This window comes from Lontra canadensis, unplaced genomic scaffold, assembly GCF_010015895.1.
Source record: "Lontra canadensis isolate GAN:19392208 unplaced genomic scaffold, GSC_riverotter_1.0 scaffold35, whole genome shotgun sequence".
In the NCBI taxonomy this organism is placed as follows: Eukaryota; Metazoa; Chordata; class Mammalia; order Carnivora; family Mustelidae; genus Lontra; species Lontra canadensis.
The window spans coordinates 2,950,248-3,085,581 of record NW_022631029.1 but is presented as its reverse complement, the minus strand read 5'-3'; the positions used below and the strand labels follow the sequence as shown (position 1 = coordinate 3,085,581).

At 55.4% G+C, this 135,334-nt stretch overlaps 8 protein-coding genes, 1 long non-coding RNA gene and 1 pseudogene across 29 annotated transcripts in view; 4 read left to right on the top strand and 6 right to left on the bottom strand.

Moving 5' to 3' along the window:
* Window positions 1-3,521, top strand: part of RAB3A (RAB3A, member RAS oncogene family) — a 5,167-nt gene extending 1,646 nt beyond the window's left edge. The window contains exons 3-5 of the mRNA XM_032867675.1: window positions 1,016-1,134; window positions 1,645-1,769; window positions 2,668-3,521. Coding sequence (XP_032723566.1) covers window positions 1,016-1,134; window positions 1,645-1,769; window positions 2,668-2,858 — 435 coding nt within the window. The 3' untranslated portion in view covers window positions 2,859-3,521. The remainder of the gene's footprint in view (window positions 1-1,015; window positions 1,135-1,644; window positions 1,770-2,667) is intronic.
* On the bottom strand, window positions 3,515-6,718 carry MPV17L2 (MPV17 mitochondrial inner membrane protein like 2). Its single transcript, XM_032867676.1, has 4 exons — window positions 6,438-6,718; window positions 5,632-5,802; window positions 4,617-4,693; window positions 3,515-4,507 (listed from the first exon to the last, which is right to left on the bottom strand). Exons 1-4 carry the CDS (start codon window positions 6,622-6,624, stop codon window positions 4,322-4,324), a joined length of 621 nt encoding a protein of 206 aa, XP_032723567.1. The 5' UTR covers window positions 6,625-6,718; the 3' UTR covers window positions 3,515-4,321.
* Window positions 6,719-17,163: 10,445 nt separating this feature from the next.
* Window positions 17,164-20,645, bottom strand: IFI30 (IFI30 lysosomal thiol reductase). The gene is made up of 7 exons (XM_032867673.1): window positions 20,404-20,645; window positions 19,234-19,416; window positions 19,072-19,146; window positions 18,742-18,834; window positions 17,774-17,926; window positions 17,546-17,599; window positions 17,164-17,454 (listed from the first exon to the last, which is right to left on the bottom strand). Exons 1-7 carry the CDS (start codon window positions 20,530-20,532, stop codon window positions 17,392-17,394), a joined length of 750 nt encoding a protein of 249 aa, XP_032723564.1. The 5' UTR covers window positions 20,533-20,645; the 3' UTR covers window positions 17,164-17,391.
* A 23-nt stretch (window positions 20,646-20,668) lies between these two features.
* LOC116873720 lies at window positions 20,669-31,082 on the top strand. 3 transcript variants are annotated; one of them, XR_004383883.1, is made up of 3 exons: window positions 20,669-20,726; window positions 30,008-30,118; window positions 30,568-31,082. It is a non-coding gene; the product is annotated as an uncharacterized LOC116873720 (long non-coding RNA). The 3 variants fall into 3 exon arrangements; XR_004383884.1 differs by lacking the exon at window positions 20,669-20,726 and adding an exon at window positions 22,028-22,066; XR_004383882.1 differs by lacking the exon at window positions 20,669-20,726 and adding an exon at window positions 29,363-29,455.
* Window positions 24,018-35,695, bottom strand: PIK3R2 (phosphoinositide-3-kinase regulatory subunit 2). Its single transcript, XM_032867672.1, has 16 exons — window positions 35,564-35,695; window positions 32,976-33,719; window positions 30,163-30,255; window positions 29,736-29,786; window positions 29,521-29,652; window positions 29,221-29,431; window positions 28,647-28,732; window positions 28,392-28,500; window positions 28,205-28,303; window positions 27,869-28,049; window positions 27,663-27,788; window positions 26,546-26,688; window positions 25,941-26,117; window positions 25,043-25,114; window positions 24,701-24,871; window positions 24,018-24,413 (listed from the first exon to the last, which is right to left on the bottom strand). The coding sequence occupies exons 2-16, from the start codon at window positions 33,295-33,297 to the stop codon at window positions 24,206-24,208; spliced, it is 2,181 nt and encodes a 726-aa protein (XP_032723563.1). The 5' UTR covers window positions 33,298-33,719; window positions 35,564-35,695; the 3' UTR covers window positions 24,018-24,205.
* A 1,050-nt stretch (window positions 35,696-36,745) lies between these two features.
* MAST3 (microtubule associated serine/threonine kinase 3) lies at window positions 36,746-74,500 on the bottom strand. Of its 18 annotated transcripts, none has more exons than XM_032867658.1 (29): window positions 74,420-74,484; window positions 67,424-67,455; window positions 64,831-64,920; window positions 56,615-56,703; window positions 56,463-56,535; window positions 56,261-56,281; window positions 55,650-55,728; window positions 55,043-55,203; window positions 54,783-54,858; window positions 54,284-54,493; window positions 54,085-54,186; window positions 53,699-53,831; window positions 52,040-52,101; window positions 51,586-51,671; window positions 50,549-50,757; window positions 49,754-49,892; window positions 47,006-47,138; window positions 46,651-46,816; window positions 45,976-46,077; window positions 45,191-45,313; window positions 44,255-44,364; window positions 43,265-43,443; window positions 42,517-42,761; window positions 41,817-42,023; window positions 41,316-41,542; window positions 40,718-40,840; window positions 39,998-40,134; window positions 39,691-39,878; window positions 36,746-38,854 (listed from the first exon to the last, which is right to left on the bottom strand). In XM_032867658.1, the coding sequence occupies exons 1-29, from the start codon at window positions 74,456-74,458 to the stop codon at window positions 38,322-38,324; spliced, it is 4,074 nt and encodes a 1,357-aa protein (XP_032723549.1). In that variant the 5' UTR covers window positions 74,459-74,484; the 3' UTR covers window positions 36,746-38,321. The 18 variants fall into 18 exon arrangements, with proteins under 18 accessions (XP_032723549.1, XP_032723550.1, XP_032723543.1 ...); XM_032867659.1 differs by having other exon boundaries at window positions 56,463-56,532; XM_032867652.1 differs by having other exon boundaries at window positions 55,614-55,728; window positions 74,420-74,479.
* A 6,211-nt stretch (window positions 74,501-80,711) lies between these two features.
* Window positions 80,712-99,195, top strand: IL12RB1 (interleukin 12 receptor subunit beta 1). Of its 2 annotated transcripts, XM_032867650.1 has the most exons (16): window positions 80,712-80,857; window positions 82,067-82,129; window positions 82,888-83,002; window positions 83,694-83,863; window positions 84,966-85,108; window positions 87,662-87,695; window positions 88,112-88,246; window positions 89,399-89,481; window positions 90,560-90,803; window positions 92,630-92,797; window positions 93,516-93,653; window positions 94,045-94,200; window positions 95,821-95,955; window positions 96,880-96,985; window positions 97,297-97,378; window positions 98,143-99,195. In XM_032867650.1, exons 1-16 carry the CDS (start codon window positions 80,728-80,730, stop codon window positions 98,494-98,496), a joined length of 2,256 nt encoding a protein of 751 aa, XP_032723541.1. In that variant the 5' UTR covers window positions 80,712-80,727; the 3' UTR covers window positions 98,497-99,195. The 2 variants fall into 2 exon arrangements, with proteins under 2 accessions (XP_032723541.1, XP_032723542.1); XM_032867651.1 differs by lacking the exon at window positions 98,143-99,195 and having other exon boundaries at window positions 95,821-95,978.
* Window positions 99,196-113,963: 14,768 nt separating this feature from the next.
* On the top strand, window positions 113,964-119,467 carry LOC116874065 (annotated as a pseudogene).
* A 2,658-nt stretch (window positions 119,468-122,125) lies between these two features.
* On the bottom strand, window positions 122,126-126,696 carry ARRDC2 (arrestin domain containing 2). Its single transcript, XM_032867649.1, has 8 exons — window positions 125,646-126,696; window positions 125,486-125,552; window positions 125,098-125,245; window positions 124,482-124,584; window positions 124,136-124,392; window positions 123,851-124,013; window positions 123,414-123,571; window positions 122,126-123,171 (listed from the first exon to the last, which is right to left on the bottom strand). Exons 1-8 carry the CDS (start codon window positions 125,917-125,919, stop codon window positions 123,118-123,120), a joined length of 1,224 nt encoding a protein of 407 aa, XP_032723540.1. The 5' UTR covers window positions 125,920-126,696; the 3' UTR covers window positions 122,126-123,117.
* A 3,692-nt stretch (window positions 126,697-130,388) lies between these two features.
* KCNN1 (potassium calcium-activated channel subfamily N member 1) overlaps window positions 130,389-135,334 on the bottom strand; it is a 23,101-nt gene continuing 18,155 nt past the window's right edge. Inside the window, 3 exon segments of the mRNA XM_032867648.1 lie at window positions 130,389-131,002; window positions 133,480-133,549; window positions 133,998-134,006. Of these exon segments, the coding sequence (XP_032723539.1) occupies window positions 130,748-131,002; window positions 133,480-133,549; window positions 133,998-134,006 (334 nt within the window). The 3' untranslated portion in view covers window positions 130,389-130,747.

The window sequence follows — 135,334 nt, the reverse complement described above, 5'->3', positions numbered from 1 at the left end:
CTGGGCATTTATCGGGTGCCTACTGTGTATCAGGGGCTAGAAGCCCAGAAGACAATGCTCTGTTCTCCCATGGGTGCATCACTGCTCTCCAGGAGCGAGGAAGGAGCCAAGGCTGGGTCCTCTCCTCTGCCTGCTGTCATGGAGAGCATCACTTAGCTCGGTACCTCAGTTTCCCCCTTTATGTTCTTTCTTGTGAGTCTTCATGAGGTTTTATTAGGATCTTGGCCCCAACCTCATCCTCTGGGACAGGAGCAATCACCTTCCGTAGGGTCTACTGGCCACCTCCCTTAACCCCATGGAGGCCTGGAGGAACCTGTTAAATCCCAAGCTGGAACTGTCCCTTCTGTGCTGTGTTCCCATGGCTCCAACTTCACCCGTCCCCTGGCCTGGAGACCTTGCCTGGTCTGTCTCCTTCTACCTCCACCTCCTCACTGTTTCTCAGATGCACCCGGCACAAACCCACTTCAGTGCCTTGGCCCCTGCTGTGCCCTTGGCCTGGATTGTCTTTCCCCAAATCTCCACATGGTTCCCTCCTCACTCCCTTCAGCTTCTAAAACCATACCCTCGCCCACTGCCCGGCTTTCTCTGTCCAATTTTATTTTTCTCCTCTGTCTACATCACCCTCCAACACGGGATACATTTTCTTCCTTTTTACGTGTTTATTGTCTGTTTCCTATACTGGGCAGTTGGTTCCACAAGGCAGTGACTCTTGTCCATTTTGTTAACAGCTGTGTCCCCAGTGCCCAGCACGGGGTGTGGCACACACAGGTCAACGCGCAGGTATGTTGAATGAATGATGGAATGATTCTGTAGGTACCTGCCTCCAGAGGGTGGTTGAGCCCCAGGTTCTCCGTGTAGGTGACCAGCCGGCTTTCCTGACCCACTGTGCCTTTGGGCTGGCCCCTGCTCCTCTCCAGTTCTCACCAGGGCTGGACTGGACAATTTCAGAGTTGGTTTCCACTCTGAGGACTTCACGTGTGGGGCCTCTGTGACCCCCGTCTTTTCTTCCTCCTAGGACACAGCAGGGCAAGAACGGTACAGGACCATCACCACTGCCTACTACCGGGGAGCCATGGGTTTTATCCTCATGTATGACATTACCAATGAAGAGTCCTTCAACGCCGTGCAGGACTGGTGAGCACAGCCTTACGCCCTCCCAGACGGTCTTCGGAGCTGGATTCTGACCTGCTCTGTAATAACAAAAACGTGGTGGCACTGGCTCCAACTAAGGGGAATAAAGGAGCTCGTTGTAAATTTATAGGTTAAGAAAAAAAAATCAGGGAAGGGACAGAAAATAGAAGGTCAGTTTGTATTGGATGAAAGGACAGAAACGTTTACCTTTCTGCCCAAAGTAATGATACATTTTAGGGAAATTTCTGAATTAGCAGAGGGAGAAGGTCTTGTGTCAGGGGGGTGGGGCTCTGGGACGGGCAGGCAAGCCTGCATGAAATGGGATTTTTGAACATCAGGGAGCCGTGGGACCGTGTTCCTGGTAGGACAGAGGCCAGGAGGAAGGACCAAGCCTGCCAAGTTCAAGCAATAATCGGGAGGTGGGGGGCTAGAGGGCGGTGAGGGAGGGGGAGACGGAGGTCAGTGGAGCTTGAATCCTCCCAGGCCTAACCCACTCATCGCTGCTTCCCCCAGGTCAACCCAGATCAAGACGTACTCATGGGACAATGCCCAGGTGCTGCTAGTGGGAAACAAGTGTGACATGGAGGATGAACGGGTGGTGTCATCCGAGTGTGGCCGACAGTTGGCTGACCACCTCGGTGAGTGCCTAGCAGGGCTGCACACCAACAGGCTGCGAAAGGGACGCTGAGGCCCTATAAGGGCAGGGGACGCCCCTAAGACCTCCCAGCAAAGTCAGGACAGGGCCTGGATTTGAATCCAGACAATTCACACTTTCTGCAAATGGCCTGGAACCAGGAGCTGGATCTTGAAGGATGCATAGGAGTTCACTGTGCAGTTAAGTTACAGACTCCCTCTGACACCCTCACTGCCAGCCTCGTGTTGGTTTGCTAGGCCCAAGAGGCCTCATTTTGCGGGGTAGAGGGAGAGATCCGGGCTGGGGGAATGCACTGATGGGGGCGGCGAGCTGCTCTGCCTGGTGTAGGTAAGACCTGGAGGAAGGTGCTGGATCTGGAGTTCAGGCAAAGGGTGGTCTCTCAGGCAGAGGAAACCGTAGGTAAAGGCCAGAGGTGGGGAAGATCCTGGGTGTTCTGGCAAGTCATTTTCTATGGCTGGAACACAAGGGACCTTGGGGGAAACCCGTCTGATCACGCAGGGCCTGAACAATACGGCAAAGATCTGGGACTCCTGTGAGGGCGACTGGGAGCCACAGGGTGTGTAAGCAAGGGAGGGACCAGGTGGGAGTGTCAGACGCTGCCAGGGGCCAGTGCACACATTACGGCTGGTGGCAGGAGCAGGGAAATAGGTCTTGCCTGGGGGGTGGGGGGGTGGGCTGGAGACCAGAAGGGGACAGTTTTAGAGCAAAGGAAAGAATATGAGAGACAGGGCTGAGCGGCCTCCCTGCAGGACTTGTTGGCACTTCTAACAAGTGGTCAGCAGCACCAGGAATCTCTAGATGTTCCCTGCCCTCTGAGAAGCGTCTCTGGGATGGGGTGGGGGTGGGGCCGGGGTCCTCACCCCTCCCCTCCCCACCCACAGGCTTTGAGTTCTTTGAGGCAAGCGCCAAGGACAACATTAATGTCAAGCAGACCTTTGAGCGCCTGGTGGATGTCATCTGTGAGAAGATGTCCGAGTCTCTGGACACGGCTGACCCTGCAGTCACGGGCGCCAAGCAGGGCCCACAGCTCACGGACCAGCAGGCGCCCCCACACCAGGACTGCGCCTGCTGAGAGCTGCTCTTGCCCCCTCCCGGCCCCACTCCTGCCCACCCCCTGGGCCCGATCCAGCCCCGCACCGGCCCAGGGCGTGAGACCCCCACCCCCAACTTAGCCCCTCACCCTTATTTATTATTGTAGTTATTTATTTATTTATTGGAGAGGTCCCCCAGGGGCTCAGGCTCCCTGCGCACCCCCTCCCTGTCCCGCCCTGTACATACAGTCCTGTCCCCACTCTGCCGTGGCGTGTCGTGGCCCTGTGAACTCACCGCTCCCCCTCCTCTCAAGACCCCACCTTTTTTAAAAATTCACCCCTATCAACAGTTACCAGTTTTGCAGAGGGGGCCTGATGACCCCCCCCAGGGCAGGCTGATTGGGTGAGGGGAGGTAGTCAGGTCAGCAAGCCTGTCGGCTGTGACTTGGTGGGCCAAGGCCACTGTGGGGGGATCTCAGCATGGACCACGGGGTGGACCAGAGCCAGGTAATGGCCTGCCTGGCTCCTCACCCCCTACGTTTTACCCTTATTTGGAGGTGAGGGCTGCTGTGGGTATTCGCCACCCTGGGACTCCCCCCCCCAACACCAGACCTGTTCTGACGTCATGAGTGTCAAACGTGCCCCCCAGATCCCCAGGAGATGTCATGACAACACTACACACACCCAATAAAGCGAATGGATGACACTGTGTCCCTATGAGTGCCAGCCTGCCACGGTGGCCTTGGTCACCCACAGGAATTGCAATGATGAGAGAATTTAATAGAATTTCTACAGTCTGTGACCTGAGTATGAGACGGAGGCCACCGGGCCTTGCCTTAGGCTCCGGTTTCTGGGGGCTAACTCCAGGCTGTGTCCCCACCTTGTGCCCAGCGCCCAGCTCATAACCGTTTTGAGGCGCTGGGGCTTGGGACTGGCTGGCTTGGGCCAGGTGCTGCAGATGCGAACACCTCTGTCACTGGTTCACGGAGGGCCCGTGGGGAGAGGGGCTCCTGGATGACCATCTTCACGGCTGTCTTCCAGATGGGGAAACAGGTCTTATGCTGGGCTTGGAAGGGGCAGCCCAGCCAGATGCCCAGGGGTTGGGGAAGGGCCAGGACCAGGCCTGTTGTGCTCAGAGTCAGTCTCGCCCTGTCTGGCGCCCAGCTGGGAGGGCTGGGGCAGCTCAGTCCGCACTGTGCCCAGGGCCACGCAGCCAGGAGTGGATGGCCCTGGGTCCGTCCGTGCAAGAGGCGTCTGGTCACACACCCCGTCCACCCCTGTGGACTCCTCTTCACCCAAGCGAGTCCTCACCCACCTGTCTTCTCGCTGGGCTCAGTCTTGTGGGACGGACGCAGCAGGCACCTGGCCAAGGTCATCAAACAGCAGAGAGGCTGGGTGTTCGCCCTGCTGGGGATCAGCTCCCCGCCCACCTGCTGTGCTTGGCAGATTATCACAGGCCCAGGAAGACCTCACCCTAGAGCACAGCTGAACTGCCACTTGGAGTTTACACATGTGGCCCCTGAGGAGCCCCCTGGGTGTCCGGTCCGCCCACCGAGCTCACCCGGTACTTCAGGTAGGAGAGGTACGTGTCCCAGCCCAGCGTCAGGCCGTTGATGTAGGTGACTCGGAACTGCGAGGGCACGAAGAGGAAGTTCACCAGCTGGGCTGCTGGCCATACGCACCAGTCCGCCTGCAGGGAGGGGTGGGAGTGTGGTGAGGGGCGGGGCCTTGGCGCGGGGGCGGGGAGGTGGGGGGTGCGAAGGGTGAGGCAAGGGAATGAAGGGGTGGGCAGGGCCCACCTTGTAGAATTCCCAGAACTTGTCCCGCAGCTCCTGGCAGCTCTCATCCAGGGTTTGGCCCTCCAGGCAGCCCAGGCCTGGGAAGGAGACCAAGAAATTAAGGGTGTCAGAGGCTGGGAAGTACCGGTGATGGAGCAGATGGGGCAGGAACCCTGAGGGACAGTGGTGTCCCAGGCAGACAGACCAAGAAGTTTAAAAGCCTTGAGGTGGGAAGGGCCACACACAGCAGAATGGCTGGTGTGGAGGAACACGGCAGAACAAGTCGGTTCCAGTGAGGGAGAGGTCAGAAATAAACACACACTCCCTTAGGGGCACCTGGATGGTTTAGTAGTTTAAGCGACTGGCCCTTGGTTTTTGGCTCAGGTCATGATCTCAGGGTCCTGGGACTGAGCCCAAGTTGGGCTCCACACTGGGCAGGGAGCCTGCTTAAGATTCTCTCTCTCCCTCTTCCTTTTGCCCCTCCCACTTCCCTTACTCTAAAAACAAACAAACAAACAAACAGACACACAGGCACCCCAAGGTAGATGCACCTTTCCTGAGGCTGAGGCTGTTTTATTTCCTTTCTTTCACAAAGGAGGAAACTAAGCTTAGGGGGGTGGGGCTGACACTCTTCTCAGAGCCAAGGGCTGGATGATTGTACCCTATCAACCCTAGCCTTAGCAACTCTTCTTTCAGCCTCAGGGCCTTTGCATGGGCCATTCTTCATGCCTGCTGGCTCCTTCTTCAAGTCTCAGCTGAGTGGCCTCTCCTCTGGGCAGTCCTCCCAACCACTGCCCAGGGCAGCCCCACCCAACACCGCTTCATCCCTCCTACACAAAGCACCACTGTCCGACTCTGCCATTCATACCTGCCCCCAGTGGGTCTGTCCTGGCACTACTGTGACCCAGCACCCAGTCCAGAGCCACACACAGAAGAGGCCCATCAGAAACACCAACTCAGCACCCCTCTTAACACAAAGCTGGCTCTGCCCCTCCTGACATGGGGGGGCAGAGCCCAAGCTCACAAGGCTCCTTACCCAAGAAGTACCAGACGCCTAGCATGGGAGAGGCCACCAGCTGGTCGATGAGGACCTTCCTGAGGACGTTTGGGAGGCCAGGGAGGCCAGACGCTGGGAGCAGGTAGTCCAGCCAGAGGTACCAGTAGTGCAGGAAGGGACCCATACTGCAGCCCACTGCAAACATGCTCGCTGAGAGCAGTTCAAGAGTCAGGCCAGGCCAGCAAGTCCCCAGTCCATGCCGTCCCTAGGTACCCTCCCTCCCTGATAAACCTGAAGCCCTCCCAGAGCCCACCTGTAAGTTCTTCCATTACAAGCCCCACTGCCAGGCACCGTTCTAGTGGCTCCTCTCCCGTTTTCTCTCCTCATCCCCTTCACCACCCTGTGAGCGGGTTCTACCACTGCTCTGCTTTCCGGAGGAGGAAACAGGCACAACAGGTTGGGAAGTGTGGGGCCAAGGCACAATCCCAGGCTGGCTGGGCCCAGACGCTGAGCCCTTGACTATCCTTGGTGTAGTTTCCAGTGCTCAATGTTTGGTCTCAGTGTTGGAGTAAGGGAAGCGGACGAGGGGGTGGACGGAAACCGGGGCCGGGAGGGGACAGGGACCAGGAAGTAGAAGGAGATGGAGACCTGAGGTGGGGAGCGGACTGAGACCCCGGGGTGAGGAGGAGGGATGGAGACCCGAGCGTGGGCTGTGAGGGTCTAGGATGCACACTATGGTCAAGGGTCCCGCCGGGAATTGAGGCCGCAGGTCAGGGGTCTCCGATTCTGAGATTGGGCTCAAAGGTCCCCCGGGGTCAAGGGCCAGTGGCTCCAGACTTGCTCACCTGAGCGCCGGGGGTTGAACTTCTGGCCAGGCCGGGCGCGGACCTCCCAGGATTGGCGCACACCGTCCCCGACAGCCATAAGAACACCACAGCCCAGCGTGTTGGTGACGAGCAGCGCACGGCCTTGGAACAGGGGCTGCCCCACGGCCCGCAGGGCGCGCAGCCAGCGCCAGCCGCCGGAAGCCATAGCCCACCGAACCGCAGGACCCCGTACCGGGGATGCCCTCCTGGCGCTGGCCAATCGCACGCGGTCTTCGCGGTCTACACGCCAGCTCCAGCCCTCGCGAGCCGACCGCTGACCGCTCGGCGCTCCACTTTGCCGGGCTCGAGACGTAGTAGCCAATAAAAGGCCGGCATCCCATCCCCGGGCCAATCGCTGAACGAGGCCAAACGCGGCCTTCCCCGCTTGCGGGCCAATCGCAAATAAGCGTCGCACCACAACGCACGGATCAATGGCCGCCTCCCCACCTCGTTTCCCCACCCCTTTCTGCGCCGGCCTATGGGCAAGCGCCGCCGGACTCTAACCAACCAGCCTGATACAGTACTGACCAATCGCAGGCTAGCCTTAAGCCAGCGACCGCCTGTTGTCCCGCCTCCCCTGTGGAGGTGGCCAATCTTGCTCCCTCCAGACTAGTTGCCCTCCAGATTCTCCGATTCTTCCGGAGTTCTAGAGAAGGGATCCGAGCTGGGCCTTTGGCGGCTCGACCCGGGCGGAAGTCTCATCTCGCAAAGATTCACGGAAGTCGGGGCGGGTTACGATTTGGCTGCGTCCGCGGCCGCGGAAGATCGGGCCCAGCCGTAGACCTTTAGCTGGGTATCTGACCTCAGTTCCAAAATAGTAATAGTTAAAACGCTAGGCGGTGATCTGGGCACGTTGCGTGCATTAATTTACCCCACAGGCACCTCTGCAAACAGCTATATCCCTACTTTACCTCCTGTGTTCTTGTAGCGGAAAATAGGAGTTTCCATGGAAACCTATGCGTTATTTACAGGGAACGAGGGTGTTGCAAACTTCGGCCAGAGGTCCAAATCCCGTTGCTGTTCTTGTGAGGTTCAAGAGGTAAAAATGTTTCTTATATTTTTTAAATGTGTGAAGTAGTATAAAATTTCTGGACATGAGAGAATCCGTTTTGAATCCCCAGTTTCCTTTACAACGAATGAGCTCATGGACTGGCCAGAAGCAGCAATAATTTTACAAGCAGTTGCTCGTAAAATTTCAACAGAGCAATTGCATAGGGATCATATGGAGAAGTAAAGTTAATAATATTATGGACCGTTTCATTTGATGGCACCAATAAAATTATAATAACCAGAAGTGACTCAGCTGATCAGTGATGTGGGAAACAAAGGCAAAAGAAAATTTAATTTCCTTACTACCTACAGCCCACTGACAAGTCCTTGAAACAGGCAAAGTGACATTCCTCTAGGGACTCAGCTGCCTTGATGATAATACTTTGCTAAGGGCAAAAGGCAATCTTAACCTGACCCCCAGGATCCTGTAAGTCTACTTTAACATAAAAATTCCTTCGGAAACTTCCTTTATCTCTACCCCCCCCCAAGATACATCTTGGCAATCATCCCCCAAGCATATGACCCACCGATATGCATCGGAAGGTTCTCATGACTCAGGTTTTACTAGAGGGTAGTAAATGACCTTTTCCCAACAAGAGCTAGCCCCTTGGAGGTCCTGGAAACCTTGCTTCCAGAATTGCTTAGAGAATTATGCTCTCCCTAACCCCCTCCCAACCTGAAAGTATGTAACTGGCCACTCCTTATGACCACAGTGCAGCTCCTTCTGCCCCGGGGTCCTGTCCCCTTCCTGTAATAAAACCACCTTTTTGCACCAAAGATGTCTCATGAATTTTTTCTTGGCCATCAGCTTCAAACCCTAACATCTTTCCAACTTCAGTCAGCACCAAATTAGTAGAGTTTCTTTCTTCTTTATCTAAATCAGGTAATTACCCCTTCCCTCTTTCTCATAAAAACCCTTTCCCTCCACGAAGGAGACACTTTTCTGGTTACTCTGGAATCTGGGCTCCCAAATTGTAATTCTGAGCCCCCAAAAGAAACATTTGTTCCTTTTCAGTTTTGCCTCCTTTTCTTAGTTGACAAAAGGTTGGGGGAAAATAGAATAATATTCTATGACATGAAAATTTTATGAAAGTCAAATTTTTGAATCCATAAATAAAGCTATAATTGGAACAGAGCCTTGCCCATTTGTTTCTGTATTGTCTCCTCTCTCACTACAATGAGTGATTGCAACAAAGACCGCATGGTCTGTAACTAAACTATTTACTATATGCCGGCTCAGTTGGCAGAATGGGTGGCGCTTGATCTCAGGGTTGTGAGTTCGAGCCTCATGGTGGGTGTGGAGATTACTTAAGAATAAAATCCTAAGGGGGGTCACTAGGTGGCTCAGTGGGTTAAACCTATGCCTTCAGCTTAGGTCATGATCTTAGGGTCCTGGGATTGAGCCCCAAGTGGGTCTCTCTGCTGAGCAGGGAGCTCCCCTTCTATCTCCGCCTGCCTCTCTGCCTACTTGTGATCTCTCTCTCTCTCCATCAAATAAATAAATAAAATCTTAAAAAAAAAAAAAAGGAGTACATCAGGAAGAAGGGACTTTGGTATCTGGACCTGTGGTATTTAGTGTCTCTTTTGAAGGTGGTCAAGATAGGCCACCCCAAAATACGCCGCTCTGGCAGATTGATTCCTTTGAAAGACGGCAACATGCACAAAGGACATACTGAGCTGCTTTTCCCTTCCTAAGAGCAGGAGATAAAATTCCCCAAGTGGAAGGTGCCCCCCTGTACAGGAGAAAGAAACACCATTATTACCAGAGGGAAAGCTGAGGCTGAAGGGATCTGTCCAAACAGACCTTGGGTTTTTTTTTTTTTTTTAAGATTTTATTTATTTGACAGAGAGAGAGAGAGATCATAAGAAGGCAGGCAGAGAGAGAAGGGGAAACAGGCTCGCCACTGACCAGAGAGCCGGATGTGGGGCTCTATCCCAGGACCCTAAGAATCACAACCTGAGCTGAAGATAGAGGTTTAACCCACTGCGCCACCCAGGCGCCCCAAACAGACCTTGTTAAAATAATTGATCTTCCTGTAGTCTCTGCATATCCTTCGGTTGTTTTTCCATCATTGTCTCCCGCTGTTGAACCTAGTAGGTAAATTACCGAGGCCCAATTACTTCTTGGATCTTCTTTTTTTCTTGTAAAGTTTCCCCCCGTTTGGTAATGAGGATGGGATTGCATTGGCTGGGGCTCTGTTGACTCTGGGATCTGCAGCTGACAGGTCCTGGGGCCTGATGAAGCCCGAAGGTAAGGTAAGAATTTTTGCCTCGTTTGCTTTCTGGATCTCTGTCTGTTGGGAGAGGATGGTAATTTCTTTGTCCATCCCCTCTGGGTTTAGATGGGCAAGAGACAAGCATTTGTAAGGATTAGTTCTTTGGAAACTTTGTGACTCTTGTAAATTTGGTTTTGGGTACCCACTTGTTGGTCCCCGCCTCCAGGGACAGCTGTTGCTTTCTGTATGAGTCTCCTTTTTTTTTTTTTTTAATTTTTTTTTAAGATTTTATTTGTTTATTTGACAGACAGAGATCACAAGTAGGCAGAGAGGCAGGCAGAGGTGTGGGGGGGAAGCAGGCTCCCTGCTGAGCAGAGAACCCTATGTGGGGCTCTCCCAGGACCCTGAGATCGTGACCTGAGCCAAAGGCAGAGTCTTTAACCCACTGAGCCACCCAGGCGCCCCTGTATGAGTCTCCTTTTGTGTGTTGAAAGCTTGGCTTGGCTTTCTGTATGCTGCAGGGGACCAGACATCAGGTTAGGAGCCCTGAGAATATGTCGATGAGCAGACAGAAATGTGAGTTGTACTCCACTGTGGCTAGGGTCATTGTCAGCTCTCCAGAGAATTGTCTGTCTGTCTGTCTGTCTTTTGGCTGTCTTTGGGAGTGGCGCTGGATCTTGGGAAGAATGCATCTTTTGTACGCTCTTGGAGGCATCTGTTGTGTCCCTGGTTACATCATAAAAGGCTTTGGTTTGGGTTTGGGTTCTGAATCACTTGGAATAGGTATACTTCTGGTTTAAAAAAAAAAGGAGGGGCACCTGGGTGGCTCAGTGGGTTAAAGCCTCTGCCTTCCGCTCGGGTCGTGATCCTGGGGTGCTGGGATCGAGCCCCGCGTTGGGCTCTCTGCTCAGCAGGCAGCCTGCTTACCTTCCTCTCTCTCTCTGCCTGCCTCTCTGCCTACTTGTGATCTCTGTCAAATAAATAAATAAAACCTTAAAAAAAAAAAAAAAGAAAAAGGAGTTCAGTAGTGCCAGAAAATTTAGTTTGTTTGAGCTGAAACCTGATATTTGAAAGGACTTTTTAAATTCTTTTTTTAAAAAGATTTTATTTATTTATTTGAGAGAGAGAGAGAGAGAACTTGAGCAGGGGGAGGAGTAGAGGGAGAGGGAGAAGCGGATACCTGCTGAGCAGGAAGCCTGACGTGAGGCTTGATTCCAGAACCCTGGGATCAAGACCTAAGCTAAATGCAGACGCATACCCAACTGAGCTACCTGGGTACCCCAGGACATTTTTTATTTTTACAGGAACTCTGTAATTGGAGGCTAATGTTCCCAGGCTGACAGGAACTATTTCCAAAGTCTTCTCTCCAAAGCTAAAAGAAACTACCTAGTCAGAGGGCTATTTGGGAACAAACTAGCATGTGAAATCTCTTGTAACTTGTTCCATCTGCCAGAAACATAGTTATTAGTAACTTGGTCCATCTGCCAGAAACATAGTTTCAATTCAACTACTTTTTAAAAATTTTTTAAATTAAAAAAAATTTTTTTAAATTTATTTAAAAAAATTTTTTAAGGATTTTATTTTATTTTTTTTTAAGTAATCTTTTCACCCAGCGTGGGACTCCAACTTACAACCCAGAGACCAAGAGTCGCATGCTTTACCAACTGAGCCAGCCAGGTACCCCTAATTTAATTTTTTTTAAATGTAAGCTCAATGCCCAACATGGGGCCTGAACTCATGGCCCAGAGATCAAGAGTCCCTCGTGACTGAGCTACCCAAGGCCTCCTCAGCTATTTTTTTTTTTTAAAGATTAAAAAATAATTTAAAAAAATTTTTTCTAAGTAATCCCTACACCCAACAGGGGGCGTGAACTCATGACCCCGAGTTGGACTCACGGTCTTCCGACTGAGCCAGCCAGACGCCCCTCAACTCTATTTTTTTAAACATGTGAGTTTTGTATTCTTGAACCTGTCTCATGGCCTAAAATTTAAAAATAAGGGCTATAAGATCTGTGATTGTATGTGTCTCTCATGTTTATGTAATATTTTTCTACCTCCAGAAGCTATTGCTAAAAAGTCATTGTCAAGAGCTCTAAATATTTAATTGACTTATTAAAAAAGTGCTTACATAAGATTAGTCAAACACATTATCTCTCTGTTTAAGATTATAAAACTATAAATTCAACCCTAAAAACAAAACCTATGTTAAAAGTGAATTGTTTGGGTGCCTGGGTGGCTCAGTTGGTTAAGCCTCTGCCTCTGGGTAAAGTCATGATCCCAGGGTCCTGGGATGGAGCCCTGCATCAGGCTCTCTGCTCAGCGGGGAGCCTGCTTCCTCCTCTCTCTCTGCCTGCCTCTCTGCCTACTTGTGATCTCTCTCTGTCAAATAAATAAATCAAATCTTTAAAAAAAAAATAGGGGTGGGGGGCACCTGGGTGGCTCAGTGGGTTAAAGCCTCTGCCTTTGGCTCAGGTCATGATCCCAGGGTCCTGGGATTGAGCCCCAAATTGGGCTTTCTGCTCCACAGGGAGCCTGCTTCCCCCCTCCCCTCTCTCTGCCTGCCTCTCAGCCTACTTGTGATCTCTGTCAAATAAATAAATAAATCTTAAAAAAAAAGTCGGCTCAAAAATAATTTGCCAAATCCTTTGGAAAACTTGGAACCTTGAAGTTTGGCTAAGTTAGATGATGGATAATTGTTGAATATCTAGATACTTTCCAAATAAGATAAAATGCTGAAATGTACTTACTAAACATGAGTTGAAGTTTGTCTCCTTTGGCTTCTTGATTTTTACAGATGGACTAAAAGATACTTGGTTAGTTTGTGAATGTGTCCTTTGGCACATTGAAATACTGTTTTTTCTTTTTTGAAAAAAAAATTTTAAGATCTTATTTATTTATTTGAGAGAAAGGGAGAGAGTATGAGCCAGAGGGGGTTGGGGGGGGTGCTGGGAAGGCAGAGGGAGAGGGAGAAGCAGGCTCCCCGCTGACCAGGGAGACGCAGGGCTCGATCCCAGGACCCCGGGATCATGACCTGAGCCGAAGGCAGATGCTTAACTGACTGAGCCACCCTGGGGCCCCTTACACATTGAAATATTGCACTGTAAGAAAGCATATGCCTTCAGGAATGACAAAACTGTGGACTCAAAGATTTGCTGACCTAGGGCGGAATGTTGGCATGTCTGCAGTTTACAACTGCTGGCTTCCTGGTTTTACTGGAAATAAGTGTTATATATTCGAATCAATATAAGAAAATGAAACTATTATTACTAATCAGGGTACAGGAAAAAACTCATAAAATATGCAAGGAAAATAGGGTGTGTTTTGGTAGGAAATGAAGGAAATATGAAGGCTGGAAGGAGAGTAATTTTGTCTTAACTTAAGGGTATTTAAAGACTGGTTCAAAATAAGAATGAGGAAAACAAAGGACCAAAATCTAAGCCGGTAGAGAAAGTTGGAGAGGGAGGAAGAGAGAGAGAAAATTGTATCTTGTGCGGGCAAGGTCGTGCAAATCACATGGATTTATTATAAGGGTTTTAACAATGAGCTTCAATATCAGTGTAACTGTGCAGACTAGAATTTGATCTGCTTTCTCTGTTAAAAGAATGACCTTATCTTGGATTATGGTCAAAGGCTTTTCTTTACCTGTTGAGTGATTCACACGGAAAACAAAGATCCTCTATGTTTTACCAAAATGCTGTTGCTTGGAGGTCTTTGATTACTTAGGAAAACTGAGTCTCCTCAATATTAAAAGAGCTAAGCCTTCCCCTCACCCCCAACTGTAGAACTTACTGTTTTTGTCTTTAAAACCTTTTGTTTTCACTTTGGTTAAATAAGTAACAGATTAGGGGCACCTGGGTGGCTCAGTCGATTAAGAATCTGACTTCTGCTCAGGTTATTGTCTTGATCCCAGGGTCCTGGGATCGAGCCCCACCTCCTGCTCCCTGCTCAGCTGGGAATCTGCTCCCCTCTCCCTCTGCCCCTCCCCCTGCTCAAGCTCTCTCTCTCTTAAATAAATAAATAAAATAAAAACAATAAGTAATCCAGTATTGTTTTGTAATTGGGGCTCGAACTCACAATCCTGAGACTGAGAGTCACAGGTTTCACTGGCTGGGTCAGCCAGGCTCCTGCCCTCCTATCTATCTATCTATCTATCTATCTATTTATTGACAGACAGAGATCACAAGTAGGCAGACAGGCGGGCGGGGGGGGGGGGGGGGGGAAGCAGGCCCCCTGCTGAGCAGAGAGCCCGATGCGGGGCTCGATCCCAGGACCCTGGGATCATGACCTGAGCCGAAGGCAGAGGCTTAACCCACTGAACCACCCAGGCGCCCCCTGCCCTCCTATTTAATCAAATGTTCAAACCATTGACATTTTTAACCAAGTTCCCCAAATAAAATTCTAAATTTTACCTTGTCTTCACCATGTATTGCCTTCTCCCATGGTTGAAATATTATTTTATTTTGTTTAATTAATTACTTATTTATGTAAGTAGGTTCCACACCCAACATGGGACTTGACTCACAACCCTGACATCAAGAGTGGCATGCTCTACCAACTGAGCCAGCCAGGCGCCCCAATGGCTGAAAATTTTTAGAATTGAAGCCATAAACTCTCTCTGCTCATATACTGGTCTGTAATTCAGAAAGGTCTTCTCACTGTGTGAGTCATCTTTTTCTACATCAGGAGGTGTGAGAGGCAGGAGTCTAGGATGGCCCCAAGGTTTCTACCGCAGATGTGCACCTGTGTCCCTGCCTCCAGCGTGGGTAGATCTTGTCGGTATGATAGAATGTGAATGTGATAATAGGTGATATTCCAGGAAGGATTTTGCAGGCATAAGTATCCTAATCAGTTCATCTAAAGGGAGTTTGGTTAATGCCCTCACTGTCTGTGATACATTTCTGTTAGATTCCTAGAAGAGCCTTGGCTGATTTGAGGCAAGAATAGTTCCGTATTTGGGGCACCTGGGTGGCTCAGTCATTAAGCCTCAGTCTTCAGCTCAGGTCATGATCCTAGAGTCCTGGGATTGAGCCCTGCATCAGGTTCCCTGCTCAGCTAGGAGCCTGTTTCTCACTCTCCCACTCCCTGCTGCTTGTGTTCCCTCTCTTGCTGTCTCTCTCTCTCTGTGTGTCAAATAAATAAAATCTTAAGAAAGAAAAGAAGAATAGTAGCATGTTAGTCATAATTCCAGTTATTCCTTAAAATGTTCCTTTAGCCAGGATCCCGCTAAGTTAGTTTCCTCTGGTCAGTGACACTTTCTCCGTTTTCTCTTGTTGTTCATGACCTTGGCACTTTGGAGGAGTGCTGGTGAGGTATCTTGTAGAATGTCCCTCAGTTGGGTTGGGATGATGTTTTCTCATGATTGGGCTGCTGTTCTGGGTTTTTGGGGAGAGTCCTACAGAGATGGAGTGTCTCTTTTTTTTTTTTTTTTAAGATTTTATTTATTTATTTGAGAGAGAGAGCGTGCACATGAGCAGGAAGAACAGCCAGAAGAGGGAGAGGGAGAAGCAGGCTCCCTGATGCAGGGCTTGATCCCAGGACCCTGAGATCATGACCTGAGCCCAAGGGAGAGGTTTAACCCACTGAGCCACCAGGCGCCCCTGGAGGGTGGTATTTAAAATAGCAACTCAGGGGACACCTGGCTCGCTCTGTTGGTGGAACTACTCTTGATCTCCAGGCTGTGAATCGAGCCCCACATTGGGTGTGGAGATTACTGAGAAATAAAAGCAAAGGGGCGTGTGGGTGGCTCAGTCAGCTAAAAGTGGTCTGCTTTTGGCTCAGGTCATGATCCCAGGGTCCTGGGATCCAGTCCCATGTTGGGCTCCTTGCTCAGCGGGGAGCCTGTGTCTCCCTCTGCCCCTTCCCCCACTCATGCGTGTTCATGCTCTGTCTCTCTCTCGCTCAAATAAAATCTAAAATAAAAAAATTAAAAAGAAATTTTTTAAAGATTTTATTTATTTGACAGAGAGAAACAGCAAGAGAGGGAACACAGCAGGAAGGAGCAGAAGAGGGTGAAGCAGGCTCCACCATGAGCAGGGAGCCCAGTGCGGGGCTCGCTCCCATGACGCTGGGATCATGACCTGAGCCAAAGGCAGATGCTTAATGACTGAGCCATCCAAGTGCCCCCAAAATAAAAAATCTGAAAAAAAAAATCAAAGTGTTGGCTTTGGCCACTTTGGGGAGTTTACCCAGTTTTAAACTCATTTAAACTTAAATTCATGATGTACACATATTATTAAATTTGTCTTTCTCTTGTTAATCTTTATTACAGGAGTCTCGCTGCAGAGCCCAGGATGGGGGGCAGTGATGTTTCCTAACCCTGTACAGTAATCAGTCACCCACTGGGCTCACGCGCACTTGCAGTGTAGTTAATCTGAGTTGAGAGATGCTATAAAATACACAGCAGTTAAGACTTAGTATGAGAAAAAGACTTAGGAAGGAAAAAAGAATGAGGAGGCTCTCATTAACTTTTTTCGTATTGCCTACGGGTTGAAATGATAATGTATCAGATTTGTATCAGGTTAAAGAAAATCTATTCCTTTTTTGGGGGAGGGGCAAAGAGAGAGGGAGAAAGAACTTCAAGCAGATTCCCTGCTGACCCGGGAGCCCGAAGCGGGACTCGATCTCATGACTTGCAGGTCACAACCTGAGCCAAAATCAAGTTGGGCACTTAACCGGCTGTGCTACCCCAATAAAACCTATTATTAAAATTTGGAAAAAAAAAATCTGGGAATGAAGAAAGTGCTACCCCCACCCTTGCCCCCACTGCTTTGTGAAAAAGTGGATCAATTTTGTTTCTCTTTGCACCATCAGTTCAAGATTTCTCATTTATAAATCTATCTGTTCTTTGAAACATTTGACCAGTTTTCCTCATTAGTCATGGGTTAAATAAAATCTTTGGCATGTAATCTTTCTAGATCAGTTTAAGAATGATTTTTTTTTTTTTTAAGTAGTATCCCATAACATGCCCTTGTTCTCAGATGTCTCAGCCCCACATTCTAGCTTCAGATTTTGCTGCTGGCTTGTCTTTTGCGCACTCTGTTCCTCTTTCCTGGAACACTGTGACGCATCCCCCACCACCAGTGAACACATTCTTTGAAACTCCCAGCCAAGATCCCCGGCTCCATCTTCTGGCTCAACTCCTATCACCCAGTGTGGGGTCCGCAAAAAGGAGTAGTTAGGGTTGTTTGTTGAATTACTGAGTATGTCTTCTGCCTCATGAGCTCCTAGTCACCCTTCAAAACCCCAACCCCTGTGCTCCTATTCCCTAAGCAGAGCCTTCACTCCCTCTCTGGGCTCCTCCAGGCCTGGTGCCTCCCTCTGGCCCATATCTGCTCCCCGTGGGATGAGGAGTGTCTGTCGGGCTCTGCCTCCCCGAGAAAGGGGCCTTCTCAGGAGGGTCCCAGCAGCGTGTCATGGTCCAGAGGGAATTTAACTTATCAAATGAATCACAAAATCCAGAAGTGTTTATTAAACTCGTTTCAATGTAGCACCATTCTCAGTGGGGCAAGATGTTTGATCCTGGGGCAGGAGTCTGAGTCTGGGCTTTCATGGAATGTGTAGAAGTTATCTGGATGGTAGGCAGGGGCTGCTGAGAGTCAGGGACCAGACAGGCAGGGACAGATGCGCTCCTGTTCTTCCTCCAGCAGGTCCCTCCCGGGGCACCAGCTGTCACTTGAAGCAGACTTCCCTCTGGGAGCTGGCCACAGGTTGGCAGATGTCTGGCTTCTCACCCTGGAGGAGAGGGCCATGAGCTGGGCGTCCTGAAAGCAGCCGCTGCCCACCCCTGCCCCCAGTGGATCCCCCCGCTCCCCTTCCGGCTTGCCTGGTACAGGTGGCACACGAGGCTTAGGAGCTGACTTGGATTTTTCAGGGGTTTCTGCAGAAAGCAAGACAGGAAGTCACACAGTCTCCTTTGCCTTCCACCCTTGGCCAACCCATGCCCGGCCCAGAAGGGTGGCAAATGGCCCCATGGCTGGCCTCCTGCCAGGGGGCACACCCGTCATGCTGGTGCTGGCCCGGTGGCCAGAGCGAGGGCTGTAAGAACTCTTACCCCATTGACGACGACCCAGGGCACATACTCGTGGGGCGGCTGCAGGGCATCGGTAAGCTGGGCATTGACATGCAAAAGCTGCATGCCCCGGTCCCCCATTGCGCACTCCATGATGGTGTCCGGGGACACCTCTGGGGCATAGATCTGCAGGCACTGAGGGCAGACAAGGGTGCCTGGTGAGCGGGAGCATTGCCTCAGCTTCCTAGGCGTTGTCTCCCTAGTATTCCCTCCTCCAGCCCCCCCCGCCCCCCCCACCCTCCCCCGCTGCTGGGGCCAAGCTTGTACCTCCTGGGCAATAGGAGACAGTTGGGTCCACAGCACACACAGCACAGGCTTAACACTTACTTGAGTGAACGCCCCCAAGGCAGGGGCTCAGGCTGCTCTTGCTTTTAGAAGACCAGACTCAGAAGACCGCAGCCCCTGACCCCTTACAGGGGTCTCATTTTCCTCAGAGCTTCCATCTGTGCTATTCCCTCCACCAGGAACACCCTTCCACTTCCTTCCCCCAGAATCTTTCCAGTGTTCCCTCCTCCTCTGCCCACCTCTGGCCCCGCTATGACTCTGCAGGGCTGCTGGGGGTGTCCCAGGGTGAGCCTTTTGGGTGGTCCAGATGTTTGACGAATGAATAAGCTATTGGTGTCAATGAGTCACTCCACTGGGAGTTGTTTTTCATAACCCTCCAGAGAAGCAGGCGGGCCTGTCCTGCCATCCCCATACCCCAGGTGAGGATCATCATCTACGTCCCTGCATGTTTCTGTTCATCCTCCAGGAAGCCCTCCTTGATCTACTCATGCTTCCCAAAGATCTTTGTTCCCTTGCTTCAGAGATCGGAGGCTTCCAGAGGGAAGGCCATTTTCCTGGGGCTACAAAGAGAGTGGCGGTCAGGCCAGAACCTGGATCTGGGTCTGTCTGGGGACAGGGAAGATCAGGGTCTCCCAACCCAGGGCCAAGTGAGGGGCGCTGCTCACCGGTTTCAGATTCTTCTCCATGTCATCCATTTCCTCCATGCAGACAATGGTCAGGAAGGCTGTGTCCTTCTCCAGCTGGTCCCACAGGCAGGCCTGTGGGGTAGCGGGTGCACAGTCAAGGGCAGAAAGTGGGCCCAGGGCAGCCCTAGACTGCTCTGGGAGTGATCACGGGTATTCCCTAACGAAGCGGCGAATGAAGTGGTGATTGAAGACACAGAGGATAGGGCTGCTTCCAGTCCCTTCTGAGCCTGGCTTTAGCCTTTCTCAACAATGGGCAGGCCCCCCAGCCTCCGTGCCCCCCACCGCTCAGGTTCCTGGGGGGCCACTCACCTCCACCTTGTTGAGCTTGCATTCCTGCTCCCCATGCTGGCAGGTGAACTCCCACCGGCCGCTGACATTCTGTTCCTGTAAGGCAGCTAGGTGAGTGCTGGCCAGCCCATCAGGTGCCCCCCTCCCTGGCCTAGTGCCTCAGTTTCCCCAGTGCCAACATACCTGGGCATTTCCATAGGGCACCAGTGTGACATTGAGGATCTCCAGCACCATCAGCCAGGTCGGGAAAAGTTCTCGGACCAGGAAGGCCCGGCAGCCGGGGCACAGCGCCTCGTAGTAGAGGCTTACGTTGACAGGAGGTGCTTGTGACTTCCTGAGGGGCACCGGCAGGCACAGGCCCCCAGCCTATGCAGGAGGAAGGGGTGTGAAGGGAGTTTAGCCCTGCTTGGTTCTCTGGCAGCTACAAACAGTAGGTAGTCTATCTTGCACTCTTTCCAGACAAGGCCAGGTGGAATCCTGACTCTAAGATTTTATCGCATCCCTCAATCTTCCTTGATCTCAGTTTTTCTGCAAAACGGATGTGACAAAGACTTGGAAGCAGTAGGCACTTAATTTATGAACAGCTCTTGCTTTCTTTAAGTTGAGGTGAAACCCCTCGCCCCCCAGGTAAATGTATGCAGTAAGGACTCAACACATGCACATTTCTGGTCACTGCTCTCCATCCTGCCTTCCCAAGGTGCATACCACTGGAAACCAATGCATGCTCATTTGTTGCCACTTCATCCCCAGAGCCTTGGCCCTGACCTGAGCAAGGCCCTACACTTGCGCTGAGCCCTTATTTATTCTTCCTCTCAAGGGGCCCAGGTGAACCCCTCCCGAGCCCTGCTGCTGAGGCGGCGCGTAATATGTGCTGACTTCCGGTTGCAGCTGCCGGGCAGCAGGCAGCCAGTGTCTATGCAGCCGTGAGCAAGTGGCTCAGCCTTCGGGGCATCTGTTTGCATCCCCCCCCACCCCCCGCACCAGAAACACGTGAGCTCTTCCCTGGCCGAAAGGCACCCAGTAAGCAGCACCTAGAGGGGCTGTGCCACGGCTCGACTTCTCTGGGCTTCCCCTGGACTCCGAAAGGAGACTCCATTCCCGCCCCAGACGTACACAGCAGAAGCTCAATGCACCCCCGCGTGGGGCGGGCGGGGATGGGGTAGAGGACAGCTGAGAGTGTCAGACGCGAGATGGGGAAGTGAAACGACTCGGCGCGAGGCCACAGTGCTGGGGGGTTTTCAGTCCCGAGCGGAGCAGCGTCCCCCTCTCCGAACCGGTCTTTCGCGGCAAAACCCGGGGAGAGGGGAGGAAGCGCCCGTCCCGCTGGCCTTCCCACCGCGTTGCCGTCCCTACCTTGCAGGCGGCCGCCCCCTCGGGGAGTGTCCCCAGCGGAGACGCCCGCGCCGCCGCGGGGATCTCCGGCGGCAGTAGCAGCAGCAAGAACAGGGGCGGCAGGACCGGCAGGAGTGGCGACGAGGCCATCACAGCGGGGCCAGGGTGCGGAGGCGAGAGCAGCGCCCCGGGAAGGAGCCGCCTTTAACCCGGCGGTGGCCCAGCCCCCGGGCCGGACCCGCCTCCCGGTGCCCACGCCCCTGGGGGCTGGGGCGGGCTATCTCGGTGTCTACTGGCAGGTCTGGGTCCTCTTCCAACCTGGCCCCCATCCGCACTCCCGCCAGGTGCGGGGCCCGCAGTCACCCGGCCGTGGGGCCGCCCTCCTCCCCCTACCCCGCCCGCCCCCTCCAGGCCGTCAGGGCCGCCAGGTCATGTGAGCCTGGGGCAAGAGCAGAGATTAGGTGGCGGCTTCAGAGACAGGGAGACACAGGCAGGCAGACTGAGACGGGTCTCCACGCGCGCACGCCCCGCGGATCGATCTGGGAGCGGCCGGGGTGATCCAAGTCCTCGGTTCCTAGCCTGGGAACCTCGCCTCCCTACCCCGCCCCCTTACGGCGCTGATCCCCTGCTCGATAGTGGGCAGGAACTGCGGCGACCCGGCCCTCACCCACTCCCTCCCCCTTAACCCAACGGAGCTGCCCCGGGCGCCCGGTCCTCCTCTCAGGGTCCTCCGCCTCGACGCTCCAGTCCCACCGAGCGTGATCGCGTGGGGCTGACTCAGGCGTCGTCATTGCTAGACCAGAAAGCAGAAGCCAGCGCGGGGAGGGCGCCTCACTTCTTGGTCCTCCCAGCCCTGTCTGGGGTGGGGGTGGGGGGTAAAAGGAAAGCCGGGCTGCTGCTTTCCAGCATCCAGAGCTCGAGGTGATCGTTGGCGTGGGGTGGGGTGGGGGGCATGCAGGCCCGCAGGGAACTCCCACGGGAGAGGTAAGCCCAGGTTGGGACGAAGCCTATACTGTGCATGTCGGGTAGACTGGGGGAGGGGCTTGGTGATGTGGGACTCAGACCTCCTGGAGTCACCAGGTTTGCCTCGGGATTGCACCAGGCACCTCAAGCGCTGGACCCTCAGCTTCCCCTTCTGTCCGTGGGCACAAGAGTGAAGCTTGGGGAGTGCAGCTACAGGGATGGCTGGGAGGCAGAAGTAGAGTTGCCCCAGGCTGGGGTGGGGGTGGGGGAAGCCAGTGGAGAGGTGTTGACAGCTGAGGGGAAGGCAGGCAGAGAAGGGCCTAGGCGTGGAGGCTGGGGTGGTGAGGGAATAATCCAGATGTTCAGAATTTGCAGGGCCTCAAATGCCAGGCATTACCCGGCACCTGATCCCACGGGAGGAAACACCCACGCCTGGCCCAGATTACAGGCAAGTCCCCAGCTCCTGTCTTCATCCGGTTTGGGGGAAGCCCCAGCCTGCTGTCTAGAGGAGCAGCCCCAGACTGGGGTTTCTAAGTCCCCAGGGCTGGAGGGTCCTGCCCTCCTTTGCAAACCCCAGGTTCTCTGTGATGCGTCTAAGACTAAGCAGCCCAACGGCAGTTAGCCCATGCTTGCCCCGTTGCTGGGCGAGACAGAAGCCGTCATCAGCGGCTAGTTTTCCCAGGGCTCACTAAGCATGGCCCTGATAGATGGCTTCACAAAGGTAACCTCACTCATTGGATTGTCCGATCCTCAATCCTTGAGCGACTTCCCCTTGGGGGGTGGGGGAAGCAGATATTGACCCTATTTGGTAAGAGGAGTTTGAGGATCAGAGGTGGGGGGTGACTTTCCCCAAGGTGACATGCCCAGGCTGGTGGTGGAGGACAGACACCTGTAGAGGCCATATGAGGCCATGTGGGCTGTTGTTATCTTCTGTCTCCAAGCTCCACCGACTGGGGTCATGGGATCTAGAAAGTGGTCTTTACCCTGTGCCGCCCTTGCAGTGGGTGAAGACCGCAGGGGAGATAGCATCCGGGCTGAGGGTCCTCATGGGGTAGCTCCTGACTTGGGCACACAGCAGGGACAGCACTTGGGAAGGCCTGCAGTCTCTGAGGCCAGGGGCGAGGGGGCCAGGTCCTGTCCTTCTGAGATCCCAGCAGAGGAGTAAAGATTAGAGGGCAGCTTTGTTCGTTCACCTCTGGCTGCTGTGGGCATGCTGGGCCCTGATAGGTGTCATATGGGGAGAGGAGGGGGCAGGTTTAGTCTTCTAAGAACGGAAGGGTCAAGACACAGGGACTCTAGGGAGGGGAGGGTAACGAATGTTCCAGGTCAAAGATGCCATGAGGCCCCAAGTCAATGTCCCCCTGGGACCTGGTGGCCTGCACATCAGGGACAGGTATGGGGAGGAGGTCAGAAGAGAGTCGGCAGGGAGGGGTGGCACTGAGGGCATTAAGGACATGGGGGGGCCTCTCTGGGTGCCGGGGGAGGGGTCGTGCTCTTGCCTCCACCCGACCCATGATGCAGCTGCATGTCAGAGGGGAGGGGACTTTCCAAAGGGCCTGGCTGGTGATATCTGAGTGCTGGGACTCCAGCCTGGGGGGCTGGGGCCAGGGTGGGGGGCAGCCCGGGTACTGGTGAAAGGCTGGTGTCTGATGTCTGGGGTGCCTTGAGCAGGCCGTACTGTAGAGCAGAGCTCAGGGTTTGAACCTCTTTGCTGTGTGACCTTGGTTGGGCAAGTCTCTCACCTTCTCTGGTCACAAGCAGCTAAACTGGGTGGTGCTCGGGGAGGGTCGTCAGCCTTCCTTGGCTCCCTGGAATTATAAACCCAGGGGCTAGATGTGTGTGTGACCCTGGGAACGCCGGGGTCCCCAGCACACCGTGGCCATAGAGAAGCCCCCCCACCACCACCAACAGAAGCATCCACATGTTCTGTGTTTTATATCCGTATCAGTATCAACGTACCATACAAAACCGGCCTGCCAGCCTAGCTGGGCAGGCGGGGGGGGGGGGGTCCACGGGCAGTGTAGAAAACCAGGGCTCTCGTCCCAAAAGAGGAGAGAAAAAAGGGCTTTACAGTCAAGAAGAAATAAAATCAGAACCCAGGTGATCGAGGAGAAGCCTTGACTCTGCACGGGGTAGAAGTGCCATGGGCAGCGGTGTGGCCAGGCCACTTCTACTTCTGGGAGGCCTGCTGCCGGGTGGGGCTGGCTCGTCCGTTTATTTTTAATTCTCTTCTTTTTTTGGGGGTACTTCTTGGCAGTGGCCCCTATGTGGGGACGACCAAGTGGTGGTTTCACTTCAGGGTTTGGAGGGGAAGTTGGGGTCTGTGGGGCGGGTCCCGCCCGGCCCAGAATGTCCCGGCCAAGGTGGTTCTTGGACTTGGCCAAGTAAAGTTCCTTCCTGCCGTGACTCCAGGTCTATGGCTTAAAAATTGGGGCACCCAGGCTGGGGCCGCACAGCCCAGGGGCCTCTGTAAACATGGCAGGTGCAGCCAGGTGGGTCTTTGGGGACCCTGGGGAGGGGGGGCCTCTGGTGGGCAGGGCACAGGGTTCAGGATGGCCAGAGGGCAGTGCTTACAGGAGAGGGGCATATGGGGCAGGGGAGGCAGGAGTCCCAACCCAGAGACATGGAGGGACAGAGAGAAGGACAGTTGGATGGGGAGGGAAAGAGACAGGGAGAGACTGAGAGAGAGGCTCAGAAAGAGAGAAATGGAGAGACAGAGACAGGAAGAGACTCACAAAAGAGAGAGGCAGACAGAAAACCCGAAAGACGGAGCCCTCGGTCGGGGGGGGCGGGGGTGGTTTACCTCCCCAGCCTCCAGGCCCTGGGGTGTATCCGCTCTGCGCTGTCCTGCGCCCAGCGCTCAGCGGGCAGGGGGCGGGGGCCCAGGGCCGGGGGCGCGCACCGGGTGGGCAAGCGTGACCGTGAGTGCGTCGTTGTGCTGCACGAGCGAGGCGTGCTGGTAGTGCAGCACCAGCTCCTTCAGCGACCCGTACAGGTTGTAGGGCTCCGCGAAGCCGAAGCCTGTGGCCGTGCGGTAGATGACGCAGTGCTTGGTGTCGCCGTCCACCCTGCAGGCACGCGCAGAGGGGCAGGCGGTCAGGGGGTGGGGGGCGCTCCCGCAGGGTTCCCCTGAGTTCCTGCAGTTTCTTTCCGGTGACCTCTGCCCACGACCCTAACCTGGCCCAGATGCCACCACCTCCTGCCCAAACGCGGCCCTAGCTTCCTCCCTTGTCCCCCAACAATCCCTTCTGCCTCTGGCAGCCATGGGGGTCATGACTCCTTCCCGGCAGATCTTCCCAGAGGTGCAGATCCCCCACCCCTCAGCTCACTCCCGGAGTCCCCACCAGGCACTCACACCACGGAGCAGGCGTAGCAGCCACGTTGGCTGCTCTCGCGGATGAGGAAGGTGCCATCCCGCTTGCCGCTCAGCATTTCCTCGGCTTGTGTCCGGTTGATCTTGCCCACATACCACGTGCGTTCCTCATGGTGGGGCAGGTCGTCCTCATCCTCCATCAGCGCATACTGGCTGTGGGGGAAGCAGGGAGAGGACCTGGTCACTCACCCCCAAGCCTCTGAGGCTTCCCTGCCGCCTGGACAGCGCTCATGGCGAACTCCTACTCATTCTGCAAAACCCCCTGAAAATGGCCCCTCCTCTGGGAAGCCTTCCCTGGACCCCCTCAGGTAGGGGTTCACTTACTCCTCAGTCTCATTTTTGATCCCCAACCACTCGTTGATTTTCTTCTGCCGGGCGCCTTTCTGAGTGAGCCACCTGGAGGAAGAGGAAAGGTGGGCTTGTTCCACACTGCTGGTAGGGGAACAGCAGCCATAGCACAGGCTGACTAGCCCCCAGTGGGCCAGGCTGGAGGCAAGGGGTACGGGGAACCCCCCGAGGGCCAGTTCTTGGTGCAATGACGCCAGTTGCCACAAGGGGTCAGCCTTGGCTTGGTCAAGGAAAGCTTGACTTAGTGTTCCGTGTCTGCTCACTCTTACTGAACCCCCAGAATGCACCATTCCAGCAAGGTCTTATCACCACCAGTCTCACCTGAGGGTTGCATGGCAGTGTGACTTCACACAGGGCAGCTGTCTGTTCTGTACCTCAGTTTCCCTCAGCTATTAAGGGGCAACTTTGCAAAGAACTTTGAGAAGACAGAGTGAGCTCACGTGCACAGGGCGCTCAGCACAGTGCCTGGTACACGGCTAGTACATGTGAGCACCTAAGGCAGGGAGGTTCCCAGCGGGCAGAGGCAGGAGTTGAGCCCAGACTGGGGCTGCTGCAGCCCCAGCATGTGCAAGGGCATCCAGTTAGCATTCACGGAGTCCGTCCTGTGGGAGGCTCCCAGTGACCCAGCCCCAGGGGAGCAGTGCTCCCATGTCACAGACACCTGGGAGGCTGAGACCCACCCACAGGGAGCCCTGCCGAGGGGGCCAGGAGGGACCTGATGGAGAGGGAGGGGGCTCCTGGACAGCTGAGGGGTCTCAGGGGCAAGGTGGGACCACTTGGTGGAGAAAACACGAGTGAGACAGCGGCAGAGATCACCTCACCAGATGTCCCCGAACCGAGGGGCCTGCCGGTGAGCACGGGGCCGGGCACTCACACGAGGTACTGGTCTCGGATCTTGCGCAGCTGCATGAGGTCTGGCTTGAGACTGTTCATGCGCTTGTCGATCTCCCGGTTGTCTGAGGCCTGTGCCCGCAGCTCCTGCTCCAGCTTTGTGCGGCTCTCGTGGATCTCGGCGATGCGAGACTTGAGCCGCTCTGAGTTCAGCAGGATCCTGGCAGAGGGGCAGCTCTGAGGCCTTAGAAGGCTCCTAGCCTCCAAGCCTTGGCACATGCCGATTTCCCTGATTGCTTGCTAGTGAACTCCTATTCATCCTTCAAAGCCCATTTTTATTTACTTTTTAAGATTTTATTTATTTATTTGATAGAGAGACATCACAAGTAGGCAGAGCAGCAGGCAGAGAGAAAGAGGGGGAAGCAGGCTCCTCGCCAAGCAGAGAGCCCGATGTGGGGCTCAATCCCAAGACCCTGAGATCATGACCCGAGCCAAAGGCAGAGGCTCAACCCACTGAGCCATCCAGGCATCCCCAAGTCCATTTTTAAATGACGCCCCTCCTCCTGGAACTCGGGCTGCCCAGTGTTTCCTTTCTTTCCCCACTTGCCTATGCCAGATCAGGTGGGGCAGGGCGGGGAGGCAACTCACCTCTGCATCTCCTTCTCATTGCCCTCACGTCGGAAGCGCTCCAGATATTCCTTGCTACACTTCTCTTGTGTCTGGCCCTGCTCTTCAAAGATCTTGATGGTCTCATTGAAGGCCTCGATAGCTGTGCGCTTCATCTGCAGCTCCTGCGGGAACAGGGGCGAATCTGTTTCTGCCGAGACTCCTGACAAGCCCCTCATGGGGGGGCGAAGGCAGATCCCACCTCTGATACGGAGACTTTGCTCAAGCTGTTCCCTCTATCAGGTGCCTCATTCCTCTAGCCCCTACTATACTCAACAAACTCCTATTCAGCCTTCAGAACCCCACTCCCCAAACTCACTCCTCCTTAGCACTGCTAAGAATTAAAGACAGATCTAGTTGCAACATACAGTTCACGGGGCCTCTCAGGGTGGACGCTCTGCGGAGTACTTTCTATACATCATCTTGTAGAACCTCCAACGCCTCCTACAAAGTCAGAACTATTCATGGGGAAACAGACTCAGGGGCCCTAAGTCACTTCCAAGATCCTGATGTTCATAACCAATCTTGGACAGGCGTCTTGTCCACTCAGAGCCTCAGTTGATCCATCACGTAAAACGGGGACAAGAAAATTTCTTGGGGATAACAGGGGAGACAGAAATATTCTCTGCCTGAGATGGGATGTCTGGTCTGAATAAGCTACATCCCAACTTTTGAAAGGTAATTTATTAAAAGTCCTCGTGTGACAAAACCGTCCTCCCTCTTCCCTTTTTTAAAAGACCCTGCCTTTTCCCATGACCTCCTGACTCTTTGTTTCTGTCAACTCTCATCAGGTTACTAGCTAGCACTTTGAATAACATCTAGGTTGAAGGGCCAGGAGAAATAGACCTGCGGCCCCAGTTTACAGTTCCAGATGGGGAAAGTGTGGCCCAGGGAGACTCAGAGGCTCAAGGAGACACTCCAAGGTCCTGACTTGGCTGTTCCCCAGGGCGTTGGCTGGTGCTTTCTGATCAGTTGTGTTTTTTTGAAAACGTTGATTTCTGTTTGTAGGGGAGTCCTGGGCACTACGTGGCTGCTCTGTGACCTGGAAGCAGATGTCTGTCCCCAGGGCCTCGCCACTGCCCCTCGGTGCCTGTGGTACCTGGGAGGTGCGGGTGTACTCCTCATAGAGCTGGTCATACTCGCGGCTCTTGTCCTGGTACTGCTGGTGGTAGACTTTGAGCTGGGCACCCACCGCCTCCACACTGTCCTCCTTGACAATCTGGTCCTGGGGAGAGCCGATGTGATCAGAGAAGCTGCTGAGGACACTTAGGCCCACGGCTGGAGCTGCCCTCCCTGGCCACAGACCTGCTGGTACTTGGACACGGGGTAGAGGAGCCGGGTGTCCAGCTTGGCATTGTACTGGGCCAGCGACTCATGGCGGTAGTGGGTGATGAGGTCCACAACAGAGCAGAAGGTGAGAGGCTCCGAGAAGCCGTAGTGCCCGTCGCGGTGGAAGACTTTGATCAGCTTGTTGTTCCCGCCTTTCCTGGGGGCAGGAAGGGGGGTCAGCAGCCAGGGGGACCCCCAGCCATCCTGATAACTATACATGTCCCGCTCCCCATGCCACCCCCAGTCCTCCTGACCTGGTAGCCTCCCTTGCAGCTCTCACACCCAGTCACCCCTGAAGGGACAGGCCCCCACCTGAGGGTCAGCGTGTACTCCCCTTGGATCTTGCTAGATGCATCTCGGACCAGAAAGGTGCCATCAGGCGTGTCCCGGAGTTTCTCGTTCACCTCCTCCCTGTGGCGACACCCAGGGTTGGGGGTGCCCGCCCAGAGACCCTGCCCTTCGGGCCCTGCCCGCCATGTGGCCCATCCCCAAACCCTACCTGGAGATGTCACCCCAGTACCACTCCGCGTCCTGCAGGGAGGGTGGGCTTCCCCCATTGGCCAGGCCTGCAAGGGCAGGCTTTGCCTTGGGGGGTTTAGGAGGCAGCGCTGAGGGACAGGAAAAAATGCACATTGAGTACCGACTGTATACTGTGGCCAGCTCCTACTGCAACAGACCTTGTGGGTATCGGCAAGGCCCTGAGTCAACATTGGAGGCTCCCAACAATAAGAGATAATGTGGGTACAGGGGTCACCTGGGGGCGCAACCTCCTGCTCCTCCAGATGTTCCTGAAGCAACTTCTCCACCAGCAGCGCCGGGAAGTCAGGGCTGGACTCAGTCCTGGGGGGAAGGGGAGTGCAGTGGGTAGGGCCTGTCGCGCACCTGGTCCTGCACCGTGTCTGCACGCCTGGGGCAGCTGGACGGGAAAGCAGGTGTAGGGAAGAAGGGCAGATGACAGGCAGGTGTGGGAGACCAACTCCTGTTTATGTATATGCAGCAAGCACTCATACGAACGCACAGGAGTCGAGCACTTGGGGTGGCGGGGAGCAGAAGCGATGGGACACGTACCACCCACGTGTCTTCCCTCTGGTCTGGGTCCCATCACTCTGTCTCAGGCCTGCTGGGGTCTTCCCGGGGCCCAGGTCCCAGCCTCGCTATCCTTTCTGGCCTGCTGTCACAACAGCTCTGGCCTCTTTCCCCCAGGGCCCTGTTCGCACTCCTTTAACTCGGTCTGGACTCCTGCCAGGCAGAGGCTCTCTGTCCTTCCTCCATTTAAAGCCCCACCCCTTGCTAATCGGGCCGAGGCCCCGCCCCCTCCGGCAGCTCACCCGTCGGGCGCGCCCCCTAGCGGCGGCGAGGGAGGGGGCGCGCGCAGCAGCAGCGGCCCGAAGGTGGCGCCCAGAGCTCGCACGGCGGGGCCAGGAGCCGGGGTGCGTCGGGCCACTCGGCCCAGGTGCTGGAGCAGGAACCGCAGCGTGAGCGCGCGGTGCAGTGGCAGCGTCGGGGGCTCCAGCGCCGGCCCCACTGGCCCCGCGGCCTCTGCGGACAGACGGCCGGAGCAGGGTGAGCCGGAGTCGGCTCCCGTCTGCCGCGGCCCCCTCCCCAACCCAGTTTCCCGCCAGGCTCACCCCGCAGGGCCTGGCGTGCCTCGGCCACGGCCTCGGGAGTCACGAGGGGCGCGGGTAGCGCTAGCAGGAAGCCCTTGACACCATCTGTCAGGGCTGCGGAGTCCCACTGCTCCACGTCGCTCAGGGACCAGTCTGCAGGTGCAGGGGGAGCATGTCGGCCGTGATGTCCGGGCCAGCTGTCCCCACCACCCCTGCCCATGGAAACTTCCCCTCACCTGTGCGCGGGGCAGGCAGCTCAGGCCTGTAGAGGGATTCACTGTCTAAACCTGGGGAGAAAGGGGAAAGGGTGGATCAGCTCTACCCCAGGTGGCAAGCCCAGCTTGGGGATGGTTCCTGGACCCCTTGTGGGGCCTGGGATGGCTATTCAACTTCCCAGGGATAATTGTCGGCGGGGGTGGGGGGTGGCAGGGGGGAGGGGAGAAAGATGGTGCCAGAGGGCACAGTACATGCAATGGAGGGTCTGGTGACATTCCCATCCACACCCTAGGAGTCACTACTGCCCCGACTCAACATGGAGACCCAGAGCATCCAAACTAAGCTTCTTTCCATGCAGAGTGTCTGGCAGCCCCCTGAAGGAATGAGTTGCCCATCACCAGAGGTAAGCAAGCAGCATACAGGGGTTGTAAGGGGGCTGAGGCTCACCTGTCCGCTCAATGGCCTCCACCAGCTTCACCAGGATCGGGGGAGCCACATCAGGTGGGGAGAACTGCTCTGGCAGGTCGGGGAGAGTGAGGCCTGGCAGAAGGGGACAGCATGTTGGTGGGGCCCCTGGAAGGACCCTAGCCCCTTTGCCTGGTGGACCTCAGCTTGGGCAACTCCAGGTAGGGTCTGGTCTAAGCAAGTGCCTGACATCTGTACCACCATCTTAGGGAAGCCAAAACCTGGCTGGAGGGGCTGGGAGGGCTGAGTTGGTGGTCAGCAATTTTCTGGGTTAAAATATCAGTTTATACAACTTCAGAGACTAGGTATAGTGGGTTGATTAGTGTCCCTCAAAATGATATGTCCACATCTTAATCTGATTCCTGTGACTATGACCTTACTATGCAGATATAATGAAAGTAAGAATTCTGAGACAAGATCTTAGATTTTGGGCTCTCAATCCAATGACTGGTATCTTTATAAGAAGAGAAGGCCACATGAGGACAGAGGCAGAGACTGGGGTGATGCGGCCGCAAGCCAAGGGACGCCTGGAGGTACTGGAAGCCCGAGGAGGCAAAGAACCATCCACTCTGAGAACCTCCAGAGGGAGCAGGGCCCCGCCGACACCTGGATCTTGGGCTTCCGGCCTCCAGAATATCAAGGAAGCAAACTGTTGCTTGAAGCCATCGAGCTTGTGGGCGTTCAGGAGAGCAGGTTAAGGGGCCTGCCAGGGCTCTGCTGTGCAACCTGGGGCCCAGCACTCGCCCTCTCTGTGCCTCAATCTCCTCAAGTAAGAAACTTGCTCACGGTGTCCTCTCTCCCTCCTCAGTGTGAACAACAGAGTGGTTGAAAAGAATAAAAGGACGAAATCCCTCTGGGTCAGAACACCTCATTCCGAGGACCTTCCTTCATTCTCTAAGTCATCTTGTCTTAAAAAAAAAAAATAATAATAAAGTATTTCCCCCATTTTAACGATGCTGAAAGCCCTCTCAGCAGGTGCCAGGGGCCTCCATGGCCTTGTGTTTCTCGCTCCAACGGGCCCTTTGTGTGCAGGCGCGCTCTGCCTGCCCGGCCACCGTCTAATGCGGCTTGGCCCTCGGCAGGGACGCCCTGGCATAGAGCAGGGGCAAGCCCAGGCCTGCGGGGCGTCCCTGAGTGATGGGCCAGGTGGTGCCTCAAGCTGGAGAAAGGCCCAGCTAAGTCCAAAAGACTGAAGGAGGAAAAAAAAAAAAAAGGAGAGCGAGAACAAGGGGAGAGGAGGTGGGTGATGGGGGGGAAGGCACAGTTCTAAAATCTGCCTGTGATGAGTTTGCAAAACAGGGAGGGAACACTCGTCAGAACATGTGTCACGCCCATTTTATGGATGGGGACTGAGGCTGAGAGAGGGAGCAACCTCCCTCTGGGGGCCCAGGTGACACCGTTCTGCACTTAGCTCCTGGTGTGGGGTTGAGTGGAGGAAACGCAGGCGGCCACAGCATGTTGCTAGGTGGTCCTAGGACCCTGGAGGGGCCGGGCCTGAGCGTGCAAAGGACCAAGGCTTCTAGTTGCCAGATAAGGAAACTGAGGCCTGGGGAGGGCTGGCCCCAGCGGCTGTCACACAGCCCTGGAGGATTTGGAGGGTGGGGCCAGGCAGCCACCCGGAGTGGGCATGTGTGTGGAGGCTGGACGGAGGCCAGGCAGAGGAGGGAGGCGGCTGTTACCAGGGGGAGAGGCAGATTTTGGCTGGGAGCCCGGATGGGGCCGCCTCCTGCTCCTCCAGGCTGAGGCGGGACATAGGCCCCGGCCCTGGAGGCACCAGATGCTGCAAACCGTCGCCTCCATGCCTCCCATCCGGCCCCACGCTGTGGGGCTCTGGCATGACCCTCTTGGGGCACCAGGGTCCCTCTGGCACAAAACCAGGCAGGCCAAAGGTCAGGGCCATGGTGCTTCCCAGGGCCTTGGCCTTCACCGGGGGATGGACCCCGAATGCGTGGTTTGACCCCTTTGCACCTTGGTCTCCCCATCTGTACATGGGGCCTCCCTGGGTTGTTATGAAGGTTGGCGCAGACTACCAGGCACTGGAAACTTGGCCTCCTCCCCACAAGCTGAGCCTCAGTTTCCCTGGCTGGAACCCATGCACTCTGCCCAGCACACAGCAACTTTAGCATACCCTGAGTGCCCTCAATTCTTCCCTCCTAGCACGTCCCTTGGAAGTGTAGATGGCCAAGGACCTTCGGGGAGGGATATGGGGTCCTCACGCTGCATGGCCTCGAGGGATCAGTCCATCCTTTTTGGCCTTGTGGCTCCCTTCATTTTGGAAACCAGGTAACAAAGGGGGTTTCTCAAGGGACCCTATCTGCAAACTGAGGGATGAAGCTAAGTTGAACCTCTGAATCCTACTGAATGTTCCCCACTGTCATCAAAATCAATCCCACAGAGTCCCTGAGGCACAGCCCCTGCTGCCCTTCCCTTCCCACTCCACTGGCTGTTCCCCGAACCTGCCATTACATTCATACCTCATAGCCTGGAGCCCTTCACCCTCAGCTCTCCCCATGGGAGTCTCCTTCCTCACAGCATTTTTCATCACCTAATCACGTCCTTGTCACTTCTTGAACAGGGAGCCCCGCAAGAGCGGGGTCAGGCCTATGCCCCCCACTGTGTTCCCAGTGCCATGAATTGAGCCCAGCCCTGACAGCAGCACAGTCAACACTTGTCAACTGACCAAATGAGCTTATTCCTCCTCCCCTGGAAGACATGCCATTGCCTCACTAGAAAGAAGAGGAAACTGAGGGTCTGAGGGGACCCCGTACCTGCCAGGGCCCCTGCCTGCTGCTCACCTGGCTCAGGGGGCCCATCCCGGGGCCTGGCGGGCAGTGGGCGGGGGCCACGTGGACGAGGGCCAGGCCGGGCCAGGGCTACAGGACCCAGGAACTCGACGTAGGTGCCGGGGAAGTCACCTCGTTGCCGCGTGCGCTCATTGAGGCCAGGCATCCAACCCACGCTCTGTGGGCAGCGCTCATTGCCCTCAGCCACGCCCAGCACCTGCAGGGCCGCCCGGCTCACCACCAGCACGTCGCCCGGCAGCAGCTCCAGGTCCTCCGGCCGCTCCCGGCGGAACGGGTACAGTGCACGGTACTGGAAGCCCTCGGCACCGGCCATGGCTGGGCTGGGTGGGGTCTGGACGGTCAAGCTGCTGCTCGAGGCCCCAGTGGCCCCATCAGCTGGGCCGAGGGCTGGGAGGGTCCGCTGAGTCAGCCTAGGGCACTGAGACCACTATTTCTACTGAGAAGTTACAGGTGACCGTGGGGGTCACTCATGCCTTGCTTCCCACCATTATTCCATGACCCTGACATGGGTCACTCATTGCTCGGTCCACCATTCGTCAGCTGGTGGGAGGGGGTCGGCAGCGTGGTCTCAGCTCACTCAGCCGCTGCGTCCCCCCTCAATCCGTAGGGCAATGCCAGGCTGCTCACTCCCTCACATGGGGGGCCATCGGCGCCCGAGGCTGGCGGCTCTTCCGGCTGCGCCAGACGAGGGGGCCGAGGGCACAGGCTGTCACCATGCTTGGCCAGGACGCCGACCTAGGGGGGAGATGGGCAGGGTGGCATCAGTCAGGATGGGCTCCTCCCACCCCCGCCCCAGAGATGGGCCCCAGAGATGGGCCCCAATACGGGGTCGCAATCCCCTGACTCACTAGGTAACCTTGGGGCAGTCCCAGCCCCTCTCTAGGCTTGTTTCCCCAGCTGTAAAATGGGTGTAACAACAGCCCTGCCTTGGGGGTCCCTGTGAGCAGAGCTTCAAGGAATCTGCCCCAGGCATAATGCATGCTCAGTAAACCAGCTCTTCCTTGCCCCTTTATTACAGATGGAGAAACTGAGGCTCAGAGCTGGAGGTCTTTGTTCGATCACTCAGTGCACCAGGAAGCTAGGACTCAAAGACCGGGATCCACCCAACCTCAAGGCCCAGAATGGATTGCAGGAGGCAGGAGGCAGCAGCCACATGGCCAGGTGGTTATACCCACAGTGGGTGGAGTGTGATGGGGAATTCTCAGGGTACTGTGGGAGCCTGAGGAGGGGCTGGGCCACTTAAGCACAGGAGAAGGCAGTAAGGAAGCAAAGAGGTAGGAAAGCCGGTCCAGGCAGAGGCCCCAGCATAGTCAAAGGACTAAGAAGTGAGTCCAAGGTCTCTGCAGGGGAGAAATGAAGAGGGGGGGCCATGTCCTGGCTTGGCTAAATGAGGGGCCTAGAGGAGGATCTCAAAACATAAGGAGGGGGGTCATGGGAGATCAAGGGGATCTTGGCCCCAAGGGAGACATGGAGCCAGGAGAGCGTGAATGGGAGGAGGGCATCACAGCTGCCAAGGGGGGAGGCTGCTGGATGCAGGGCGATGCTCAAGCCCCAGGAGTCCCAACTTTTGGGGAAACAGCCCACCACAGATAGCATTCCCAGTCTCAGTCCAGCAAATTCAGTTCTCCAGAGAGTGGGTAGTGGGGGAAGGCATGCTTTTTTAGAGGGTAGGTCTTCACAGAGGCAAGGAGACAGCACCGGCCAGAGGAAATAGTCCCTGCAAAGGCTTGACAGCAGGAAGTTGCTTGCCAAGAGTTCAGGTTGGCTTTTATAAAGCCACCAAGTGTGGACCACGCTGGCGCTCGAGTACCAGACAGCGGGTGGGGGCTTTATATCCCCCGACCTCGAGAGCCTCGGAAGGTGTCAGAGCAGGGAGCAGAGGCTCCACATTCCGGGGTGCCCAAACTTACCTGCTTCCTGGTCTCCCCCCACCCCCGCCCCGTCCTCCAAGTGGGGAAACTGAGGCCCAGCGAGGGGACATCCAGGAAAGCGCCTGGATCCGCTTGCCTGCCCGCCTCCGCGCTCCAGCATGCACAGGTTTGCACACGCCCCGGTGTGTGCGCCCGGGAACCAGCGCTCCCCGAATCCAAGAGGCGGGGTGGAGGGGCTAGGCCTGGCCAGGGGCTTGGTGGCTGGACGCAGGGCCCGCGCGCGCTCATGCGTGTTCATATGCGCACGCGGGCCTCCGTGGACCCAGCAGCCTAGCCCGGGCAACGCAAGCGGAGTCGATCCCCGACCCTCCTGCATCCCACTATGTCCCACACAATGCCTGGGTGCCCCTCATTACTGCTCGACGCCCCACTCCAGGCAGGGCCTCCTTCCATTCGGGGCCGCAGCCCCAGCCCCTTATCTCGGCCTGCGAGCATTCCGTTCCCCTCCCACAGTCCCAGGCAGGCAACACCGCTGCCAGGTCGAGCCCGAGGCCTCCCTCCCGTCCCCTGAGGCCCCCAGTTCCCGCGGGGCGGGATGCAGCTCGGCGCTTGCGTTCTGACTTCCACCTCGGCCCCACATTCTGCTTAGGAGCCCCGCATCTGAGCGCACGCCAGCCCAGCCTGCCACGCCGGCCGGCCTGGACTTACCTGGTCGCGGCCGCCACCGCCGCCGAGGCCGCCGTCACACCGAGTAGAGGCCGACCCGTGGCTCCACCGCGGCCGCCGTCGCCGCAGCCCTGGGATCCCCGCCTCCGCCACCGCCGCCGCGGTTCCGAAAAGCCGGGCCCGCCCCCGGCGGAAATGGCCGAGCGCATTCGGGCCAGGCGGGCGAAGCGCGGCGGAGGCGGACCCTCGGGACGTCCGAGTATTTCCGGAAAGAGCCGAACATACTCCCGCGGGACTGTCGGATAGAGGCTGCCACGAGATCGCCGATCATTTCCGGAAACAGCCGAGTGGAATCGGGTCAGCTAAGCCTTTCCCTGGTTCGGCTCGGCTTTGAGATGACGGAGCAATTCCGGAAATCGCCGAGCGCCTTCCAACGGAATTGATGGAACAGAGGCTGAGCCTCCCGACTGCGGAGAGTTTTGAAAAGAACCGAGTGTGCTCGGACCCAGATAGAGGCCCTGGAAGTTTAGATCCACAGGCTGACCACTAACTTCCGGAACTTGCCAAGAATGGATAACTCCAGAGGGCGACTGAGGTGGCCCGGAGCTCAGGGAAGGGACGTCGGGTGGAAGAGGAGCTCACCACAGAAAGCTGAGCTTTTCAGGAAGGCGGAACAGGCCGGCGTTGAAAGCGTTTCCATGGCAGCCTAGAGCTTGTGGGAACAGCTTAACGAACGCAGCCGTGCGAGCGCGAGAACACGCCCAAGAGCCTAGATGTGGATGAGTGTTTCCGGAGATAGCCGAAGACACTCGGGGACGGGGGCGTGGCCAAAGGTTTCTGGTACTACCCAGAGCTCAGGAAGTAACCCAAAACACTAGAGCTGAGCTGAGTGGGGGGTTTGGATTGGGGGGTGGTGGTGGTGGGGTACAGTCCAAGCAAAAACCTGTATAGAAAGGGCACAAAGATGGTTTTTTTATTTAATTAACATAGCTCAGGGCCCCAGATCGGTGTCTGGATGAAGATTTTAAGGGCAGAGCCTATGATGGGTATTCAGGGAGAGGGCAGCAGGAGCCAGGGAGCTGAGAAGGCATCAGGGAGATACCTCATTGGTGAACTCCTATGCAGCCTTCAGAACCCCTGTAAATGAAGCCAGTTTTCACCCGGTCCCCACCGCTCTCTCTTCCCTTACCCCTTCCTTTGCCCCTCACAAATCCAGACACTGGACCTCTTTGTAAATGTGGGCTTTTATTCACGGTCAGCTCCAGGATGGAAAGAGGGAGCAAGTCATGCACAGCCTTGGTCTAGCTCCAACACCAGCCAGTGCTGGGTGGGGGTCTCTGGGAGGGATGCAGAGTGGGCTGCAGTGCCTGGAAAGTGCCCTCACCATGTGGGGCACAGTGATCTTGCCAGGCACCTCCAAATAGGAAATGGAGGTTCTGTCTGACATGCCCAGTGGGTCACATAACATCTTAGGGAAGAAAGCTGGAGATGGGAGTCAGCTGTATCTGGCACCAGACTCTCCATTCAAGCTCCCTTGTCGACTACGCCCATCAAAGGGCCTGGCTGCATGATTTTTACCAGGTGATTTGTGGGACAAGTCTTCACTCCTCACCAGGCCTCAGTTACTTGACTGGAAAATGGGGATGACACCACCACCTGCAGCCTTCTCAAGGCTGGCTGAGGAAGAAGCCACGAGTAAAAGCGTTTGGCATAGAGTAGATGCTGAATAAATAGTCATTGGGATTAGTTTTGTAAACACAAGGAAACTGAGGCACAGAGCGGGAAAGCCATTTTCCCAGAGCCACACATGGAAGCCAAGATTCAAACTTGGGCCCCACTGTCTCTCAGTTGGGTTTTCTCACTTGAATTTCAGTCTAGGAAGGCTGTGACACATGGAGGGACCACCCCCTGCCATGGGGTGTTTCAGACACATCATGGTCAAGGGCTCACCCTGGTGGGCATCAAGCACATGAAATCTTGTGCAGGGCAGACATTCTTCTGCCCTGGCAGTACCCTTGGAGTCCTGAGTCTCCCTCCCAGAGCGTCTGTGTCACCCTGTGGGATGGATGACCCTCTGCCTAGATCTGGCGAACTCCTACTCATCCATCAAAGTCCCAGTTCTCACACCCCCTCCTCTAAGCTGAAGCCTTCGGACTAGAAGCAAACTCTAGCAAGACTGGCCTAAGGATGGAAGCTATGATAGTGAGAAGTAGCTTCCAGAATCCAGTGCATCATCGCCATTGCTTGTTTTGTGGTAGAGGGGAATCAGTTGTAGACTCTCCAAACTGGGCCCAGACAGGTAAGCTTGCCTGTATCCCTTCAGATCAGTGGGTCTTGGGCCAGGATGGGATCAAGTAACACACACATACACAAAACTAAAAAAATACAGGAAACCTAGAAAACACGAACATACATGACTTGTCCAAAGTGCTTCCTTCTCAGCCCAGGGGGCAGCGTCTGCAAATGGGGTCCCAGGTGCAAGGGGCAGTACCCGGGCAGCTGCCTTCACAGTGGCAGCTCAGTCTACCCAGCGCTTATAAAAAGTAATAAATTAGTCGCAGGGATTTGCTGCTATTTACAATGCCACCCTTGTCCCCCATTCCGGCCCCTACAGCCCCTGATCTGCACCAGAACACGAGGGAGGTGCGGTCTCTGCCTTCCAGTAAGGACCGAGATGGGTTCTCGCCTTCCAGGTGTCTTAGTCTGGTGGCTCAGTCTCCATCCAGAAGTCACTTTATGGAAAACACATTGCACAAAAAAAGCCCGACTCCTAGGCCAGGGAGAGGCCAGGTGGGAGGGATCAGTCCTTCCCGGCAGGTCCAAGAGTTCCCAGCACAGCCTCAGCGCCCTCCACGGCAATCTGTGGTACAGAGGTGAGCGGTCCGGTGGCCTCCTCGGGTGGCTCATCAAAGCTCACCTCCTGCACAGCCTCCTGCTTCTTGAAGGAGTCTCGGCGCTCCGACAGGTGTAGCCGCCGCATGACCACCAGCTCTGAGTCTGGCCCGCGGCCGCGGCGCCCTGACTCCCCATCCAGCCGTTCTCCAGAACCCAGCTTGTCAGCTGACTGCCCCCGGCGTAACCGCGGAGATCGGGCTGGCGCTGGTGGGTGCCCGGGGAGGGGTGAGGGTGAGCGGGGTGGGGGCACAGGCACGGGTGGGCAGGCCAGTGGTGAGGGCGGGATGCTGCTGGTAGACTTGCGGCGGCCGGTCTTGGGGCGGGGGGGGCCGAGCTTGGAGGCCAGGCCATGCAGGGAGCTAGGGCGGGTGTGGCCACTGGCTGCAGGAGAGGCAGGGCTGCTGGAGCTCGGGGAGACACTGGGAGGGGACGTGGTGTCTGTGGGGGACAGATGAGGGTCAGGGCCACCAGCTTCAATGTCTCTAGCCTTGAGGTGGGGCTGAGCACACCTGCCAAAGCCTACGTCCTTCCCCATGGCTACCCAGTATGTCTGCTTTTCTTGCCTCCTATTCTGTGTGCAAGTTGTTCCCTTGTCTTGGATATGGTGAACTCCTACTCATCCATCAAAGCCCTAGTTCCTATCCACCCACTTCCCATCTAATGACCTACTTCTCAAAAGGCCAAAGATATGCTCCACCCCATGAAGTCAGAGTGAGCCAGAGGGGTAGCAGCTGGGGTGCCCCGGCCCCCTGGAGGCCTTCCCTGCTTCCCCTTTGGGTTGCCCCAGCCTATTCCTCCCTTCAGCTGAATGCTAACCCAGTGCGGCTGGGGGTGTCTGTGTTTGGCTGTCTCATGGACTGGGGTGCTCAGCATTGGGCCAAGTCACCCTTTCCTGCCCCAGAATGATCTTTCTAAAACTCAGATCCATCTAAAACATGCCCTCTTCTGTTCATACACCCTCCATGGCTCCCAACCTCCCAGCAACAAAAGCCCAGCTCCTTGGCCTGACCCATCACCCAACTTCTTCCCTCCCTCCCCAGCCTTCCCCTGTTTTCACAAGCCTTCTGTCTGCTGTTCATGATGCTCCCTTGGCTGGGGGCTGGGTACACTCTCCTTTGCTCTCACACCTGTCTCCTGCCACCTCCAGGGTGCCTGGAAAGGCCCTTCTGGGGGCCTCATTTCCCACCTCATGTCATTCCCTCCTTTAAACCCAGCTGGCTCCCTCAATGGCCCAGGCACCACAGACCTGAGCTGCCCCCGGGGAGCACACGTACCTGTACCTGCTGGGACATCGGGAGCTGGGCTGCGGCAAGGCGTGGTGGGGCTGGGGGAGAGGCTGTGGGTGGGTGACCCTGGGAGGCTTTCGCTGGACGACAGGGAGTGGTGGAGGCCGGAAGAGAAGCTGCGGCTGGTATGCAGTACAGAGGACTGTTTTGAGATCTTCTTGAAGAGCGACTTCCGCCTGAGGGTGAGAAGCTCTGATGCTTCAGAACCCGCGCTCGCCTCCCCACACCCAGCAGCCCGGGGAGCCGGCCCAAGGTCCTCCACCAACACTCCGTGGAGGGCCCACACACCGCTCACCGGTCCTGCGTCTCCCGCCGGCGGCTCCGCTTGCTCCGGCGCGCCATGCGGCCCTTGGCCACATTCTTCCGGGCGGGGCCCACCTTGATGGAGGTGTTCTCCAGGGCGGTGGTCCGGAGGGCGATCTTGTTGCCGCTCTGCAGGCCGGACAGTGAGGGGTGACCTGGGTGCCTCCCATCTAAGGAGCCATCCACCCACCCGCCTCCTCATCCATCGAAGCTCCCGATCTTATCTACCCACTTTTCGCCTAATGCCCACTACCCGGTGGACCAAAGGTACATGTCCATCATCTGTCTGCCCACGCAATCAGCTGCCCGCCCCCCACCTGCCGGTCCTAGGAGCTATCCAAGCAAGGCCCTGCCTCCTGGCCTGTGCCCGCTTCCCCACCCCCAGGCCTCAGCCCCTAAGGACCCATGGTTTGAGGAAGACAAAGACAACACAGATACCCCCAGCCTCCAATGGTTGAGGTAAGCCAGAGGGAGAGCCAAATGTAGGGGCATGGGATGTGGGGGAAGGGGGACAAAGAAGGCGGTACAACCTGGGCAGAGGGGAGGGGACCTGCAAGGCCTGGAGGTGAGACCAAGTGTGGAAAGGTATGGTTCTGGGGCAAGAACCTCAGAGTCTGGAGCTGTCAGGGGGTCACAGGAGCAAACCAGAGTGTCGAGGTCAGGGGCAGGGGTTCTGGGAGCCCTAAGGGTGGGCAGCAGAAGGGGGCTGCACCTTCAGCAGCAGCTCAACGACGTCCATGTGCACCAGCCCCAGGACGGACTCCCCGTTGATGTGGGTGATGAGGTCCCCAGCTCGCAGGCCCGCCTCCTGAGCGGGGCTTCCCTCCTCCACGTTCTGGGGGTGAGGGTGGATGGCAGTGTCAGTGGTCTGGGGCCCCGTGGCTAGAGACTCCATGCCACCTGAGTCAGCTGCGGGAGCTCAGCGAGTTGCTGCTGCCCATGCTGTTTCCTTGACCTTGGGATCTGTTCAGAGAGTGACCAGTGGGGAGGGAACAGGCCCTGGGCTGGGGGGAGGCAGGACGACACCCCACTCCGCACCTGCAGGCATGGGGTGGGAACTTCGTGCCCCACTAAGGTCTCTATCTCTCTGTCCATCCCTGTCTGTCTTGCCCAACCTCCCTGCCCATAAAGAAGAGGGACAGCAAAGGCCCAGGTGGCCCCAGCTCCCTGCCCTGGACTCCAAACCTTGCAGGGAATGAGCCTGCCTTCCTGAGACTAGAGAGGGCAGCTCCAAAAGTGAGGCACCTTGCCGGGGGAAGCTAGACTCAAACCAGGTCCCGCTCTTCCTGCTCACCTTGTGGCCAACTTACCCAGACGACATGGTGCACGGTGTAGACATCGCTATCGCCCATGTAGACGCGGATGGCCCGTAGGCTGAAGCCGTACTTCTTGCCTGAGCTGTGGATGACAATGGGGGGCCGCAGGCTGCCACACACGGGGGACGGGTCTCGGCTTGGAGAGGAGTCTCGGGATGACGGGTTTGAGGACAGTGAGCGTGGGGACAGAGGGCTCATGAGGGGGCCGCCGCTGCCATCATCTGCAGGACCAGGGTTGGGAGGGGGTCACTCCCTTGCAGGGACCAGGGTTGGGAGGGCAACCCCCGCCCCCACCAAGCTGATCACTCTGGCTGCTTTGCTGCTGTTCCAATGCCCCAAGCACGGTCTCCCCATCTGGCCTCTGCACAGGAATGCCAGTCCCCCAGCTCTCCCTGGGTCTAGCTGCGGCCCCCTGTCCCATGGCATGGCCCCAACCCAGAGGCTGAAATAGACATGGGCAGGCAAAGAAAGACAAGGCTGGGCCATGCGCAGTACCGGCTGTGATGATGAGGGACAGGGCAGACACTGAGGCAGACTTGGGCACACGGCCCCCGCTGGGGGAGACCCGGGACTTCTCGGGAGCTGGCTCTCTTGAGCCCCCAAGGCGGCGGCCCCGCCCAGCATCCAGGGCCCGCGGTGTCGAGTGTCGGGCTCCGGTGCTGTTGCTTCGCAGGCGCGCGTGGCTGAGGGCGGCTGTGTCAGCTGGGGGTCAGCACAGTTGGAGGTTAGCCTGGCCAGTCTCACCGCTCTGCCCCCTGCCCTCAGGGAGCAAAGCTCCTTCCTCTCCAGTCGGCGTGTATACCGTTCAGCATCCTCCTGGCCTTTCTTCAGGCAGTTCCCTCTTCCTACACTTCCTTCCTGCCCTGCTCTCCCTGGAAAGCTCCACTCTTCAAGTCCCCTCCTCTGGGAAGCCTTCCCCCACCCCTCACACCCCTATATCCCTCTCAGAGCTCCCCAGCCTCCTCCCCATCTCCAGTCCCATCCTGATCCCAGGAAGCTGGGGGTATCACGCGGGAGTAACACTGAGGCCTGAGGCCTCTCTGAAGCCCTGGCCTTTCCTATCTTAAAGCCTTTGTTAGGCAAGTGAATGGTCTCTCTGGAGAGCTCCTATTCAGCCTTCAAAGCCCATCTCAAATAGTCCCTCCTCTGGGTAACTTTCTACAATACTATCCCTCCCATCCGGGACCTCACCTACCAGAAAGGCTTGAGGGCTTGGGCATCACAGGGGTGGCTGCTGGGGGTGGATCAGGCTCCCCCAGAATGAAGATGGGCCTCTTGGGGCCCGCAGAGGCTGTACTGGCTCCTTCATCCTCTGACGAGAAGGCAAACTTAGGCATTGTGTCCAGGCTAATAGTATTCAAGAGGGATGGACTGGGCCCCCGCTCAGGCTGAGAAGAAGACGACTGGCAGGAAGAACCAGAGGATGTCCAGGACCGCAGTCTGCAGCAGAGAAGAGCTAAAGTCACACTAGCCAGGTACCCTGGCCCCAGGACACCCAGTCAGCAACCCCTAGTGGCCATATTTTAACTCCCAGCTTAGAAACAGAGGTAATCTGTAAATGCAAGTGAGTTCCCTCTGCATGCTGGGTGGGTCTTCTGTCTGCCCGAGGAATTTCTATCTTTTATTAAAATCCAGCTTCCAACACTCATCCTTTAGCAGACATTGATTATTTTTCTGCTGAGTCTGGTCTTTGAGGAATGAATAGGAGTTCGTTAGCAAAGGATATTCTGGTGGAGGGAACAGGGCCAACACAGTATGGTCGCGCCGCCACGCTATGCTTGGTGTGGTTAGAGACGCAAAGCCCTTGGCCACATTGACGGGGCTTGAACACGCCGGCCCACGGGTTTGAGCCTTTTTGACTGGGCCACTGGGAAGCTTTCTAGTGGCTCCAGCCCCCGGTGGGCTGGAAGCCTGGATCTGCGCATGCTCCCCGGCCCACCTACCGGATCTCTGTGCTCAAGCCGGTGCTCAAGCCGGTGCTCAAGCTGGTGTTCAAGCTCAAGCGGCGGCCGTAGTCCACCTCACCACTGCGCTCCCAGCCTTCCTCCCGATCCTCGCTGAAGCTGCGTTCAGCGAAGGTTGGGGTGGGCTGGGCAGCCAGGAATTCGGAGCTGCTGTAGACCTGGCAGCAAGAGAACACGCCAGTAAAGACAAGGAGACAGGCAACCACACCCCGGGGAAGAAGAGCCCGCTGAGTCAAAAGCTTCCTATATTCCCCATGCTTCCTCGTGAGTCATTTCCTTCCATCCATCCCTAAGAATAGAAGTCTTTAGCCCACTGTACAGATGGAGAAACTGAGGTTCAGAGGGGCCTGGCTACCAATGGGGCCCCAGCTGGGAGTTTCTGCTGCTGATCAGGGCACTCCGCATGGGGCTCAGGCCTGTGAGCGGCACAGACGGTTTTTATTATCCAGTTACAAAGGAAGGAGGCCTTGAAGCTGGCGAGGCTCTAAGGTGAGACCCAGCAGAGCAGCACTGCTCACAACAACCCCAACGCGGACACATCCCAAATGTCCATTGTTGGAGGGGTGAACACAGTGGGGCCCATCCATACAGCGGAATATTACTGGGCCATAAAGAGGAACGAAGCTGATATGCGGTCTACACCATGGATGTGCCTGGAAGATGTCAGGCTGAGAATGCAAGAGGCCAGACGTGTTGTGGGATTCTGGCTCGGTGAAAGATCCAGAACAGGCAAATCCAGAGACAGAAAGATTAGTGGTTGCAGGGGCAAGGGGCCAGAGGAGGAGGGCAGGGAAGTGACTGCCCTTGGGGACAGGGGTCTCCCTCTGGAGTGACAGGAAGGTTCTAGAACTAGACCAGAGGTGATGGGGGTCCAACATTCTGAATGTACTAAAGAACACCGCTGCGCCCCCAGAATGAACATCTCGCCAGGCTTCCAGAGCGCTAGCAGTGTCTGGGGCCCCTGCCCACCTTGCTGAACCGGTGGGAACAAGATGAGAACTGAGGGATCTCTGTGGATGATTCCTCATCGTTGGTCTCCTCATCCTCTGAGCCCAGGTGGCGGTACCGTTCTGAGCGTGCTGCGGGAGGGAAAGGCACATGCAGCCCACCCGATGCCCAGAGGTGGCTGCAAAGGCTGTGGGGGTGATGTGTGGAGGGCGTCCTAGGCAGGGAGACACTGTCAGGGCAAAGGCATTGAAGTGGGACCATGTCTGGTGTACTCAGGGACCACAGAATGCTTGAGTGGCAGAGTACATGGCAATAAACCCCAGCTGTGTCCCTGTGATCTGTGGCATCGCGGGTGGGAATTCTTGTGTGTGGCCCTCCGTATCCTCACCCTTGGGATGGGTCACCCAGAATTAGGGAATACTGTGCATCTTAAAAGGATGCTCCCCATTTTATAGAAGAGGAAACAGATGCTCAGAGAGGACCTCTGACATGCCCAAGATTACACAGCAAGTTCTGGAAGAGGTGTTGGAGACCAACGGCATTTCATCTATTTGGCTGGAACCCCAAGTAGGCAAAGGAAGACTTATCTGAGCCCACCCACAGTGGCAGAGGGACACAGCAAAGCGCCCTGCCCTCTTGTGTGACAGACAGGGCTCCCTGCCTGCCTGGTCAGGGCTGGACACTGAGGAGGCTGAACCTGCCGGGCAAGGGTCTGCCACACTCAGCACCTCGGCTTCCCCTCCCGCAACCGGGAGGATGCTGTGGCCTCCTGAACCCAGATGCACAGGAAACCAGTCAAGGGGGAGCAGCTGCCAGCAGACATGCTCTAATTTCTCAGAAAGCTCAGGAAGTCAGAAGCTCCAGGCTCAGGGTGAGGCACTTGGGTGGACAGACAGCCCCCTCCCTGTCTCAGGAGAATGTGGGATGGCAGAGCGCACCCCCTCAAGCCGCACTTACTGTCAAAGTAGCTCGTGTCGTCCTCGGCTTCTAGCTGTGGCACAAACTCAGCTTTGTGTCGCAGAAGCCCGGCCCAGTCCAGTGTCCAGAAGAAGGGGTGCTGCTTTACCTCGTGGGTGCCCCCTGCAGACATGCCCAGCTTAGCCTTGCATGTCCCTGTCCCCACTGCCTCCTAAGCCAGCTCTGAGCCCAAACTTGGCCAACACAGAACCATGAAGATGGCGATGGGAGCAGCTGCTGTTTCATAGCCTGAAGAGGGACAGAGCTGGGCCTAGAACCCAGGCCTTGCTCTTGCCTTTGCTGGATTCTGAGATCCCACCACCTGGAGAAACCACAAAGCCCCAGGAGGGCTTCCTTCCCAGGCCTTTTCCATGTATTTCAACTCCATGGAGTAGAGCTGACGGCATGAAGATATCCTGTTCCCCAGCCTCAGCCCCTATGCTCCTCCCCAGTGGCTGAGCTTCATCAAGAACGTGACCTATAGTTGCTCCAAGAGTCTCAAACAGTCCCTTAACCATTAATTAGATGGCTAGGGAAATCCAAACAGTGGGATCCAGTGGGCTGGGCCTCTGAGGACCTTAGGACATAGCCTATGGTGACCTTGCAGGCTCCCATACTTGGCCTCAGTGCCCCTTGTCTGCATCAGACCCAGCTATCTGCAAGTTCCTGGTGAACTCCTATGTATCCTTCAAAACCCCAGCCTCAAGTCCCCCTCCTCCATGTAGCCTCTCAAGTAGAGTTCTTGCTTACCCCCGCCTGGGCCCCCGCCCCACACATTCACATACCAGTGCCCAGACGGTCCAGTGGGCTCTGTCGGAGAAGCCTGGTGATGAGGTCCTGGGCATCCGCTGGGAGGGCCTCATCCCCTTCTGGCCACATGATCTCATCTAAAATGAGGAGCGAGGAAAAAAAAATGAAATAAATTAATAAGTTGAAATAAATAAAATGAAATAAAATAGAATAAAATAAGAGAGGGAGTGAGAGTGTGAGGATAGCCCCTCGTAGCAACTCCCCCACCTCCCCTCACTCACTGCACACCAAACCAACAGCCTCCTCCGTCCCCTCAGCACCACCAGGCTCAGTCCCGCCCACAGCCTTTGCTCTGGCTGCGCCTCTCTACCAGGGCTGTACCCTTCTTCTACTTCTGTGGCTCCCTCTTGCTCCTTTAGGCTTTGCTCACGCTGTCACCTCAGAGGCCTCTGTGACCCCCCTATTTAAGGCAGGCCCCCATCACGTCTAGTACCCCATCCCTTCCCCTCTTCCTGCTTCTTCTCCTTGGCATTTTTGGTATCTGATGTCCCATAATTTGCAAACTGATCTTCCTCACTGTCTATCTTGCCCTTGGCCATGTCCCCAGCATCCGGTTGGGGCAAGGCACCCTGAAGCGGGTGGGGGGCTACTGCCCAGAGCCCCAGTGGGGGGGCAAGACTCGAACCGTGGCCATGTGGGGAGAAACGCACCACTGACCACCTGGCCGAAGAGTTCCTCGGGGGTGTCTCCGAAGAAAGGCACACAGCCCACCAGGAATTCATAGAGGACCACGCCCATGGCCCACCAGTCCACTGGCTTCCCATAGCCTTGGCGGAAGATCACCTCAGGCGCGATGTACTCAGGTGTCCCGCACACCTGGGTCAGGCAGAAGGGGGAAAAGGAGGATGGCCTCCAACTCCAGAGAGGCCGCGAGAGAGACAGAGCGGCCAAGGCCAGTCTGTGCACGAGGATGGAGGTGCTGCAGGGTCTCCCCATGTCCCGAGAGTCGGGGTCCAGACAGAGGGAGGTGGTCCCACCCCTGGGGCCACTGGCACACCCGCACACCTGCTTGTCCACGAACTCCCGGGTGTCCTTCTCGATGTGACCCTCGTAGAGGTTGGTGGCCATGCTCATGAGCCCAATCTTGGACAGGCCGAAGTCAGTCAGCTTGATGTGGCCAAGCGAGGTGATGAGCAGGCTGTGTGGGCAGGTGAGTGGTGCACTCAGGGCCAGAGGGGGGACTCCCCCTGAGGTGCCTGGTGCCTGCTCATGCCACCCCAGAAGCTGGTGCCACCCCAGCTGGGCGGAGGTCCAGCCAGGGAAGCTTCCCGAACGCTGGCATGTTCTCATAGGTTCTTAGGCGGTATTTCAAACCTGGCAAACATCTTGGCGCACCTACTGCATGTTTCTGCTGTCGCTACTGAGCACCTACTGTATACGCCACTTTTCAAATATAAACTTCCTAAGAATCCCTCCGTCTCCCCACTGTGTGTTAAAACACCTGCACCCCTACTGGGGGGATCTACAATGTATTTTTGTACACGTGTTCGTTCTTTTTAACAAACTAAACCCTTTCAGGTACTTATTGTTTACATTCCCTGTTGAACAGTGAACAAAGCTTGAGCACCTGCTGTATATAGAAATCTTTCTGTGCACTTCCTAAGAGGACCCTCTTTTGAAAACTTGTACACCTACTGTGTACCCTGCTGCTGGAGTTTTCCCATCAGCTGAAGTACATACAAGTTTTGCTAGGTCGTAGAACGCCCCCGCACCATCTTTATAAAGTCACATTTTCACGTACCTCCTGGTACATGGGCTGGTTCATTTCTAGAGAATTCACTGTGTAGATCCAAGCAGTCTGATAAACCCTTCATTTGGCACATCCTGTATACCTCGACTCTATAAAGAAACAACTCCGTACACCGACTATGTGCAGATACTATTTTTAAACATAAGGGACGTTTCCTGAGCAACTACTCTGTACACCAGCCGAGGAAAACCATTTCAGTGTAGCCACCAGGTGCAGTTAAAACCAAGGGCTTGGGGCCCCTGAGCGGCTCAGTCATTTAAGAATCTGCCTTCGGCTCAGGTTATGATCCCAGGGTCCTGGGTTCGAGCCCCACATTGGGCTCCTTGCTCAGCAGGGAGCCTGCTTCTCCCTCTCCCACTCCCCCTGCTTGTGTTCCCTCTCTTGCTGTGTCTCTCTCTGTCCAATAAGTAAATAAAATCTTTTAAAAAATAAATAAATAAATGAGGACGTGCTAGAGCACGGTGGCCCCTCATCCAACAGGACTAGTATCCTTTTTTTTTTAAGAGTTTTTTAAGATTTTATTTATTTATTTGACAGACAGAGATTACAAGTAGGCAGAGAGGCAGGCAGAGAGAGAGGAGGAAGCAGGCTCCCCACCGAGCAGAGAGCCCGATGCGGGGCTCGATCCCAGGACGCTGGGATCGTGACCTGAGCCAAAGGCAGGGGCTTTAACCCACTGAGCCACCCAGGCACCCCTGGGACTAGTATCCTTATGAAGAGGGGACATGTGGACACAGACGTGCGGAGGGAAGATACCATACCACATGAGGGCTGGAGCGATGCTGTCACAAGCCATGAAATCACCAGAACCTTGGGGAGAGATCTGGAAGAGATCGCTTCCTGGCACCTCCAGAGGTAGCCCTTGTTGATATCTTGATCTTGGACTTCTGGCCTCCAGGACCGTGAGAACACATTTCTGTGGCTTCAGCAGCCTAGTCTGTGCTACTCTGCTCTGATGGCCCTCACCAATGAATGCACCTTCTCCTGACTTTGGGATATATTTGAAATTTTCCAAAGTGAAAAAAATATCTATTTTTCTCAAGCACCTGTTACGTGTGCGTACCTCCCTGAGCCCTCTGGGGCCAGACACTTGCCTGTGCCTTTTTGCAGATGACAGTCCCTCACGTGGGAGGGGCAGGTCCTGCCTTGGGGTGTGACCTGATACCCTTGGAAGACCCCACCCCACTCTAGGATGATCCACCGAGTTTTGCTGGGCACAGGGCTTCCTTAGAGCATTGAGCATAGAGACCCAGGTATATAGCAGATGCCAAATACACACTTCATCTTCTGAGCCACTGGCAAACTATGAGATGCCCTGGAAACAGGCAGGGCTCTTAACACTTCTTGCCTGGTAGCCACAGGGCACTTGATATAAAAACAGCCCTGGGTCTATAAACAGCAGGTGCTTTTTAATGCAGTCGAGAGTGCCTTGCAAATTATGTAGGGCTTACAGAGCATGAAGGATTATTCACACATGTGTCACCCATAGAGAACCTGGTATGCAGTAGGTGCTTCTTAGGTGCTAGAGTAAAATAAACCTCCCAATGCTTTCAAGAAACACATTCTTTTCCTTTCTTCCCTGCACGAACATACAACACGTGCTCAAGATATGCACAGTCCCTTCCTTCACATGTAGGTCTTACAAAGGGCCTGTCCCTATTCCCAGTATACAGATGTTGCCTCCTAAGTGCACGTTCTCTCTCCCCTTGGAGCAACAGCTCTGTGAGTGCACAGTTCCTTCCCCTGTATATTTTGTGCTTCCATTCTCTCTTTGGTTGGCAGCCCTTCTATAAATGTACTGTCTCTCCCTTGCATACAGCAGGTGCCTATTAAGTACCCACTCGCCTCTGTATGTACCAGCTGCCCAAGATTGCCACTGTTCTGTGTCTTCCTGTCACCGGGGGCCCCGGGGCCAGGAGAATCCGGGCAGGTGGGGCTCTGAGCAGCCCCAGACCCTAATCAGAGGCCCTGCTCCCACACCCCCAAGACTTGAGGCTGCTCACTTGTCAGGCTTGAGGTCACGGTGCACGATGCCATAGTTATGCAAGTATTCGAGAGCCAGCACTGTCTCAGCGAAGTACATGCGGGCCATGTCCACGGGCAGTGGGCCCATGTTCTTCAGGAGCGTGGCACAGTCGCCGCCTGTGGGGGGTGCAGACGCATTCACAGAGGCCCTGGGCCCTACAGCCTCACCCCAGGCCTACAGGACCACTCCAACCTCCTGTAGAACGTCCCCAGTCTGGACCGAACCAAGGCAGGGAACCAAGAGGGGCAGGAGGGAGGGCAGACCTTGACTCCTGATTCTCCCGCTGGCAGGACAGCAGCTCCAGAAGGGCACTAGTCCCCTACCTTGTACACAGCTGGTGCCTCCTAAGTGGTCATTCCCTTTCCTTGCCTAAAACCCCTGCACTCACCTGGAGTGCTCATTCTTAAACTGCAAACTTGCTCCCCAAACTCCTCTCCCTGGCCCCCAACCACGCCAGCCCTTCCGCCCCACACCTCCCTCCCTTCCCTGCTTTAACTCCTGGCCTTCAGGCCTCTGCTCATCAGATGCCCCTGCTAAAGATGTCCATCCTCACCCTATCCCCCAGGGTTCTACTCTCACACTCCTCTTTGAGCTCCCTCAGCCCCAAACCCTGAAGATGGGCCCCTCCACCACAGACCGAGGGTCCCCCAATGCAGGCTGGGTCCCCTTGGAGGACAGAGCAAACCCCAGCATGGTCAAAGGAGGGACTCTCTTTTAGGGTAGAGGGTGAGCTCTCCATCCCCAGAGGCATACAAAGCCCTTGTGACCGCACCTTCCACATACTCCATGACCATACACAAGTGGCGCCGGGTCTCAAAGGAGCAGAACATGCTGACCACAAATGGGTTCTCGGCAAAGGTGAGGATGTCACGCTCCACAAAGACCTGTTGGATCTGGTTGCGCAGAATCAGGTTCTGCTTGTTGATCTTCTTGATGGCAAAGCGCTGCCGCGTGTCTCGGTGCCGCACCAGGTAGACGGCCCTGGGGGAGCCGGGGTCGCTGAGGCCAGACGCTGAGGCCCCCGCATTCAGTGGGGCCAGGCCTTCACCCAAGCCGTCTGACCCTACATCCGGGACAGCCTTTCTCCTTTCCCTGCCCCTCTCTGAAAGCAGCCCTGCTATGGGTCTCAGCCACTCTCCCTGGTGTCACAGAGAAGCCCAAGATGGCCTCTAGGTTACTTCTTCATAGCAGATGGCGACCTTTTAGCTCAAAAGCCCCAGCACCAGGCTCAAACTGCTTTTACGCACAGACAAAATGAGCAGATTTTGACGCGTTTAGAGCTTGCCAGGTTTGTGTATCTAATAAAACTGCCTTGAACAGACTAGCCAACTATAAGATCACCCAGGGGCCTATGAAGACCCCAGAGCCACTATGGCCTTCTGGAGCTGTCTGACCCGGACTCCTGGCCACACTGCTGAGTGACGTTACCCAGACGAGAAGCCCCCCTCTCTGGGCACCCGCTCCATAGTCTGATGCTGTGGGGAAGGCCCCTGTCCCCGACCTCCACACAAATCCGTGAGTGGGGGGTGCTCAGACAATGCTCGCTGCACGCACCTGCTGCCGTGCAGCCATCTGCTGGCTTTCGTGGCCCTGAAATGCCTATGACTCCCTATACCTGGAGAGTTACCTGGGGTAGGTAACGGCCTAGACCATGGACGAGACCATCTGAGGCTCTGGCCTGGCTGTACTGCGTTTCTACTTTCCTCGTCAGGCCTGTTTCCCTATCTCCACATTCAGGGGCCACCGTTGGACCCCAGGCAGCCCCATGGGCATCTGAGAAATGGGTCTATGGGGGGCCTGAGGACTTACCCGTAGGCCCCGTTGCTAATGAGTTTGATGGTCTCGAAGTCGCTCTCACATGGCTTCCTCCGTGATGGGCCGATGAGGGCACGGCTCTAGCGGGCAAGAAGGGGTCAGTGTCCCTGCCCTCAAGTCCCAACCCCTGGGCCTGGTGTTACTTCCTCCTTCTCAACTTCTCCAGCTCAGCTTCTGAGTTTCTAAGCTTTGGCTCAAGCAATGTTCTCCTTCCAGAAAACTCCTCTACATCCTCCAAAACTCCCCTTTCTGATGCCCCCTCCAGTCTGGCCCTGCCCAACCACCATGTCAGGGTATTCTCATTGCCTCTACTTTCTCCCTGAAGTCACGGGCATTTATTAAGCACCTACTACATGCAAAAGCTTAACAAACCCAGCCCTTCCCACGGCCGCCCGGTCTATCTTGAAAAGAACAAGACACGTGGGAGCATCAAAGCTCTGTGACTTACTTCCGGGGACTCAGGAGCTGGAGGCTGTCCTTCTTCTTCCAGGTGACTCAGAGGCACCATCTCTGTAAGACAAGGGAGGAGCCTGAAATGTGGCCTCCATGCCCTGCCCCTCGATCCCACAGAGATCTCCTATGGCTTCCAAGGCTCATCCTGGGCTGGGGACATGGTGCTTCCCTGACCAGATCCCATGATAACCATCATTGAGCCCCTACTACATCCAATTCTTGGCCAAACCCAGGAGGCCAAATGAAGCAATAACCAGGGAACCTTCTAGAAGGACCAGTGGGAAGCCCAGCCTCTGAATGGCACAGTTGTCATCCTGGCTCCCAGCCTTGAGCCTGTTAACATGGGCTGTGACATGGGCCCTCTGGGTTTTGGCTCCTAATATCCTCGTCAGCTTGGGGTGTAGCCCAGAGGGAGACCCCACCATTTTCTGGCTCTAGGGCTTGGCAGAGGGGTGGCCCCAACTGAGTGGTTGGTGAACATGAGACATGAGGATGGCAATGAAGACGGTGTCTCATGGTCACAGGGCAGGGCTGGGATGGGACAATGGAGTCTCACAGGCAAGGGAAGCCTGGATTTGAATGCAGCCCCTTCCACTTCCGTTCCATGCCGAGGGTTCCTTGACAGGGGCACAGGACAGATGATCTGCCCCACAGTGTCAGCCGCCAACCACCTGGCCACTTTCTGTCTCCTCTGACACTCGGGCCACTCACAGCACCACCTGCATTATCTCCATTGGAGGGCCAAGTCCGGCCATGGCCACACAGCAAGTCTCTAAGCAGTCTGGCCTTGAGCCCACTGAGGTCTGACCCCTGCTCGACCTCATTTACCCAGAGCCTTAGTCTTTCCAGCTTTAAATGGGGACGATGGCAGCCCAGTCCCAAGGTTAACACAGCAATGATGCTGGGTGGACACCGGCCACAGCATGGAGCTCTGCCAACCCCATCGCCTTCCTCCCAGCTTCCTTCCTTCCTCAGCTCTAGCCACACCCCACCTCCCGCTGTTCTGCCCACGCACCAGGCACGGGTCCACCTCAGGGCCTTTGTGTTCGCCCTTCCCCCGCCTGGTTCACCCCTTCCCTTCCCCAGAGCTATACTTGGTCACCTCTCCATCTGCGAGCACTCAGCTTACATGTCACCTTCCCCCAGAGCCACCCATGACCACACCCGGACCAGGCCAGGTCCAAGTTCAATGCTCCCCTAGTACCAAGTCTCAGTTCTCCTGCCTCAGCTATCTGGGGGGGTGGGGGTGGGGGTAGTTCCTGGCCAGCTTGGTCCAGCCCATGGGTCGCCCTGTCTGACTCCAAGTCTACCTCCTGGGCCACCGTCAGATGACATTGGGGAAGTATTTCTTGAGTCTGCGGGATGATGGGAATGCTATTGTTAATGGTGGCTCCCTGGCTCATCTTAACTTTGCACTGGAAGACACTGAGACTCCTAGGCCCTGGCAGGTCAGGGGGTCTGACGTGTGGCTGTCCGACAAAGGAACCCCAGGCACTTCCCCATAGTGGGCCCCGCAGGTGGCTGAGGGCAGGGCCACAGAGGGATAAAGGACAATATGGCAGCTGTGAAGTCAACGGGCCTGCGCTCGAACCACAGGTCTGCTCCGGCCTTGCCTTGGGTTTTCCCTTTCCACACCACTCCCCTGTCAGCTCACCCTCGAGGGGGTCCTTAGCCAGGCCCAGCTGCCCAATGATGTACTGTGGCAGGTCCGTCTTGATGCCCTGGCCCTCTCGGGCCTGGCCCTCGGCAGCCTCCAGCAGGTGATAAAACTCCTCAGGGTCAAACTCCTGGAGGTGCAGAGAGGCTGGTCAGCAGGGGCTTGGTCTCACCCCCAGGCCTTCGCACGTGGTGTTCCCTCTGTCTGGAGCAGCCGAGGGGTGGTCCCAGCTCTCCCCTGAGTCTCAGCGCCTGACCCTTCCCCGGGGAAAGAAGCCCACCCCGGCCCGGAGGCACCCTGGGTGCCCCTCAAACCTCCACCCCCACGGGCACTGTCTCCTGTACGTCGGTGGGACTGTCACCTGGCCGTGTGCAGACACTCACCAGGCACTCCAGGAGCCTTGCCGGCCTCGAGATGATGATGAGCAGCTTCCGGACAAGCTGTACAATGAAGCCGACCTCCTCACTGTCTGAGCGCTCATGGGCCTGGGGGGCAGGTGGGTGATGACGTCACCTGCAGGCCCCGGGCCCTGGCCGGCCTGGGGACCCCTGAACCCCTGTACTCCCCCCACTGCCCACGCACATCTTGAAGCAGCCTCTCCAGCTTCTCCTGCATCTCCAGAAAGTAACGGGAGGTAACGAGCGCTTCTCCGGACTTGGCCAGGCAGTCGCGGGCCAGCTCAATGATCTGGTGGTGGATGAAGCCCAGGACGCCATCGGCCAGTGCCAGCCGGGCACCGGGCGCAAAGGCCGCCAGAAACTCCTGCAGACGGCCTTCCATCTGTGCCGTGGCCTGGGCAGGGTGGACGGGGCAACCTGGTCATTGGATGGGGCTGGGGAGCAACACACAGATGGGGGCAAGAGAGACAGTTGGGCAGAGAGACGTGGCGATCGGGTCAGGGAATTGGGGGTGGGACAGGAAGCAATATGCCTAGGTTGTGGGAGGGGCGGTTTGAGACAGAGAGATAAGGACAGGCAGGAAAGGGATAGAGGGGGGCGACAGAGCCAGGAAGACAGAGTGCCACGAAGGAACAAGGACACAGAGGGGAGTTAGGGCCGGTGCAGGCACCGGCACTGCCCACCTTCGGGAACCGCTCCCGGTATACATGATTCATCATGACGATCTCATTGTCGAAGGTCCCTGTGGTGCGTCCCGGGCTGGGGGAGGGGGGACGACGACACACAGTCAGCTTGCGATGGGGGGCCAGAGACCAAGTTCAGGGGAGGGTCGAGGATCAGAGGCCAAGCTTGGACAGGGTCGGGGGCAGAGATGGAGGAGGAGTCACAATGTGGGCCCCAAAGCCAGCCCACGGAGGGGCTGGAGTCTTAGGTGAAGACCCACCTGAGGCTGCGGGAACGGGGGCGAAGGTGGGGTGAGCGGTGGCCACCCTCCTCATCAACCACGCTCTCTGAGCTGCGGAAATGCTTGGACAGGAAGCATAGTTCATCTGGTGTCGGTTGGAAAGGAAGCTGGTGGAGGCGCTCCCGGGAGGATGAGCTCGACTGGCAGGAGGGGGTACCAGGACCACGAGTTCACAGTCAGCGCCAAAGCAAGAACCCCAGCATTACCCATCAAGGCCTAGGCTGCCTGCTGGTCACTGGATGGTAATATGCTCCTGCCTGGCTCCTATGCATCCCTCAAAACCCCAGCTCCGATGCCCTCTCCTCCAGCAATCCTCCCCACCTGCTCCCTAGGCAACCCGAAGACTCCCTCTGGCTGGGCACTAACCCCACGGGATGAGGATGTCTGTGTCCTCCAGACTGGGGGCTCTTTGGGACTGAGGCTGGGTCTTTTCAGGGACGCATATGTTGCCCAGAATGGGGCACAAAGGGGGCAGCCAGGATGTTGGCTGACTGGACAACTATCCAACACCTTGATAAAAACCAAAGACGTGTCCCGCCCCACCTCGCACCCGCCTGTCTGCTGGCCAAGGTGGGACTGTGGGTACCGAGACGGTGGAGCTGGGTGTGTTGGTTCCATAGCCAGAAGATGGGAGGGATGCAAGGGACCATCTTCTGCCGTCAGCCCTAGAGAGGAGAACCAGAAGAGTTAGAAGGAAGGCATGGCCCCCGTGGTGTGCGGGGACTAAAGACAGATACCATGGCTGGCAGATTCTGGCTCTGTTGGAAGAAGAATCTTCTGAAAAGGCTGAGAACAGAGATTCAAGGTCAACAAGTCTGCTATGTGTTTTCTCCTCATCCTTCAGACACCTCCTCCAGGAAGTCCTCCCTGACCCAGCTCTCAAAGCATACCCCATCAAAGCTCCGACTTCTCTGAGTTGCAGCTGCTGGGACGCATACTAGTCAGCCCCCCACCCCACCAGACTGAGGACTCCTCAGGGGCCAGAGTCTGGCCTCCCCTTCCTGGGCCCCCAGCATAGGGTACAGCACGTGGCAAATACCGAGTAAATGTTATGGAGTGAATGAGTGACATTTAAGTGCCTGCTACCAACAGGTCCTTCATCAACTCTCATTAAGTGAGTTTGTGGCTTTTAGTGAGTTAATGGTTTTTAGACTGGAAGGTGTGCCCTCCTCCTCCCCAAGGGCTCCCTGAAATTACCTTTCCATGCGTGGGATGTGGCTGCAGAAGGCCGTGCATGTTTGCCAGGGGCAGAAGCCAGAGGGAGAGACCACCACAGGGCAGGGTATAGGGGAGGGGGAAAAAGTGAATGAGGAGGCAGGTCCAGCCACCAAGCACATGCTCCTGCCTGTCCCCTCCCCAGCTGTGCTGACACCAGTCCTCAAAGCCAGTGACCACTCACCTTCGGGCAAAGGGGAAGTTCACAGCAGATGCCGCTGAGAAGTTCCGAGGACTGTCCAGGGGGCTGTTGCCTGCTGGGGACGAGGTGGGGGACAATGAGTCAGAGGGGGCAAAGACAGGACGCCGCCCCTGCATGCTTGCTCCCACACTCACCTGTGGGCACGGAGAGTGGAGACAGGGGCCGGGAGAGGGTCGGCGAGGGCGTTCCTACCACCAGGCTTTTGCGGTTCCCACTGCGGCAGCTGTCAGGAAATGAGGGGACAGGGTCAGGCGCTGGCCCAGGCCTCCGGGCACAGAGACCTGCATGCCCAGGCCGGAGAACACATCTGGCCAGCTTTGGGGCAGGACGGGAGGAAACTAGGCGCAACCACTGCCTCTCTGACCCCAGCTGGACGCCGGCATGGCCCCTTGCTCACACCACCTTTGAGGCCTGGGGTAGCTCTTTTTGACAAATATTACCTATTAAGATTACCGTGGTTATTATCAGTGGTGGCATTGAGCACTTCCGGGCTCCTGGTGAACCCTGCCCGCGGCCAGGAGCCCCTGGCTTGCCTTCTTGGGCTTCTGTGTTCATGATCCCACCCCCACACCTTTGCCTATGCCCTGCCTGCTGCCAGGAGCACTGGCAAATAAAGCAGATGGCAGAGAGGACCCTGGAGCCCACTGGGGAACTGAGGCAGGTGTCCATTCCATCCCATGCACCCTTTCCCAGGCCCATGGCTCCAAGTGTCTTGGCTACCCCCCCTCACCCGGACCTCCCCAAAAGGCCAATCTGACCCTTAAAAACCCTCAAGTCAGCACCTTGCAGAAGGTGCCATCCTTCTTAACTTTTGTCCACGCGTATCCCTCCCTCCATCCCAATTCCCTTCTTCCAGAAACCCCCAGCCCAAGCCACTCCCACCCTGGCCCAGCCTCACCCACCTGTGCCCGGGCCCCAGCCCCCGCCCTGGCAGAGGGAAATTGAGAGCAACATCATCTCCCCTCCCTCCCCGGTGCAGTCGCCCAGCAACGGCTCTGTAAGTGCATCAGCCCACAGACTCCCAGCCGCCAACGCAGCTCAGTGGCTCAGGGAGGGAGAGATGAAACCTCAGGGCCTCACGGGGCCAGGAATGGTGTCCCAGGCAGAAGGCACAGTGCAGGTTAAGGCATGGGACGGCATGGTCAGCCACTGACTGAGGCATCAAGACAGGCAGGGAGGCTCCAAGAGCAGCTGCCCTTCTGAGGCTCAGTTTCCCAATCTGTATACCTTGCAAGGTATCAGGAAGATTTGATGAAGTAGATACACAGTGTTCAGGTCTGGGCCCAGCACTGGGTAGACGGCAGTGGGTACGGGTGGTGTTGTCTCTCTCCCCACAAGTCCTGCAGGGCCTGGGACATGCAGCGGGAGGCCAGGCAAAGCCTCCCCAGTGAATTCAGTCACCAGCGGCCCATCCCAACAGCCCCAGAGGTGGGAGAGACCACCTGCACCCATTTCCCAGCCTAGGAAACTGAGGCCACAGATGTCAACAGCCGCAGGGAACTGCCTGTAGTCTGATGTGCAGAAGCAAAAGTGAAACCCACAGGTTCCTGCAAAACTTCCTGCCAACACCCAGCCCCCCACCCATATAGCCGCCGGTGCCACATCCTCTCCCAGCCCTCATCTGGGTCCTCAGCCCCATGCTACAGCATTTGACACCAGCGGCAGCCTTTGGGAAAAACACTTGCCCCACCTCCCTCTTGTGCTCAGGCGGGGCCTTCTTAAAAACACAGCCATATTTGATGTCTCAAGGGGAACCTGGGCATCATTTGTTCACTTGCCGAACATCTGTCCAGTGTCCACTCGCTCAGCCCTCCCTGGAGAAGACCCACGACCCTGAGAGGCTGCCTGGCCATTCAATAAACCCCCACGTGGGACAACACAGAGTGAAAATATTGCAGAAAACACTGGCCTGAGGCCAGCTGCCTGCACCTGATCCCTGAGGTGCCCCTAAGTCCTCTGTCACTCCACAGGACCTGGGAAAAGGGTCTAAGTCCTTACCCTAGTACTCCAGGTCCTTTAGCAGCTGCCGTCCCTGCCCGGCCTTTGCCTGTGCTCCCCTCTAGGAATGCCCCAACCCAGCACCAGTGAAAGACCAGAAAACAGAGACATTAAGGAACTGCCTGAGGTCACACAGCCAGGGAACAGCAGAGCTGTAATTTGAAGCCAAGTCCTGTAAAGCCCACAGCCCTTACTTGGCCTTTGCTTTTCAGAAAGGAAAACGGAGACTCCAAAACAGGCGAGGCTTTGCTGTGGTTAAACCCAGTATTTTACCCGGTTTACCAGCTCCTGCCACACCACCTGCACACCAGCCTCGTGCGGCAAATATCTGCCTCTGAAACAATATTTCCGCTGACGGGGGCCCCAGGGACAGACGAGCTTCAGTTTTTCCAAGAAGATCCTCCCCAGTTCTGCCCAGGCCTAAAGACCCGGGTTTGAATCCTAGCTGGGTCCCACACCCTAACTGCGACCCCGGCAGGCAGACATCCAACTCCGGGTAACGAGGGGCGAAAGGAGGGTGTCTGGGCCCCTAGCGAATACCCTGATCCCAAAGCGTCCTCCCCCTTCCCCCTACTGTCGCACACACAGCGGCCCTCGCCACGCTGCCGGGATATACTTCTGGCAACTCGTGTTTGCTTGGCCGGCCGCCGAGCCTTTGCCCGCACGGTGCCCCTACCTCTTGGAGCGCTGCAGCAGCGCGCCCTTGGCAAGGCGGCTCCGGTGGCCTGGCGCAGCCACCGCCGTCCAGTAGCTGGGATCGGACATGCTGCTTCTCTTTGTGCCGCCGCCGCCGTCGGAGACCCGGGAGGCGCGGGGGCGCAGCCGGCGGCGGCGGGGCGCGAACCTCCGCGGCCGGATTGGCCCCGGGAGCCCCGCGGAGCGGGGCAGAGGGTGCGCGCCGCGGGGCTTGGGTAGGGGGCGAGGAGGAAGCGCGCGCCCCGCAGCGCGGCCGGGAACCCCGCCCAGGCGAGCGCGGGGGCGGGGCCCTGCGGGGGCGGGGCCTTGCGGGGCGGGGCGAGCGACGCGGAAGCGAGGCTGGCGGACCCGCGTGCAGGCTAGTGGGCTGGGCGTTGCCAGGGCCGCGGGCGGAGGGGCGGGGCGTTGCCAGGGCTGCGAGCAGCGGGGGCGGGGCGTTGGCGCCTAGTAGGTTAGGCCCTGGAACTTGGCCCCTTTCCTCGAAATGTAAATCTGTTCACGTCCTTTTTTCCCTCTCTCTCTTTCCCCCCACTCCCCCGCGCTAACCTCTTCCGAGTGTGGCACTTGAGAACTCTCCAATGGCCTGGCCTGGCTCATGCTACCGCGCCCACGCTGGCTTCAGTTCTCGGAATGTCCTTCCTGCCTGGCAAAATCTAGCGTCCCTCTCCCAGGGAGCCTTTTCTTGTGTCTGGCTCTGTCTTCCCCAGGCTTCGGCTCCTGGGGGTCCCAGCATCTCCCAGCACTGGACTGGCAGAAAGGGCATGATTAATCGAGTCAGGGCATCTGACATGCTCTGCCTGTCTATGTGATGGAAAGGCCATCAACCTGGCTACAGTCAGGACTCAGAGGACACCTAATAGGTACCGCCTCACTCACGCCTGTCTTCTCGATTGTAAAATGGGAGGGGAACCGGGTCAACGGGATGATTACACGAATTAGATGCAAGGTGGCACCCACGGTGCCTGATACATGTTTGCTCAATGTTAGCATCAGGCTAACTTCCACGCCTCTGCTTCTCCATCTACAAATGTCCCCTCATGAAAATGGAATCGAATCAGAAGAACAGAAAATGCTGGGAGTATGGTACATGCTCACCATGGGAATAGGACTGTCTCACACAGTAGGCATTAGGCAGAATTAATGCTTCTGCTCGTGACAGTCCCAAGAAGACAGGGACGGTGTCACCTTAAGAGCGGCCCCTTCACAGGCCACAGGACACATTTGGGAACTAACCCAAGGGGCCTGACATTGAAGCCCAGACCCCACATCTGAGAAGGGAAGGCACAGAAAGGCACCCTTGCCTGATATGTAACCCTAACTCTCCCAACCCTCTTGCCACCAGTTTTGCTTCTCAGGTCTCCCAAGAGACTCCCCACCCTGTATTCCCGGCCAGTGTCACTCTCAGGTATCTCTTGGGTGTGTCCCCCAGAATGCTCTCCATCTCCAGGTCCCCCAAGCCTGGGTCTCAAACACCCATAACTGGTCATTCACTCACTCAACATTTATTGAGTACCTACTGTGTGCCTGACCCTGTGCTGAACCCTGAAGACCATGCCCTCAAGAGGCCCCAAGTCTGGAGGGGGAGGCAGAGAGTAAACGGGAAACAATGAAATGATCAAGGTAGTTTCGAATGCTGAAGTCAAGGAAAGAAAGGAACAGAGGTAACAATGGCAAAGGATGACTTTAGCCTGGAGGCCTCTGTGAGAAGATGACACTAAAGCCAGTAGAGACATTGAGAAGGAAGAGGAGCCAGTCATGGAAACAGTGTTCCAGGCAGAGGGCACAGCTTGGGCAAATGTCCTGAGACAGGACTGAGGGAAGGATGCCAGCAGAGCTTACCATGTAAGCCTTGTGCATTGTAAGAGGACTGCAGCTGAACAGTAGAATCAAAGGGGTGCCATGAAGGGTGTGTGGGCAGGGGAGGGGCACGATCTGAACTGTCACTGCCCTCCCATGTCTGCCATGTGGAACAGGAGCTATCAGGGACAGGAATGCAGATGGCATTAGGCCAGTGAGAGTCTGTGATGGGAGACACTGAGGCCTGGACCAGGGGGACGCTATGGAGAAAAGTGGGGGAGATTCTGGAATTGTTTTGTGGCCAATGGATGGGCCCTGCTGAAGGGCCAGATGTGGAAGGGAGGATGGAAGCAGTCACTTCTGACCCTTAGGTGTCCCATCTGGGCCATGGGCCAGGGACAGAGCCTCCTGCTCATGGGAAATGCAAATTCCCATAGATCTGGGGACCCAAGTAGGGACGGGGTCATGGTCTCGCGTCACCCTCTGCTGACATGCTATGCCCACGAACCCTCCCTGCCACGTGTGCCAGGGACAATGCTGCGCAGTTAGGAAAGGAACTACCCTGCTTAATCCCAGCTGTGGCCACACCCCGCACCATCTACATGCGCCCCATTACGCCCACTGCTCTGGCATCCCCAGCAGCCACTTCTCCCACGGCCATCTGGCCTCAGTTTCCTCCTCTGCAGAACAGGGAAGCAGCTGACAATCCAGAGTGCCCGTGGCCACGGCAAAGGTCTCCCATGAAAGCCTGACCAAGCGGCTGATCTCTGGCGCCGGCTCGCTGCCCAGCAGATCCCGTCCCTCCCCAACTCACACATTCTCCATGGCTCCTCATTGCTTTTACAGCCATACCACACTTCTGGGTGAATTCGTCTCCAAGGGCTCAGATCCTAACACTGTCTGCGACTCAGGATCTGCCTCCCTCTGCTTGTACTCGTGACTGCGTAAATGGCAAAGCCACAGGGAGCATACAGACCCCTACCCCCAACTCTTCCCACCTGACCGCCCTTCCCACCTGCCTATGCCCTGTCCACACCCCTCCCAGTCACGGATGCTGTGCGGTTCTTAGTACCTTGGAGAGAAAAATGCAAAATCTTCCTGTCTTTGGCACTCAAGGCCCCAGAGGGAACAGTCTTCTGACAATACCTTTTGCTATGACCCTGTTGGAAAGGACCAGACTCACAGCTTTCCTCCCACCCACCACCACCACACTACAAGCAGAGCGCTACCTGCTTCCCATGTGTCCATGCCACAAGCATTAAACTGAGCATCAGCTATAGACCAAGCCGTGCCCTAGGATAGAGGACAGATCCAGGTCTGGTCCTCAAGGGACTCCCAAGCCTCTGGGTAAGAAAAACAACCCAATAATCACACAAGAAAACATGGAAATCACACCTATAATGCAGTGTCCATGAGGGAAAGGGACAGGTGTAATGGACATAATCGGGGCTTGGGAGACCCTGAATGGGGGGGCTGTGGTTTGGAAAAGCTTCCTATATGGGGGCTTGATAGAGATTTGACAAATGAAGAAATGAAGAAATGGAGGAAATGGAGCTCTGGGCAGACAAAGCAGCACATGACCTGAGGTTGGACCAGCTTGTGTTCTGGCAGCCCAGGAAGTCTCATGGCTAGGGTACGGTGAGCCAGATGGGGAGATAGACGGGGAGGAGGTGGGGGTTGCAGGGGCCAGACTGATGGGGCCTCAGAAGCTGAGGGAACAAATGTGGGCTTATTCCTAGGGTGCTTGGGGCAGGGGAGGTAGGGACCCATTTCCTTTCCTGGCCCCAAGTGATGTGGTTCTGCTGCCCTCTGGTGGTGGGTGAGGAGATTTTTCTGCTCAGAACCCCAAACACTGCCTCCATTTGCTCCTGGTAAAACTGGCTCAGCGGTTCACAACAGGTTCCTCCCTTGCTCTGGTCCTCACCTGGGGTAGAGGCCAAAGGAGGTAGTAAAGACCAAAGAGTCAGGGTCATATTTGGCCTGACATTCTCTCCCAGGGTGGCCCTGGACAACACACTCTTAAATCCTGAGTTTCCTCCTCTCCTAAATAGGGGTACAGCAGTCCCTGCCTCCCACAGGACACCCCCACCTGGTCCAGCCCCCACCATCTCCCACCCAGACACTGTCCTAGCCACCTCCCTGACTGCCACCTCCATTACTGTCACATGCCCCAGCAGACGCTCTTCCCCCAAAACATCCACAGAGGCTTTAAAAATCTTGGTCCTGGGGCGCCTGGGTGGCTCAGCTGGTTAGTATCTGCCTTCGGCTCAGGTCGTGGTCCTGGGTTCGAGCCCCACATTGGGTTCCCTGCTCGGCGGGGAGCCTGCTTCTCCCTCTCCTCCCCATTCATGCTCTCTGTCACTATCTCTCTCTCTCAAATAAATAAAGTCTTCAAAAAACCCCCACAAAAACCTTGGCCCTGCCTCAGGACCTTTGCATGTGCAGTTCCCATTGTCTGGTGCCCCCCTGCCCCTGGCTCTGCCTAGGTCTTGACTAAAACCCACCTCCCTGGGGTGCCTGGGTGACTCAGGTGGTTAAGCATCTGCCATCTGCTCAGGTCACAATCCCAGGGTCCTGCGATCGAGCCCCACATTAGGCTCCCTGCTTAGTGGGGAGTCTGCTTCTCCCTCTCCCACTCCCCCTGCTCGTGCCCTCTGTCAAATAAATAAATAAATAAATAAAATCTTAAATAAAATAAAGTAAAACACCACCTCCCCCAAGAGGTCACTATCCGAATGTATCCTGTTTGTCCACTCACTCCTTTACTGACCACCTCCCTAGAGCTAAGAGCCCCTTGAAGGAGGGGCTATTTCAGTCCTGTTCACATCTATGCACTTAGCACTTGGCATGCAGTAGACGCCTACTTAATGTTAACTGTCTGTTACCCAGCACCCAGTGTGGGCTCCAAATTGTTCTCTCTTCTCCCCATTAAAGGTCTGTGGAAAGAATCTAAGCAGCTCATTCACCCTAAGGTATAAATGATTGATGGGCCCTCGAATTCTAGACATCACTGACTCACACATCTGTCACCTCCCTGAACTTTTCCCAAGCTGTGCGAAGAGCCCGTGATAACCCTTATATTCCCTCCTGTACCGGGCGGGGGGTGGGGGGGACCCTGAGATGCCCCAGTCACAGAGGGTGGCTCAGACCCTCAACAGACTTGGGCAGCCAAGCTGGCCCTGATGCTGAGTCTCCAGATGTACTAAATGAGGAGAACTGGTGTCTCCTCTCTGAGCCTCAGCTTCTCCAGCTGAGAAATGGGGTCAGGAAGGGCACCTCTCTCCCGGGGCACCTTTCCTCCCTCCTGGGGGAGGAAACAGAAGGCATTTGGTAGAGCTGGCCCCAGTCAGGCTCATTCTCTCCTGACACCACGTTATCTGGTTCAGTGCATGGGGCCGTCATGGTGAACTCTCAGCCTTGGGTCGGTGTGTGTGTGCATGTGCGCATGTGTGTGTGTGTGTGTGTGTGTCTACAAACTCTGAGGGAGGAGCCTTCCGACCAGCTGACCTGGGTGTGGGGAGGGTCCCTGAGGTCCTAGCCTGGAAGGCAAGGCTGATTCAGTAGCGGTCAGGGTGGGAATCCAACACCTGTCTCAGGATGTCCTTGGGCAAGAACTCAAGTTCTGGCCTCACCTTAGCCACCTGTCAGATGGAGGACCTGTTGGCTAGGGCTGAAAATGGAATTTCCCATCAAGGTCCTAGTGTGGATAGAACTTTCATTTTATGGAGGGGTAAACTGAGGCCCAGAGAGGCAATGTCACCAGCCCACAGTACCTTGGTGAGGAGGGTCTAGGCTGCTTCTGAGGCTCTGGGGGTGCCAGGGCAATGTCCGAGCCCCGCCCCGATACGCTGTCACTTACCTCCAGGGGTGCAGGCCCAGCGAGGGGCTGCAGGGGCTGCAGGGGCTGCTGGGGCTCAGCAAAGATGGGCTCTGGCTGCTCGGAGACAGACTGCAAAGAAAGAGGCCGGGGACGGTGAACCTGGTGGTGGCCCCTGCGTGTGGCCAAATCCGGAGATGGACAGGGACTTCAGTTCCCTTAGGGAGAAGGGGCCCCAAGGCCCGGGATTCTGGGTCTCTGGCAGGCCGCGAAGGCGGGGCCTGACTGATGACCCCGGAGGGCTCCCCGGAGGCGGCGGTGCGACTCTGGGCGACTTAAATTGAGACACACGGGTAAGGGTGGTTATCTGTCTGCTTCTCTCCCCGCCACCCTATTTCCCCCCTTCTCCGACAAGCACTCACTCAAGGGTCAGCGCCGGGATGTGCAGCTTGTCTCTGCGAGACTTCATGCCGAGGCCGGGGCTGCGTCTACGTGGCCGGGTGCCAAAACCACCTTTGTGGCCCCCTGAACCCCGATCACCGTGCGATCGGACAGACCCACAGACGCGGACGTGGGGACAGCACGCCTGGCCGGCGCTACCGACGCGGCGCGGAGGCTGGGCCGCTGGGGGCGCCGGGGGCGGGCTCTTTCCTCCTCGGGGCGGGGCTCGGAGACCCGCACCTGCGCGCAGGCCCAGCCCAGCAGGAAAAGTCGGGTTGCGGGAGGCTGGAGTCGCGGGTGCCACCCCCTCCCGGAGAGCGACGCCAAGGCTGCCAGGTCTCCAGCCCCCAGGCTGCGCCACCGGAAAGGAAGGGCGGTCACTGTCTCCCAGATTGGCAATATTGCTCCATCGTCTGGCCCCGCCCCTTCCCGGCTACGGCCGGGTCTCTGCCCTCGCCCTGCCCCACCCTCCGGGGGTTGGCGGGGGGCGGGGGGGTTGTCACTCGCACCCGGGATCTGAGAGCGTCTTGACCCTGTTCCCCATCCCCAGCAGCTCAGCACAGCATTAGGGGCCCCTCCTGGCGGTCTCAGCATCCCCGCGGTTACCAGGGGCCGGGGCCACGCCTCCAGGCCTTTGCTTCACCGGGTTCCCTTTCGTCAGGAGCGTCGTCCCCCTCACCCACATCCGAATTCAGTCCCGCGGGCCCCTCTTTCGCGGAGCCGTCCCTACACAACGACGCATGGCTCCCCGAGTCCCATCCTCCCTTTTGCCCAGTGCAGATCCCAAGAGTCCGGGGTTGTGTCTGGCTATGGCCCCCTTGACACCCCACTTGGACCCAGTCAGGAACAGGGCAGGTAGCAGAGTAGACAACCCTCAGGGAGTCTTTGTCCTGGTCCTGCCCCAGTAGCCCAGGACTTTGCCCTCTATGGTTCTGACTTTTTCCTGCCCACTACCCCGCCCCCTAACTGGGCAAAGGCCAGAAATAGTGCCCGCCTTCTGGTCAATGTTGGAGCCCTGCCCCTACTGGGCCCCTCAGGCTCCTCCCCACCAGCTGCACTATCCCCAGCCGAACAAGAACAGATGGTCTGGGCTTGGGGGCCAGTTTGACCCCATCCCCACCATCAGATTTCAAACTCTCACCCAACCCCCAGGACCTCCCCCTTCTCCTCACCCTCCACCTCCCCTGTGCTGTCTTCACTCCAGCTACCCCTGTTTCCACGGTGTTCTTCCAATGTCAAGTTGGTTTGCACCCCAGGACCTTTGCCCATGCTATTCCCTCTAGCTGGAAGGCCATTCCCCTCAAATTTTCCCCCTTGCCTCTGCCTCCTTTTCCAGATCTAGGCTCAAATGTCACCTCCTTCAAGAGGCCCCATATCTTCAGGGCTAAAGCTGTCCCCTAGCCCCTCTGTCTATCTCTGTTTAATTTTTCCCCTGCATAGTATCACTTCACCATCATTCTCCCCAAGAGAGTATGAGCTCATGGTCAGGGTTCAGCATTGGACCCCATCTCTGGGTCCCCCTTGCCTGACAGGGCCTGACGCACAGTAGGCACTCAAAAAAAGTTTGTTAAGTGGGTGATTTCACTGCGAGGCAAGAGAATTCCCACCCCTCAGGCCAACACAGCCCCCAAAGAGGGGGTGTCTTGCACTTACACACTTCCGGACCACCAGCACAAGGCAAACCCCTCCCTGTCTTGGGCTTTGGTTTCCCATCCATACACTGGCAAAGGCACGGACCAAAATGTTCTGTGAGCTTTTGGGATCCAAAAATGCCAAACTACAAACAAACGCTAATGAGACCCTGAAGCATACACTTTTCTACCTGTGTTTCCTGAGAGTAAGCACCCCATCACGGGAGGCATGCAAGCTGGTTCTGGGATACTTGGCTGGAATTCTATAGTTTGGACTCTAGGTTTGAGACAATTTTCCCTTTTCCAGGCTGGATGTCCTTGTGTCAGTGGTAAATCCTGCTGCACTTGTCAACTGTTTCCTAAATTGCAAACTGGCCTGGGCCTCCCAGTTTGTGACCACCAAGTAAAGCACTTCTGAAACATTTTGTAAACGCCAGGGGAAAGGATCAAAGTGAGAAGCTTTGTTATAATTATTAAATATATTCACAGTTTAGAGGCTGCTGCTGAAAAAAATCTGTATCCAGGACCACAGGGCCCAGCCCACTGGCCTTAGATGAACTCACCCACGTCCCCGGCGTGGCAGGCTCAGCTCCTTCTGAAATGAGAGGAAACAAGAGTCATTCCTGAGGTGGCAAGGCCTTCACATCCCTGGCCCTCCTCCCAGCCCCCCACCCGCACCCCGTTGGCCCCTTCATCACCCAACTCCAGCCAATGTCTCCTTTCTACTGTCCCACATGCTGGGCTCTGCCCTGCCTCAGAGCCTTTGCACCTGCTGTGTCTTCTGCCAGGATGGCCTTCCCTCTCCTTTGGTGCTAGTTAATTGCACATCCTTCCTCAGCTCAGGCATCCCTTTCTCCCGGAAGCCCTCCCAGACTCCCAGTCACTTCCCTGCCCAGCTCATACCCTACCTGCACCAAAAACAGCTTCATAACTTTAAATAACAAATTAGTTATATTTATAAAGAAGTATGCCAATAGTGGCTAAATACTAATGATCTGCTGAGGAATGGGAGATTCTTTTTTTTTTTTTTTTAAGATTTTATTTATTTGACAGAGAGAGACAGTGAGAGAGGGAATACAAGCAAGGGGAGTGGGAGAGGGAGAAGCAGGTTCCCCGCTGAGCAGGGAGTCCAATGCTTTGGGGCTCGATCCCGGGACCCTGGGATCATGATCTGAGCCGAAGGCAGATGCTTAATGACTGAGGCACCCAGATGCCCCAGAAAGGGAAATCCTTGACTCATCTTCACCCTGCCCCCTGCCAGATCTGAAAGCCCTTCCCCCCTTACCTATGCAGATTTGTGTCCTGGGAGCCACTGGAGGGTGGAGACCCTGATCTGTGACTCCCTATTGAAGACCCTTTTAGAGCTCAACAAGCTGACTTGAATCAACCCTGGGTGTCCTCACCAGGGCAAAAAGCCCGAACTTGGGGTCCACGGTGACCTGAATCCATCCTCAAATGTGGCTCACCCAAGAAGGTTTTTAAATTCTCAAAAGGTCACATAGCACCAGTTTAGAATCTGTGGATACTCAGACCTGAGTCAGGATCTACTTATTATCTGTTCCTTCCTGGCTGTGGGACCTTGAGCAAGTAACTTGTACTATCTGTGCTTTGATTTTCCCATCTATAATGTGGAGGTAACATCAGGAGGGGTCCAGGGTAATAAGGATCAGTTAGTATTACTGTTGCTGTTGTGTGTCACTGTGCTATTGTTGAGCTCAGCCAGGGCCTAGGCGGACTGTTATAATACCTGATACATTTTACATTTACCGAGCCGCCTACTACAGACCAGGAGCAGGGCCATTTCACAGGCTGGGAAACTGAGGCGCAGAGGGAAGCCTGCCGCCCATGTCTCTTGGCAGGGAGAAGGTGGGGAATCCGGGTCTCTGGACATCCCTCCTCCCCCCACTCCCCGTCCCCACCACCAACAAACACACACATACACACACACACACACCAGGGCGGTCGCGTAGAGGACACATGACTATTTTTACCCAGGTGGGCTCTGGGCTGCCCACATCCAGAGCGGGGCGTTCACCATGGCAACCACTGACGTCATCAGCCTCCGCAGCCAATTCCAGAGGGCCGGAAGCTGCCCCGCGCAGGACTCAGCTGGGAGAGGCTGGCTGGGTCCCCCAGCTAGGGAAGGGGTGGGTCCACAGGATTGGGGTGTCACCCTAAGGGCTGACCCCAACTACCTTGAGCCCACAAAACAAAACCGAGCCATGCAAGACGGGAAGAGGCTAACCTGTCATCCTGAGATGTTTCTGTCTGCCTGAATGAATGAATACCTCTCGGGACCGGGAGCTCAGTATCATTCAGGGCAACTGATCATAGTCCCAGAACCACCACCACCACCACCACCATCATAAGACCTCCTTCGGCCCCCTCCAATTGTTTTGGGATCTTATGTCAGCTTACCCTTCTCCTCTAACCTGTGAAAGAGTGAGGAGCTGGGTCTGAGCCCAGGGCTGCTAGCTGCACCCTCCCCCCATCCCAACCATTTCCTTCCAAAGCCCAGCAGTCCTGAGTTCTGGCAAGCTCCCCATCATCTGAGCTGTGTGACCCCCTCCAAGCAATCTCACACCTCTGTGCCTCAGTTTCTTCATTTGGAAAGCCTCCTGGTGACACAAGGTCCTGGAAGGAATCGAGTAGCAAGCCAAGGGCTTGGCACCAGGGGAGGTTTTGATAAATCAGAACCAAGACAGTGATTTCGTGAGATTAATTAAAACCACCAATTGAACCACATATTTTAATTCGCTTCCAAAATACAAAAAGATGTGAAGTGGCAGAGAGAAGCGAGGGAAGGTCCGCAGCCCCCTGCAAAGGCTCCGTGGAAAGCTAGGACCACATGGAACTCTCCTGGCACCGCCCCCGGACCCTCTGCTCCCAGAGCCATCTGCTTCCGCCTTCAGCCCCCTCTTTGCAGGCTGTTCCCCAAGGAGTGACTCCCCAGTAGACAGGGTAGGTGGGGGCTCCGATCCCTTAAAGCTGCCCTTTAAAGATAATATTTACGGCATCCTCTTGTGTTCTTGGCTGGGCTGGGCAATGCTGCCTTCCAGCCAGAAGCCTCAGCTCCACCCTGAGGAACCCTCAATCTGAAGAAGACAGAGCAGGACATGGACACCCCCATACTGGAGGCAACAGGGGGGACCCAGAGGGAGAGAAGGGTTGGAGGTGGGGCTGGAGGGAGCCAAGAGGCTTCCTTGGAGGGGCTGTCAGGCTAGTGGGAAACTGTAGGGTGGAGGTGGGACTCAGCCCGCCTGGCACCAAGCCCCATGAGAAAGTTGGCAGCTGCAGTGAAGGGAGAGAAGTCAGCAGGGACCACATAGCACCAGCCTGAGGGCTTTGGGGAGGAACAGAGTAAGTGGAAATGGGCCACAAGGAGAAAGGCTGGGCCTTTCAGGGAAGCCCTCCAACAGCTGCGAGAGAGACAAAGTACAGATACCAGCTCTGGCCACCTCCCCGACGCCTGGATTTAGGCACCTAGGGTTTTAAAATTCTGTCCTGGGGCGCCTGGGTGGCTCAGTTAACTGGTTAAGCCTCTGTCTTCAGCTCAGGTCGTGATCCCAGCGTCCTGGGATCGAGCTCCGCCTCTGGCTGCCAGCTCAGCAGAGAGCCTGCTTCTCCCTCTCCCTGCCGCTCTACTTGGGCTCTCTGTATCTCTCTGCCAAATAAATAAATAAATAAAACTTAAAAAAAAAAAAAAATTCTGACCTTTGTGAAGCAAAGGGCCAAGTGGGAGATGATAAAAAATAATGATAAAATAATAAGAATAGCATTTGTAGCAATAACGGCTTCCACGAACTGGCCCCTAAAATCACCGCACAGAAGAGGGAGCCGAAGCCAAACCCGGAAGGCCCAGATGCCAGCTCCTGCCTTGACCGAACGCAAACTGGTGGTCGGAGGGCAAGACCAGGTCCTGTTCACCACCTCCCAGCGCACAGCCAGCTGCGCGGCCTACACTGGCACAACCAGACTGGCCAGTGTGCCCAGAGCCACTGCCTGGACTGCTCAGTTAGCAACTGACCCGAGTCCTCCCCGCGGCTTCCTAAAGCTTTTATGAATTGACTTTCTGACCTTTAGCAAGTCAGCCTCCAGAGTATCTGATTGGCTCTGACCAGTAGGCTGCCCCCTGATTGGCCGGGAGGTGGTGCTCCTGGGCCCATTAACGAAGCTCCAGTTAAGGGACTGTATACCTTAATCGCCCAAACTGAGATCCTCAACATCTTTGTACCCACAGGAGCCAGACTGGCTAGAATTCCAAATCTCTTACTCTCCCTCTCTGATCCTCAGTTTCCGCTTCTGAAAAAGGAGGCAAATAATAGCACTGATCTCTTGCGATGTTAGGAGAATTAAATGTACCGTCAGTGTTTAGCATTTATAGGTGCCTGTTCATGTGAGCCGTTATTTACATTTTTAAAATTAATTTTTAAAATTTTTTATGAACATATAATGTATTTTTATCCCCAGGGGTACAGGTCTGTGAATCGCCAGGTTTACACATTTCACAGCACCTACCATAGCACATACCCTCCCCAATGACCATATCCCCACCACCCTCTCCTGACCCCCCTTCCCCCAGCAACCCTCAGTCTGTTTTTTGAGATTGAGTCTTCTATGGTTTGTCTCCCTCCCGATCCTATCTTCTTTCATTTTTTCTTTTCCTACGTCCCGAACCCCCCATGTTGCATCTCCACTTCCTCATATCAGGGAGATCATATGATAGTTGTCTTTCTCCGATTGACTTATTTCGCTAAGCATGATACCCTCTAGTTCCATCCACGTCGTCGCAAATGGAAAGATTTCATTTCTTTTGATGTGAGCCGTTATTTATACTAATATTATTCTTTTTAAATTATTTTCATTGTCTGGGGCACCTGGGTGGCTCGGTGGGTTGAGTGTCTGACTCTTGATTTCGGCTCAGGTCAGGATTTCTGGGCAATGGGGTGGAGCCCTGCATCCCATTCCAGCGTGGAGTCTGTTTGACCCTCTCTGTGCTCCTCCCCCACTCATGCTCTCTCTTTCTCGCTCTAAAATAAATAAATAAATAAATAAATAAATTTAAAGATTTTATTTATTTATTTGACAGAGAGACAGCGAGAGAGAGAGAACACAAGCAGGGGAAGTGGGAGAGGGAGAAATAGGCTCCCCACCCAGCAGGGAGCCCGATTTGGGGGCTTGATCCCAGGACCCTGAGATCATGACCTGAGCTGATGGCTGACGCTTAACTGACTGAGCCACCCAGGTGCCCCTCTTTTTTTTTTTTAAGATTTTATTTATTTAATTAAATTTAATAAATTTAATTTGATTATTAAATATATTTTCGCGTGGCTCAGTCGGTTAAGCGTCTGCTTTTGGCTCGGGTTGTGATCTTAGGGTCCTGAGATGGAGCCCCACGTTGGGCTCTCTGCTCAGCCTAGAGCCTGCTTCTCCCTCCCCCTCTGCCTCCCACTCTGCCTACTTGTGTTCCCTCTTTGCCAAATGAACAAATAAAATCTTAAAAAATATAGATATATATATGTATATATATATATATATATTTTTTTTTTTCCCCTTAATTTTGTCTCCTATTGGGTCGTTCACTCCAGGCCCCTCCCTGGCTTCCGGCCACCTCTTTGACCTCCACCAGCTCCAGAGGAGTCCTTTAAAGCCCCGGTAGCACTTTCCGTAGTTCCCAGTCACCCTAGGGGGAAAGTCTAACCTCTTCCAAATCAGCGCTGGAAGCCCTGAAGCAGATGGTTCCCCTCTGACATCCACAGCTCTGGAGCTAAGAAATGGCTTCTAGTTTTCCCATACAACACACAGAGTTACATGCTTCTGGGCCCAGAATTCCGGCACCCATTTGGGGGTGTCCCTACGTGTTCCTCTGCCTCCATGGGGAAGGACTGCTAGTGCAGAGCTGGTCTGGAGGGGGAGCCAAACCTGCCTGGGTTCAAATCCTGACTCTGTCACCTACATGCTGTGACACCTGAACAGTGGCTACGCTTCTCAAAGCCTCAGTTTCCCCTTTTGTAGCATGGGGCTCGCCATCAGGGTACGGATGTCCCCCCATGGAACAGGCCCCCACTTCCTGACGTCAGCAGCGCCCCCATTCGCCTACCCGATGGCAGTTTCTCTATTTTAAGAGACCGCGGGCGGGGCTTGAGTCTAACTGGGGCTCCGGGCGGGGCCTGTCCCCCCACAACACCCCACTGCTCACCGCCCCCTCCTCTAGGCCCAGGCCCCTCACTCCTGCCTCTGGCCTCGGACTTTAGTCTTTCAGCCCCCAACCCCCAACGCCGAGCGGGAGTGGGGGTGTTTCTGTCCGCAGCTCTGGCCCTTCCCTCCCTGACCAGCCGCCCACCCCGTCCTTTCTAGGTTTTAGCTTCGCTCAGACGCTTCTATTTCCCCATACACCCACCCCCACCTGCCCCCCCACCCGCGGCTGCTTCCTCCGCTCCGAGGCCACCCAGCCACGCTCGGTTCAGGCGCCTTCTCCAAGTGTGCCCGAGCGTCCCACGATGGAGCTGACCCCTCCTTGGGGCCGCTGCAGCTCATTGTTTCCCCCAGCAGGCTGGGAGATCCCGAAGAGCGGTTTTAGAGGGTCAGCACCCCGTCGCCTCTCCACTGCCGGGCACACAGCAGGCACTCAATAAATGTTTGTTGTGCAAATGAGGCGTCTCAGATTCCCGACCAGCAACCTGGGAGCTTGTTAAGGGTGTGGTCTAAGGCCCCAGGGGGAATTGGCTAAATCGCCTCAATTCCCTTTGCACCTTTGTCCAGAAAGGTCAAAGACGTTGCCCACCGGGGTCACAGGGCCCCCTGCGTGGGTTCGAATTCTGACACCCATGTTGTTACCTCCTGGTAACTGAGCCTCCCAAACACAAACCCAGGGCTAGAGGTCAGAAAAGTAGAGCCCTTACAGCAAATGGGGAAACTGAGGTCCGGAGAAGCAAACGTGGCTCCCGCCCTCCTTCTCCTCCCCACTCCCCACCGCCGCAGCCAGTTGGCAGTGCCCTGTGCACGAGAGAGCTAGTTAAAGCCGCCGGATTGAAGCCCTGTTGGGCCACCTCGAGTTTGTGACTTTTCCAGACTCGAGCCTGACTTTCCTTATCTGACAAATGGGCGCCTGGACAGCTCCAACCTCCCGAGCTCACCTTAGGGGTGATCTGAGGCTGGGGCGCGGTGGCGCAGCGAAACCAAGAGGCAGGTAATAATACACATTAATTAATATTAATATATCACTAGTAAAAAGATTAATTCAAGGATGAACATATGGTGAGCGCTCAAAGGCTGCTGTTGCTCATATTATTATTAGAGCAGCTGGTGGTAAGGGGCGCAGCCTTCAGCCCCTTTTTCCCACGCTAGCGCTTGGAGCCTCAGTTTCCCCATATGTCAAACGGGGTATAGCCCCTTCCCACCAGGCAAAAAGCACTTTGAGAAGCGGGTGGGCAGAAGGAAAGACCGGAGCGCACGTCCCGCCTTCCGCCTCAGTTTCTCCGGATATCGAAGCTCCGCCCCTGGCACGCAGTCCAGGTCTACTCTGCCTTGCCCTCCGCCCGCCCACGCAGGCGCCTCACCTGGAGCCCTCGGCGCCGCAGGAGGCTCGGTTCGTCCATGGCCCGCTAGTCCGCACCGCCCGGCCCGCCCCCGGCCCCGCCCCAACCTGCCAAGCCCCGCCACCCCGCGCCATTGGTCAAGCCGGTCAGCTGATGGGCCTGGCCCCGCCCCTCCCTCGGAACCCTCCTGGCAGAGCCCCGCCTCCATCGGATGGCCGGACCGCCTTTCAGGCCCCACCCTACCCACCAGCCAAGAAGAAAACATTTTTTTTTTTTCAAAGAATCCTCCCAGAAGTAAGGGAACGTTATCGTCCCCATTTTGCAGATGGAGAAACTGAGGCTCCTAGAAGTTAGTTAATATGCCTAGGGCACACAGCAGGGCTGGTTCTAGGGTGAGGTGAATGAAGCACCCAGTTCCATTCAAAATTTAAGAGGGCCCACAAACATCAGTAATTAAGATACCCAAGATTGTAAGAAGATAGTTTAAAGAATTTAAACTAATGCAAAAGAGGCGTGATGAACTATCACAATTTCAAATAAAGACAGTATCAAACTCTGCCCGTGTGTGACCCTGCCTCTCTTTTTTTCACCCTAATCCTTGCCTTAGTCCCAATAAAACTTTATTTACAAGAACAGGAAGCCACTGTTGTTGCCAGTTTCTGTTATGGCTGCTTTTGCTGAGCCAACTGGGCACCCGGCTAAGTGCCTCTTGAGGACCACCTTTCACAAGTTATCCGATGATAATTGGGTCAGCTCCACTTTGCAGAAGGGAAACTGAGGCAGGGAAAATCCCAAAGTCCCAAGATGATATCCGTGTTCTCTCTTTCACTGGGACTCCCATTCTCTGGTCTCTGCAGCTTCAGGTTCCCTTGGCTACTCCACTGTTGGACCTGGGCATTAACAGTATCTTCTCAGGCTGAAGGAGACCCTAGGGAGGGTCTACTTGCCTTTGACATTCTATAGGCTCCTACCGAATCACAGTGGTCAGATTGAGCACATAAAAATACATTAAAAAAAAAACACACACACAGAAAAATCCCTGACAGCACTTGTTTTTCTTATGCACATGTTAAAATTGACATATAATTCACACACCGTAAAATACACTCTTTGTAAATTTTTTTTAAAAGATTTTATTTATTTACTTGACAGAGAGAGACAGTGAGAGAGGGAACACAAGCAGGAGGAGTGGGAGAGGGAGAAGCAGGCTTCCCACTAAGCAGGGAGCCCGATGCGGGGCTTGATCCCAGAACTCTGGGATCATGCCCTGAGCCAAAGGCAGACGCTTGACAACTGAGCCACGCAGGTGCCCCAATTTTTTATTTTTCTAAATACAGCTTTTTAAAGTGTTTTTTAGCATATTCTCAGAGTTGTGTAATCATCACCACTATCTAACCCCAGAATATTACATCAACCCTAAAAGAAAACCTTGACCCAGGAGCAGTCCCCGTCCTCCTTCCCCAGCCCCTGGCAACCACCAGTCTGCTTTCTCTCTCTATGGATTTGCCTGTTCTAGACATTTCATATATATGGACCCACACAACACATGGCCTTGTGTGTCTGGCTTCTTTTGCTCATTACATTTTTAAGATTTTATTTATTTATTTGACAGAGAGAGAGATCACAAGTAAGCAGAGAGGCAGGCAGAGAGAGTGGGAGAAGCAGGCTCCCCCACTGAGCAGAGAGCCTGATGCGGGGCTTGATCCCAGGACCCCGAGACCATGACCTGAGCCAAAGGCAGAGGCTTAACCCACTGAGCCACCCAGGCATACGCAGTACTTTTTCAAGGTTCATCTGTATCATAGCTTGGATCAGTGCCTCCTTCCTTTTTTTGGCTAAATAGTATTCTGTTGTGTGGATGGACCACATTTTGTTTCCTCATTCATCTGTTAATAGACATTGGAGTTTTCCCACCTTTTGGTTATTGTGAATTGTTTTGCTCTGAACATTTATGCACAAGTTATTGTGTGGACATCTGCTTTCAATGCTTTTGGGTTTTTACCCTTAGGAGGAGAATCCCTGGCTCATATGGTAATTCTCTATTTCAGCTTTTCCAGAAACTGCCAGACTGTTACAGGCAGTCCAAAGCAGTCACTGTCACGGGCTGAGTAGTGTCTTTCCAAAACTTGTATGTTGAAATCCTTACAGTTTGTACTTTAGAATGTGGCTGCATTTGGAGATAAGGCCTTTATGTTTTTTTTTTCTTTTTTAATATTTTATTTATTTATTTGAGAGAGAGAGCACGCACTACGGGGCGGCACAGGGAGAGGGAGAAACATTTATTTATTTATTTGGGAGAGAGAGCATGAGTCGGGGTGGGGTGTGGGCAGAGGAAGAGGGAGAAGCAGACGTCCTGCTGAACAGGGAGCCTGACTCAGGGCTCTATCCCAGGACCCTGGGATCATGACCTGAGCTGAAGGCAGACGCTTAACCGATTGAGCCACCCAGGCACACCCACTTCAGCCACTGTGATTAGCTCATGGAAGAAAGGTAATTCAAGCTCAGCCAATCAGTCTTCCTTGGGGACTTGGTCTGGAATCCCGGAGAAAGACAGGATCCCTGAACCAGAGGTGGTTGGACCAGGTACATTGGGACCTGCTGGAGGGGCCATCAGGGCTGTATCAAATGCCCCTGCTCCATCTGGAGAATACATAGAACTTCCAAGATGACAAGAACTTACACAAGAACTTCCAAGATGTCCCTTCAATGGGCTACAAGGGACATCTGACTCACTGACTGACTGAACACATGAATCAATGAGTGAAATTTTCCCGTGGTGAACACCTATGCATCCTTCAAAACCCACTTCAAGTTTTCTTTGAGAAGCATCAGAGAACACTTATTGAATGAATAAATTTTTTCCTGTGAACATCTACACATCCATCAAAACCCTCTTCATATGTCTCTAGAGGGCATTGGGGAGTGTGATTGTTGAATGAACACGAGAGTTTATTTTCTTGATAACCTTCTGTGTTGGTTTTTTTAAGATTTCATTTATTTGACAGTGAGAGACACAGTGAGAGAGGAAACACAAGCAGGGGGAGTGGGAGAGAGAGAAGCAGGCTTCCTGCTGAGCAGAGAGCCCGATGCAGGGCTCGATCCCAGGACCTTGGATCATGACCTGAGCTGAAGGCAGACGCTTAACGACTGAGCCACCCAGATTTCATTTATTTATTTATCTGAGAGAGAGAGAGAAAGAAAGAAAGAAAGAGAGCAGTGGGAGGAGCAGAGGGAGAGGGACAAGAAGTCTCCATGCCCAGGGCAGAGCTGTATGCAGGGCTTGATCCCACGACCCCAAGATTACTATATGGAACTGAAATCAGGAGTCAGATGCTCAACCAACTGAGCCACCCAGACACTCCCTCTTTTTTTCTTCCTTGTTAAAGATTTTATTTATTCATTTGACAGAGAGCAAGCAAGCACACGTAGAGGGAGCAGCAGGCAGAGGGAGAGGGAGAAGCAGGCTCTTTGCTGAGCAGAGAAGCTGATGGGGGGCTTGACGGAAGGCTTGGTGGGGGGCTCAATGCTGGGCTCGATCCCAGGACTCTGGGATCACGACCTGAGTCGAAGGCAGATGGTTAACGACTGAGCCATCCAGGCTCACCCCTTTGGGTATTCTTTAAAACATCCTTAAATGATCCCTGGAGGCATCAGAAAGTTCTGGTTGAATGAATGAAAACTAATCTTATTGGTGAATGAGAAACCACAAATGTGTTTGTAAACTAAGATTTTCTCCTTGCAAACTCCTATTTATCCTTCAGCATTCTCCTTAGATGCCCTCTGGAGGCATTAGGGTCTCGTGGCCACATGGAGAGAAGCTCAGCCCTCCTTGGGCTGCATGTCACTCACCCTGGAAGAAAACGGAAACCGAGCGGGTGGGGAAATTCTGTGGTCCCTCCCATCACGATTTCCATTTCCCGGGCCCCTTTTAACCCAGTCCTTCCTGTCTCACCCTCCCTGCAGCTAGCGAGGAGGTATCTTAAAGTGGGGCAGCCCTAGAAGCATATCCTGGCTGTATTTCTGGGGCAGCAGGGAGGGACCCATAAGGGCACCCTGAGGGCTTCCTGGCGGAGGGGGCAAGCAGACCAGGGGAGGTGGGTGTGCAGATTTGGCACGGGGAAGGTGAAGTGCAGTGAACCTTGGGGCAAGCTTCAGATCCCGACTTTGATAAGGGTAGAAACACCACCTCACCTGTGGCTGGTGTCGTGCTCACACACCTGCTATGGCTCCCCAGTCCCCTTAGGAGAAAGTCCAGCCCTTCAGCCTGGCACTTGAGGTCCTCATCTGCCTTACCACCTGCATCTCTCCTGTGGAGCCACAGATTGCCGTGTTCATTTTGATATTCCCCAAAGCATGTCCCTGAACTTGGCTTCTGCTGTGCCCTCTGCCAGGAATGCTTTTTCTATAAACCGAGTTCAAGAGCCCCCTTCTCTGGGCATCTCTCCCGACTCTCCCTTGGGACGTGCCCCAGCCTCTGCCACTCCCTGCACCCACCCCTGCCGCCAAGGAGCTGTGGGCACCTGTGTCCAGCTCTGTCCCTTCCTCTGCTCCTCTCCCTCCCTCAATGTCTTCCAGGGGCTGCTCTGGAAAGTCCGGTGACTTTGGGGGGCTGGGAAAGAGCTGCAACAAGAGCAGAGGCTGCTGGGGCCCCCCCAAAGAACGATTCATTATGCCAGCTGTCTGGTGGGCATTACCCGCCAGGAGCCTGGCCCTCCTTTAGCGTTTCACAACAGTCTATTTTGCAGATGGTGTAGCTGAAGCCTGGACGGGCCAGCCTTGGTGGGGGGCCAGCCCTGGGGCATGAGGCTTGCTCCCGAAGATGCAAAGCTCACCCTCACTGAGGGGAAAGGGGGAGACTCTGTCTGAATCCATCTCTTCATGTGCAGCTGGGGACTCGAGGGGTCTGGGCACCTCAGGGCTCAGTCTCTCCATCTGTGAAATGGGACACAGAGATGGTGTCTCCTGGGGTAGGGGTGTCAGGATCTTCGAGAGGAGACCAAGGATTTGGCCCCATCTCTGTCTGTTCCATCTTTCTTTATGTTTCTACCAATCTGTCTGTCTCTGTCTCTGTCTCTCTCTGTCTCTACCCCTCCCCCAGGTCTCACACATCCGTCCTGCAGCCCACTCCACCCCCTGGCCTGGCCTGGGCCCTATTGCCAGTGAAGGCTGCTCTGTGCGGGGTCACGGGGTCCCCGTCCCCACTGTGCCAGGCCTGGGACACTGCCTCTTTGTTCCCATGTCTCTGACCTCATGGCCTCCTGGGCGCCTGACCCTGCCTAGCTCAGCTGCCTGCAGGGACAGGGAGCCTCTGAGACTGGGCTTCCTCCCAGCCCACCTGGGTCCCGGTACCCAGATGCTCTTCCGGGAGAGACTCCCGCCGTTCTCCTCAGTCCCCTTGTGCTCCAGGAACATTTTTCTTTAAGGTGAAAATCACATAACCTAAAATAAACCATTTTAAAATCTACAATTCAGTGACATTTAGAACTTTCACAGTGTTCTGCAACCATCTCCTCTGTCCAGTCCCAGAACATTCTCATCACCCCAAACGGACACTCGTCCCCATTAGCAGTTACTCCCCAAACCCCATCTCCCAGCCCCTGGCAACCACTCATCTTTCTGTCTCTTTGAATTTGCTGGTTCTGGACATTTCACGTACATGGGGACCATACAACATGTGGGCTGCTGTGTCTGGCTGTTCTCACTCAGCAGGACTTTTTGGGGTTCACCCACTTTTTAGCATGAGTCTGTCCTTCTCCATGGACATTTTGGGACTTCGTAGACAGTGAGGAGAAAGGCTCAGAAACTGAGACCCGCCCGCCCCCGATGCCAAGAAACAGACGCAGAGAGGGGACAAAGCTTAGTCTGAAGGAAGCAAAGGGCTCTTCAGGAGCCGGGACCCAGGGTGCCTTGGGGTGGAGTTTGGGAAATGGAGAGGTGGGTGTGTGGGGAGGGGGCAGCGTAGAGCAAACACTTCACAACGGTTTGTTGGGAGAGTGAACACAGACATCCGAGAACACTGGGCTCCCGTTTGGCACCTGAGTCTCAGAGGTCAGCTAGAGAGGGCCGGAAACCAGGGCAAGGGCTCAGAGCAGCTGGCCACTCAAGGGGTTGGCACCTTGTGTCCAGCTAAGGCTTGGGCCAGCAGTGTGGACCCCCAGATCTGTGACTCCAGGTGGGTTTGTGGCCGGGATGAGGCCGCCACCACCACGCTGACTTCTTAGTTTCTCTTTCAGTTTGACTTGTGCCAGGAGGGGCCATGACATCTAACTTTTTTTTTTTTTTTTTTTTTTTTTTGATCTTTTAAGTCCTCCTTCTTACTCAGCTTCAACATGTTCAGGGGCAAGGACGGGGTGGCTGGCAGAAGTTCATCTGGGGCTGTGAGCTTCTGCGTGGGTTCCATGGGACAGCTGTGGGCCAGGCTGGTCCCCCTCCTTCTGCTCCTGCTCAGAGGGCAAGGCGGTGAGTTCCCCACCTTGACATCATGGCTTTTCTTGCTGCGGGGCATGTGCGTGTAGGGTGGCGGACCTGGCTTTTGTGTTTCTGGGCCTCAGTCTTTCCCTCTGTCAAACTTGGGCATCTCTGCTCTGGTCTTGACCTGGTCTTCTGTGGAATGGGCTAAATCTCTGAATCTTTCCCACTCCCTGGGGTTCTGTGAGAAATGCTAAAATCCAAAAACAATAAGGAGAGGCACCTGAGTGGCTCAGTCGGTTGGGCATCCGCTCAGGTCATGATCCCAGGGTCCCGGGATGGAGCCCTGTGTCGGAGGGGAGCCTGCTTCTTCCTCTCCCTTTGCCTGCCGTTCTGCCTGCTTGTGCTTTCTCTCTCTGTAAAATAAATAAAATCTTTAAAAAAAGAAAAAGCGGGACGCCTGGGTTGCTCAGTTGGTTGAGTGTCTGCCTTCAGTTCAGGTCATGATCCCAGGGTCCTGGGATCAAGTCCCATATCGGGCTCCTTGCTCAGTGGGGAGCCTGCTTCTCCCTCTGCCCCTCCCCCTGATTGTGTTTTCTCTTGCTCACTCTCTCAAATAAATAAATAAAATCTTTAAGAAAAAAAGAAAAAGAAAAGGATAAAGAACAAGTGTGTATATAATGGATATACATGTTTATAGTTTTATTATATTATTAGACAAAATATATGTACATACTATCTCTCCATCTCGTGGGATCGGATGGGAAGGAGCCCAGACCCCTGCAGATGACTGAGTTTGAAATCTAATTCCAGCTCTGCTGTTGCTGCTGTGTGACCTCAAGCCACTACTTTGCCTCTCTGTGTGTCTCTGTAAACTGAGAATCAGCAAGGTTTCAGGGCCTGCAGGGATCAGGCAGGGCTGGAGACCAGAGACTGAGAGGAGGACAGGGGACCCCAGCTTGCCTTGGAAGAGCAGCCTCAGAGGTTGTTGAGTGGATGAATGAGCGGTGGATGGATGGATGGTTGGATGGATGGATGGATGGTGGGATGGATGGATAGATGGAGCGTAGGACAGATGAATGCGTCATGCCTGATGGGTGGCTGGGTGGAAGATAGGATGTGTGGATGGATGGGTGGGTGGATCCATAGATGGGAGAGTGGGTGGGTGGATGGATGGTCTCTTGGCAAGACCCCCGCCCGAGCGCCTCCGCCATGCAGTAAAAGACTGGAAATGTCATTCTCTCTTCGTTGTCTTTGCAGCTGAAGCCTGCAGTACCAGTGGGTGCTGTTTTCAGGACCCGCCGTATCCGGATGCAGGCACAGGTCTGGGACAGTTCCTTATTGTGGAGAGAGGTCATGCTGGGGTCTGACTGTCCCTTCCCTAGCCGCTCCTCCCTCAGCTCCCTCCCACCCAGCCAAAGATTCAGGTGCACCTGAGGTCTTGGGAGCAGCCTGATAGCCTACTCTCCTGTCCTCACCAAGCTCCGGTGTCCCAGGGTTCTGCCACCAAACAGGTGTTTCGTCCTTCCTTTCGTGCAAGAACTATTTACCAAGCTCCCACTGCATGCAGACCCAGTTCTAGGCGTGAAAGAATCAGCCACAAGCCCGACTGACTTCCTGGGGCCACAGCTTAGTGTGGGAGGTGGATAACAGGCAAACAAATGCACAGACAGCATGCCAGAATTTGCTATGAGAAACCAGAGGAAGGGGAGGGAGGATGGAGGAGGGGGCGGCTTTAGGTTGGCTGGTGGTCAAGGAGGTGACGCTGAAGGAGAAACTAGAATGTCAAGATCTGTGGGAAAAGCATTCCAGGCAGATGGCACAGCATGCGCAAAGGCCCTGAGGTGGGAGTGAGCCTGCTTGAGGACTGGTGAGGAGGCTGGTGTGGCTGGAGGAGGGTGAGCAGGGGAGAAGGCAGGAGACAGGAGGGAAGGGCACAGGGAGGGTTCTGGGAGTGCGCCAAGGCTGAGATTGACACTGGATTACTTAAATGTCACAAAGATTCATCCCAAGTGTGCACCAGCAAGGAGGGCCCCCTCCCAGCTCTTGGTCCCTTCTAAAACCTTTGGGATCTCCTCCAGGCTCGGCTTCAGGACCCAGGGACCTGAACTGCTACCGGATAGTCAGTGCTGGCTATGAATGCTCCTGGCAGTATGAGGGCCCCACGGCTGGGGTCAGCCACTTCCTGAGGTGCTGGTAAGGACCCTGCCCCGGTCCCCAAACCTTCACCCATCATCCCACACTTGCTCCTGCCCCATGCCTCTGCTCTCAGAGGTGTGATCTTAGCAAGGTCCTTGCCCTTCCTGGTGGCTCAGTGTCTTATGTGAGAAGGGAGGGTGGGGACTCTATTTGGGGGGGGGCACGTCAGCGTAGGTGGGCATCTAAGTTGGGTGGCAATTAGGGTCCCTCTCATCCTTCCTTCCTCCTCATCCACTCACTCATTTGTCCATCCTTCCAACCATTCATTTCTTCATCTGCGTCGTGAGATTCTGGGGTTCCCCCAAACCCTCAGTGGTAGGCTGATCCCCCTAGAGTCCCCAGGCTGGGGAGGGGGAGTCAAAGGGGCAGAAGAAGATCCTGGGATGGGGCGCCTAGGTGGCTCAGTGGGTTAGAGCCTCTGCCTTCGGCTCAGGTCATGGTCCCAGGGTCCTGGGGCGACCCCCACATCGGGCTCTCTGCTCGGCGGGGAGCCTGTTTCCCCCTCTCTCTCTGCCTGCCTCTCTGCTTACTTGTGATCTCTGTCTGTCAAATAAATAAATAAAATCTTCAAAAAAAAAAAAATAAAACAGAAGATCCTAGCATGTGACACAGCCCATCTACCGGGTTTGCTGAGCCCCGCTGCGGGTCCTGCAACCCCAAACTCAGCCCCAGTGCTCCCCTCACGCAGCCTCAGGTCCGGGCGCTGCTGCTACTTTGCCGCGGGCTCAGCCACCAGCCTGCGGTTCTCTGACCAGGACGGCGTAGCTGTGCTCCAGGCCGTCACGCTCTGGGTGGAATCTCGAGCTGAGAACCGGACACAGAAGTCCCCTAAGATCACCTTGAAGCTTCATAGTGCAGGTCAGCACCCGTTCTCCTCCTCCTCCCTGCTGCCCCTTCCTCACCCAGAGATGCCTCGGGTCCCTGAGCCTACACCTGAAGAGATTTGGGCCAGGGGCTTGATAATGCCAATGATTTTCACATCAAACCCTGTTGCAGGACATGGTAGAGTTCTTCACGGTCCCCTCACCAATCCCCATTTGCTGGGCACTTAGGTTGCTTCTGGTTTCTCCCCGAAACTGTAATACCACTGGGACCTCATTGGGTCTTTAAAATCTGTTTTCACGACGCAACCGCGGACATTTAACACCTAGTGTTTGAGAGGCTTCTGTGTGCTACGCTGAGTCATAGGGGACATGAGTGAGGCCAACAAAGTTGGCCGTTCCGGGCTGGCATTAGGGTAAGGTGAGGAAGGAACCTGCCTTGGGCACGAAATTGTAAGGGATGCCAGAAAACTCAGGAGTCAATATAAATAATTTTGTAAAGAGATGTTTTTTGAAAAATCAAAATTAATGCCAAAAAATCCATGATGAGCAATGTATCAAATTTTAAGATGAAGGCAGGATCCAACCGTCCCTCATGGAGGCCAGAGTCAAGAGGAAGTGATGATCAGGAAGGACTATTATATATGAGCAAATGCTGCTGGGAGGTCAAGCTGAGCCCGGAAGGATAAAAAGGATCCAACAAGAATCAGGGGTAGAGAAGTGTGTTCCAGGCAGAGGGCATAAGGGCACAGCAAGTGAAAAGGTCCTGAGGTAGAATCAGACATGGTATGACCAAGATGCAGAAAGAATGATGGATGCTTCTCTTCAAGTCAGGGTTTAAAAAATTAGTAAGATTTCCCTAATAGTCTTCTAAAAAATAGGTTCAATTAATTATCCTCTTATCAGCAACTCACAAAAGTGCCCATCTCACCACAATGTTGCTACAAGGAGTGTTAGTCTTGAATCTTTGAGCCATAGAATCCCAGGCTTAGATGGAACTTGTAAGGGTTTCCCTGATGCACATCCTGGGGACTCAGTCAGTTACCCTGGGCTGGGTGGGGCAGATTTTCCAAAATTTTAAGTACCAATAACTTACACATATGCTGGCTCCCCTCCCCAATCTCCACCTCTGTTCCCAGTTAAATACGACCCTCCGCTGGTTGGAGACATCACCGTGTCTAGGTTCTCGGGGCAGGTGCTCTTGAAGTGGGAGAACCCAGCCCGCCAGGACGGCGCCGAGGTGCAGTTCCGGCACCGGACATCCAGCAGCTTGTGGGAGTTGGTGAGTTTATTCCCCAGGTCAGGAGAGAACACAGGCTTCTCCCCGGGGAACATGACCCCAAAGCAGTTTCACCATCTCTACATCCCTCACCCCTCTTGCCTGGTCTCCACTCTTGCCCTGCAGCTAGCCTCTGGAGTCTCTTTGACTCTCAGATCTCATCGGAACCTCCCTTGCTCACACATCCTCCATAGCTCCCTCTTACCCTCAGGAGAGCATCCTTTCCTCAGCTGGCCCCGGGCACCCTCACCCACCTCATGTTTCCTCTTGCCCCCTCTGAATGGCCATCATTCTATGCCCATGCCCTGAATTTCCAAACCCTACCTTTGCCCATGCAGTCTCCTCCATCTTCACGCCTTCTTCTCTATGAGTGGCTGAAAATCTAGTTGATCTTCAGGGTCTAGTTCAAGGGCAGCCTCTCTAGGAAGCTCCCCTTCCACTCCCCTCTTTCCTTCTTTCTTTCCTTCCTCCCTTCCTTTTTCTTCTTCTGTTTTTTTTTTTTTTGAGATACAATTGACATATAACATTATGTTGGCTGTAGGTGTACAATATCATTATTTGATATTTGTATGTATTGTGAAATGATCACAGTCAGTCTAGCTACTGTCCATTACCACCTGCGATACAAACTTTATGTCTTGTAAGAACTTGTAAGATCTACTCTCCTAGGCACATCCAAGTACATCATACAGTATTACGAACTATAGTCACCATGCAGTACATGACATCCTAGGACTTATTTATTCTATAACTGAAGTGTGTACCTTTTGACCCCCATTCTTCCCACCCCCAACCTCCTGCCTCTGGTGACCACCGATCTGTTCTCCATGTCCATGAGTTCCATTTTATTTTGCTTTGGATTCCATGTGTGCAAAAGAGATCCTATGGTATTTGTCCTTCTCTGAATTATTTCACTTAGTATAGTGCCCTCGAGGCTTGTCCACATCGTCACACATGTCAGGGTGTCCTTCTTTTACAGCTGAATAATATCCCTGTGTGTGTGTGTGTGTGTGTGTGTGTACCCCATGTTCTTTTTCCATTCATCCGCCGATGAATGGATACTTTGGTTGCTTCCGTATCTTGGCTATTGTACGTGAGGCTGCAATAAACATTTTTTAAAAGACTATTTATTTATTTATTTATTTGTTGGGGGGGCGTATGTGGAACACAAGCAGGGAGAATTGGAGAGGGAGAAACAGGCTTCCCGCTGAGCAGGGAGCCCGATGTGGGGCTCGATCCCAGGATCCTGGGATCATGAAGGCAGATACTTAACTGACTGAGCTACCCAGGCACCCCTGTCTTGTGTCTTCTTGATGATAGTCATTCGGACTGAGGTGGTATCTCATTATGGTTTTGATTTGCACTTCCCTGATGATGAGTGATGTCGAGCCTGGTCTTTCTACCTGTTGGCTGTCTGTATGTCTTCCACCGACCTTCGTTCATTTCTCAGCTACCTTCTGCTGTCCCTTTTGTTGCCTCCACGCAGAGCAAGCTAGGTCTGCAAGGAACCTCAGCCCTTGCTTCGGGTCCAAGAAGCCCCTAGATGGGGAGAGACAGAGACCTCCAGCCTCTGAATCGTGGCATCTCCTCCTCCCTCAGACTGGCGGCATTTTCAGGCCAGGGAGCAGCCCCAGCTTCAGCCCCATCTCCCTTTCCAATGTTGGGGCCCCCTGAGCCTCAGTGACCCCATCCGGTGAATGGGATCTGTCAGAGGCAGGTGACATGGGACTCCTGCTGGGAGAGGAGCCTCTCTGTTGGTTTGATTTGAAGCTCCGGATGTTGGGGGACCTCTCCGCATGACACAGGGTATGGGGGGCAGGCCGTGTCCTACACCTGACTCTCCTGACCCCCAACACCACTGACATACAGGTTTTCCCTCCTAAAACAATTTTTGTAGGAAAGTACAGAATAATAATTTTGCCTCTGAAAATCTTTTAAGCCAACTTTTACTTTGGGAATAATCTTAGATTTTCAGAAAAGTTACAAAGAAGTAGCCAGCTCCCCTAGAAAGGCCCCCCAGCTGCCCCACATGCGAACATCTTACATTCTTGAGCGTGTCTGTCCACAACCGAGATAAACGTTGCCACGTTGCTGGGGACTAAATCCCTGGGCTATTCTGAGCCACCTGTTTTTCCACGAAAGTCCTCTTTTTTTTTTTTTTTTTTTAAGCGCCTAGGTGGCTCAGTGGGTTAAGCTTCTGCCTTTGGCTCAGGTCATAGTCTCAGGGTCCTGAGATCGAGCCCCTCATCAGGCTCTCTGCTCAGTGGGGAGTCTGCTTCTCTCTCTCTATCTGTGTGCTTCTCTGCCTACTTGCAATCTCTCTCTTTCTCTCTCTGTCAAATAAATAAATAAATAATCTTTAAAAACCAAAACAAAACAAAAAACAAATGTCCTCTTTCTGTTCCTCTTTCTTTCTGTTTCTAACCCAAGCTTCCACATTGCACTTAGAATAATTGTTTAAAATTATAAAAGAGTTAATATTTCTTTCAAAAAAACCCCTTTTTTTTTTTACCTTTTACCAAAAGGTAAAACTATGTATATATGATCTGGTCCTAGGGCAACTGCGGACCTCAGGAGGATGCTGGCTTCGGTGAGAATAATAGTACCAATAACAGCTGCAGCGTGTTAGCATTAATTGAGCGCCTGCTGTGTGCCAGGCCCAGTGCTAATTTCGTTGTACGCTTTCCGGCCCATCCTTAGTTCCGTATCGGATTATTCCCATTTCTCAGGTGAGGAAATGGGCTTGGGGGTGAGAAGCCATTGACCAGGCTCACATCCCAATGGATGGCCTTACCAGGACTCCGACCTCGAGTCAGGGCAAGAATGGGGCACCTTGAGGTCCCCCAAGAGGACAGGGCCTGGCCTATTCCCACAGTGGTCCCAGGGCCCAGCACACAGTTGGCACTCAATTAAGTGTCTGGGGGCTAAATGATGAGTGCCAAGCCCTGGGCACCCCCAGGTGTGAGACAGCCCTTCAGCTTGAAGTTTGGCCTATTTCCCCGCCAGAGTCCTGCCTCTGTCCCCTGCGGACGGATGCAGCCCAGGAATTCCAGCTCCGCAGGCGGCGACTCAGGCCAGCAGCCTCAGGAGACCCAGGAGACCCCTGGAGCAGCTGGAGCAGCCCCGTGTGTGTCCCCCCTGGTGAGAGCACTCCAGAGCCACTGGAACCGGGGCAGGCATTAGAAATACAGCAGTGGGTACTAGAAATAAGGCGGGTGTTAAAAATAAGGCGGCAAGAGAAATTTGGGGAAATTAGTAAAAGGTGCTAGGGCAGGGGACCTGGGTGGCTCAGTGGGCTAAGCGTCTGCCTTCGGCTCAGGTCATGATCCCAGGGTCCTGGGACTGAGCCTCGCCTTGGGCTCCCTGCTCAGCGGGGAGTCGGCTTCTGTCCATCTCCCTGGGCCCCTCCATCCCCCCTCCCCTACCCTCACTCATGCATGCTCTCTCTTGCAAATCAATAAATAAAATCTTAAAAAAAAAAAAAAAAGAGGTGGAGCAAGTTTCACTTTGTAAAATGTGGAGAATCCATAATCTGAAAAGAAACATTTCCTAGTCTTTTTTTCCTTCCCATGTGTCCTGTTGGTTGGCTTGGTTCTTTAAAGCCACGCAGGGAGTCGGCAGGGGGAAATGGCCATGTCGTGAAGACATAGCTTCCCGAAGGACACAGGAAGCTGGAGTTTGGGCAGCTCCAAAGTGGAGATGGGACCCAGAGGCAAGGAAGGATGAGGTGACTGTCAACATTTTGCCCCTGACCTTGTGACCTTGGCAGGTCTCTTCCTGCCCCTAGTGCATTATCCACTGCGAAACAGCTCCAAGAGTTCTTTTCACTTTAAAACGAAAATTGTGGTAGAAAATGCATTAGATAAGATCTACCATTTTAACCATTTTAAAGCATAGGGTTTTTTTTTTTTTATGACCGTATTTATTTATTCGAAAGAGAGAGAACATGTGCACGGCAGGGGGAGGGACAGAGGGAGAGAGAATTCCAAGCAGACTCCCCATCAATCCCAGAGCCTAATCCCATGACCCCAAGACTGTGACCTGAGCTGAAATCAAGAGTCCAATGCCACCCAGGAGCCCCCAAAGTGGATAGTTTTATGGCATTAAGTATAGTCACATTGTCATAGACTAGATCTTCATGTTTCTGATTTTGAAAACTTCTTAACAACCCATGGGAATCCTGTGTTTCAAGGGAGGGAACGAAAATGTCCTGGGTCCCCATGCATTGTCTGTGGGAGGTGGCGGTGAGCAAGGGACCACCCCCAGCGTCACTGTCTCGCCATCCCATTACAGAACATCTCCCACAGCCCACCTTGAAGTTCTCAGTGGAGGCGCTCCGCCCCAATGGGAGGAGGCAGGTGACTCTGCACGGGCAGGTAATGGGCTGTCACAGGGCTGTGGGGTGGCCTGGGATGGGGAGAAGGAGACAAGAGGCTGGAGTCAGGGTGCACAAGGGGGATACTGTGAGAGAAGAGATGTGGAGGGGGTGAGGATTCCGAGGACTTTGCGTTTAACTCTGCAGGTAATGGGGAGCAATGGAGGGTGTGTGAGCAGAAGAGGGATATGACTGGGTTCAGTGTTCGCAGACTTCCCCCAGCTCCCATGGGGGGAACAGAATGTGGGGGGCTAGGGTGAAAGTGGGCAGGCCACGGGTGGACAATGTTGGTCTAGGTGGGAGATGATTTCTTTGAAGTCTCCTAGTAACACATTAAGAGCAGTCTAATTAACTCCCAAGTTATGAGAAGGAAACTGAAGCACAGAGGGAAAATCTCTTGCCCAAGTCAGGGGCAAAACCATCAGATATTTCACCCACTGGCTTTACCATAATTAATTGGCCGGGTCCCTAATAGGCTGGCCCAGTACGCCTACAGTGAAGCTTTACTTCCCGGCATTCCTTTCATTTGAATTCCCTTAAAAAAAAAAAAAGATTTTATTTATTTATTTGACAGAGATCACAAGTAGGCAGAGAGGCAGGCAGAGGGAGAGAGGGGGAAGCAGGATCCCCGCTGAGCAGAGAGCCTGATGCAGGGCTCAATCCCAGGACCCTGAGATCATGACCTGAGCCGAAGGCAGAGGCTTAAGCTGCTGAGCCACCCAGGCACCCCTGAATTCCATTTCTTAGGAAACACTTCCAGGCTTGAGGTAACTGGGTCCAAAGATGGGAAAAACATTTTTTTCCTGACACTCAGTAGGTTTTGCCCAATTATTTCCCTCCCAAACCAACAGGCACTGGCCACGAATGCCTATTTCCCAACAGCCTCGCCAGCACCGAGGGTTTTTGTTTTGTTTTGTTTGGCTTTGTTTTTTTGCTTGTTTGTTTTTAAAAAGTTTTTGGCTCATGTCACAGACTGTGGCCCGTGGATGAGTCTGTTCAGGGGCTGCATGCCAGTGTTGGCCCGTGGGGATGATGATGGTGTTCAGGGCTCCACAAACCATCTCTCACATTCACAACAGCTGCCCCAAGTTGAGCTTCCAGAAGGCTGCCTCGGATCCAACTCTGGAGGGGAGGTGACCTACCGCGCCCGCCTGCACATGCTATCCTGCACGTGTAAGATCAAGTCGACAATGAACTTTCAGCTGAAGAAACCGCTCGACCTCTCTGGTGCGGCCTATGACCTGGCTGTCATCTCTCAGAATCGCTTCGGCCCCGGCCCCAACCAGACATGGCACATTCCTGCCCAAACCCACACCCACACAGGTGCCTCCTCCAGCCGGGGAGGGCTGTGGGAGGGCCTCTCAGAGCTAAACACCTCCTCTGAGCCTCTACCAGACTAGGGTGAGGCAGGTGAGGCACAAAAATCAAGCAGATGTCTCATTCAGGAATGTGTCAAAATCACTAATTAAGGTACATATTGTTAGAATGCGATATTTTACCAGACTCTAGCTGGCAAACTACAGCCCAGGCCAACCATTTGTAAATGAAGTTTCCTGGGACCAGGGCGGAGATCAGGGTGTGGTGAGTGAGGCAGGAATATGCGGCGGATCTTATCTTCATTTCAAATCTTGATATTTGCTCGTTTTGTATAGGTATCGACGTGATTAAAGATGTCCCTATATTTATAGATATGAGAGGAAAAAACTCAAGATTTATATTTATGTATACATGCACGTGAATACGTCTACATAAGTTATTGAGGTGAAGGTCACACCTCAGCATGAACCAGTTTGGTAGGTAGAATTCAGTGGTGTTTCGGACGTTTGCAGCGACGGGCAACCGTCACCTCTGTCTAGTTCCGGAACATTCTATCATCCCTAAAAGGAGACCTCACGCCTCTTATCCCCGGCGCCTGACACCCACTAATCTTCTTTCTGTCTCTCTGGGTTTGCCCATTTTGGACATTCCTTATACATGGGACTGCACACCCTGTGGCTTCTCATGATTGGCTTCTCTCACTGAGCATCATGTTTTTTGAGGTTCCCCCACGTTGTAGAGTATATCAGGGCTTCCCCTCCTTTTTGTGGCTGAGTAATATTCCACTGTGTGGCTGAACCACGTGGTGTTTATCTGTTTATCTGTTAATGAACGTTTGGGCTGTTTCCACCTTTGGTCCATCACAAAGAGCACTCATGGCATATTTTTCCACTCATTTTCTAAAAGATTTTATTTATTTATTTGACAGAGAGAGAGATCACAAATAGGCAGAGAGGCAGGTGGCGCGGGGGGGCAGGCTCCCCGCTGAGCAGACAGCCCGATGTGGGGCTTGATCCCAGGACCCTGAGATCATGACCTGAGCTGAAGGCAGAGGCTTTAAACTACTGAGCTACCCAGGCACCCCTCCACTCATTTTTTGGTTCTGAAAAAAAATGGCATTGGAACAGTGTTTGTCTTGACGACAGAGTACTTTGGTGCCTCTAGCTTTGTGCCTGATACGTGCCTCACTCATCTCACCCTGGTCCTGTCCCTGCTGAGTACTCAGCAATCCTGTGAGGACAGGGCTGGTACGGGCATGCCCATTTCAGAGATGAGACGTCTGAGGCTCAGAGAGGTAAAGCCACATGCCAAGATGGCACAGCCACGAGTCCGTCAGCTCCTGGCCTGGCTCGGGTCATGGCCCCACTGTGTGACCTTGTGCCAGTGGCTCTCCCTCTCTGAGCCTCAGTTTCTGTATTATTGGGGTGATCACCTTCTCACTTTGTAGCAGAATGACACCTGTGAAGTGCTCAGCACTGGCCTGGTACATATAGTTGGCGCTCAGTAAATGGTAGTTGTTGTCCCTGGAATTGGAAGCAGTGCCTGCCTCCCTGAGATTGTTGCCCAGAAAGAGAGGAGCCCTGGGGACTGAGTGGGTGTGTCCTCAGGCCTCTGAGGTCCTGTCCAGCTGGGAGGCCCACCCTGCAGACACCTGCTAGAGCAGGAGATGCTCCCCAGGCCAGTTGGGGGAGGGTGAGGGGTGGGGGTGGGGATAGCAGCACAGGCAGCCCTGATGGTGGGCGTCTTGGCAGGGGACTCACGGTCAGGCCAGGAGACCTAACTCATTCAAATCACCATTGTTAGCCTAATCTGCCTCCCTCATCTCCTTCCAGAACTAGGGGCTCTGAATATCAGTGTCGGAGCCAATGGGACCTCCATGCACTGGCCAGCCCAGGCCAGGGCCAAGGCGTATTGCATTGAGTGGCAGGCCCAAGACCAGGACAGGAACCTCACCAGCTGCACCCTGACTCCGTCCCAGGACCAGGACCCTACAGGAATGGGTACCGTCATGTCTGTCGCCCTGCTTCTGCTTCTTCTTCTGCTTCTGCCTCCTCCCTTAGAGCTCCTGGTTGGCTCCAGCCATAGGGGCGTGTGAGGTGTCTGAGGCCCAGAGGTCTTGCTACTTGTCCAGGGTCACACAGAGGTGGGGACAGGCTGAGACTGGGACCCTGCCGCCCATGCATGTCTGAAGCCTCCTGCCAGGACCCTGAGGTGTCAGGGCCATAGCCCCGGGCAGATCGCACACCAATAGGTAATGAGTCTCACATCCCAGGGTGTTTGTTAAACAGGTCCCTGTGCCAGAGAAGGTGACAGCTCCCAAGATGCTGGTGGCAAACTAATGAGACCTCTGGAGAAAAAGCGGGAGCCTTCCAGCCCTGGCAGCCTCTCACTCCCACTTCCTACCCGGGGCCTGGCCCAGGGCCCCTGGAAACCTCAGCCTCAGACCTGGCCCTTGAGGTTCCTAGACTGGGGAGACAGAGCTGGAGCCAGATGCACCTGGCGTCGTGGCATCCGGGCTAGGCTGCAGGTGGGGGGATGGGCTGCGGGCGGTGGGAATAAGAAAGGGATCCTGGAAGAGGGGACATTGGCACAAGGGCTTTGAAGTATGAGCAGGAGAGCTTTAGGAGTTCCTGGCAGGCGGCACAGCCAGTGCAAATGGGGAGAGGCAGCGGTACAACCTATTTACGTTACCGGCCTGGGCTTCGCCGATCTTTCTAGCAACCTACAGCTGGAGCAGAGGATCTGGGGCAATGGAGCAGAAGGTATGTTACCACATCACGATCTTTGCCTCTCCACGCCCAGAGAAGCCCATCTTGTGGTCCACGGTCTTGTCCACCTACCACTTCGGGGGCAATGGTGAGTAGCCCACACCTGCAGGGTGGTCTCTCCAGAGGGGCTTGGTGGGGGTCTTGGGTGTCAGGAGAGGGGAACGAACGCTTAGAGGCACTTACTCCAGGTCAAGCCTTGGCCAGAAGCCAGATGCGCAGAAGTCTCAGGGGATCCTGAAGAACGCCCCCCACTCTGCTTCCCCCGCCTGAAGGGCACTGCCCCCATTTTATAGATAAGAAAAGTGAGTCTCAGAGAGGGGCAGCAATGGGGCCTGAGTTGTGGAGCCGGGATGTGAATCCAGGCCCGCCTGACTCTGTTGCCAAGGTTCCCTGGGTCTCTGGACAGCGCCAGGCTGGGCAGGCAGGAAACATTCAGCCGGTGCTCTTGGAATTGACCATGGTGACCGGGCTGGTTGCAGCCTCGGGGGCAGGACGCCCACAACACGTGTCGGTGAGGAAGCTCAGCCAGGGCTCCGTGAACGTGGACTGGACGCCGTCCCCGCTGAGCACTTGCCCAGGTGTCCTGAAGGAGTACGTCGTGCGCTGCGAGGATGAGGAGGGCAACCTTGTCTCTGGTACGTGGGCAGCATGGGCCTGGCTGGGGGAAGAAGGGGCCTGGGATCGACGTCTGCCTGGCTATGGGCCCCTGAGCATCTCACCGGCCCTCTCTGGGCCTTGGTTTTCCCACTCATAAAACAAGAGTTGTTCGACTCCAAGAGGCCAGACTGCCCTTTCTGGACCCCCAGGAGGGCCCAGTGGGCACAGCTTCCATGTGTGGAAGTCAGCCCCTCATGCAAATCAGCAACTTGACTGCCGTGGAGCCAGATGACCATGTCCATTTCACAGATGGGGAAACTGAGGCTTGGAGAGGGTCTCCTGCCCAAGGGTTAAGCAAGCCTGGATTTGGGCTCAGTCAGATGCTCCTTCCTGCCCCTTGGGAGGGAAAAAGAGCAGACTGTACATGGTAAGTCTCACCAGCGCTGGAGTTTCCTGTCATTTCACACACTGGGGGCCCCCCATGCAGTCTTTTCCTGTGGCCTCACCTGCCCACCTCCCGCAGCAACAGTCCGGGCCAGCAGGACTGGCCTCTTCGTGTCTTCGCGTTCTCACCCAGCACCCAGCACCGGCCAAGGCCAGGGCATGAATTCCAGGGAGCGGGGGAGGGATACTGGGGGGATGCTCTCGCATCAGAAACACAGGCATCCTGTCATCCGCTTGACCACCCGCTGTTTGGAGGGGGTAAGTGGGGCCAAGTGGGGTTCAGGGATGCATTCTGGTGGCACAGCTGGAAGCCACCCCTTTACCGATTTGCTGAAAGTCAAAAATGCTGAAGATGAATGCACCAAATGCCCATTCACCAAACTGGGCAATTCCCCACACTCCAGTTTCTTTGGAAGAACATTCCTCTTGAATATAGACTTAGGGTTCTAGGAATTTTTTTCTTCTTGATAAGAGCCAACAACTGTATTCTCGTTTTAAGGACTTTTATGGAGAGCTTTATTTGTGAATGAAAGCCAACTGATTCCACACCATGTGCTGAGGTCCTATTGTGTGCTGAGGTTCGAGGGACACTGAGGAAGCAAGATAGACAAAGTTAATGCTGAACTTGACCCTAAAGATGGGAAGGAGGAGAGGGAGGAAACCATGGGCTATCTGGGGAAAGGGTGAGCACGGTGGCTGGGGGGGGCTGCCAGTGCAAAGGCCCTGAGGTGCAACTGAACCTGGTATCTTGAAGGAGCTTGGAGAATGGGGTGGGGTGGGGGAGAGCAAGGAGCCAGCAGAGGTCAGAATTTGAGAAAAATAGCATCATTCACTAAATCTTAGAGGGAAGAACAGTCCCCCGAGTAAGCTGGGGTGAATGGGTGCATTCAGAGTTTTCAGCAGGGGCCAAGCGTTCCTCTCTTGGTTTTGGCTCAGGCCGTGATCTCAGGGCCGTGAGATCGAGCCCCGAGTCAGGCTCCACACTCAGCGAGGAGTCTGCTTGAGATTCTCCTTCTGCCCCTTCCTCTCATGCTCTCTCTCTCTAAAATCTTAAATTATTTTTTTAAAAAAGTGTTTTCAGCAAAATGTCCTTGAGTCCCCACTACCACTCTCAGCATGTGGCTATCCACCCAGGACCTGGGCATCCCACTCCTGAGCCTGGCCTCCTGGCAGTAAAGGGAGTCTGGGGACCCACGGCTGCCTCCCTCCCACAGAGCTGCCTGTGAAGCCCACAGAGACCCAGGTCACCCTTGATGGCCTTCGGGCTGGGACAGCCTACACCGTGCGGGTTCGAGCAGACACAGTGACGCTGAAGGGTGTCTGGAGCCGGCCCCAGCCATTCAACATCGGTGAGCAGGAGGGCAGGGCCTGGGTATGTACCCAGCATGCACTGCCCCATCCTAAGCCTCTGCAAGCAGCCCCACCCTGGCCCTGCTCCCCATGTAGCACCCACAGGAGAAAGTCCCAGCCCACTCTGCTCTCCCCTCCTTGTGCAGTGTCCCCTTGTGAATCTCCCTTTCATGCTCTCATTGCCTTGCCCGTGCAGGCTCCTCTGCCTGGGATGTTTGTTCTCCCTGCTAACTCCTATTCATCCTTAAAACCCAGTTCAAAAGCTTCCTCCTCCAGGAAGCCAACCATGCTTTCTCCAGGGTGCCTACCCCATGCGCCACCCCCCACCCCCGCCAATCTGTGACAATCCTCCCTTCCTGGCCTGACACCTTGGGAGTGGGTGAGGCTGTCCAGGCTCTGCCAGGCTCTGCCCAGCCTGGGGGTTCCGGTGGTGTGGGAGAGGATGGGGGGGCCATTTGTTGAGCGAGTGAAAGAATGGGTATCTTTCTTATCACAAAGATAAGGAGGTGGACTCCATTGTCTTGGGGTGTGTGGCGGGAAGAGATTTGGAAACCGAATGATCTCTGTTCCTACCATGGTCTCTGCCTGTTGCCCTTATAATGCAGTTTGGTCTCAAGAGAGCCAGTATGAGTCAGGCTTGGCATGGGGTGGCAGATCTGGGCCCAGGGGAGCAACCACAGGGGCACAACAAGCAGGCATGTGCAGTTAACATGTCCCGAGCCCTGTATGCCAGGACTTACCCTGCAGACCCAGGGCACGTGGGTTCCCTGCTCCCCTGCTTCACACATGAGGAACCAGGCACAGAGGGACCCATGGTGTGCCACAGTCAGCAGTGAGTTGATGGAGGGTCCAGCCCTCCCAACGCCCTTCCTAGTAAGAGGCAGGAGGTGCCCCTCTGCCAACCCAACCTCTCGCACTCCCAGAAGCCCAGGTTTCCCGGTTGTTCGATTTGTCCGTACTCCTCGTGTCTCTGGGGAGCTTCGCCAGCATCCTTCTCCTGGGCGTCCTTGGGTACCTCTGCCTGAACAGGTAATTTGCGTGTCTCCCCAAGATGATCCATAATGACAATAGTAGTCATAGTAACCGCTCATGCCAAGTCAGTATTTGTGCCCAGTTTACAGATGAGGAAACTGAGGCCCAGAGAGTCAGGGCCCAGGTATCCAGCAACGGGGGCAGAGCTGGGATTTGAACCCAGGTCTGTCAGCATCCCGCACCCCCCACCCCCAATCCACATCCAATCTCCCTTTGTAACGTAGTGGAGATGAAAAGAGTAAGTTGGAACAATTAAAAAGTAAAAACAGATAACGCTGCTTCTCTGACCAGTTTCCTTCCATCCCCAGGGCTGCACGTTACCTGTGCCCGCCCCTGCCCACGTCTTGTGCCAGCACTGTGATCGAGTTCCCTAGCAGCCAGGGAAAGCAGGTAAGGACTCCTTTTCTGATTTAAAGTCCTATTTCTTGGGTCTATACTCTGGGCCAGCGTTCTACAGAGTAATGGCCATGGACTAACTCGTTTTATCCTCCCCTAACCACGGACACGGGGACTCCAAGAACCTGTCCGATTTCACAGATAGGCAAGAAGAGGCCCAGAGAGAAACCTCCTGTGGGTCCTTTCCTAGCAGTAGAAATAACTCAAAGTGGCTTCAACAAAAAGGGAAACTGATGGGGGATGAGGGGATTCCCCAAACGGTGGTCTTCAGGCATGGCTAGGTCTAGGAATCCAGAGACTGGGTATCCATTTGTCTGGACTGCTGTTCTGCCCGCACGCTTCCCTCCCACTCGGGTTCAGCCTTTCCCCAGTGGAAGAAGAGTGTTCAGTTCACTTTAGCAAAAGTCCCAGGGCCATCACCAATAGACCTAGAGTGGGTCACATGCTCATTCCTGAGCCCATTGCCAGAATCAGAGGCTAGAGTGCTCTGATTGGCTGGGCCATGTCACATATCCATCAGTCAAATTGTGGTGGGGTCAGTGCATACCCACATCAACACAAGAAGAGGAGGAATAATTTCCCAAAGAGAAATGGTGTGTGTGTAGGGGGAGGGCTTCCTAAAAGGGGCTGAATGGGGGGGGTCATTGAGGCAGAGCTAATCCTCTGGTCTCAGGATTTTAGGGAATTAAGCCAGTAGGAACCCGATCCCAGGAAAAGAGGGCTCTGCCCATAGCCTTGGCCCCACCCTTCCTATCTAGGCTTGGCAGTGGACAAGCCCGGCAGACTTCCCGGAGGAGGTGTCCCCAAAAGAGGCCTTGGTGGTGAACATGTCCTGGGAAAAAGGTGAGGGAACTGACCTGGACACACCCGTGCATCTCAAGGAGAAGACACAGCTACTTCGGGACACTCCTGAGCTGACCTTGGACACAGAGCTCCCGTTGGAGGACAGGAGACATGTGCAAGGCCATCCGGAGCCTCGGGCTCTGGGGCCAGGCAGGCAGGAAGGTCTGGAGGGCAACCTTGCCCAGGGGGCTGGACTCTCACCGCCCTTGGGAGACCTAATACAGACCCCCATAATCAGTGGCACTTCGAACATGGACTTGGAGGCCTGAGTGCGGGAGAGGAAAGTCGGCCTCCACCTTCAGACAGGAAGACTGAAGGCGGCTGGTTATTAAGCAAACATTGCAAACCCAGCCTGTTCCGTCTAGACACACCCATGATGTCCTGATTCCCCATAACCACCTCGAGAGGTACATGGCTATTCTAGTTTACAGATATGACCACTAAGGCTCAGAGAGAGCAAGTGGTTAGCCAGAAACTACCCAGCACAGGCAGGAGTCAAACCTGGGCAGAGAGATCCAGACCCCATTTCCGGGTCCCGGCCCCTCCCCTCCTGCCAACACAGGTTGCACCACGTCCTGTGGCGGGAACCCTAGGAACCACCAAGAGAAGGAAGCTGCTGCACCCCATGACACCCATGGGGAAGGGACAGAATTTTTCAGGGCAGATTAGATTGGAGGGGGGCCCAACGGGGGCTTAGGCCAATCCTAGGACACCAGGCTGGACGTTGTGTCCCAGGAGCACTTGACGGGGAGTCTGGGCCCAGAACTCCTGCAGCACTGCAGTCTCCAGGCTCGGAAGATCTAGTCGTTGGAAAACAAGGGCAGCCCTAACCATTCTGAGGGAGGCGATGGTTTCCTGCTTAGCCTTAGTCTTCTCCCCTCTAGAATGGGGGTGAGGATAATATTGAACTCACAGGTCTATTGAGGGGGTGTACGGCTTAATAAATGAGCCTTCGGTTGGGTAACGTTTCCCTGGCTGAAGCCTGCGCGTCATGTTCAAAATCCTCCAGTAGGGGAGTTCCTTCATTCTCCACACGCATTTATCCATCTCTCCCTCTGGGCGCCCCCAGGAGCACCCGGATTGGGGGAGACAGAATGATGATCACTCGGCAGGGTCAGGACTGGGCAAGGGGAAGGACGGCTGGAGGGGGAGTGGGATTTGGCTCCTTCAAAACAGGAGACTTGGTTCATTTCCCCAGCTCCGCCGGCTCCCCCCCAACTCCGCCCCGTTTGGGGGTCCCTCTGCCCTCCGCCCAGGGCTCAGGTCTGGAATCGGGGTTTCCCCTTTCTCCTGACACCCAACGCCCCACAGCAGGAACGCGTGCCCGCCCCCCCTGTATCTGCCCTCTTCCTTTCCCCTCCTGCCCAGAGCTCCTCCCATTGTTAGACCAGGCGTCTCGGATTCCCCCGGTGGCCACCAGGTGGCAACAGCAGCACGTGTCTCTCTGGCCTAGCTGGGGCGTGGGGGCACACCCCCCGCTCCGCCCCTCTCTACCCGCTAGGGAGTTTGCAAAACAGACTTTTCCGGTGTTAAGTGGAGACGGGAGGGGGAGGGGTGGAAATTAGAACCCAGAGCCACTGAATTTTGTGGCAAAAGGACCTGAAGCCTCTGGGTGAGAGCGGTCTGGCCCCACAGGCTGGGAGACTAGCGGTCCAGGCCCCGCCCCTTTGGGGGGGCCCCAGTTTTCCATTTAGATGGGAAAACAGAAGCCTTGGCCGGGTGCTCCAACCACGAGTGACTGCTCCCTGTTCCGCGCATGCTCCCTCCCTTGAATTTGCCACCTCCCTGTCTGGCAGGCCTTCCCTTGTGAATCAGTTCTCATTCTTCGGTGGCAGGACCGAGTGGGCAGACAGGAAGGGATGCTAGGTCAGCGCCCTCATAGAAGAAAACCAGAGGGATCTGAGCCCCGGGCTCAGAACTACCCCCTCAAAACCAGGGCCCCACACCCACCCCTACTGCGCCTGTGCTCCTCATTGCTCACGACCGCCAGCAGGTGGGCCCCACCGGGATGCCCATTGAGGAACGGAGAAACAGACCCAGCCGCACAGTGGAATATTACCCAGCCATGAAAAGGAATGAGGTTCTGAATCGTGCTACAACGGGGCTGAACTTCAGCCCAGTGAAGACTAGTGGATAAGAGATGGCTTCCTGGAAGGGGTGATACCAGAGTCAAGATGGTGAGAGGAGGCCAGCAAAACCAGTGAGCAAAGGCCCTGAGGTGGGTGTGGTTAATAGGGGAGTGGGTGAGAGGAGGGTGTTAGGGATCACTGCCTACTGGGGACTTAGGGGGTTTATTCCTGTGCTGGGGGAGCTGGTGTCCTAGAGCAGGATTGTTGAAACCCGATTTCTGAGTTGTTTAAAGATTCTTCCTGCTGCCATTCAGAGGAGCGGGAGACCCAGCCCTGCTGGCCTCAGTGTTCTAGTCTGTAAAATGCATAAGGTGGCCTCTCCAGAGCCCTTGGCCCCTTCTCACTTCCTCTCCTCTATCTCTATCTCTCTTGGTCTCCCTCTCACCATGGCTTCCACCACGAGTCAGGAAGCATGTCTCTATCAGAGAGAGAGGCTGCCTCAGTTTACCTCCCCAGATACATTCCTCCTCTATTTATCCAGTGGCCTCTAGGCTTGGTCAGAAAGAGATGTTGTCTCTGTCTCTGCCCTCGAGCCAGGATGGGACTGAGGTATCAGCGGCCCCCTGGGGACTCTGGGCTGTGGGAGATGACACAGGACAGCCGTGGCCGGGCCTCTCACACATAACTGCCCACGATGACAAGGTTGCCCTGCCCCCAACTGGGCACCTTTGTTCATGCCTCCTTTTTTGTTTTTTCGTGTTTTGTCTTTTTTTTTTTTTTAAAGATTGTATTTAGGGACGCCTGGGTGGCTCAGTTGGTTAAGCGGCTGCCTTCGGCTCAGGTGATCCCAGCGTCCTGGGATCGAGTCCCACATCGGGCTCCCTGCTCAGCGGGGAGCCTGCTTCTCCCTCTGCCTCTGCCTGCTACTCTGTCTGCCTGTGCTCACTCTCTCTGACAAATAAATAAATAAAATCTTTAAAAAAAATAAAGATTGTATTTATTTATTTGACAGAGAGAGAGATCACAAGTAGGCAGAGAGGGAGGGGGAAGCAGCTCCCTTCCGAGCAGACAGCCTGATGATGAGCTTGATCCCATGACCCTGAGACCATGACCTGAGCCGAAGGCAGAGGCTTAACCCACTGAGCCACCCAGGAGACCCTGTCATTTTTTTTTTCTTTTAAAGAGACATCTACACACCATACAAATCACCCTTGCAAAGTGAATAGTTCTGTAGCATTTGGTGCATTCCCAATGTTGTGAAACCACTGCCTTCTGCAATTCCAGAACTTTTTCATGACCTCAAAAGGAAACCCTATGCCCATGAGCCGTCACTCCCCATCCGACTTCACCCAGTCCCTGGCAACCGGCAATATCAGCTGTCTCTATGGATTGGCCTGTTAGGACACTTCCTATCCGTGGGATCACACAGCACGTGGCCTTCTCTGTCTGTGCTCTTGTGGAAGAAACAGCATCATGTTTTAGAAGTTCAGCTCCGTTGTTGTAGCATGAATCAGAACCTCATTCCTTTTTATGGCTGAATAATATTCCGCTGTGCGGCTGGATCACGGTTTCTCCCTTCCGTGATGGGCATCCTGTGGGCGCCACCTGCTGGCGATCATGAGCAGTGCGGCTGTGAGCTTGGTTTACAGGCTTTGGTGTGAACACCTGTTTTCAGTTCTCTCGGTATATGCCTGGGAGGACAATTGTTGGGTCATAGGGTAATTCTGTGTTTAACCTTCCCTCTCGAGGCGCTGCCGGATTCCCATCAGCAATGTGTGAGCGTTCAGATTTCCCCACATCCTCATCAATACCTGTTATTTCCCAGTTAGGGAGAGGGGAGCCATCCTAAGGTGGCGTGGGGTCTCACTGTGGTTTGATCTGCCTTTTCCTGAGGACTGTTGGTGTTGAGCGCTTTTTCATGTGTTTATTGGCCATTTATTATATCTTTGGAGAAATCTCAATTTGAATCCCTTCCTTATTTTTAATTGGGTTATTTATCTTTTTATTACTGAGTCCTAGGCATTCTTTAGATCGTCTGGATATTGATCCGTTGTCAGATACAAGATTTGTAAATATTTTCTATCGCTCTGGGAGTTAGCTTTTCACTGTCTTAAGAGTGTCCTTTGCAGAAAAAAAAAAAATTTTTTTTTTTTTTTTTTTTTAACTTGATGGAGACCGATTCACGTGTTCCTTTGGTTGCTTGTGATTAGGTGTCCTAGCCCAGAAGGCTCCTGGCCCTCGCGCAACTCTCCCATCCTCCTGCCCCTCCGCGCCTGCCCCGGTCCGGCCGGCAACCCCCTCTCCCACTGGCGTTGGGGCATCTGCGCCCTAGTCCCCCAACCGGGAGGCCTCTCGGGCAGGCACCCAGCGGTCTCCATCAATGTTTAATAACGAACCGGGTACACGGAACCTTGGCACCGACGTGGGAAACCCCGCCCGGACCCATCCGCCCCTTGGCGCCCCCTATGGCCACACGTGGGGGCCGCGACCCTGGGCCCCGCTGTCCGGGACCGAGGAAGACACGGGGAGGAGGGGAGCGGGACTTGTTGGCCCCGGTGCTGGGGCGAGGGCGTAGATCGCGCCCTGAGTCCTCCCTACCCGGCCCGGAGTTGCTTCTGGCTCCCCGCCAGCCCTGGGCTGACCCTGCCGGCGGGAACCGCCTGCTACCGCGCCACGGCGCTCCTGCCGAAACCAAAACACCCAGGAGGAGGGAAGTAAAACACTCCGGGAGGGCTGGTGGGGGGAGGGGGCAGTCGCGGGTGTGCTTTCGGGTCGGGAGTTAAGGGGGGGCGGGTGACACAGCCTCACGGATCCGGGGCTGCCCTGGCTCTGAGCCCTGTCCCCCTGAGCCTCAGTTTCTCCGTGGGTGAAATGGGGGTAGTTAGTCTTCTTTGAGGGTGGGAAGGCGGGAGAGGGAGCAAGATGAAGCTGTGGTTAACATCATCCATGATAATATTCAAGTTATGGTTGTGGGCGCCTGGGTGGCTCAGTCGGTTAAGCGTCTGCCTTTCCGCCCAGATCAAGATCCTGGAGTCCCTGGATGGAGCCCCCGCATCTGGCTCCTTGCCCCGCGGGGAGTCCGCTTCTCCTTCTCCCTCTGTATTCTCCATCTCTCAAGTCAAAATCATCATCATCATCATCATCAACATCTTAAAACAACAACAAACCAGAGATTTAACGCTCCACTCAGGGGCTGCTCCAATGAGGGGACAGGGGGCTGACCCTGAGCCCCCAGGTTCCCTTAGGTTTGCAGGGCAGGGATGGGCCTGTGTCTCCCTGACTGCACCAGCCTCCATCCTTCCCCGTTTCTCTCCCTTTCTCTCCTGCTTCACCTCTCTCATTCCCTGTCTTTCCCTACTTCTGTCTCTCCCGGAACCCTGCCTGAGGATCGCCTAGACTACCACTGCTGGCGCAGGGTAGTGGTCAGTTTAGGCGCCTCCCTAAAGCCCAGATCCTAATGTCCCTGCATCTGTCCCCACTGTGGCCTCAGGGGCAGCTCCCGAAAGCCTGGGACACTCACTTGCCGTCCAGAAGACCCAGAATGCGTAAGAATCCCTCTCAGACCTAGGAAACCCAGCTGCTTAACATCCACACACTTCCCCACCACCAAGTTTTTAGACGGGGAAACTGAGGCCTGTATCAGGAACAAGTCGCATCCAGAGCCTCCAGCCCCAGACACATCACTGGTCATTCTGGCCCAGCCACCAGGCTCTGTGGCTTCAGACCGTCCTCCAAGTGTGCTGTCCCCTGGGCCTGTCCCAGAAATAGTCATTTCAAATGCTTCCACCCCGGGGAAGGCTGGGCAGTGACACTCTCACCTCCCCGAGCTGGTTTCCCAGAGGCTGTGGTCTGGCGGGTGGCTCAAGTCGTGTCCCTGTCGGTCTCATCGGAGGCTGCCTGGTGCCAGCTTAGAGTAGGGGCTGGAGGCGGGGTCTGAAGCTGGAGCCTCTGGCCCACGAAGCGCCTCATTGGCTCCACTCCCTGCCTTTCATCATAACCGTGGGGGTGGGGCCACAGGAAAAGGGGTCTCAGGCTGAGGGTCCCTTCTTCAGGAAGTCCCCGGATCCCTGGGGACCCGCAGGTCTGGGTACCGCCTTCTGGCCTGGGCTCTATGGAACTAGGAGTATCTAGGGCTGAACCCTCCCAACCTGAGACCTTGGACTTCACCCTGCAGGAGGCAGGAACATGAAGGTGGTGAAGAATGAATGAATGGAAGAGTGAGCAGTTCTACAACCCCAGACTTGGAAGGCCATACAGGTGGAAACCTGAGTTCTTACACACCTGGGGGCTCCCGCCCCAGTCCCCATCGGAAGCCGGGTACTAAGTAGTACCTTCTAGGATGGGATATTTGATGCTGCTGCCCCGCCCCCAGGTGGAGTGCCATCCCAGCAATAGGGTCTGGAGCCTGAAGTCCTGGGTTCAATTCCCCTCTCTGCCACTCATCAACCTGCATGACTGCTCTGTCTCTCTGGGTCTCAGTTTCCCCTTCTGTAAAATAGGGGTTGTGCCCTGGTCTCAGAGTCGCTGAGGGGCGTAAATGAACCTGTGCGAAACTGGGTCAGGACTGTTGTCAACCATAAGTGGTAAGCAGCTTCCCTCTGACAAGACTGAAATTATAGAGAAAATCAGAGATGGAATGATGACAGTGTTTGTATCAGGAGGCCGACTCGCCTGGTGAGTGAGGGGTGGCTCCGAATCTCCCTCCCGGACCCTGGCCACCTCTTAACTTCCCACTGTCCCTTTCAGGCTCTCTTTTACCTAGATTCCTCTGCTGCCAGATCCTCAGTTTACCTCCCTGTGATATGGGATCAAACAGACATCCTTGACTCTCTTCTCCATTCTCCAGCAAAACTGCTCACATATCTGACCCTTTCTCCCCACTTGGTCCTGCCCCAGTATCAGTCTATCCCTGAGACCAACACAGGCACTGCCTCCCCAGTCTCCTTGCTTCTGCTCTCAGCCTCTGTAGAATCTTCCCTCCATGGTGCCCCGAGGCAGACTTATCTGTGCTTCCTTTCTCCAGAACCCTCTATGGCTCCCATCTCCCTTAGGGTAAAAAAAAAGCCGGAAGTTCACTTGTAACCACAGGACCCTGCTGGTCTCGCTGGTCCCACCTCCCATCCCCACCCTGGATGTTGCCAGAGGCTTTTCGTCTCTGCAAGAAAGCATTCAAGGAGAGACCAGACATAACGGTGCAGGAAGGAACATATAATTAAAGCAAAAGTACAGTCTGAGATGTGAGAGCAGGCAAGCTCAAGGGAGAGGCAGTTGGGCCTGGGGTTTGGGTCTCTATCTGTTGTTGATAGTTATTAATTAAGGGGTAGAATATTTATTTCTTGGGGAGGAGACTTTTTGGGGAACAGGGTTTTGTGCTTTTTTTTCTTTTTCTTTGTTTTGGGTCCATCTAGTTCAATCTGGCTTTTTGTGGTTTTGTTTTGGAGAGCTGCCAGGACAGACCTCTGACTTTCCAGATAGCTGACTGGCCTCACAGTTTGCTGGCCTCCAGGCATCCTGTTAAAGCCTAACTAGCTGCCTACTCCAACACAACCCTTTCTCCTCTTGATCTACATGGACTTCCTGAAAACGCTTCCACATCAGGCACACTCAGCCCCAGGGCCTTTGCACAGGCTGTGGCTCTGCCTGGGATAGTCTTCCCCAAGACACCTGCGTGTCTCCAGCACCTCCTTCATTTGGGTTTCAGCTCCGATGTCCGCCCACATTGCCCTTTTTCTCTTGCCATCAGCAGCCTGTGTTTTATTCACAGCCGTGTTAAGCCAATGTGCTTCATCATTGTGCTCACAATTACATTCGTGATGAGTCATTTACCAGACGCTTACTGTGTGCCAGGCCCTGGGCTGGGGTCTGGGGACAGAATTGAGGACAATTGAGACATATCCCTGCCCTGGTGGGATGTACGGCCTGTGGGCAGGGAGAGAGATGGACAGAATGAATAAAAGAGGACACGTGGCCAGATGCGACAGAGAGAGGGTCTTTTGCCGATCAGACCTCCTGGAAGAGGGGGCATTGAGGCCCGAGCCCTGAGATGAGAATGAGCTTGTTTCTTTGTGTGGAGGCAGAGCCGGGAGAGCATGTGGGGAGGGCAGCAAGCCTGGACTCATGGGGCCCTGGGGGCCTGGGAGGGGGCTGCTCTTCACCTTCAGAGCAACAGGGCACCCTGGGATGTCTCAAGGCAAGTGACAGGATTTGATTCATGTCTCCCAAAGGAAAGAGCAGCTATGTGGGTCTCCCCAGTTCACAGGCAGGGAAACTGAGGCTCAGGGAAATGAAGTCACTTACCCAGCATCTCTGAATCTAGTGTCTCCAACCAGGAGCCTGCAAATCCCTCCTTCCTTTCCGCCCACCCAAAGCCGCCTAGTTGCAGGCAGGTAAACTGAGGCACAAAGGTGCTGTCACTTCCTAAGATCCCACGGGAGCACAGTAGTCAGCCTTCCTCCACTCCCCTTGCCCCTCCAGGATGCAGCTTCACTGTGGGACTTTCTCACAGGGAGGAAACAGCAGCAACTGGTTTCACAAGTGGGTGGCCAAAGCCTCAGCCCAAGTTTCGGTTTGCAAATGGCGTCAGGCTCCAACCACCTGCCTGTCTGCCTGCCTGCCCCAGCCACAGCCCGGGAAGGCTGGCAGCACCACTGTCTGTGTGCGAGATGGCTGAGCAGCCTGTGGGCTGGTGGGCAGAAGGGGGAGTGAGGAGCGGGGCAACCCTGGAGAGAGGGGGCAGAAGGCGGAGGGGTGGCCCACGAAGGCGGTGGAGCTGGGGGGGGCGGGGTCTGGGAGTGCACCAAGCCCTCCTCCCCACTGAGCTTTGATCCCTCATTCAATCCACAGTCAACCATTACTTCATGCTTTGCTGAATTAGCACATTTTATTCTCCCAGGGAGCATGTATTAAGTGCTTACTGTTTGGCAGGCAGTGTCCCAGGTGCTGGCTCATTTGATCCCCCCCAACAGCTCTGTTAAGGCAACGTGTGAGATTCCTGAGGCTGCTGGAACAAATGCCCATGAACCCTGTCTGGGTTTCAACTACAATATTCTTACACAATCCAGTGGGGCCGGGAGTGGGGGTTGAGCAGTGGTCTGGAATCGAAGTGGTGGCAAGGTGCGTTCCTCCTGGGAGCTCAGAGGAAAAGCCCATCCCAGGCCTGTCTCCCAGCTTCTGGAGGCTTCCAGCAGCCCTAGGGGTTCCTTGGCTTGGGGCTGCAGAACCCCGATCTCTGCCTCCATCTCCCTGTGGCCTTTGTCTCTCTCTTTGTCTTCTCTCTTATAAGGATACCTGTCATTGGATTTAGGATCCCTGGAGTCCAGGATGATCTTGTCCCCAGACCCATAACTCATGCCATCTGCAGGGACCCTTGTAAAAACTGGACCAAGTAAATCTGAAGATCTCATTGGCCTTATGAAGCCACGAATGGATGGGACAACATTGCACTTAGCAGGTAGAGGGCAGAGCTGAGGAGTTGTACAAAATGGAAGGTTTTTACAGGAAGGAGGATGGGGTAAGACAGTTATCAGCAAAAGAAAAGAAAGGGTTAGTCCAAGCAAGTCCACCTTCCCTTAGGGAGAAGGACAAGGGGTCTGGTTAGGCGGATTACCTCCTCTTCCCTAGGGGAGTGGGATGGAGATGGCCCACATGTCAGACAGCTCACTGGTGTTGATCAGAAAATTCTTGGGTGACTGGTTAAGACTTACATTCTGGGGGAGGTTGAAACTGCAATTAAGTTAGGCATTAAGCCCCTTTCTAGTGACTTGGCCCAAGCAATACCCTTTTAGGCTGGTGATTTTCTTTTTAATGCCCTTTATGGTCCCATTCTAAGGTTCTGGGTAGACATGTCTTTTGGGGGCCACAATCTAACGTTCTCCAGGCAGGTATTATCAGCGCTACTATAGGGGAAACTGAGGCACAGAGAGATCAGGCTGCTGATGTGAAGGGCTAGGACTTAAAGCCCGGCTGTTTGGAGCCTGAATCTGTCCGCTTCCCTGCTCTCCAATCACCTCCCATCTGCTGTGGGCCACGTCCTTGCCAGAGCTGGGGATACGGAGGCAAGCGTGGCAGCACCAGGGATGTGACCTATGAACCTCAGGCTGATGGATGTTCAGGGTGTTAGGGTGTGATCTTAAGATCAGGGGTCTCCCAAAGTGGGCTGTATGGTGTCCTCCAAAAGACTCGGCCACCCAGAACTTGTGAATGTGACCGTATTTGGAAATAGGGTCTCTGCAGTCAGTAAGGTAAGGATCTCGAGATATGGTCATCCTGGATTAGGATGGGCCCCAAATCCAATGATAAGTGTCCTTATAAGATAAAAGCAAGGTGGGGAGGATCTGAGAGCCAAGCAGGCCAGGTAAGACGCAAACAGAGACTGGAGCCAAAGACTGAGCTTTTTGTGTGAAGTGATGTGAGGACCCAAGTGAATTGTTTTTGACAGGGACTCTCACTTCACAGATTCTTTTATAGAATTGTCTCCCCTCGCTGCTCCTGGGATAGACCTTCTCGATCTTGGAGCAAATCCTTGACCTGCATAGGGTGTCTGCGGGCATCTAATTCCAATGCGTTGGTCAACCTGTCTTTCCCTGTGCCAATATCCCTCTGCCTTAATTACAGGCTTTGTCATGGGTTCCCATATCTAGTAGGACAGGTAACACCGCCTGTTCTGTGTAAGTATTTTGACTATTTGCAACCGTCTGTTCTTCCAGTAAATGTTTGAATCATCTTATCAAGTTCCGGAGGGAAATCCCTTGCTGAGACTTTGATTGGGATGGTGTTAAAACTTCAGATGGGGGGGGGACCCCAAACCTTCAGATGGGGAGAATCAGCATCCTTTGAGTCTTAGCCTCCCTGTCCATGAATATGGTACATCCACTATCCCTGTTGCTTCCTTGGGATCTCTCTCCTCTCTCTTTTTTTAAAGATTTTATTTATTATTTGAAAGAGAGAGAGAGAGAGCTTGAGCAGGGGAGAGGGGCAGAGGGAAAAGCAGAGACACCCCCCCCCCACAAGGAGGAAGCCCAATGTGGGGTTCAATCCCAGGACCCTGGGATCATGACCTGAGCTGAAGGCAGACGCTTAACTGACTGAGCCACCCAGGCGTCCTCCTTGGCATCTCTTAAGGCAGCCATTTCTGTTTCCCTGAAAGGTTGAGAACATTTTTTATTTCATTTATTTCTCTTTCCCATGTAGGGAGTCCTCCAGCTGACCTTCTGTTTAACCAGGGTATGGTTTCCCCCACTATATTCCTGATAGTACAGAGTTGTTTTGTTTGTTTGTTTGTTTGTTTTCAGAGGGACCCATTTTCACGTGGCCAGCATCTCCCCTTGTCAGTTTTGGGGGCGCACATCAAGTTCATTTTAAGCTTCTGTCCTATCTGTCCTCCTGTTCCCACTCTTGGTGGAGGCCATGGTTCAGAGGCTTTTCCTGGTGAAATGAGGGGCTTCTCCAGATCTGGTCATTTGGATTCCAGCCCGTTTCCTCAGGGACATCAATGATAAGGCCAATCTCAGTTCCCCAGTCTCAGGGAATGGGATGAGAGCCCAGTTCCCCTAAAACTCAGGCCATCACTTCTCACTCCCTCTCATTCTTCTGGTCTGGCCTCCCCTCACCCCCAGCCTCTCCCAGGATGGTAGCCCATGGCGGGGTGAGTGGTCACTCTGTATGTTACAAGTGCCTCCCCAGGGTTAGGAAGGAGCAGTCACTGCCCAAGTCATTCCAGCCTCGCTCCCGGCAGGCGTGGGGGTGTGAGCCACCTCTTGCTGAAATGGCAGGGAGATGCCAGGGGCAGAATTCCGAGCCGCCTCCTTGAGGCTGCCTGGTGCCTCTGTCTCAGGCCTGGGGCATTCTCAGACTTTTCTCAGCAGCCCCCACTCTAGCGCCTCTGGGTTGGTCTCCAGAAGGAGCTGAGATTTCCCTCCATCCTGGACATCAGGCCTGGGATCAGACCCAGGAGCGCAGAGATCATTTTAAAATGCTTGTGTTATGGAAAATTTCAAACATGCCCTGGAGTCAAGAACGTGCACTGACCCCATGGGCTGTCCCCAGACTTGCAGTGATCCAGCAGGCACTGACCCATGTCCATGACGCTCCTTCCCCCTCGACCTTATTAGGGTACTGCTAATCCCAGAGTCACACTCCTTACCCGAGACCTGAGGTGCTTCTCACAGGACAAGCCCCGCTCCAAAATCTAAGTCACCCTTGAAACCTTTTCTCTCTCCCCCCTCTCCTTGTATCTCTGTCTCTCCCTGTCTCTCTTTATCTCTCTTTCCCCCATCTATCTCTTTGTATCTCTCTCCTAGTCTCTCCCCCATCTCTCTGTCATCTCTCCCTGTCTGTCTCATCTGTCTTCCACTGTCTGTCTGTCTCTCTCCCAGGTGGATTGGGTGCCCAGTCTCACCCTGCCCCACCCCCACCCCCACTCCGGCATCTACCCCTGGGCCTCTGGTCTGTGTAGGAAGAGACATACTGTTGAACTGTCCAGTCGGTGGTTGACGGGCCGGACTTTTGAATGAGGTCAAAGTTGTCCATGCTGTGCCCGACCCGGGGCCCAGCCGCCTTGCCCCACATGTTAACCCCCATCCTGACAGTCACAGTGCTGAGTCTCCACCCTGTACTGCAAAGGTCCCCTTGAAGGGCCATGAACTCCCCCATTTGTCACCCGGAGTCCAACCTCCTAATGACCCAGGGACTCCGGGACCTCAGGATGCCGGCCTGGGCTCCTCAGCATCCCCACGATTGTTCTAGAATAGAAGCAGCACCACAAGTCGAGCTTGTCAGGGGGCGGCTGTGCACTGGGGATGGCTGGGCCACACAAGCAAGCCCGTCCTGTAGACGAACAGCTCAAGTGCGGGGCCATGGTTCGATGTGCGATATCTCCGTTCTGTGGATTGCCATCAGCAGAAAGCAAATACGTACAGCAGAGAGGATTAAAGATATTAAATAAAAGATAAAAGATATTAAATCCAACCCAGGGTTTACTTATCCCTCCTTGATAGCACCTACTACACCACCCCCAACCCACCTGGTCCCCATGTGGCCAGGGGGTTATGACCTCATTGTACAACTGGGGTGTACGTCTTTACCAATAGTATGCGCATGTGAATTGCACGAAGGCTTTGTACGTATTGCATTAATATTCATGTGATTGAAAAGACGGATGTGCTTTATTTTGAAGTGAGAAAAAGAACATGAACAGGCACTCTTGGAGAGCTAGACTCTATAGTAGGAATGTTTTTTCATCCTTCCCTGGCTGTAACCTATCACACAACTTCCTGAAAGAGAAGACTTTGTATCAAAGCATTTGGATTTTGTTACGATGTTGCCTTCCCCTCCCCACAGTCTTAAAATAAAATATCATATAACTATTTTAAAGGTCAGCTTTGTTGGGGCACAGCTCACATACAACAGAGTACAGTTGGATGAGTATTTACAAAGGGATACAATCCTGAAACAATCACTCTGGAAAGATTTCCATTACCTAGAAAGCTCTATCGCCCCCCTACCCCCTTGCAGCCAATCCCCTTCTCCAGGTATATGGTAAGTTATAAATACTGGGTGAACACATTTGCCCTTACCAACTGGAAACAGTGAGTTATAGATTCAGCAGGTGGGGAGATGGAGACTGCCTCTTGCCATGGTCCCCCGGCGTTGAGCCCAGAACAGGTCCAGGAGCCTGGGGTGAAGGTCTGCCTATGGATACTGGCAATTGGCCAAAGTCCCATTTCATAGCCAGTACTACTGAGGCCAGGGACAAATGGCCCAGACAAATGGTCCAGTGACCCAGATTCCAGCCCTGAAACCTGGGCCTCCATCTTCTCACCTCAAAACTGAGGATAAAAAGGAAATGTGGCTGTTGTTATAGACTGAATGTGTCTGCCCAATATTCATAAGTTGAAGCAGCCCTAAGCCCCAGTGTGATAGTGTTGGGGAGGGGGCTTTGGGAGGTCATTAGGTCATGAGGGGGAAACCCCCATGATAGGATTAGTGCCCTTAGCAGTAAAGACACAGGAGAGCTGGCTTCCTCTCCCTGCTTTCTGCTATGTGAGGACACCATGAGCAGGTGTGTGTCCATAAACCCAGAATCAGCCCTCAACAGACATCGGATCTGCCAGCACCTTGACCTTGGACTTGCCAGCCTTCAGAAGCGTGAGAAGTCCATGTTTGCTGTTAACCCCATTCTATGGTAGCTTGTCATAGCAGCCTGAACAAAGATTTGCTGCATCATGGTCCCCATGTGCCCTCAACCAGTAGCTTCGTCCTTCTGAATCTCGGTCTTCCAGTCTGTGAAATGGGGATATTTCTGGGACCAGCCTACTGCGGGCTTTTGTGGCTATTAGAGGTAGCTCCAGCAAAGCTTGGCTGGAGATGTTAGGCAGCTATGATGACTGTGGTTGCTATTGTTTCCATCCCAGCCCTGGTGTTCAGTCCTGAGAGTTCCCAGCTGGGCATCCCAAAACTCTTCTCTCCGCCTTCTGACTCAACCCAGCAGCCTGTAGTCTCATATTCTTCCTGCTCTGTGTCCTGGGAGGTAGCCACGGCAATGGGGCAGAGGACGCTGCATTGGGGAAGCAGGTGGCTCAGGAAATTCCTGTGCAGAAGGGAGCTGACTGTTCATCTCACCTGCTGCCCACCCCTCCACCAATCTCCCCCGGCCCTTGGGCCAAGGTTGTGCTCAGACTTTTGTCCTTCCACCTGTGGGCTGTTGAGGGCACTACATCCTGCCTGAATTGCCAGGTGACCCTGGCCATCCTAAACTTAGCCTTGACTATCTGCTGGAGCCTGCAAATTGTCAAAGGGAGCTGGGGGTGGCATGAAGCCAGCCCCTGAAATCATTATGTTCCTGCTCACCCCAGACCTTTGCACACACGGATCCCACTGCTTAGGATTCTCTATTCCTGCAAACCTCCTCCTGCAGGTCTCTGGCAAGTGTCACCTCCCCCGGAAAGCCCTCCTGGACCCTATTCAGGGGGTCCTAGCACTGAGTATCTCCCTTTGGCAGGTCTTGCCCGACTTATAGTTTTGTATTTATGGTGATGACTGTATTAACATCCATCTCCCTTGTTGATGGGAGCCCTGAGCAAGCAGCGGTTGGAGTACCAGGCATACAGCAATTATACAATAAAAAGTGATGGAATCGAGCAGTGACTTCAACAATTGTTTATTGAACATCGTTTTACATTTGATCAGCAACTCCCCTGAGGCCTTCAAAGCACCCAGGTGCGGGGGACATCCTGTGAATGAACCCCCCTTCTTCCTGTGGCCCAGAACCTCTTGCTGACATCCTAGTGAAACTCTTGAATGGTGCCATTCTTGTCATCCAGGCCCTGTTCCCCAGAGACACATGATGCATTTATGAGTTCATCAACAGACCATACATAGGCTCATCCCCGTGACGAGGTCCTGGCGAAGATAAGGACAGTGAACATCAACACTACGACGCATTGGGCCCTTGCTCCGTGCCTGGCCCGAGATTCCCCTCAGGACCTTCACAGCTTCCCTTCGGGAAGACGTCCTCACAGGAAAGGCAGATGTGACAAATAAACATCTCATTTTCTTGTTTGTTTGCTTTGTGGTTTTTAGTGTAAGTAAATCCCATATAATATTTGGGATATACTTATACTAAAAATGTATTGCTTGATCTTTGAGCTTGCCGAGTAGACCCCATAAGCAAAGCTCACTCTCCCGAGTTGAAAAAAATTATGGACAAGATATTATCATTGAAATTAAATGGTGGCAGGCATGCCCAAGGAATACTGTGGGGGTTCGATCCCTTTAGGAATCTTGTGACAGATGAATGTGTGGGGATGGCAACTAGTGAGTGGGCCACAGAACAATATTGGAACAGCAGTAATATGAGGAAATGACATCATCATGTGAGAAGCTTTGGAACAAATACAAAAAATGGGTGCGAGGGGCGCCTGGGTGGTTCAGTCGGTTAAGCATCTGCTTTTGCTCAGGTCATGATCCCAGGGTCCTGGGATCGAGCCCCGCATCAGGTTCCCCACTCAGCAGGGAGCCTGCTTCTCCTTCTCCCTCTGCCCTTCTCCCTCCTCATGCTCGCTCTCTCTCTCAAATAAATAAAAGTGTACAAACAAAAACAAACAAAAAACAATGGGTGTGTTCACTGGAAGAAATCAACTGCTTCCACGTGCCCCTCTCCATAGCACCCATTTTGCTACAATATAAAAATCAGGTCATGTGAAGAAAAAAAAAGGGGGGGTTGCTGGTTGTCTGAAATTCAATGTTAACTGGGTATCTACCCTGTATTTTATCTGGCCACCCTGATCCATCGGCATGCCCATTTTACAGATAGGGAAGTGGAGCTCGTGATGTGCGCATGCTGGCACAGCTGGGAATAAGCAGAGAGAGAGGATGTAAGCCAGTCCCTGGGACCTGACACCTGCGGGGCTCAATTCCTGCCTCCGAAGAGCCGGTATGAGCCTGGGGGTCCTCGGTGAGCAAAAACCTCGCCTTGCCTGGGCCAAGAACTCTTTCCACATTCCCGCTCCTGGTGCCAGAGGCAGCCAAGCAAAAGGGTCCCCAGGCCTAGGGTCCTCTGCAAACACCTGCAGAGGGGCCCGTCCCACCTGCCATCTGGACTCTGGCATCCGGAAGCTGGTGGTCAGCTGGGCCCCCTGTAAACAGCCGGTCTCATGTCACTGTAAACAGCTGGTGTCTAGAGCTGTTGTCACAGTGCCCAAGTCTCAGTGTGACTGCCCTGTGACTCGATACTCTGCCACCGGCTCCTGTCACTTGATACTCGGTAAACAGTGTTCTGAGAATGGGCAGCAGCACCCCGTTTGGTCAGTCCGCTGCTCGAGCCAGGGGCCGGATCCAACTTAACCCGGGTCCGGACACCGCGTGAGCCATCCTCGCTCGCTCTGTTCTAATACTCTGTAAACAGCGAGTCTTGATAGCTGTTATTTGTCAATGGTAAGACACTGTTGGTGTCTGAGCAGCTCTACTATGTCATAGCTGGCTGACCTGGAAGCACTTGGAGCAGAGTTCCAATATTTTGTAAACAGGGAGTCCTGATACTTACTTAGTTGCCTGATGAGTTCCCCGTCCCGGGGTTGGCCAACGGCAGCTCTGGCCACATCCCAGAAGTGGCTTTTACGCTTTCAAATGGTGTTGGAAACAGACCAAAAGAGGACTTCATGACACACGAAAACTATCTGAAATTCAAGTTCCATGTTCACAAATAAAGTTTTATTGGGATGCGGCCACGCCCACTCATTTGTGTCTGTGTGTGGCTGCTTTCAAGGGAGCCGTCTGGCAGCTGAGAGACTGCATGCCCCACAAAGCCTCCAATATTTATTATCTGACTTTTTTTTAAAAAGATTTAATTTATTTATTTTGACAGAGAGAGAGAGAGAGAGATCACAAGTAGGCAGAGAGACAAGCAGAGAGAGAGGGAAGCAGGCTCCCTGCTGAGCAGAGAAGCCGATGCGATGCGGGGCTCCATCCCAGGACCCTGAGATCATGACCCGAGTTGAAGGCAGAGGCTTAACCCACTGAGCCACCTACGTGCCCCTATTATCTTTTTGCAGAGAAAATTCATCAACTCCTGCTCTGAGCTCTGAGGCGGTCCCCGTTCTTCCAGGCACATGGCATACAGGAGGCCCCAGTTTGGCCCCATCTGGTCCCACTGGCTGAGTGGACCCCGGACCATCCCTGCCCCTCCAGTGTTCCCCCACTAGATGTGAGCCAGGACAAAGGCTTTATGCATTGTCAGATCTGGCCGTTCTAGCTTTGACGTCAGCCCTTTCCACTTTTTCAGTGACTCTAGTAAGTGAGACACAGATTGGCCCCAGGTACAGGAGAATAAACTGAGGTTTACAGAGGGAGCACACACAACCTAGGATGCAGAGGGAAGTGGTCAAAGCTGAGTCAGGACTCAAGAAAGGGCAGAGGAACAGCCAAGATGTGGGTGGGGTGACTCGCTCAAGGCCATTGTCCTGAGGCCTGAGAGATAGAGAGGAATGGAGGGCAGAGTAGCTTGGTTAGTGGGCATAGCAGGTGCAAAGGCCCTGAGGTAAGAACTACCTAACAGTCTTCAGGAAGAGCCAGGGGGTTAGAAGCCATTGAAGGAAGGGGCAGATGGAAGGAAAGGAGAGCACTATACATACCCCAGCACAAGCTAGCTCTTGCCAGCATTCACCAGTCCCCACTACCAACAAACACCTATGCCCAACACCTAGACCCAGACTTGCAAATGCACCAAGCGGCCCCTGTTTGCTCCCCGTACCGGCTGAGATGTGTCAGCCCACATTTGGGCACAGGCAACACACATGCACGCGCCTCTGGCAACAACTCCACAGTCAAGGCTGATGCGCAAACACACACATGCACACTGGGGGCTCCGTTTATCTCCAGGCTGTCTGCAAACCCACATGTGTGCGTGCACCCCACCCCCCGCAAGCACAGCACACGTCATGAAGAGGCTCAGGAAACACTGCTGGGGGCTCCCTTGAGAGCCAGCTTCCTGTTTTCAAAGAGGCCAGGAACTGCTGAGGGAATGTTTTGGACAGACCCAGCCCCTCCTCCCTCGGCTCAGCACGCCCCATCCAGGACCACAGACCTTTTATTGCTTCCGTGCCCAGGGCTGACCCGGTCCTACAACGAAGTCAGGTTCCAGATGACAAACCCAAGGCTCAGAGAGGTGCGACCACTATCCCAGGGTCACACAGAAAGGAAGAGGTAGTGCTGGGTGTCCAGACCCTGAACCCCTACCCCGCCTCCCCCTGGAGCACCATGCCTGGGGTTGAGGGCTCACGGACGGGGAAAAGGAAAAGGCTCCCTCCTGCCTTGGACTGTGGTCCTGTTCCTGGGTTCCTGGGGCCATCCTAACCCAGCCCCAGGCTCTCCTGCCCTGTGAACCCAATTCTCCCATTCACTACCCACCCATGTCTCTCATCCGTGTCCCCAAAGAAGGGCCACCTACACTACAAACATTAAAGAAACATCAGGTTCCAACAAAGCTGCCAGCAAAGACTTGGTCTCGCCCTTAAGCGGCTGATGGGGGTGCCTGGGAGCAGAGAATCCCACACATTACAGCTGCCCTCTCTATGCTCCAGCCCCCCAGGGCCGCCGGCATGGCTGAGGACACACCGGGCCCTCTCTGGCCTGCTGTGGTGGCACAGGCTATTCCCTCTGCTTGGAATGCCCTTCTCTAGCTCCCTGGCGAACTCCTCTTCATCCATCAAAGCCCCAACTCCAGGCTCCTCTGCTCCTGGAAGCCCTCCCAGGGCTCTCCTGCCCTCACCCTACCCTCAGGCTCTACCTCACTCCACAGGGCTAGGGGTGTTTGTAGATTTCATCACAATGACCTGGGGACTCTCTGTTCTGCCCCTCCTTAGGGTAGCAAAGATGGCGCCCATTCTCACCTTCAGAAGCCCCCAAACTCCCAGGGTGATTTGCCCACTCAGAGTCACTATTCCTGAACCAATCCCTGAGTCTGTGGTCACAAAAGGCTTTAACTGGCCAGACCTGGTCACATGTCCACATCTGGAGCAAGGAAGGGACCTGGCTCCTTTTGCCAGAAGGCAGGCGGGGAGAACAGCTACAAAACCGTAGAAACTTTTGACCAAGGACTAAGGGGTCCTCTGCCTGCCCCATCCTGGCTGGAGGGTCTTGGGCAAGTCACCTGTTCTCTGTGCCTCAGTTTCCCCACCTGTGAATCGGGCTCAGCAGAGGGGAGGTATTGGAGCCCTGCGGACCCACTGAGGCATGCCCCATCCCTCCCCTCCCCCATCCTGCTCAGCAGGCCCTGTTTACCGTGTCCCCGCCCCCCATTCCTTTATTGTTCTCTGTGAATCCCCCAACTCTCCCTTCCATCCCCCCCCCCCCCCACCCCCACAAAGGGTCTCCCAGCTATGCAGGCCCAGATGGACACTGGCTGAGTCACTTCTTCCTCCTGGGCCCCTTGCCCGGCCTGTGCTTTCTGGGGACTTTCCTGGCCTTGACCATCAGAAATGAGGTGGGGAAGCGAGGGCAGAGGCACGCCTATGGACAAGCCTGTGCACACCCTGGCATGGGTTCAAAGTCCCCATCCTGCACCCACGTGTGAGATGGAGGGCGTCTTGCCTGCTTCCTGGCAGAGCTGGGGGACTCCACACATGAACAGCCTGCACGCCCTCCCCCTCGAGCCGTGGGCGCCCAGTGTCAGTACTGTTGCACCTGCTTTATGTGTGCGTGCATACATGTGCACGCGGGTCTATGCTCATCGAGGTCCAGGCTGTGTGCCCCCGAGTCCGTGGGCCTGTGTGTTTCCCGTGTATGCATGCATTTCTGTGCATGCCTGTGTGTGTGTGTGTGTGTGTGTGTGTGCGCCAAGCCCCAGACAGAGAGACCCAGCCCCTCACTGGAAAAGGTGCAGCTAGGTGGGGGAACTCCCTGGGAAGAGATGGGAGGGCTGGGAGATGGCTGGTGTGTTGGGGGTGCAGGGGACAGCGGCAGGAGGTGTGCGCAGGGAATGCGAGGCCGCAGGTTTGGGAGGGGGTTGGTCAGTCGGCTGAAGGGATGGGAGCTGTGTGTGGGAGCCTGGGGGCTAAGGTAGAGCTGAGCTTTGGGGGTAAAATGGCACGAACTCTAAAATATTCACTGAGCATCTAGTGCACGCCCAAGGCTGAGGATAGAGCAGGGCAATGGGGTGACTGACACCACACCAACAAACAAGTAAATATAGAATTCTGAGGAAGGGGAAAGACCAGGAAGCAAAAGGCATCAGGACAGAAGTAGGGGAACTGCAGCGTGTTTTGGCCCAGAGACACAGAGGACATCCTGAAGAGGTGATTTGTGATCTGAAGGCTGCCAGGGAGAAGGTCCTGGGCACAGCTGAGGAGAGGGAGCTCCAGGTAGAAGGCAGAGCATGTGCAAAGCCCCGGAGGTAGGGATGAGCTGACAGAGGGGCCCCATTCAGGAAGATCTAAGCCCAAAGTAGGGAGGAGAGGCAGCAAGGGGGCAGCACTGGTGGGGAGCAAGGCCACCAGAACGGGCTGTCCTGTAACCGGAGCCTGACAGGAACCCTCCACTTCCCCCCCCCCCCCCCCCCAGTGCTCCCTGCCCGGGACAGAATGTGCTGGGAGGAGAGGCCAGCGGCTATGCCTGGTGGCTGGAGCCGGGCAGCTGGAAGATTCCTGAACAGCAGCCCAGCTGGGCCCCCTGCCAGTGAGGGCGGAAAACAAGCGGAGGGCGCCCTGCCTGCCTGTCACCCTGTGGCCCAGGGGCCGGGCCAGGCCAGGGGAGGAGACAGAGTTGCTGAAGGTGTCAGAGACTGAGAGAGCCTGAGAGATAACCAAGGAGATGGTGAGGGAGAGACAGAGACAAAGAAATAATGAGAGAGAGATGCAGAGATGGTGAATCAGAGACAGAGACAATGAGAGACAGAGACAGCGAACAAAAGGGACAGTGCAAAAAAACACATGGAGAGGCAGAGCAAGATGGGGCGGTGATAAGGAGAGTGAGTCAGAGAGGAGACCTGGTATTTCACTCTCCGAATGAGTGACAAGTTCTGATTCTAGGTGGTCCTGGGAACAATGTAAGGTGGTAATACTCCCATCCCCATCGGAATCTTGGTCCACACTACGGGGGGCAAGGAGTCTCCTCTAATCAACAACCCCCTTCATGCCTCTCATGCCTGCTGGGTGCTGGGGCCAGAGACACAGCCCTCTCTAACCCTGCCCTCAAAGCTTCAGACAAACAAGTGAATATCTAAATAAAAAATTCCAGAGAGCGATGAGGGCTATGAAGACTATAGGACAGGGGGATGGGAGAGGGAGTAGCGGGCAGTGGCACCTTTAGCCAGGAGGTTGGGCTGTTTTCCTGAAAAGATGAGGCTAGGAGACAGAGAGGAGCCAGTCCTAGAGAAAAGCCTTTCAGCAGAGGGAACCACATGTACAAAGGTCCTGAGGTAGGAGCCAGCTTGGAGTATCTGAGTGGCAGTCAGGGATCCTGACTACCACTCAGGGGAAGCTGTTAGGAGAGGTGTGTAAGAGGTGGTGAGAGATCTTAGGGGCCTAGAGAGGGATAGGATTTTATTTTAGGAGAAGAATATTTGACCAACCTCTTCGATACCCTATGGGCCTCACTCTGTGTTCAGGGAGTTCCCTGAATTCTGGATGACCCAAGCCTGCTCCATTCTGGTTTTAATTTATCTGAACCATATAATCCACTTCTTCTAGAGATCAGGTTCCAGACAGTTGCAGATGCAGGAGTCCTGGGGACACAGGGTGGCTTGTCTGACCAAGCCTGCTGGGGAGAAACTTTTCCTATGTACCCCCATCTGCAGTTGTGATAGGATGTCTTCGACTCTTCTCAGTTTGGGAACATGGACCCGGAAGCTGGGGTGTTGTGTCCTGCACACCCACGGTGACAGGGAACCTGCCCCTTCCCGAGGCTGCTATGTTGGGGGTCTGGGGTGACTGTGCCATGTGGGTCTATCTCCCCTGTGCTGGGCCCAGAGGAACCCCCAGTCTGACAAGCTCTGAACTAGATGCCAGGGCAGATGGTGCCTGACAGGGAGGGCTGGGTAAACCCCAGGACCAGAAGCAGGTGGAAATCAGGACTCAAATTCAGACCAGGGATGGGAGGCATTTGAGGCGGTGGCAGAGAGGTGCCGGGAGTCCCAGATGAGGAAACTGGCTCAGAAGCAAGTGACTTGCCCGTGGTCACTCAGAGAGCTAAACCTGAACCCATACCTGCTAGTGTCCAACCTTGGGGTCCCCCCATCCTCATCCCTGTGCCTCAGCCCTGCCAATGGTCATCCCAGACCGCCACTTAATTTTCACTGCCTTGGACAAACTGTGAGCCCAGTTAGAGCCATTGGATGGGCTTCTAACTTGGCCCCGCCCCAAGGAAGGTGGGGCCTCAGGTCTGGGGCGGGGCCTCGAGTCTGGGGCGGGGCCGAGGGCCCCTACCCGGCAGGGAGCGCCCTGATCTGTAAGGTGTGCGTGTTCTGAGTGGCGACTCCAGAGCCTGCACGAGTCACCTCACTCTGTTGGACTCCCTTTCCCTCCTTTCATCTCCAGAAGACGCGACCTCCGTGTCGCCAGGGCTGCCTGGAAGCCCAGTGTGTCTTCAAACGAATCCTTGGACACCCATGTCCCCCGCAGCCCTATTCACATTCACCAAAAGGTGGTAATGACCCAAATGCCTATCAAGGGGGTGAAGGGACAATCAGAGTGGGAGTCCGTCCACACAACTGAATATTATTTGGCCATGAAAAGGAATGAAACATTGGATGAAGCTTTCAGTTGAGCAGAAAGCCAGACACAAATGAGGACACAGGGAGCATGATCCCACGTACAGGAAATGTCCAGAAAAGGCAAATCCACAGATCAGTGGGTACCAGGAGTGAGGGGGGTGGGGTGGGTAGAGACTGCTCCTGGGGATGGGCCATCCCCCGGGGTGATGGGAATGTCCTGGAGCTACATGGAGGTGACAGGTGGCTGACAATGTCAATGCACAAAGTGCCACCAAATGGTACACTTTCACGTGGCTTATTTCACGGTATACGAACTGTCTTGAAAACAAAAGCCTTCCCCCATTCACACTCCCAGCCTCTGTGACTACACCAGGGAAGGGGAATGGGGTCCGGCTCCAACCTGAGCTCAGCCTTCCTATGTGTCCTGGAACCTCAGTTTCTCCTCCTGGACAATGGGCCCTCTCAAAACCCTCTCCCTTAGCTTGGCATTCAATCCCGGAGATTCTGACCAGGGTGGAAGCCAAAGCCACTTGGCTTCGTCTTTGGCAGCTGTAGGAAATAAGGCAAGAAGCGTAGTCTCTTTCCCCACACTTTTATTAAAAAAAAAAAACACCCAAAAAACCCAAAAAAAAGGGAACAATTTAAGGCTTATCAGAAATGTTGAGTCCCAGGCGGGGGCCCTGCCCCAGCCAGGGCTGAGAATCTGCAACCCGGGGGTAGGGGGTTGGTCCAGCTGCCCCCCTCATACTTTGTCCCTCCCTCCCTCCAGGAGGTCTCTCCCAGAGCTGCACTGGGCCTGCTGTTACCCCAGGCTGACCTCTGTCCCCAGGGCCCGGCTGAATGTTCTGAACCAGGTTTCCCGGGGTCATACAATATGCAGACGAGGTCTCATGTCCTGGAGTACTTGGAGGAGTCCCCAGGCAGTCCCGGCCTGGGCCAGCAATCTCTCTCTGGCTTTCAAAGGCTGGAGCCAGTGTCCCTGCCCCACCTAGGTCCCACATTGCTTCGACAACACGCATCTCCGAATGCCCTGTTCCTGGGCCCTCTCGCCTGCCGGACCTTGCCATGTGGCCTCAACTGAGGCACTCACCCTCTAAGCCCCAAAGGGGGCGATCTCCAAACATCACTCAGCTCTGACCTTCTCCGACGTCTTCCTCTTTGCCTGTCTGCCTGCTGAGCGGTTGTTTGTATGCCAAAGCCTCAGCCAGAAGGCCCTTTGCTACAGGAAGCCTTCTCTGCTCCCTTCAGGACTCTCCCAGCCGTGGGTCTCTTCCTCCGGTCCCACGAGACTGGAAGTATTTATGTCTGGCTACAGCTCTCCCAGACTAGAGGCTCCTGGGGGACCCGAGCCCTATCCATGGGCCGGTGTGGACTGACAGGATCCATCGATGGGCACTTAATGCCTCACGAGGACTGGTCCAGACACATCAGACTCCTGCCCAGCTCTTCCTCTGTCCTGCGTGATGTCAGAAAGCCGTGCCCATTCTGAGGCTCGGAGTCCCCAACTTCAACGCAGTCAAGCTGAAGCTGGTTGGTCAGCTCTTGACCCAGCATTGCCCACGTCCACGGTGGCCGGAAGCGCGTGTGCGACCTCATCCCTCGAGGTCTCCCCTCGCTGTTCAGCAGGTCATGCAGCGTGGCCTCATGGCCTCTGAGGGGGGGTTTGGGTCCTCCTGAGAGAAATAGTCCCATCCAGTCTCAGAAGGGCACCGGAGGCTCAGAAACACCCCTCCACTGCCCTGCTGATCTCCAGCTCCCCAACTCCCACACTCAGCCGGGGGGGCAGGGGAGGGCAACGTGCAGAGCAGACTGGGGTGCAAGGCGGCCTCAGGCCCCAAACTCATCCGAGTCCCACTCCCACCTGTGCTCCCAGGGCCTGGAAAGGGACAGGGGCTTCTTGGACCCCCACACTCACCTCGGAGTACAGGGGTGGCGGGCGGAAGCGGAATTCCTGGATGTAGGCGAAGAAGGGGCCTTCGAGGCTCAGGTTGGTGTCCTGCAGTGGCGGAAAGGTGCTCTGCCCCGCGGCCGCCACCTCCCTGTCAGACATCACCTCTGAGTACTCGGGAGGGGCTGCAAGAAAGACAGACGGGGTTGGGTGAGGCTGGTGGAGGAGGGGAGCCCTGGAATCGGGGACCATGGCCGGGAACTGGCTTGTGCCAATTCTGGGGCTAGTGGGCTGCGGGTCCCCAGGCTGAGATTCTGGGGAGACCTGTGGCCACCAGCATGATCACTATTGTGCCCTTTAACAGGTGGGGCCGCTGAGGCTGGGGGAGGGAGAGCCCCCCTAGCAGCCACCTTTCTGCCCACCCAGCCCCCCTGCAGCAGGATGGGGGGCGGGGAGGGGCTCACCCTCAGGGCGCTCTGGCAGGGCTCCCAGCCCCCAGTCCAGCAGGAAGCTGGCATGGCTGCCCACACTGGATGAGCGGCTCCCAAAAGGGTGCAGGGGGATGGTGCCGATGACCAGTGGTAGCTCCAGGAGCAACTTGGATGTGCCGGGGATGTCCACGCAGACCTGGGGAGGTGGGGAACAAGCCATGCGGGAGGGCGCCCGGACAGCCTCAGGGGAACTCTGGTCTGGGGGACCGGGTGGATTCAGCCACCCCTTGCCCTCCTCGGACCAACGGGACACTCTACCTTGAGGGAGTAGTCTACGTGCAGGACCCGGCAGTGCAAGATGGAAGGACCCACAGGGGGGATACGCAGCGCCCGGCCCTGCCACAGCGCCCGCCGCCCAGGGCCCACAGGCTCGCCCACGAGACTGGCCACCACTGCTCGTTTCTGCTTGTGGGCGCCCCGAGCCATGAAGGTCTGCGTCTGGACCACTGCTGCCCGAGGAAGCACGGGGCGTGTGGACCCATTGTCGATCTCCGCGAAAACTGGGATGACCTCGCCTGTGGTGGGGTGCAGAGGGGGCATCAGACTCCCTGTCTGCAGCCCTGAGGTCGGCCCTCTTCGCCATCTCACCCCGCCTGCCTGGTACCTGGGGTGTAACCCTTTCGGTCGATCTTGGCAGAGAGGGAGACGAGACCACGGCTGCTGTACCAGGATCGGGCGACCTTCTCTAGAGCTCCGGCCTGAGGGGCCTGGCGGGTTGGAGGAAAGGGAAAGGAACAGGTCACTTTGTGCAAGCCATTCCCAGCTGAGGGAGGATTTGGGGGCAGAGTTTCTGGTTTTCTCTTAACAACCAAATACCGTCTGGACAAATAAATCCACAGATGAAACCCATCTTATAAAGTTGAAAATGAAGGGAACAAGCTAATTACTTAGCATGTAATTAGTCCTCAGAAAGCCATTATTTTCACAAGCCCTGGCGGTCCCCTATTTCACAGATGAGGCCTTTGAGGCTCAGAGAGAGTAAGACACTTGCCCAGAGCCACACAGCAAACTGGCACAGGTGGGATCTGCACCCAGCTCCACTGGACTCCAAAAGCATTCCCGTGCCTGCTTCCCTTCCTGCCAGGGCCCAGCTGTGATTCCCACTTTGTGCAGGAAGCGAAGGGGTGAGGAGCCAACTGGGGTCACCCAGTTACCAGCCTGCCCCCCTCCCCCACCTGCAAAGGTCTCTCAACCTATCTCCCCTGGGAGCAGCCACTCACCAGCAGGGCGGGTGTGTTGATGTCCACGGGCTCAATGACCGTAAATACTTTCCTTGCCCGGCGGGCAGGGACCCAGGGACGGTGCAAGGTGGCCTTGACGCAATACCGGACACTGCCATGCTTACCCTCGAATGAAGTCACCAGTGTCCTGCAGGGTGGAAGGAAGGTACTTCAAGGGGCAGAAAAACAGACACCCAGGTTGGGGGGGGGGTGGTCCCAGAGACTTTGGAGAGCGAGAGATAGAGACACTGAGGACCCCCTCCCCCGGGGAATGGCAGTCTTGGGGTCCAGAGGGTCCCCAGAAACCGAGCAATGGAGACCTAAACCTGAGAGGAGCTGCAGGCTGAGGGATTCCCCGACAATCCCGTGCCCCAGACGCCGGACTTACGGAGGCAGCTGGAAGCTGAATGGAAACTCGTGGCGCCCAGGAGGCAGCGTCGTGGTCTCTCCCGTGTCTGCAGGTAGGAGCAAGAGGGGGAGGCTCAGCGTAAGCTCCGAGTTCCAGGAGCGCGCAGCACGTGTGCCGCGTCGGGGTAGCCGGCCCGTACCTGGCGCAAGCAGCGTGGCACGGTGACTCACGACCTCCACGCGCTCGCTGTAGCTCTGAGTGTACGCGGTGCTCGAGCCCGCGCTGCGCGACTCGGTCCAGTGCACGTGGGCGCGGCCCCGCGCGCGCAGCTTCAGGGCGCCCACGCGCGCCGGGCCCGCCAGCTCCAGCAACACCCGGCCGGCGACGGCCTGGCCGCCGCTGAAAACCGGCTCGGCGCCGCCGCTCGCGCCATCCAGCTGCACCACGAAAGCCTTCACCTTGTCGAACAGCATCGCGCCTGGGATGCGAACCCGCGACGCACAGACCCTGGCCTCGAACCCGCGACGCGGTGGCGCGAGGCGCGGAGGCTACAGTCTCAGAACGCGAACCTGCCCGGGGTGCGCAGGCGCACTTGCGGAACAGGTCAGAAATTCCTGCGCGGCCTGCGCCGGCGCTGCCTTTATACGGCGGGAGGGGCGGGGCGCGACGCGGGCCCTACCCCCAGAAAGGAATACGCCAATGGCGCGGCGGGGGGCGTGGCTCCGCCCAGGCGTGAAACAAAATAACAAACTCTGTATCTGTCCTCTTCCCTCGTGGACCCTAGCGTGAGACTGAAGCATCGCGGACCAGAGCCGGTCTCTCGCGGACCTCGGGGGTAAAGAGGGGGAAACAGGGCCGGGAGCGGGCCCCAGGCCCAGCAAGAGCATGGGGCCACTAGGTTTAATTATCAACTGGCCACAGCTTGCAGATCTGACTCAAGGCATGTCCAGCTCCGAGCGGGGAGGCTGCGGAATGGCCTGGCTCCAATCGGGGCCGGAGAGCCTCGGACTAGACTGAGCGTCAATTCCCCACTCTGAGCGATGCGGCCAGGAGGAGGAAGTGGGTAGGGCCTCCCTCTTCTTGGGCACCTGCTGCCCCCTCTTGTGATTCGAATCCCGCTCAGCTGGATGACCCCGGGCTAGTGACAACCTCTTGAGCCTAAGTTTCCACCTTTGTCGTTTGTAGAGCTGGAAGAAAATCGGCCCGACCTCAGAGTATTGTGCATGAATCACGATGTAGCCCCTGCTCGGACACCCTCCGCCTCTAGAGAGTCTTGCTCCCAAGTCTTCGGCCCATTCCCCACATATCTCCACTCGGTCACGGCTTAGCGTTTCTGCCCAAGCTGTTCCCATCACCCGATGTTCACGTCGCAACTTGAGGCCCCCCCAAACTCCTACACGCCCGGTAGGCGCAGCCCTTGGGCCCTCTCCTGGCACCCCCACCCTGCCCCAATCCCTTCACAGATAGAGCCAAGTGAGGGGACTTCCCATGAACCCCAGGAGCCACCCACCAAACGGTATGACTGCTGTCTGGGCCTCAGTGTACTCAGACAAGAACCTCAAAGAGCATTTCTGAGGGAAGGGTTTCCTGGTCGCGGTCTGCAGGGCGCCTGCGCCCTCTGGTGGCAGCGAGATGCTCAGCCGCTCGAACCCACCCCTTACCCCCGAGGTCACCTTTGTGGAGTCTGACCTCCTGAGGCCTCGGAACCCCCAGTGGGGGGCGGTCATAATCGGACATGGTGCCCTGCAGTCAGAGTGACCACAGAGGCATTGGGTCAGAGCCGTACCTAAGGGAGGGGCAGAGGCTGTAGACACAACCATCAGCCTGGGGGGCTGCATGGAGGAGGGAACTCTGGGATTGAAATGAAAGTCTAGTACCTTCTTCCAGGGCCAAGTGAAGCCCTGGAGGCTGTAAACCCAGGAGAAGGTGCAGGATGTGGTGAGTCCTTTTCACAGATGAGTCCCCAGGACCCAAAGAGGAGCAGGGCCTCACCCGACCTTATGTGGCGGTTCTGCAAGCTTCACCCCAGTGTCTTAATGAAGCAGCTGGTTGAGTGGCACCAGGGGTGTGACCAATTTCCCTTAAGTCTCAGGGGAAAGGAAGTGCCTCTGGGGCCTCTTCCTGTCCCGTCCTAGGGCCCTCTAGGCCTGGGTTTCCACAGCTAGTAGGGACAGTCCCCACATCTGGGGCTGTTGGGCTAAGGCTGAAAGGCTGTGGGCAAAGGATCTACTGTGTACAGCTCTGCCTCTGCCCATTTTACAGAAGAGTATAGTGAGGTCTGGCTTAGCTGAGAGGGTGGCAACATCCTCCACCAGCAAACACAGCTCAGTGCCGAGGCACAGACTCACCCCTGGCCTGCTTCTGACCCCGCTGTGTGCCCTGAGTGGGAGGGACTGAAGTTTAGAGCTGGGAGACATCTGGGAGTCCTCCCAGCCTGATCTGACCCCATCCCAGGTCTCTTGCCTCTTGGGAATGCAAACCTGCCTGCAAACACCACCCGAACTCCCCACCCAGGTTTGAACTCATCCTTGCAAGCCCTAGGGGTAAACGGAGGGAGGAGGCACTGGTAGAACGTGAGATGGGGGTCGTCTTTGGGAAATAAGGGACCCCAAGTCTGGAGATAAAGGGGGTCCTAGGGTCCAGAGAGGAGGATGTCCTGACTCTACCCAGGGGTTCTCCAGACTCTGGTGGGGGGTGGGGGGATGGGGGTGGGGTCCAGCCGCATAGTCTTTACGCGGAGGGCTTCCCGGCTTTGGAAAGGGGGGTGATGCCTAGACCCTGAGAGGGGATCCTGGGAAAGAGGGTTGGGGGCGGAGGTAGGTGGGTGTGTCCTGGCGAGAGGGTCCAGACCCTGGGGAGGAGGTCTCCACTTTTTAAGACGGGTCACCCGACCACACAACCTCTAAGTCGAAACTCTCCAGGCACTGGAGAAGAGCGCCCGGACCTGGGGAGAGGGGCCCCCGGGGGATCTCGGTTGGGGAGTGCGGAGCGAGCAGCTCACCTCGGAGCAGCAGCTGCCGCCGCCGCAAGTACGTCTCCGCAGCCGCGTAGTCGCTGGACACCGCGTTGACGCCCACGCTTCGGCCCTCGAGCCAGTGCGTTGTCGCCCCGCCGCGTGCGGACACCTCGAGCGCTCTCACCCGCAGCGGCGCCGCCGCCTCCAGCAGTACCCGGCCGCACAGCCGCTCCCCGCCGCGGTACGCGCCGCCGGGGCCCCGGGCCAGCTCCAGCACGAAGCTGCGTACGCCCCCCCGGGCGCATGGCGCAGGCCGGGGCGCACAGCGGGGAAGGCGCCCCCGGCGGGGAGCCCGGCCCCGGCCCCGCGGCTCGGAGCCCTTCCCCGCGGCCCCGGGCGCCCCCGAGCCTCCTCTAGCCTCCGCCAACTCGGGCGGGCGCCCAGGGCTCCCGGCCCGCGAGTCTGCCGCCGACTTCCTGGTCCTGGACGTCCGCCCCCGTGACGCACCCCGGCCGCCGGGGACGTGCCGCCCGCGTGCCCGTGTTGTTGACTTTGCCACCCCCCAACCCCCCCGCCCCCCAGCGCGGGGCGTGCCGTTTTTGTAGGGTCGGCGTTGTTGACTCAGACGCCGATGTGGCTGGTCCAGAGCGAGCAGCCACCCGGCTATCTGGCGGTTTCATGTGTCCCCCATCCGGCACCTTTGGCCCCGGCACCGCCGCAGCCTCCCACTCTGGTCTCCGTGGCTGTTCTCCACACACACCAAGCTCAGGCCCGGCCTCTTGGCTTTTGCACTGACAGTTACCCCGTGAGGAACGCCCTTCCCCACATCGGCTCTCCCATCTCCCCATCCCCACCCCTATGCCCAAATGTCACTTCCTCAGAGTCCCTTAATCATACTCTGGTCTTGTTTCTCTATGGCTCTGGTCGCTGTGTTTGTGACCGCTATGTTTTTTGTTCCTCCTCCTGCATCAGACTAGGTGCTCCCCAAAGGTGGGCACTGTGCCCTGTTCTCCTCACCAGATCTTACAGATGGGGAAAGCGAGGCCCTCACAGGGGGCAGCCTCTGCCCAGAAGCACCCAGCAGTGGCAATCAGGACTCCCCACGCAGGTCTGGAGCCCACTGGCACCTCCCCACTCTTCTCGGTCTTGCGCCCAGGTTATCTCCTGAGGCTGGGTGGTTGATGGCTGTATATCAGAGGCCGCCAGGGCCTGAGGCTCTCAGACTAGCCTCCCCAGGAGCCAGGCTTCTCTCTCTCTGTTATGCCTGGAACCCTGCGGCTGCCAAGCACCTGGCATCCCTGCCTCACCCCAGCACACTGAGCCCGAGGCCTGGCGGGACCTTTCTGATTCTGCTAGTGTCTAGAACCTTCCCCTCCAGCCTGCTCTGAGGCCACTCTAATCCCTGAATCACACTATACTCTCCCCCCACGTCCCAGGTTCTTCACTTTGGCTGGAGTTTGAATCCTGCCCTGCCTCTCCCCCAACTCCTGCCCCTTTCTGGAGCCCCGGGCAGGTGGCTTCACTTCTCCAACCCCCAGTTTCCCCATCCTCCCCTGGTTAGGTTCTGGTGAAGTATGGCAATTTACACTATGTCCCCTGTATCGGGCAAATGTTCAACATACATCCAGCGAAGACTGAATGGTCCTCCTCACTCATGTCACCTTCCCCATTGGACCATGGTCCCACTGGAGCTTGGCGCACACCAGGTGTTCTGGCAAAATTGGCTGCTGGGATGGGGAGGAGGTCTCCCCGATCTGCTGCCTCCTGCCGGCCGGGGCCGTCACTGCCAGCGGGAACTGATGCTGATGTCCTCAGGAGGTGTACCCAGCTGAGCTCAGGCTTAGGAGGGCTACCGGGCTAGAACAGTGATGGGACTGGCTCGGCTGGATCCCCACATCGTTCTGGGCCCTGGAGTTGAGTGGCCACCTCCCATGCTGTGATGACCCATAGCCATGTGTCCCATAGCCATGCAAAACCAGGCAGCAGCTGGGTGGGTCCTGCTTTATTCAGAACTGGCAAGGACCCCTCTCCTGGTTGCTCCATGCCCACCGGGGGCCTGGGGAGAGTTGGGGGGCCAGGGGACCAAAAGGAAGCTCCTGGTTGCCCCCCGCCCCGGCTCCAATCAGGGAGGAAGCGGGCGGTGGCCCACCCCTGCCCTTGCCTGTGGTCCGGCCCTGTCTTCTGCCCAGACAGTCTGGGTGGGGAGAGCCCTGGTCCACTCAGCCCAACTCAGCTTCGGCTCCTTGAACTCCAAGAGGCGCCACTGTACAGGGCTTCCTGGATGGCGTGGAGGTGGCGGCCACACGATGGCCAAGATTGAGGGGTCTGGTGGTGGGCAGGGTTAGTCACCCGCAGTCTGAAGGGGCCACAGGTGGCCACTGGCATGGGGGGCTCCGGGCTGCCTGGTCCAGGGGTCCGGGGCCAGGCCGGGGCGGCAGGGGTGGCGGGGGCGGGCGTATGGCTTGGGCGATGAGGCCGGGCAGGGCCTGCAGGGAGGCGCCCAGCGCATCCAGGCGGCTCTCGAGGGCAGCCAGGCGGGCCTCAAGCTCCTCGTGCTGGGCGTGCAGCTCGGACATGAGGTCGTACAGGACATTCTGGGTCTGCCAGAGACAGAGCAGGAGAGAAAGGAGAAGCCAAGTGAGAGAGAGGGAGGGACAGACAGAGAGAGAGACAGGAGACCAGCGCCAGTAAGGTGGGAGCCCACTAAGAGGGACCCAAGTGGGAGATGACTGTGAGGGCACCCTGACCCCACAGGTCTCCTGCTGTACCCCCGTTGCTGTACCCCAGGGAATGGGAGAAGAGGCAAGAGGAGAGACAGGTCTTGAATGTGGGGGACCAGCAGGCCTGAGGAAGGTTGGAGGAAGTCCTGGGGTGGATGTGGCCAGAGCCGCCCTGAGGGGATGGACTGGCCACCAGGCACATGAAGCCCAAGAGTGGTCTTGGGGCTGCCTTCACGCAGGGGGAACCATGGCCTGCAGAACTGTGGGGTCGGTGGTGGTGGTGGTGGTGGCAGGTTCTGGACTGACACTACTCCAGGCTGGAGATGTGGTTGAGAGGGAGGAGGTTCAGTTGAGAACTGTCCCCCCTGCACTCCACAGTAGGCTGAGGAGGGGACAAGGGTCAGCCATGGGACGGGGGTATGGAGCGGGTTGGCAGCCATGACTTCCTGGACCAGACTCCAAGGCTCTGACCCAATCACAGACTGGGGGGCAGAGCAGCTACGACGATAACCATCGCAGCAGGCAATGGGATACCTCCAGCACCTCGACTGCTCCCCGCAACCCAGCAAGCAGGAGCCGGTTCTGCCACTGTCCAGGGCCCCCGGAAAGGAAGGGAAGGCTGGCGGCTCAGACAGACCTGGGTGCAGTGCCACTCTTGCCACCAGGTGGCGATACAACATCGTTCCTCCTCTCTTCCCTCCCCTCAGGGTTGACCAGACCCCCAGGCGAACAACGGCTGACCACCCCCTGGCCTGAGATGGGAGGAGAGATGCTGAGGTGGGGAAGGAGGCCCCCTCCTGACCTCGCTCCACGGGAGGGGACAGGATGAGGCAGCTACCAGCATCTTGCTGCTTTCCACCCCAGCCTCTCCCTCCCAGCCTCCGTGCCCAAGCCTCAGTGGTGACCCCACCATGTTTTGTTACTGGCCCACACACCCCAGCCCCAGGACGAACACACCCTTTGGGCCCTCTCATCCACAGTCCCCAGGGCCACAGGGTAACATCTAGAGGCGTCCAGCCTCTGATGATTTTTTTTTGGGCTTCTCTGAGGTTTCAATTCTCCAAAACTTAGAAGACACCTTGTACTTTGGTCGGATATACACAAATTAAATCAGCAGTCTTGGGTAGGAGCGCATTAAAGTTTTAATACTGGATGACATTTTAACCTTGTTAAATTTTAAACATTAGGAACCCATACCATCCTATCCAATTAAAGCCTTACTTCAAAGCAGGCTTTGTTAAATGTACTCTGAGAGGGGCGTACTGCCGTGATAGCAAGGTTTAAATAACTTTGAAAAATTCAAACTTCAATCATCTGTACTAATGGAAGAAAGAGCGATATGAATAATCCAAATGATAATAACTGGTACCCGAGTTATTCAAAGGCATTTCCTATGTATTTCTAGCTCTAATCTCATATGACATCAAACTAGTTTGGCGAGGGTTTCTGTCTGCTCTCAGGATTATGTTCTTTCTACTACCAACTGAGTGATTTCTTCAGGGATCCACAATATGGGCTTTTTTTCCCCCCTCTATAATGTTTCTTTCCAAATTAAATTTATGTAGGTTAATATTATACTGCATTTCTCTTGATAATGATGAAGAAAATGAGTCCAAAATGCTCTGGGTATAAGAAGGAGAATAGGACTTAACATCTTCCCAGAGATAATATTAAATGAACCTCAGCCTAATTAGCTGATTAAGGGGGAGGGAGCCAGTGAGCAGAGTTCACGGTTGAACCACTCGTGGAAGGTAGGCCACTGCTCAGAAGGGAGTTTAGGACAGTGGGGCGCGTATGCTAAGAGCTTGCCTGACAGAAGTTGGGTCAACCGTCCCATCTTCTGGAGGATGAATAAAAAGTGGGAAATGGAGTCGGGCTTGATAATAAAACCAGCAGAGAGATTCGTTTGTAACACAAACGGGTCTTAGAGAGCTCTGGCCACCAACTTTCATCTCCTGAGGGAGGCTGAATTGCTGCACACATGAGCTTTCTGCTGATTCTAGAATCTGAATTTATATCCATAGCGAAAGAATTTTGTTTTTCTCTTCAGTTTTGGAGGCTGTATGTAGATCTGCCTAAAACAAAAGGGCGCATCCCCAGTTTAGCCCACTAATGAGATACTCCGATGAAAGCTATTTTATGAGATACTCTTTTTTAAAAATTAAAAGAGCTGAAGAGTTGGGGCTGGTCCCTGCCTGCCTCGCTCGCACCCCTGGCCTGCGTCAGCTGTCTGTCCTCCAGGCGCCACCACAATTCCTCCCCTGGCAGGAGGTGGGTTCAGTTCTTTCTGGAACGCCTCCCTTTCCTCCCATGGGGGCCTGAGGAGCTGCCCCCCCTCCCGCCCCTGCCCTGCTCACCTTGGCCAGGTCCGCGAGAGTGTTGGCCTGGTCATTCAGCTTCCCCTGCTCAATCTTCACGCTCCGGAGCCTGGGGGACAGGTGGGTGGGTGGGGTTGTGGGCGGAGGCTGCAGGGGGCAGTGGGATCCTTCATGCACCCGCCCCACCTGGGGTCGCGTTGTGAGCCATGCAGGGGGGGGATGGGGTGGGAGTTAGCATTGGGCCCCATGCTGCTGGTTCCCTCCCAGCACACATCGGGTGGCAGGGCCTGGGGGATGGCTAAGCCACCTCCCACAGTGCCCCCCCTTTCTGGCCATGTCCCCTCGGGCTCAGTCAGGATGTCCTAGGGAACCTGGACCCTCCCCCCCACCTCCACCCCTGGCCTAGGTGAAGGCTGCATCGGGTCTGCAGGGTGGCTACAAGCCCGGGCTACCGCCTGAGGCCAAGGGGTGGTAGCACTCCACAAGCTGCCCTGGGCCTGTGCCCCTGCCCCGTGCCCACCATACACCACCACCCCCACCCCCAGGAGGAGACTTACTTCTGAGCTCTGGCAGGACCCGGCAGAGCAGAGAGAAATCACAAGGCAATTTTAATCTCCATGCCGCTGGGTTGGCTTGTGCCCAGCCCTGCCCACCTCCCCCCCCGCCCCCGCACAACCCCAGGACCAGGAGGGGGGCCCCGTGTGGCTGTGGGGGCCATGCCAGCCCCTTAGGGATGCATCTCTTCTCTGCCCCTCCCTCCAGCAGGGCCCCCCAGCAAATGCAGCTGCTTGCAGCCTGTGGTCCCGCTGTATCCTAGTCTGTGCCAGAAACCTGGCCCCACGGGGGCGCATTTAGTCCAGAGAACTCTGGCCGTGCTGTTTCCCAAGGCGGGTGACAAGACTCAGAGAGGCAAAGCCAGTGCCCACTGGCCCTCCAGCAGGATCTGAACCTGTATCTGCCAGTGGGCCACTGCGCCTTGGCCTCCCAAACAGCTGCCCACAGGAAAGGGGGTGGGGAGGTGGCCACACAGTATCCTGGACCCTCATCTCCATCCCTGGTGTAGTGAAACCAGCCCAGGGAAGCTGTTCCAGGTAAGGCTCCTCCTCACTGGTCCAAGCTCGAATCCCTGCATGCCCACATATAACAGATGCTTGGGGAGGCCCTCAGGGCCCACCTATGCTGGGTACCAGGATCCCTGATAGGACCCAGCCCTCGGTCTGGAGAAACGTGGTGGGTACAAACACCCCCAGCCCTGGAGGTCTGAGGCTGCCCCGAGTGGAAGTCAACGTCTGCCGAGCTCCGGGGTGCCTTTTCCAGGGAAGTCAGTCTTGATCTCTTTGCAACCTCCATGTTATGTGTTGAAACAGTGTCCCCCAGGCCAACCGAAAAAGATATACTAAAGTTCTACCCCCCCCAGCACCTCAGAATGTGACCTTATTTGGAAACAGCGTCTTTCTAGATCTAACCAAGTTAAAATGAGGTCTTGGGGTGGACCCCAAAGCAACATGACTGGTGTCCTTGTAAAGAGGGGGAAATTTGGACACAGTCATGCATAGAGGGAGGACGATGGGAAGACACAGGGGGAAGGCCATGTGAAGATGGGGGACTGGAGTGATATATCCAGAAGCCAAGGGCCCCCTGAGGCTATCAGAAGCTAGGAAAGAGGCCTGGGACAGATCTTCCCCTAGTGCCTTCAGAAGGAAACCAGCCTTGCCAACGCTTTGGTTTTGGACTTCTGGCCTCTAGAACCATGAGATTATAAATTCTGTTGTTTTGGGGCACCTGGGTGGCTTGGTTGGTTAAGTGCCTGCCTTTGGATCAGGTCATAATCCCAGGGTCCTGGGATCGAGTACCGCATCGGGCTCCTTGCTCAGCGGGTAGCCCACTTCTCCCT

Excerpts from the sequence above, each read along its gene's own strand:
- ARRDC2 (XM_032867649.1), bottom strand. The coding sequence starts at position 125,919 with ATGCTGTTCGACAAGGTGAAGGCTTTCGTGGTGCAGCTGGATGGCGCG. Across the intron at positions 123,572-123,850 it reads CCTGCCAGAGCGCCCTGAGG|CCCCTCCCGAGTACTCAGAG; the intron begins GTGAGCCCCTCC and ends TCTTTCTTGCAG. Across the intron at positions 123,172-123,413 it reads CGCCACCCCTGTACTCCGAG|GAGGACCCAAACCCCCCCTC; the intron begins GTGAGTGTGGGG and ends TATTTCTCTCAG.
- MPV17L2 (XM_032867676.1), bottom strand. The coding sequence starts at position 6,624 with ATGGCTTCCGGCGGCTGGCGCTGGCTGCGCGCCCTGCGGGCCGTGGGG. Across the intron at positions 5,803-6,437 it reads GTTCAACCCCCGGCGCTCAG|CGAGCATGTTTGCAGTGGGC; the intron begins GTGAGCAAGTCT and ends AACTGCTCTCAG. Across the intron at positions 4,508-4,616 it reads AGTTCTGGGAATTCTACAAG|GCGGACTGGTGCGTATGGCC; the intron begins GTGGGCCCTGCC and ends CCCTCCCTGCAG.
- IL12RB1 (XM_032867650.1), top strand. The coding sequence starts at position 80,728 with ATGTTCAGGGGCAAGGACGGGGTGGCTGGCAGAAGTTCATCTGGGGCT. Across the intron at positions 80,858-82,066 it reads CCTGCTCAGAGGGCAAGGCG|CTGAAGCCTGCAGTACCAGT; the intron begins GTGAGTTCCCCA and ends TTGTCTTTGCAG. Across the intron at positions 88,247-89,398 it reads CCCCGTGTGTGTCCCCCCTG|AACATCTCCCACAGCCCACC; the intron begins GTGAGAGCACTC and ends ATCCCATTACAG.
- PIK3R2 (XM_032867672.1), bottom strand. The coding sequence starts at position 33,297 with ATGGCCGGTGCCGAGGGCTTCCAGTACCGTGCACTGTACCCGTTCCGC. Across the intron at positions 28,733-29,220 it reads CTAGGGGGCGCGCCCGACGG|GACTGAGTCCAGCCCTGACT; the intron begins GTGAGCTGCCGG and ends CCTTCCCCCCAG. Across the intron at positions 24,872-25,042 it reads ATCAAAAATGAGACTGAGGA|CCAGTATGCGCTGATGGAGG; the intron begins GTAAGTGAACCC and ends CTTCCCCCACAG.
- MAST3 (XM_032867652.1), bottom strand. The coding sequence starts at position 74,458 with ATGGACGAACCGAGCCTCCTGCGGCGCCGAGGGCTCCAG. Across the intron at positions 43,444-44,254 it reads GTTCCCACCGGTTCAGCAAG|GTCTACAGCAGCTCCGAATT; the intron begins GTGGGCAGGGGC and ends TCTTGCTGCCAG. Across the intron at positions 41,543-41,816 it reads GTCCCTCATCATCACAGCCG|ATGATGGCAGCGGCGGCCCC; the intron begins GTACTGCGCATG and ends CTGGTCCTGCAG.
- IFI30 (XM_032867673.1), bottom strand. The coding sequence starts at position 20,532 with ATGGCCTCGTCGCCACTCCTGCCGGTCCTGCCGCCCCTGTTCTTGCTG. Across the intron at positions 19,417-20,403 it reads AGGGGGCGGCCGCCTGCAAG|GCTGGGGGCCTGTGCCTGCC; the intron begins GTAGGGACGGCA and ends CCTCCTGCATAG. Across the intron at positions 17,600-17,773 it reads CCTGGGTCGTCGTCAATGGG|AAACCCCTGAAAAATCCAAG; the intron begins GTAAGAGTTCTT and ends TGCTTTCTGCAG.